Source organism: Stegostoma tigrinum, chromosome 9, assembly GCF_030684315.1.
Source record: "Stegostoma tigrinum isolate sSteTig4 chromosome 9, sSteTig4.hap1, whole genome shotgun sequence".
Classification (NCBI taxonomy): Eukaryota; Metazoa; Chordata; class Chondrichthyes; order Orectolobiformes; family Stegostomatidae; genus Stegostoma; species Stegostoma tigrinum.
Genome location: NC_081362.1, coordinates 4,486,627 through 4,630,805, shown reverse-complemented (window position 1 = coordinate 4,630,805; position 144,179 = coordinate 4,486,627). Strand labels below are relative to the sequence as shown.

The 144,179-nt window shown below is 43.3% G+C and overlaps 3 protein-coding genes across 6 annotated transcripts; 2 read left to right on the top strand and 1 right to left on the bottom strand.

The window, feature by feature from the left end:
- The first annotated feature begins 18,919 nt into the window (after positions 1 to 18,919).
- prokr1b (prokineticin receptor 1b) lies at positions 18,920 to 26,193 on the top strand. The gene is made up of 2 exons (XM_048536039.1): positions 18,920 to 19,344; positions 25,402 to 26,193. Exons 1-2 carry the CDS (start codon positions 18,920 to 18,922, stop codon positions 26,099 to 26,101), a joined length of 1,125 nt encoding a protein of 374 aa, XP_048391996.1. The 3' UTR covers positions 26,102 to 26,193.
- Positions 26,194 to 62,937: 36,744 nt separating this feature from the next.
- On the bottom strand, positions 62,938 to 122,335 carry aplf (aprataxin and PNKP like factor). 2 transcript variants are annotated; one of them, XM_048536038.2, is made up of 11 exons: positions 122,093 to 122,335; positions 119,988 to 120,059; positions 110,499 to 110,659; positions 108,112 to 108,319; positions 102,028 to 102,154; positions 79,984 to 80,171; positions 77,692 to 78,071; positions 72,767 to 72,886; positions 71,157 to 71,203; positions 68,194 to 68,235; positions 62,938 to 66,167 (listed from the first exon to the last, which is right to left on the bottom strand). In XM_048536038.2, the coding sequence occupies exons 1-11, from the start codon at positions 122,174 to 122,176 to the stop codon at positions 65,974 to 65,976; spliced, it is 1,623 nt and encodes a 540-aa protein (XP_048391995.2). In that variant the 5' UTR covers positions 122,177 to 122,335; the 3' UTR covers positions 62,938 to 65,973. The 2 variants fall into 2 exon arrangements, with proteins under 2 accessions (XP_048391995.2, XP_059504304.1); XM_059648321.1 differs by lacking the exons at positions 62,938 to 66,167; positions 68,194 to 68,235 and adding an exon at positions 68,849 to 69,018.
- Positions 121,708 to 132,503, top strand: LOC125454915 (F-box only protein 48). Of its 3 annotated transcripts, XM_048536226.2 has the most exons (4): positions 122,352 to 122,443; positions 124,840 to 125,024; positions 125,372 to 125,934; positions 131,996 to 132,503. In XM_048536226.2, exons 3-4 carry the CDS (start codon positions 125,632 to 125,634, stop codon positions 132,155 to 132,157), a joined length of 465 nt encoding a protein of 154 aa, XP_048392183.2. In that variant the 5' UTR covers positions 122,352 to 122,443; positions 124,840 to 125,024; positions 125,372 to 125,631; the 3' UTR covers positions 132,158 to 132,503. The 3 variants fall into 3 exon arrangements, with proteins under 3 accessions (XP_048392184.2, XP_048392182.2, XP_048392183.2); XM_048536227.2 differs by lacking the exons at positions 122,352 to 122,443; positions 124,840 to 125,024 and adding an exon at positions 121,708 to 121,799; XM_048536225.2 differs by lacking the exon at positions 124,840 to 125,024 and having other exon boundaries at positions 122,308 to 122,443.
- Positions 132,504 to 144,179: the final 11,676 nt, after the last annotated feature.

The following is a 144,179-nucleotide window of genomic DNA, read 5'->3' as shown; positions in this document are numbered from 1 at the left end:
TCCCACGGCTAATCCACTTAGCCTGCACATCCCTGCACACTATGGATAATTTAACATGGCCGATCCACCCTAACCTGCACATCATTAGACTGTGGGAGGAAACCCATGAAGGAATGGGGAGAATGTGCAAACTCCACACAGACAAGGGTGGAATTGAACCTGGGTCCCTGGTGTTGTGAGGCAGTGGTGCTAACCACTGAGCCACCACGCCCACCCCATGAGGATGAATTATTTCTGTTGAAATGGTTAAATGAAGCCATAAACACCAGAGAAGTTTTGGGTTGAAGTTGGTCTTTGCTGACTGGACCAATCTTTGCTGGGCTGCTTAAATTGCTAAGATTGTCCTTCCCTCAGCACCCCTGCTGCAGAGACCATCAATCCAGTCTTGGCAACATCTCACTCTGCCTATTCCTGCCTGCTCCCAACCAGTCTCCCATTCTGCACACTCTGATTCATCAAAATCTTTGCTGGTTCATGCAAAGTCCTACCCACCTGTCAAAGATCTTGACTTCCAAGGAGCTGTACTTGGGAGGAGTTTGTCACCCATGGTTCAAAATGGTGACCACTTGTCCATCAAGCCGCTTTGAGTCCAAACACCCCAACAATGAGGCAGAGAGGCGAAGGAAAGGAGGCAAATCCTGCTCTCTGGCTCCCTCTGCCTCCCAGGATGTCCTAACGTATGTGCCCTCAGATCTGCAGGTAGAGAACTGGCCTTTTCAGTCACGTGATCCAGCCATGCCACCTTCAGGAGATAGCAACCTCAATTTAAGGAATAGCCAGTGCTTTACACATCGAAGCAATCTCCTGCATTAAAGAATTATTCCCCTTCCCTGAAATTAGGATAATTATCTTCAATCTGTGTCCTTTGATTACTGAATAAAAACTGAAAGAACTGCGGATGCTGGAAATCAGAACTGTTCTGAGAAAGGGTCACTGGAGCCGAAATGTTACCTTTGGTTTGTCTCCACAGATGCTGCAAGACCTGCTGAGCTTTTCCGCCAATTTCTGTTTTGGTTCCTTTGACTACTGACTGTCCCTGCCATAATATAAAAAGTTTCTCCTCATTCCCTGTCCACAAAGCCACCATAATTTCCCCCTGCTTTGATTATATCTCTTCCTACCTTTGTCTGCTCTAAGGAGAACGGTCCCAGATTCTCCAGTGTCCTGGTTCAAATGTAATCCCTCATTCCTGGCTGTGTTCTGAGAGCCCTCCTCCTTACCTTCTCTGAAACAGTAACATCTTTCCTACTGTGAGCTGCCCATATACAAATCTAGCACAAGCCTAGCCAGTGATGTATAAAAGTTAGACACACCAATTCGCTTTTGTTTTCTCTGCTTCTGTTCTTAGAAGAGCCAAGTTTCTTGAAATCGTTCAACAGCATGATGACCTTGAGTTTTCAGTGATTTTTGTCCATAAAAAGCCATGTCTATCTCTCCCTGTTAACATTAGGCCAATTACTTTACAATACTGCTCCTCAATTCTCCTTAGGATGGAAAGTGGTGACCTTACAGAAATTTATAAAATCATGAGGCGCTTAAATTGGTTTTATGGTGGGTGTCTTTTCCCTAGGGTGGGGGATTTCAAGACTAGGGGGTATATTTTTAAGGCGAGAGGAGAGAGATTTAAAAAGGACATGAGGGACAACTCTTGCACACACAGCGTGGTTCTCGTGTGGAACGAGCTTCCTGAGGAAGTGGAGGATGTGGGTACAGCTACAATGTTTAAAAGACATTTGGATGAGTACATGGATAGGAATGGTTTGGAGGGATATGAGCCAGGAGCAGGCAGGTGGGCTAACTTATTTTAGGATTATGTTCAGCATGGAGCAGTTAGACCGAAGGGTCTGTTTCCATGCTGTATAATTCTACAACTGAGATGAGGAGAAATTTCTTCACACAGATCGTGTAGAATTCTCTGCCACTGACTCTTGTGTTTAGAAGTCGGTGCCTCAGGCACTCATGAGGTTCTGTCTACAACCAGAAAGCAACAGGATGTTGATTTAATGAAGTCGCTTCTCACTGACTATGTTGCCAGCCTGATGATGGAGGTCTAGTCCTGGTGCTAGTCCTTGTAGCTGCCAGTGAGGCAGGAGGATGCCTAATGATCTGGTTCACTCTGCCTTGTTCCATTGTAAACGAGGTGTAACTGATATCTCTCTCACTCTGACTCGCCCAGCGCCAGCACAAACTGGGAGAGGTCTCCAACGTAGAATGTCCTGCCTGAGGGAGCGTTGGCAGCATGGGTAGGATAGAATTGTACTGTTCCACTGAGAAAGCCAGGTCATTTCATCTCTTTGTCTCGTTTTCTTTTTCTCTCTTTTTCCATCGTTCTTCACTGCTTGCCTAAAAATCAGCCCCACCATTACCCCTGGCTGCACGGAGGGGAGATGTGAAAGCACCAGGAAAGTCAGCTGTTCTGCAAGACATGGAAAGGTCACTTGGGGAAGTGGGAAGTAAGATGCTGGTTAATGACTGGTTGGAGCCGCAGTAATTAAACAGAGGCCTTCATCACACGCACAAGTAACTCATCGATTGAGAAATTTGCTAAAATAGTACAGTAAGGTACGCAGTGCTAAAGCAGGCACCGATCCTCAGCTTTCCCAAATTATTTATTAGCTCATTAATTATTAATGAATTTATTAATTTGCTAATATTTATTTATTTGTTTGCTCACTTATTTATTTATTCATAGCATGCAAACACCATCTATTATCCATCCCTAATTGTTAAGGCTGCAGTTGAAAGTTAACTACGTTGCTTTACATTCATTTGTGGGATGTGGGTGTTACTGACTGGGCCAGCATTTATTGCCCGTCCTCGGCGTCCCTTGAGAAGGTGGGTGTGTTGCCTTTTTGAACCGCCGCAGGGAGGGAACTCCAGGATTTCGACCCAGTCACACTGAAGGAATGATGTATTTCCAAGCCCCAGGATGGTGAGTGGTTTGGAGAGGAACTTGCAGGGGCTTGTGTTCCCGTACATCTGCTGCCCTTATCCTTCTAGGTGAAAGTGGTTGTGAGTTCCTCGTGTGTGAGTTCCATTGCTGTGGGTGTGGAATCACGCATAGGCAAAGCTGCCTTCCCTAAAGGGCGTCAGTGAGCTGGATGTGTTTTTTTACCCCAACAATCATTCATTAAATTCAAATTCCACCAGCTACCATGGCAAGATTTGAACCCAGGCTCCCATAACATTACCTGGGATTATGGTTTAATAGTCTGCAGAAGATAACACTAGGCCACTTCATTCCTTGCCATAGAGCAAATTAAATTCCCTGTAAACCATTTATTCATTCTTTAACGGACTAACCATTGCCTTTTGTACCTTTTCCTGGACCTTCCCAATCTACTACAGCCAACCCAACCCTCATATCTTCATAGTATCGTTTGTTTAGATTTAAAACTCAGGTTTGGATTGAAATACATAACTTTCAAACTTGATGAGGAGAAAGAGAGAGAGAGCAACGAGTGAGGGGGACAGACTGGCCTAGTGGAAGTATCAGAGCAGAAATCATCAAGTTATTACTGCCCTAGGTTCTGAAGAAGGGTCATTGCACCCGAAATGTTAATTCTGTTCCTCTCTGTCCACAGAGTTTCTCCAGCGCTTGCAGTTTTTGTTCTTAGTTTTGCGATGTCATTTTGAGTGTTTGACCGGAGCCTGATTTTGTGGCAGACGTACGAGCCAGATGAGTGTGACCATTCTGCGTTGTGTTTAATATCCCCATGTACCTAACATGGTTCTCCGCTGAACATCGGTTTCGAAAGCTGAATTTTCCCCAAGTCACCAAGAAGCATCTTGTGACAGAGCTGGCATCTCAGCATCTTAGGAGCACAAAAGCTGACATTTCGGGCCTAGGCCCTTCATCAGAGAAGGTGTGCTCATCACAGAGTGCTGTGTTCATCCAGCTTCACACTTTGTTATCTTGGATTCTCCAACAACTGCAGTTCCCATCATCACAGAGCTGGCATCTTCCAGCTTTGATCTTTCCTGAAGCTCACAGGAATGTGAGACACATCCATAAAAACAATATCAGGCACAGATACTTAACACGCAATTAGAAATAAAATCCCCTTCTTATACTGCGTCCTGAGTGGGCACAGTGCAGCCCTTCAGGGGAGCTTTCAGCCTGAAAACAATTAGGCACTAGAGCTTTGCCAAGTACTCTTGTGATGCAGACCACTGCCTTTCAAATTTAGTCATTGTTCATGTGACAAATGTCCAGTGAAACCCACACATCCTTTGCAATATCGACTTGAGAGTCATTCCAGGAATTGAGCACCATTTTCTGAATTGAATTTCCACTGCAGAATTGAGAACATATGATAAAAACAGGGGAGTGTGTACTCAGTGCATGTGGACCCGTAATTTTGAGTGAATAGGTGTGTTATTTTATATATATGTGTGACTACTTCCATACATGTGGGTGTCAGTGAGTGTGTGTGAACACGAATGTGATTTTGTGTCTGTGTAGATCCATGTTTGAGTCAATGTGAGCGCATGTGAGCATGAAGGTGTGCATTTGTGTGCGCGAATGTACAGTTGAGAGTGTATGTGAGCATGAGATTGTGTTTTTGTGCGTGTGTATCTGTGTGAATGTGCGTGTGCGTGTGAGCCTGTGTGTGCAGGCGAGTACGCATATGTGAATTTGTGCATGTATGAACATCCGAATGTGTGTGCTTTCATATGAACATGAATAAGTGTGGATATGTGTGTGCGTCTGAACATAGAACATAAAGCATAAAACCGTACTCTATACTCTAGGGCTGGTCTTACTAGGGCTGTACAACTGCAGGAAGACTATTCAATTCTTCAGTTAAGGTTCTGCCTCCCCTTTCAACACTGAAATCTCTCAATTGAAAATTGCAACTGGTTTCCTTTAACTGAAACTGTGCCACGTTATCCCTCCTTGGGCTCAGTGCATCTTAAGATTATAGGCTGCATTTCCAGTTGGTCTGCTCTGTGAGGCTGTTTTAAGTCATTTACTCACCCAATATCACCAAAGCTCAACCAAAAAGGAGTAACACAGTGTGGAGTTGGATGAACACAGCAGGACAGGCAGCATCAGAGGAGCAGAAAATCTAACGTTTCGGGTCTGGGCCCTTCTTCAGAACCAGAAAGGTCTGCTCTTCCAAAGGTCTGCTCTCCAAAGTGTGGAGCTGGATGAACACAGCAGGCCAAGCAGCATCTCAGGAGCACAAAAGCTGATGTTTCGGGCCTAGGCCCTTCTCTTCCAACTCTCCCACTATGGCTCAGTTGACAATGCTGTCACCTTTGCATTGCTGGTTGTGACTTCAAGCCCAAGGTGTGTGTGTTAGTCACCCAAGAGAGGTTAGCTCAAACAGTAACAATTTGTACAACAACGACGGTTAGGACAGTATTCACTGGAGTTTAGGAGAATGAGCTGGGATTATCTACGTTGTGAGTTCAAGGTAGTGCAGGAATTTCCTGGCACTGGACTTCTCTTGATCCAGCTTAAAGCGTACCTTTTGGGTCACCTGTTCAAACCACCTTAGTATCGCAGGCTGTCACATTTTATTTGATAGTTCTCCTTGTCTTAAATAGGCTGTGTCTGTTCAAATAACATCAGGATTGACCTCAAAGTTCTCCTTCCAGCAAAATTTATATACACAAGGATCTTGTAACAGGTATCTCTCTCTATCCAATGCTTCTCTGGTTCCAGTCCTCTAGCATACTATTGATGTCATGGTTACAGTTTAGCTAGGAAGCTCATCTGCATATTCCTGAAAACCTATCTCTGCGCCCCTGTGAAATGTCCTGGAACATGAAAGATGTTACATAGAAATATAGAAATAGCAGGGGTAGGCTATTTAGCCTTTTAAGCCTGCTCCAGACATTCAATGTGGCCATGGCTGATCATCCAACTCAGAGATAATGGGAACTGCAGATGCTGGAGAATCCGAGATAACAAAGTGTGGAGCTGGATGAACACAGCAGGCCAAGCAGCATCTTAGGAACACAAAAGCTGACATTTCGGGCCTAGACTGCCCGAAACGTCAGCTTTTGTGCTCCTGAGATGCTGCTTGGCCTGCTGTGTTCATCCAGCTTCACAGTTTGTCATCCTACGCAGTGTTCTGTTTTTATTTTTTCTTGTGCCCTTTGATTCCTTTAGCTCTAAAAACTATCTCTAACCTCTTCTTGGAAACATTCAATATTTTAGCCTCCACTGCAGTCAATGCTAGAGAATTCCATAGGCTCACCACTCTCTGAGTAAAGATATTTCTCCTCATCTCAGTCTTAAATGGCCTACCCTGTATCCTTAGACTGTGACCTCTGGTTCTTGACTCCTTCCTGCACTTGGCCTCCCTAATTCTATTAGAATTTTAGAGGTTTCTCCTAGATAATCCCAGCTCATTCTCCTAAACTCCAGTGAATACTGTCCTAAGTGTTGTTGTACAAATTGTTGCTGTTTGAGCCAACCTCTCTTGGGCAACTCACACACACACCTAATACACTGAACTCAAAGCCACACCACTGTTACCAAAGTGAGATGACTGGAAGTTTTAATTTGTCAGTAAAACTAGAAGTGGTAATGAATTGTTGCAATTAAATGGCACAAATTGATTCACTTGTCTGTTAAATATCTCTCTCGGTTTCCTTTTCTATCAGCTTGAAAGCTGCCCATTGTTGTCACTATAACTCCTCAAACTGCAATAGGCTCTCATGTCATGAGCATTTCACTCCTTTCACAGACAAATCTGCAATGGGGCTGATGGGTTAAGGGGACAAAGCTGGAACTCCAAAGTAGTGTTGGTATTCTGAGCTACTGGGCTTCATTCCAAATTCAGGTTAATATTGTAGATTAGCACTGAAGCGAAGACAAGGAAATTAGCAATTATTCCTTCATCAATTGCACAGTGTATTGACTGACGTGGAGGATACAATTTATATTTACCATGCCAACAGCACCTCCTGATGCATTGGCCACAATAACAAAGGCACACATTGGCCTTTTTATTCAGTAAAATGTTGAGCATTTCCTTTGTTCATTGCTGTCTATTGCTTTCTCAGCAGGTTGACTTCCAAATATCTTCCCTTCTGTTTCCAAATAAATAGTCAGACTTTGCTTTAAGTATCATTTCACTGTTTAACAAATGATGCTTGAATACAAAGCAGGAGTTCTGTTCTAATGGGCCAGACACTGTGTTTCCCTCCTTGAGCAAGTTTGGTAGCATTTCATCAGTTTAGTGAGTGGAGACCCTGATTAAGACCCTGGTGAGAAGATCGTGGAGAGAGCTATCCTGCTCAACCAACAACTGAAACCCTTGATTGGGAAATTAAAGCCCATTTAGGGGTTCATGCAGTCTATGCTGGTATTAAACCAGTGGGGGCGGTGACATGTACCGGCACACAATGAGGATGCAGGCAAACCTATGAAGGGTTTCCTACTGTTTCTCAAGGGTTGGGAATGGGGTTATCATCTTTGAAGGCAAGCAATGCCCAATGAAGGAATAAGGGAAGGCACCACCTGACTGCAATGCCCCCTTCCCACCTCCCAGTGAACTCATGCCTTCCCTTACTCACCTGTGATCAGGGATTCAGCGACCATAACAAGACTGGTGTGGGTGCCAGACTGGCATGGGTAGTCGTAGCTCCCTGGTGCTGCTGCTGCTCAATCAAGCTGCCAGCCTCTGACTGTGCGATGCAGGTTTTTCCACACAAAGGGTGGTGAGTATGCGGAATGCACTGCCAGAGGACATGTCGGAGCAGACACAATAGCAGCATTCAAGATGCACCTGGACGAAGACATGAATAGGAACGGAATGGGGGATACGGATCCTGCAAGTGAAGACAGTATGGAAGGGCAAAATGTGTCAGCACAGGCATGGAGGGCTGAAGGGCCTGTTCCTGTGCTATATTGTTCTTTGTTCTGGCTGGAAGCTCTCTGCAGATGTGATTGTCTTCTTTTGCAATTTGTTCATGGGTATGAGTGTCACAGGCTAGACCAACATTTACTGTTTACCTCTAATTGCCGAGACAGCGGTTAAGAAATGTTGAGGGTCACTTGCAGGCCAGACTGGGTAAGGGTGGGCAGATTTCCTTCCCTAACGTGAACCAGGTGGGTGTTTAGGATGAGCAGAGTTTACTTGGTAGCAGTTCAAATACAAGTTTCACTATCCGCCCTTGCAAAGCCATGTCCTCAGGACAATAGCCTCAGGCTCAGGATTACTAGCCTGGTGACATTTTTTGTCACCTTGTTGTCCTCTGTGAAAGGCTTGCCATTGGTCTGCTAAGTGCCGGTTCAGGAACTGATTCGGCAAGCCTTCCCTAAAAGAGGTGGTGTGTTTCAGTTCCCTTCTACATCAAGCACAGCCTAGGATTTTGGTTGCCCAGGATGAATCTATCCAGCATACACCTTTCACAAAACCTCACAACAGTGAACAGACTTGGCAGAAATGATCACCTGACCCTTCCTTCTATTAGAGTCTAAGACAGTGACAGCTGATGCTTTATCCAAAGCCAAGTGTGAGTTCGCTAAACCCTTTCAGTGAAAGAGCTTCGCAATCAGTAACCCTAGTTGAATAAGTAGGCTGTTACTGCAAATTAATTTCACATCCTTCATTGCTGATCCTCTCATTGTGCCAGGACAATTGTTACAACAGATTGTAGATTTAAGACAAAAGAACTTGCACTTATGCAGAGATAGCAAGGTGTGAAGCTGGATGAACACAGCAGGCCAAGCAGCATCATAGGAGCAGGAAAAATGACATTTTGGGCCTAGACCCTTCTTCAGAAATGGATTGCATTTATGCTGCTCCTTTTACAGCTCATCTAACTGCCCAAAGTGCTTAACAGCCAACTGATGACCTTTTGATTATTCACTGCTGTAAAACAGAAAATGCAGCAGCCAATTTCTGCACAGCAAGATCCCAGAAACAGCAGTGAGGTAGTAAATCATCAACCTGTTTCATGTGATTTTGACTGAAGGATAAATATTAGCTAGGACACTTGATTGACCAGGTGGATTTGATTCACTGAGCTCCATCGACAGGACACTCAGTGTCTTCCTGGAGCAAAGATTGGTAGCAGCCAGAGCCTTTGCTGGCCAAGCTTTCGCTGAGGGAATGGTTGCCAGGTGTCCCCTCTTAAGCCTCCCTTCTGACCCCTTCCGGAATGTTCTCTGACTTCAGCCAATGGGATTACAAGGCAGAGGTCACAAGTGAAAGTAGTTGCAAATATGCCCTCAGGATCTGTGTGGGCATGACTGATGAGATGTTTAACATTAATGGTCATTGAGAAGGAAGTGAAGACAGCTAGAAAGGTGGTTTCTATCTTAAAGGTAATGTGACACATCCTAAACTAAAATGATAATTCAAGCATGTGTGACTTTAAAAATTAAATCTGTAAGCGACTGTGGGCTTTGAAGCCTGGGTCAGCGTTTCTTACTGAACTTTAATTGTACTTGAGAAGACAGTAGTGAACCACCTTCTTGCAGACAACAGAATGGCTTTAAGACTATTGTGGCACAGCTGTAGTGTCCCTATCTCTGAGCCATGAGGCCTGGGGTCAAGCCCGACCTGCTCCAGAACTGTGTCATGACATCTCTGTAACAGATTGATTTGAAAGTACATACAAATGAGTGGCATCTCATTCATAGGGAGTCGGTGTTGGTGACTGGTCCAGCATTTATTTCTCATTCCTAATTGTACTTGCTGGGTCCATTTCAGAGGGTTCTTAGAGTCAATGGTGTGGATGTGTAGTCACATTTTTTAAACACTTCATTCATATATTGTATATGTAAATATAACAAGTACAAAACAGGCCCTTACAGACTTTGCAGAAAACACTATAGAAGTTTGACACACCTCGTTCGAGCTTCAATCCAGTAGCAACAAAATGGCACTTCGTAAAAAATGAAAGGAAACTATTTACATTCTCATTAAGACTATCTCATATCTCAAACCATATCAGACCTTTGTTATATGCCCCAAGCTTTTGTGTGTCCCTCAGCACGTAGCCCTAGACCTTGGAATGAGCCAGTTTGCAACACTTGGTCGAGATTAACTCTCCTGTGGAAGACCAACAAGTTTCAGACAGGTCAAAGAGCATTTTTCACAGAGTTGATGGTCCTCTAAGTGCAGTCAGTGTTTGTCTCGGTATGTGTCCCAGGGAACAGCCTGAAGAGCACAGAGTCCTGTATCACAGATCTGTTCAGGATGAACCCCAACAAAAACCATTTCATCTCTCCCTAGTTAATAAAATGTGAGGCTGGATGAACACAACAGGCCAAGCAGCATCCTGAGATGCTGCTTGGCCTGCTGTGTTCATCCAGCCTCACATTTTATTATCTTGGAATCTCCAGCATCTGCAGTTCCCATTATCTCTCATCTCTCCCTTGTCTTCCTTTGTAAAAGGCACATTTCATAAGGAGATGTGTGACAGTTTCTACACCCTGCAGTCGCTTTGAGGCACAAAGAAACCAGGCATATCTGAAGGATCTCACAGGTAGTGCTCTCCTTACCACCAGCGAAGCAATATCTTGGTGCTTGTTGAAAAGTTCTGGTGCTAAGGCCTTCTGGCAAATGACTTTGAAAGACTGCTCCGGGGACAGGATCCTCCCTTTCCCTTTCCCTTTCCCACAGTCACCTATAGGCCAGCACAGGTAAAGGATGGCAAATTCCCTTCCCCTACCAGATATTAGTGGATTTGATGGGTTCTCACAAAAATTCCAGGTGTTATAAAGTCACAATGACTGGCAACAGTTTCTCAGTAGAGAGCTATTTAATCAACTTAATCGTTTTACAATAGCTGCCACGATGGGATTTATACTCATGTTGGTGGGTCATTAAATCAGACTTTTAAATTACCAGAAATATAACCACTGTGCAAGCTAGTCTGTGTGAATGATTTGCTAATGAGATGGTGATATAAAGCAGGCTGTAACAAAGACTCAAAGGCAGGAGACAGTAGTGATGAATATTCCTGGTATCACACTGTTATGTGAGGACATAGGTTGCAAAGTGGAGGATAAATGGAATTTAGTTTTCATTCTGACGTTTTTATAAAAAGTCAGAAAATCATTTTGAATCATAACTACATTTAAAAGTCTTCTTTTCATTTCTTTTCAAATGAAAAGCCAGCCACTTTGGAAGTTAATTGCTCAGGTTTTTGCAGTCCTGAGTTTTGCAACCCAAGAATAGACAAAGAGAAGGCAACCAGCTCTGATGAAGGGTCTAGGCCTGAAACGTCAGCTTTTGTGCTCCTGAGATGCTGCTTGGCCTGCTGCGTTCATCTAGCTTCACACTTTGTTATCTTGGATTCTCCAGCATCTGCAGTTCCCATTATCTCAGACAGATAGTCATTCGGTTAAAAACAGGTTGATTCAGAGAGAAGAGCTCTTTTAACTACAGCGCTGCTGTTAAGGACATTTCAGACATGCCAGGGGAAGTGGAAGAAAGCCAGAAACAGGAGGCCATGGAGGTATTGAAGAGAAAGATCTTCTCAAAAGGCTGTTGAAGGCATCAGGTTAAGGAACCCATGTCAAGCATTAAGCGAGCTGAGTTAGCAGTTTGTTTAAGGGTCTCATCAATTAAAGAAAATAGCATCAAGTGACTGTAACTGAACAAGGAGTTTTAGTATGGAGACCAGGAAATCTTTTATTTGAGGTTTGGGTGTCTGTACTGTTGATGTGAAGGCAAAACAATTGAATCCTTCTGATTTTTACAGTGATTTTTGTTTCAAAACGGTTATTGTATAATGTACCATTGCTTTTCTTTCTCTTTTGTGCAATAAATATTTATGTTTTCTTGTTAAAAGTCCATTGGCAGCCTCCAGTGAATACAGTCGGTTCTGATATAACACGATATTATCATTCTCGAGCGATCTTGTGTTATTAGAAAATCTGCCAATAGCTGCTCTATTTAAGCTAATGTGGCCGGAATTGCATTGTAGCTAATACAGGCAGGGAATGTTCGTTTTCCACAAATAGTGGTCTAAATTCTTCAATCCTGTTAAAGCCAATTTGTGTTGAAGAAACATACATTACAGCAGAACCAAATGTATGTACACTGGCTGATCACTGTGGCAGACAATAACCAAAAATAAACACACCGGCTATTAAGCCAGGTTTAACTCTGGGATCTGACTTGTCCTGTATTATCATTAGCTTGGATTAATAGTGAATAAAGGATGGAATAGTATGTACTATGCAGAGATAGACTCACTGAAAATGACATTATGTATAATAGTGTAAAAAACAGAGGTTTCAGAAACTTGCTAGAGTCAGATAACAGTCAGTGTAAGGTAAGGGGAAAGGATTACATGCTTCATTCTATCACCCAGCCAACTGCAAAATAGACCTCTCACCTATCCCCTACTGCCAGCTCAAGCTGCACCTCCATTTCCTACCTATTAACCTCATCCCACCTCCTTGACCAGTCCATCCTCCCTGGACTGACCTATCCCCTCCCCACCTCCCCATCTATACTCCCCTCTCCACCTATCTTCTCCTCTATCCATCTTCGGTCCACATCCCCCTCTCTCCCTATTTATTTCAGAACACTCTCCCCATCCCCCTCTCTGATGAAGGGTCTAGGCCCAAAACGTCAGCTTTTGTGCTCCTGAGATGCTGCTTGGCCTGCTGTGTTCATCCAGCTTCACACTTTGTTATCCCAGAACTCCAAGCCCTAATAGTTCCCCATCAGCATAAACAACACAAAATTCCTGTAAGCATACTCTACAGTTTCAGAATAATTATTAATGTTAATATTATTGCCATTCAGTCAGCCGATATATAGATTAAGGCTAGCAATAACATTTGATCAGTGAATAGCAGAGAGTTTTACTGTAAACAGCAATGTTTCCAAAATGTTGATATGCATGACAAATTACTGGTACACATTCAGTTGAAGTAGTTGAAGTAAGGAGTAAATAAAATTACATAGAGAAACAAAGGCAACAAAAAAGAAAGATGTTGACCAAAAGGGAATGTTCTACCTGCTTTATAGGATTCCAATATAAAAGTCTCAATGAAAGCCAAAAGAACCGTGGATGGTGTAAATCAACAAAAATAATGCTCGTGCGGCCTCACTTGGAATATTGCATGCAGTTCTGGTCGCCCCATTACAGGAAGGATGTGGAAGCATTGGAGAAGGTGCAGAGGAGATTTACCAGGATGTTGCCTGGTCTGGAGCACAGGCCCTCTGAAGAAAGGCTGAGGGACTTGGGTCTGTTCTCATTGGAGAGAAGGAGGCTAAGAGGGGATTTAACAGAGACATTCAAGATGATCAGAGGATTAGATAGGGTAGACAGTGAAAGTCTTTTTCCGAGGATGATGACATCAGCTTGTACAAGGGGGCATAGCTACAAATTGAGGGATGATAGATTTAGGACAGATGTCAGAGGCAGGTTTTTTACTCAGAGAGTGGTAAGGGCGTGGAACGCCCTGCCTGCCAATGTAGTTAACTCAGCCACATTAGGGGCATTTAAACAGTCCTTGGATAAGCATATGGATAATGATGGGATAATGTAGGGAGAGGGGCTTAGATTAGTTCACAGGCCGGCGCAACATCGAGGGCCGAAGGGCCTGTTCTGCGCTGTATTGTTCTACTTTCTATTAATAACAAGAATTACTGAAGAAAACTCGGCACATTTGGCAGAAAATGTGGAGAGAAATCAGAGTACTGAGAAGGGGTCACTGGACCCGAAACATTAACTCTGATTTCCCTCCACAGATGTTGCTGGATCTGCTGAGCTTTTCCAGCAATTTCTGCTTTTGTGTCCATAAAAGTCTCCCTGTTCATTCTTGTTCAATACAACACTCTGACAAGCAAGTTACATCTTCCTTTCTCAGCATCTAAATCTGGAGAGGCCCCTTTAAGATTGTCTGAATTCAGGGTTCCTTGCACCCTTTACCCAGACAGAAACAGGGCTGGCAGCAAAGCCTGGCTGCAAATAGGCTGTATTAAGACAGCATATTCAGTTTGCAGGGAACTAGAACGAAATTCAGGCTGTGATTTCCAAGTTGCATATCTGTATCGAGTTGTGGGTGGCGGAGTGCATCAATGGTTTCTCACCACAGCTTTAGCCTTGCAATGAGCCTACTTTTCTTGAACAGAGTTATCTTCCTTGTGAGCATGAACAACATTTCCCATACATTTTTTATTCAATTATCTCTTCTTGCAAGGCTTCAAGAAGTTCTTACTTGTAGAAGAGTGTAAGCTTTTCAGTCCTGTTTATTTGCATTCACGTTTAATCCCCACAGTTCATCTCCCCAATTTTCTGATTAATCTCTCTCATTGGAACTAATCAGATTCCATAGGGTATAATTTGTTGAGCCATGCAACATTGGGTATTCTTGTGGACATACGAGGTGAGATTAAATTGGTTATTCACTGAAATTTAGAAGACTGAACTGGGGGTGGATGAGACAGAGAAAATGCAGAAAGAATGCTCCCAGTGACCAGGGAATCCAGAACCAGGGGTCACAGTCTGAGGATAACAAAGTGTGAAGCTGGATGGACACAGCAGTCCAAGCAGCACCTCAGGAGCACAAAAGCTGACGTTTCGGGCCTAGACCCTTCATCAGAGATCATCTGATGAAGGGTCTAGGCCCGAAACGTCAGCTTTTGTGCTCCTGAGATGCTGCTTGGCCTGCTGTGTTCATCCAGCTTCACACTTTGTTATCTTGGATTCTCCAGCATCTGCAGTTCCCATTATTTCATCACAGTCCAAGGATATGGGCCATTTAGGACTGAGGAGACATTTCTTCACCCAGGGAGTGGTGAGCCTGTGGAAATAGCTACCACAGAAGCAGTTGAGGCCAAACATTGCACAATTTCAAGTAGGACTTGGAATGTAGCCCATATGGTTTAAGGGTAAGGGGCAAGTGCAGGTACAGGCTTTTGAACTGGATAACCAGCCCTAATCAGATTGACTGGCAGGCTGGAAGGATTTGCAGATTGATACACAGCCTGACTGGCTGTCTTAGAAACAGACCTTGCTTGACCATTGAGCAAAGCAGGACTTGAACACAAAGTCTCTGGCTCACAGACTGGGACACAGCTGCTGTACCATGAGGGTGAGCTCCAGAGACATACAGTTTGTGCTGTCTGTGGATAAAAGTAGTTGGGCCTTGATATTGTGGGAAATGGCATCAAACAATCATCAACCTCACTCGCCAAACTATGAGTGACCATCTCCATAGAGCCATAAGAAATATAAATAGTAGTAGGCCATTTGGCCCCCTCAAGCCTGCTCTGCCATTCAATAGAATCATGGCTGATCTGAGATTCCTTACATCCACTTTCCTGCCTTTACGCTGTAACCCTTGATTCTGCAACTGATCAAGAATCTATCTATCACAGCCTTAAATACACACATGGACTCTGCCCCCACAGCTCTCTGTGGCAAAGAGTTCCAAAGACTCACAACTCTCTGAGGGAAGAAATTCATTCCCATCTCAGTCTTAAATTGGGGCCCCTTTATTTTGAGACTTTGCCCTCTGGTCCTAGACTCTCCCATGACAGTCTCAGCATTTTCCCTGTCAAATCCTTAAGAATTCTATGAGATTGCCTCTCCTTCTTCTAAACCCCAGTGAGTCCCAGCCGCTTTAACCTTTGCTCATAAGACATTCCCTCCATACCAGGGATCATCCTAGTGAATCTTCTCTGAAATACTCCCAATGAAATGGTATTTCTTTCCTAAATAGGGGCCCACAGCACTCCAGATGTGGTATCTTATACAGTTGCAGTAAGACTCCCCTACTCTTATACTCTTATTCCTTTGAAATGAGGGCCAACAATCCATTAGCCTTCCTAATTCCCTGCTGCCCCTGTGAGTCTGCTTTCTGTCTTTCATATACAAGTTCTCCCCAAGTCCCTTTGTGTTGGAGCTTTCTGCAGTCTTTGTCCATTTAAATAATACTTCCTGCTTTAGAAACAGCAGTTCCCTTCTGAAAGATGAGAGGGGCAGGATGGTTTCTTGAGGGCTTACCTGGGCAGGCTCAGGTGCACTGACGAACAGGAGGATACCATCCTGCCCCTGGATTAACATTGAATATGATGGCGGCTGAGCTTGCAGTGGCCTTAATCCTACCTTCCTGTCTGCACTCCCTTCTCATAAGAACACAAGACCTAACGGCCTGTCTACGGAAAACCTAATTGAATGACCGAGTCACCATGACTTTCTGGGAAAGAGAACTCCACTCTCTAACCACCCTCCAACAGAGACATTAGAAGGGAGTGAAAAACAAAAATAACTGGGAAAACTCAGCTAAGATAACAAAGTGTGGAGCTGGATGAACACAGCATCTCAAGCAGCATCTCAGGAGCACAAAAGCTGACGTTTCAGGCCTTCATTGGAGAGGGGGATGGGGAGAGGGTTCTGGAATAAATAGGGAGAGAGGGGGAGGCGGACCGAAGATGGAGAGTAAAGAAGATAGGTGGAGAGAGTATAGGTGGGGAGGTAGGGAGGGGATAGGTCAGCCCAGGGAAGATGGACAGGTCAAGGAGGTGGGATGAGGTTAGTAGGTAGCTGGGGGTGCGGCTTGGGGTGGGAGGAAGGGATGGGTGAGAGGAAGAACAGGTTAGGGAGGCAGAGACAGGCTGGGCTGGTTTTGGGATGCAGTGGGTGGAGGGGACGAACTGGGCAGGTTGTGTGGTGCAGTGGGGGGAGGGGATGAACTGGGCTGGTTTTGGGATGCAGTGGGGGAAGGGGAGATTTTGAAGCTTGTGAAGTCCACATTGATACCATTGGGCTGCAGGGTTCCCAAGCGGAATATGTGTTGCTGTTCCTGCAACCTTCGGGTGGCATCATTGTGGCACTGCAGGAGGCCCATGATGGACATGTCGTCTGAGGATTGGGAGGGGGTGTTAAAATGGTTCGCGACTCAGCAGCTGGTTTTCTTTTCTTTCTGATTTCCAGCACCCACAGATCTTTATTAAGTGGAAGGGAGACTCTTGAGGGTGTCTCCTAAATCTGGTTCTCCCCAGCATGGGGAATGAGTGTTGAGCTCTTCGGGACCCAGTCAGGGATTTCTGTCTAAGATAATAAAATGTGAGGCTGGATGAACACAGCAGGCCAAGCAGCATCTCAGGAGCACAAAAGCTGACGTTTCGGGCCTAGACCCTTCATCAGAGAGGGGGATGGGGAGAGGGAACTGGAATAAATAGGGAGAGAGGGGGAGGCGGACCGAAGATGGAGAGAAAAGAAGATAGGTGGAGAGGGTGTAGGTGGGGAGGTAGGGAGGGGATAGGTCAGTCCAGGGAAGACGGACGGGTCAAGGAGGTGGGATGAGGTTAGTAGGTAGATGGGGGTGCGGCTTGGTGTGGGAGGAAGGGATGGGTGAGAGGAAGAACCGGTTAGGGAGGCAGAGACAGGTTGGACTGGTTTTGGGATGCAGTGGGTGGGGGGGAAGAGCTGGGCTGGTTGTGTGGTGCAGTGGGGGGAGGGGGCGAACTGGGCTGGTTTAGGGATGCAGTAGGGGAAGGGGAGATTTTGAAACTGGTGAAGTCCTCATTGATACCATTAGGCTGCAGGGTTCCCAGGTGGAATATGAGTTGCTGTTCCTGCAACCTTTGGGTGGCATCATTGTGGCACTGCAGGAGGCCCATGATGGACATGTCATCTAAAGAATGGGAGGGGGAGTGGAAATGGTTTGCGACTGGGAGGTGCAGTTGTTTGTTGCGAACCGAGCGGAGGTGTTCTGCAAAGCGGTCTCCAAGCCTCCGCTTGGTTTCCCCAATGTAGAGGAAGCCGCACCGGGTACAGTGGATGCAGTATACCACATTGGCAGATGTGCAGGGGAACCTCTGCTTAATGTGGAATGTCATCTTGGGGCCTGGGATAGGGGTGAGGGAGGAGGTGTGAGGGCAAGTGTAGCATTTCCTGCGGTTGCAGGGGAAGGTGCCGGGTGTGGTGGGGTTGGAGGGCAGTGTGGAGTGAACAAGGGAGTCACGGAGAGAGTGGTCTCTCCAGAAAGCAGACAGGGGTGGGGATGGAAAAATGTCTTGGGTGGTGGGGTCGGATTGTAAATGGCGGAAGTGTCGGAGGATGATGCGTTGTATCCGGAGGTTGGTGGGGTGGTGTGTGAGAACGAGGGGGATCCTCTTAGGGCGGTTGTGGCGGGGGCAGGGTGTGAGGGATGTGTTGCGGGAAATACGGGAGACGTGGTCAAGGGCGTTCTCGATCACTGTGGGGGGAAAGTTGCGGTCCTTAAAGAACTTGGACATCTGGGATGTGCGGGAGTGGAATGTCTTATCGTGGGAGCAGATGCGGCGGAGGCGGAGGAATTGGGAATAGAATATCAGGGATTTCTGTCCTTCAGTGGGCAGAATCAAGTGCATGTGTACCTGTATGTGTGAGTGTGTGTTGGGGCGGGCGATATTATCGGACCAATGCTGGAGATCACAGCGTATCAGGCAGCACCAAAAGAGAGAACAAGCTAATGTTTCCAGTCTAGATGACTCTTCATTAGTGAAGATCGTTTAACAAAGTGGGGGTCTCCAGTTGTATTAAAAGCCTTCATTTTCAACACGTTCTCGTTTTAATTTAAAAAAAATACACTTTATCTCGCAGCAAGACGCGAAAGAAGCGAAACTTCTTGTAGTTGAGGGACTACAGTCCCTTCCATTTCATTTTAAGTTTTCACCTTGAAATCTTCTCCTCGAGAAGCGGTGAGTCACATCCCATGCAGTAAGAGAAAGGAACAATTCTCAGAGACGAGGCGCCGGTAGTCGCAGTCTTGCTGTGGGCTCGCTACGATCATCAGTTCGCAAAGGAGCATGAGAAATGCAAAAAAGCACGGCTAGCCTCTCCAGGACGCTGCAAACTGCAGGACTTTCTGAGATCTCCTAGTCATTTCCAGTTGGTTGCAGATTGAGCAGATGGAGTCTCAGGGCTCTCTATCTCCAGGCTGACCTTCCATGTGGTGCCCGGAGGATATTTAGGGTTAGGGCTGGTTGGTATGATGGGGGAAGCCTGTACTGAACCCTGGCTGGGGCTGAGGAACGTGAACTGTAGCTTCTGGGACTATGACACCGCCCGCTCGGACAGCCAGGATTTCACGGCGGACCGGGGTTTCGAGGTGGCTCGGACCGTGGTGGGGGCAGCTCTGGTCGGCATCATGCTGGTGTGTGGGCTCGGCAACTTGCTGTTCATTGCGAGCCTGGCTCGCTACAGGCAGCGCCGCAGTCTGACCAGCCTCCTGCTCGCTAACCTGGCCGTCTCTGACCTGCTGGTGGCTGTACTCTGCTGCCCCTTCGAGATGGATTACTACGTGGTCAAGCAGCTGTCCTGGGAGCACGGCCACACTCTGTGCGCCTCGGTCAACTACCTCCGCACCGCCTCCCTGTCTGTGTCCACCAACGCCCTGCTGGCCATCGCCATCGACCGGTAAGTGAGGGGCTTCGGTTAACTAGGGACATACAGGCACACACACACACACACACACACACACACAGGGACACACAGACACATACAGGCGCACACACACACACACACACACACAGGGACACACAGACTCATACAGGCACACACACACACAGGGACACACACAGGGACACACAGACACATACAGGCACACACACACAGACACACACAGACACACATACTCAGGCACATACTCACAGGGACATTCGCACACACAACACACAGACACATACTCACAGGCACACACACAGGGACATTTGCACACACAACACACACTAGACACATACTCATAGGCACACGCACACAGGGACACTCGCATACACACAACACACACACAGACACACATACCCACAGGCACACACACTCAGGGACATTCGCGCACACACAACACACACTCATAGGCACACAAACACAGGGACATTCGCACACACACAACACACACACAGGGACACATTCTCACAGGCACACACACACAGGGACATTCGCACACACACAACACACACAGACACATATACTCACAGGCACACACACTCAGGGACATTCGCGCACACACAACACACAGACACACACTCATAGGCACACACACACAGGGACATTCGCACACACACAACACACACACAGACACACATACCCACAGGCACACACACTCAGGGACATTCGCGCACACACAACACACACTCATAGGCACACAAACACAGGGACATTCGCACACACACAACACACACACAGGGACACATTCTCACAGGCACACACACACAGGGACATTCGCACGCACACAACACACACAGACACATATACTCACAGGCACACACACTCAGGGACATTCGCGCACACACAACACACACACTCATAGGCACACACACACAGGGACATTCGCACACACACAACACACACAGACACACATACTCACAGGCACACACACACATACACAGGGACACACAGACAGATACAGGTAAACACACACACAGGGACACAGACAGATACAGGTGTGCACACACACAGGGACACACAGACAGATACAGGTACGCGCACACACATACACACACACACAGGGACACACAGACAGATACAGGTACACACACACAACATATTCACAGACACACACACACAGACAGGCACACACAGACAGCTACCGGTACACACAGACACGTACTCACAGGCACACACAAACAGATATACACGTACATGCACAGAGACACACATACTCACAGGCACACATGCACAGGGACACAAATATTATGGGACACACAGATAAATACAGGTACAAACATACACAGAGACACGTACTCACAGGCGCACACACACATACAGACAGACAGACACAGGCACACATGCGGGCAAGGACATAGACAGATACAGGTACACAGACACACATGCTCACAGGCACACAAACACACAGGGACACACAGGCAGATACAGGTACACACTCACATAGGGACACACATATTCATAGGCACATGCACACACAGGGACACACGATAGATATAGGTACACACACAGAGAGACAGGCATACACTGACGCAGTCACACACACTGGCACAGAGATACACATACATAGACAGAGACAGGTACACACACACATGCACACAGTCACAGGCACACACAGACAGATTCAGGTACACACACTCACACAGAGACACACACACACAGACAGACTCAGACACACTCGCATACACAGACACACACACACACACACACACACACAGAGACAGACATGGGTACACACACACAGAGACACACACACAGAGAAACACAGGTACACACACACAGAGATACACACACAGACAAACACGGGTACACACATGCAGCGAAAAGGAGAAAGACAGACATATAGAGATAGAAAAGGAGAAGGACATACTGATACATACGAAAAGTCAGAGACAACAGAGAGACAGAGACACAGAATCAGTGAAAAAGGAAAGTCAGAAATAGAATCAGAGAAATAGAGACAAGGACAGAGAGATACAGACACAGAGTCAAAGAAAAGAGAGAGAGATAGAGAAGACATGCACAGAAGTCAAACAGGCACCGAGAATGGACAGAGTCAGAGAAAAGATAGCAAGACAGAGTGAGATACAGATATCAACAGACATCCACACACACGGATAGAGAGAGAGAGAGAGATACACACAGAGTCAGGGAGAGAGATAGAGAAAGAGAAAAACAAGTTCCAATAGAGTCATTTCAGAGACATTTGTAATCAGTAAAGGAATCAAGGCAAGAAAGGGGAGGAAAGGCAGGAATGGGCATAGAGAATTATCAGATCAACTGCGATCTCACTGAATGACAGACTCAATGGGCTGATTGGCCTACTTCTACCAAGTTTCATGGACGAAGGCCACGAGAGTCACAGAAAGAGAGATAAAAGGACAGACGGAGTGATTGAGACAGACAGTAACAGACAGAGAGAAATAAGGGAAGACAGAGAGAGACCACAGAGAGATGCCGAGAATGACATCAATATCAGAGACTGAGAGAGACAGACAATGAGAGGCAGAGAGAGATGGAGACAGGGAGAGAGAAAGGCAGAGATAGAAAGACAGAGAAAGAGAGACAGATAGAGTCATATTTGAGACAGATTTTTAATCAATAAGGGAATCGAGGGTTATGGGGAAAAGGCAAGGATGTGGAATTGAGGATTATCTGATTAGCCACAATCTCATTGAATGGCAGAACAGACTCAATGGGCTGAAAGGCTCATTTCTGCTCCTACACTTTATGGATAGAGAAGGAGAGAAGACAGAAAGATTAAGAGAACGAAGTCAGAGGTAGATAGATAGAGACAGAGACAGAGACAGACAAAATCAGAGGCAGAGAGAGAGAGAGAGATCAAACTCTTAAAGAAATATTGTAGCAGAGATTAGTGACTGAGGAGGTTTGGATTAAACATCAGTCATTTACATTTCCAAGACCTGGAAGCCACTGTGACTGTAATGTCCAGCTCAGGCAATTTATGATCTCTGATACAACAAGGTGTAGAGCTGGATGAACACAGCAGGCCAAGCAGCATCAGAGGAGCAGGGAGGCTGACATTTTAGGCCTAGACCCTTCTTCAGAAATGGGGGAGGGAAGGGGGTTCTGAAATAAATAGGGAGAGTGGGGGAGGCGGATAGAAGATGGATAGAGGAGAAGATAGGTGGAGTAAAACAGACTGGTCAAAGAGGCGGGGATGGAGCCAGTGAAGGTGAATGTAGGTGTTATAGGTCGGTCCAGGGAGAACTGATAAGTCAAGGGGGCAGGGTAAGGTTAGTAGGCGGAGGGGGGCGGGGCTTGAGGTGGGAGGAGGGGATAGGTGGGTGGAAAGACAGGTTAGGGAGGCTGGGCTGGTTTTGGGATGCAGTGGGGGGAGGGGACATTTTGAAGCTTGTGAAGTCCACTTGATACCATTGGGCTGCAGGGTTCCCAAGCGGAATATGAGCTGCTGTTCCTGCAACCTTTGGGTGGCATCATTGTGGCACTGCAGGATGCCCAGGATGGACACGTCGTCTGAGGAATGGGATGTGTAGGTGAACATCTACTTGATGCGGAAAGTCTTCTTGGGGCCTGGGATGGGGGTGAGGGAGGAGGTGTGGGGGCAGGTGTAGCACTTTCTGCAATTGCAGGGAAAAGTGTCGGGTGTGCTGGGGTTGGAGGGGACTGTGGAGCGGACAAAGGAGTCACAGAGAGAGTGGTCCCTCCGGAAGGCAGATAAGGGTGGGGAGGGAAAATGTCTTTGGTGGTGGGGATGGATTGCAGATGGCAGATGTGTTGGAGGATGATGTGTTGAATCCGGCGGTTGGTCGGGTAGTGCGTGAGGACGAGGGGGATTCTATTTTGGTTTTTATTGTGGGGAGGGGGTGTGAGGGATGAATTGCGGGAAATGTGGGAGACAAGGTCGGGGGTGTTCTCGACCACTGTCGGGGGGGATGTTGTGGTCCTTGAAAAACGAGGACATCTGAGTTGTACAGGAGTGGAATGCCTCATCCTGGGAGCAGATGCAGCGGAGATGAAGGAATTGGGAATAGGGGATGGCATTTTTGCAGGAAGGTGGTTGGGAGGAGGTATAATCTAGGTAGCTGTGGGAGTCGGTGGGCTTGAAATGGATATCGGTTTCTAGCTGGCTACCAGAGATGGAGACAGAGAGGTCCAGGAAGGAGAGAGAGGTTTTAGAGATGGTCCAGGTGAGGTTAAGGTTGGGGTGGAAGGTGTTGGTGACGAGGATGAACTATTTGAGCTCCTCGTGGGAGCATGAGACGGTGCCGATACAGTCATCAATATAATGGAGGAAGAGGTGGGGTTTGGGCCTGTGTAGGTGCGGAAGAGGGACTGTTCCACGTAACCTACAAAGAGGCAGGCATAGCTGTGGCCCATGCGGGTACCCATGGCCACCCCCTTAGTCTGTAGGAAGTGGGAGGAATTGAAAGAGAAGTTGTTGAGGGTGAGGACGAGTTCAGCTAGGCGGATGAGGGTGTCGGTGGAGGGGGACTGGTCGGGCCTGCGGGACAGGAAGAAGCGGAGGCCCTCTGTTGATCTCTGTTTGTTTCTTTGCCTGGAAATCTCAACAAGGAAGAGATGTGAGTGCTATCAGCATGGACTGTCCAGTTTGCAAAGCAGCATCTGACCTCTCCCTCAGGTCATGAACCTTGCCAGGAAACTAAGATTCCCTTCCCCAACAATAACTCTGAAGAAAGGTCTGGACCCGAAACATCAGCTTTCCTGCTCCTCTGATGCTGCTTGGCCTGCTGTGTTCATCCAGCTGTACACCTTGTCAAAATATTAGCACAGTCTTCATTAAAATAATGCAAATTCCAGGGAAAGAAGAGCAGTCTACTCATTTCAGGGGATGGTCCAGTGCAGTATTAATCAAGCACTAAACTTTATGCTAGTAATCAACAGATCTGTCAGTCCCTGTGAATGCAGGGAGAGAAGATCAGTGTTTCAGGACCTGTGACCTTTCACCTGAATCCTTTCTCTTTCTGTCTCTCCACAGAGATGGTGAGACTTGTTGAGTGATTTTCCAGCATTCTGTTTTTCAGTCGGATCTCCAACATTGGCAATGTTTTGCATTTTGTTTTTGTTTATTCATTTTGTAAATATTGTACATACCTTCACTTGATAGCAAGACTCCAACAAGATAACATTTGGCCCTTAGCACCTTCAAAAAAATAGCAACCTGGCCTTAATCTGTTTTAGGAGTGAGATACAGGTAGATTTTTAAACCCAAAACAGTCACTTTTAAAAACTGTTTTCCTTACAAAAGAACCACATTGTTAAATGATTACACACTGATAGTTTATCAATATTGCATGGCGATAAGTTAGTCATTAAATAAATGGGTGCTTTACAGAGCTGTGGATGGTCACCGTTTCAAAAGTCCTTATGTATTTCAAACTTTTTAATTATTTTTAATATACATGTGATAGAAACAGACTAAAAACACACAAGGAAATATCATTTATAAATATTTAACACAACGGCTTTCACATTTGTAGGCTTCCAGAGAACCAGATCCTCTTATGACCAATTATTCAAATAGGTTTTTCAGAATTCACCTTTTGCCTTTTACTTCAGCTCTTAACAATCAGCTTACATCTGCTGAACATTGAAAAGGACATGAATAATGTGTTTATACCACTGCTACATTTTGTTTCCCTTGTGGGCAGAATCAACACTCTTAAAGTCTAAATTTGCACATATATTTTATGAAACCCTGCGTACAGTATCGGATGTTGTGTATTGGTGTTTGTATGTGTGTGTTCTGTGACAAGTGTTGTATGTCGTTGGATGCTCTTTACACGCGATGAGAAGCTGCACTCCATTTGGACGTTGTATATTGACAGAAGTTGTAAAGTGATGGATGGTGGACAGGGCTGAATGTCGCATTGTGGTGGATGTTGCATGTAGATGGCTTTTGTACAGGGGTCAGAACTGGATGGCAATAAATTTTGGATGTTGTTCAGGAGTTAGCGAGTACAGGGGTAGATGTTGTACACTCGATCTTGTGCAGCGCTGGATTCTCATTATTATTACCTTTTGCCACAGCTATCTGGCCATTGTGCATCCCCTGAAGCCCCGAATGAAGTACCAGACTGCTTACGTGATGATCGGCCTGGTGTGGGTTGCTTCTCTGCTTATGGCCATCCCCTCTGCCTACTTCACTGCTGAGACCACCATCCCACACTCCAGCTCACAGAACAAGATCTTCTGTGGGCAGATCTGGCCAACAGAGCAGCAGGTCTCCTACAAATCCTACTCCCTCTTCATCTTCATCCTGCAGTTCCTGGGTCCCTCGCTGAGCATGGGTCTCTGCTATGCCAAGATCTCCCAAGAGCTGTGGTTTAAGAGTATGCCCGGTTTCCAAACTGAGCAGATACGGAGGAGGCTGAAGTGTAGGAGGAAGACCGTGTTGGTGCTCATGGGCATACTGACAATTTACATCCTCTGCTGGGCTCCCTATTATGCCTTCACCATAGTTCGTGATTTCTACCCCACGCTGGTCTTAAAGCAGAAACACTACATTACAGTCTTCTACGTTGTCGAATGCATTGCCATGAGCAACAGTATGATCAACACCATATGCTTTGTCACTGTCAAAAGCAACAGCATGAAATACTTCAAGAAGATGATTCTGTTAAGGCTTAGATCCACTCCTGGTGGCAGTAGAAAATCAGCCCAAGACCAAGATCTGAAAACAACTAGGATTCCAGGGTCAGATGAAATTGAGCAAATGCAACTCCAGTAGAACCTCCCGATGACCTGGTGCATCTGTGAGGTTTGCCCGTCCCGTTCAGAGTGTGTTCAGGGGGACTGGCAGTCAAGCGCTACCTTGATGTTGGGGCCAGTTGCGTTCGCCTCACCTCAGTTCATTTGTCCATGTTTAGGTTAAAGCTGTAATGAGGTCCCTGTGAGTGCTTGATTGAACATTATGGTGGAATTCTAACTCTCTGTGGTGCTGTACCTGCCCTGAGTAATAGAACGAAGAACAAAGAAAATTACAGCACAGGAACAGGCCCTTCGGCCCTCCAAGCCTGCGCCGATCCAGATCCTCTATCTAAACCTGTCATCTATTCTCTAAGGGCCTGTATCCCTTTGCTCCCTGCCCATCCATGTACCTGTCCAGATACATCTTAAAAGACGCTAACGTGTCTGTGTCTACCACCTCCACTGGCAACGCGTTCCAGGCACCCACCACCCTCTGTAAAGAACTTTCCATGCATATCTCCCTTAAACTTTCCTCCTCTCACTTTGAACTCATGACCCCTAGTAATTGAGTCCCCCACTCTGGGAAAAAGCTTCTTGCTATCCAACTTGTTTATACTCCTCATGATTTTGTAGACCTCAATCAGGTCCTCCCTCAATCTCCATCTTTCTAATGAAAGTATTCCTAATCTACTCAACCTTTCTTCATGGCTAGCGCCCTCCATACCAGGCAACATCCTGATGAGCCTCCTCTGCACCCTTTCCAAAGCGTCCACATCCTTTTGGTAATGTGGCGACCAGACTGTACACAGTACTCTAAATGTGGCTGAACCAAAGTCCTATACAACTGCAACATGACCTGCCAACTCTTGTACTCAATACCCCGCCCAATGAAGGAAAGCATGCCGTATGCCTCCTTGACCACCCTATTGACCTGCGTTGCCACCTTCAGGGAACAATGGACCTGAACACCCAGATCTCTCTGAACATCAATTTTCCCCAGGACTTTTCCATTTACTGTATAGTTCGCTCTTGAAAAAGATCTTCCAAAATGCATCACCTCGCATTTGCCCAGATTGATCTCCATCTGCCATTTATCTGCCCAACTCTCCAATCTATCTATATTCTGCTGTAATCTCTGACAGTCCCCACCAATCTTCATGTCATCTGCAAACTTGTTCATCAGACCACCTACACCTTCCTCCAGATCATTTATATATATCACAAACGACAGTGGTCCCAGCACAGATCCCTGTGGAACACCACTGGTTACAGGTCTCCAATTTGAGAAACTCCTTTCCACTACTACTCTCTGCCTCCTGTTGCCCAGCCAGTTTTATCCATCTAGCTAGCACACCCTGGACCCCATGTGACTTCATTTTCTCCATCAGCCTGCTATGGGGAACCTTATCAAATGCCTTACTGAAGTCCATGTATTTGACATCTACAGCCTTTCCCTCATCAATCAACTTTGTGACGTCCTTGAAGAATTGTATTAAGTTGGTAAGACATGACCTTCCCTGCACAAAACCATGTTGCCTATCATTGATAAGCCCATTTTCTTCCAAATATAAATAGATGCTATCCCTCAGTATCTTCTCCCGCAGCTTCCCTACCACTGACATCAGGCTCACCGGTCGATAATTACCTGGATTATCCTTGCTGCCCTTCTTAAACAAGGGGACAACATTAGCAATTCTCCAATCCTCCAGGACCTCACCCGTGTTTAAGGATGCTGCAAAGATATCTGTTAAGGCCCCAGCTATTTCCTCTCCCGTTTCCCTCAAAAGCCTGGGATGGATCCCATCTGGATCTGGGGACTTGTGCATCTTAATGCCTTTTAGGATACCCAACATTTGCCCCCCTGCTTATGCCGACTTGACCTACAGTAAGCGAACGTCTATCCCTAACCTCAACATCCATCATGACCCTCTCCTTGGTGAATACCGATGCAAAACACTCGTTAAGAATGTCACCCATTTTCTCTGAATCAGCACATAACTTTCCTTCTTTGTCCTTAAGTGAGCCAATTCTTTCTCTAGTTACCCTCTTGCTCTTTATGTATGAATAAAAGGCTTTGAGATTTTCCTTAACCATGTTTGCTAACAATATCTCATGTCCCCTCTTAATTCCTCATTTCAGATTTGCCCTACACTCCCGATATTCTTCCAAAGCTTCATCTGTCATCAGTCGCCTAGACCTTATGAATCCTTCCTTTTTCCTCTTTGCTAGTCTCACAATTTCACCTGTCATCCATGGTTCCCTAATCTTGCCATTTCTATTCCTCATTTTCACAGGAACATGTCTCTCCTGCACGCTAATCAGCCTCTCCTTAAAAGCCTCCCACATATCAAATGTGGATTTACCTTCAAACAGTTTCTCCCAATCTACATTCCCCAGATCCTGCTGAATTTTGGTATAGTCGGCCTTCCCCCAGTTTAGAACTCTTCATTTAGGACCACTCCCATCTTTGTCCATGAGAATTGTAAAACTTACGAAATTGTGGTCACTATTTCCAAAGTAGTCCCCTACTGTAATTTAAACCACCTGGCCGGGTTCATTCCCCAACACCAGGTCCAGTATGGCCCCTTCCCGAGTTGGACTACATACATACTGCTCTGGAAAACCCTCCGGGATGCTCCTTACGAATTCTGCTCCATCTTGACCCCTAACACTGAGTGAATCCCAGTCAATGTTGGGAAAATTAAAATTTTCCATCACCACCACCCTGTTACTCCTACACCTTTCCATTATCTGTTTACATATTTGTACCTCTATCTCACACTCGCTGTTGGGAGGCCTGTAGTACAGCCCCAACATTGTTACTGCATCCTTCCTGTTTCTGAGTTCTACCCATATGGCCTCACTGCTTGAGTCCACCATGGGGCCTTCCTTCAGTATGGCTGTGATATCGTCTTTGGCCAGTAATGCAATTCCTCCACCCCTTTTACCTCCCTCTCTATCCCGCCTGAAGCATCGATATCCTGGGACATCTAGTTGCCAATCATGCCCTTCCCTCAACCAAGTCTCAGTAATAGCAATAACATCATACTTCCAGGTACCGATCCAAGCCCTAAGTTCATCTGCCTTATCTACTACACTTCTCGCATTAAAACAAATGCACCTCAGACCACCTGTCCCTTTGTGTTCATCATCTGCTCCCCGACTACTATTCCCTTTAGTCACGCTGACTCCATTATCTAGTTCCCTACAGGCTTTAGTTACTACCTCCTTTCTGTCCAATAACCTGTCCAATATTTGGTTCCCATCCCTCTGCCACATTTGCTTAAACCCCCACCCACAGCATTAGCAAAGGCACCTCCAAGGACATTAATAGTCCAAGTCTCTGACCCTCATGGTTCATGCATTCTACTGAAAGGGAGGAAGAACCTTAGAAACCCTAGAGTGTGGGAACAGGCCATTCAGCCCATCAAGTCAGTGCTGGTGCTCCAAAGAGCATCAAGATCCAACTCCCTACCTTATCCCTGCATTTCCCTTGGCCAGTCCACCTAACTTGCACATCGTTGGCTGTGGGAGGAAACCGGAGCACCCGGAGGAAACCCACATAGGACACGGGGAGAATGTGCAAACTCCACACAGACTGTCACTTCAGGGTAGACTCAGATGCGGGTCTCTAGCACTGACCATTGCAATGCTCTGGTAGTGCCCTTCACTGGCAGTGATTCGATACTGTTTGTAAATAATGGTCCAAACATCCGTCAACAGGAAGTAGGACCGGCTGCTTGGACGCAAGTGCTGTCTGTATGTTTTGTGTTGTGTTAAGAGTTCCTCTTTTAGTTCATGTGTTGCCCTTCCAGGCCAAACTGCAACTGTTGTTTATTTGTGTTTTGGTACATTATCAATTCAGAAAAGTGGTTGATTCAACTTATCGTAGTGCTTCAGCTCAACAGAGAATGCAGTTCTGTAATTGTACTCATTATCTCCTTAATACCAATAACAGCAAATATTATACAGAACCTCTGTAGTTGAAGCAAAAACATGAAGAAAAGAATTATAATGCAACTGATTTAGTGCATTTACTTACACAAATTTCTTTTAAAAGGAACACAATTCAGAGAACACATCTGATATCTATTAGCAGCAACTGATTATTTAATGAGATATTCTGGTTTGGAAATTAAATGAATGAAAATGGCCAGAGCAGATGGAAGGAAAGAAAGATTTTCCTTGAGGGATGGTAAAGTATGATCATTGCTCATGACAAATGTTGGAGATACTTTATAGGTCTGAGGGTTTCTATAACTAGAGAAGCAGTGATGGGAGGGTGACCTTCAGCAGAGAAAAGTTTGAATCTGACAGGTTTTAAGCCAGGATGGAGTTGTGAAAAGGAACAAGAGGAAAGTTTGTGTTAATGATGTGAAAAAAGTGTTATTTAATAGGAAATAGGGATTATTGTTGTAAGGGCCTGGATTGGTGACTCAGTGGCTAGCACTACTCCCTCACCAGAGTCCCAGGCATGATTCCACCCTCAGGCAACTGTGCAAACTCTACATAGACATTCTCCCCGTGTCTGCACATGTTTCCCCTGGGTGCTCTGGTTTCTTGCTATGTCCAAAGATGTGCGGGTTGGCTGGATTGGCCATGCTAAATTGCCCTGAGTGTCTAGAGATAGGTGGGCTTTCCATGGGAAATTCAGGGTTACAGGGACAGGGTGGGATGCTCTTCAGAGGATCAGCAATGGGCCAAATGTTTCCACACAGTAGAGTTTCTACAAAGGTAACAAAGTGTGGAGCGGGATGAATACAGCAGGCCAAGCAGTATCTTCTGCAAAAGGGTTTCTACAAAATTGCAACTTGAAGCATTGCTTAAAAATAGCAGAATTGCAGTAATGAAAGGAAAGTAATAGAAAGAGAGAGGGATGGTGAAACTGAGGTCATGATCTTAATGAATGGAGGAAGAAGGTACTGGGGCTTTACATTCTAATCCTGCTGTTATTTCACGTGCCATTAATGATGCTTTTGTTTGGTTTTATCTGGAAACATGCTACTGACTTAAGCCTGTGTAATGTAAATATGTGTGTGTGTGTGTGTGTGTGTGTGTGTGTGTGTTTAAGTAAAGGTTATGGGGAGAAAGCAGGATTAGGCAATGAAAGCAGGATCAGCCATGATCGTGAGGAATGGCAGAGCAGACTGAAGGGTCCAAATGCCCTCCTCCAGTTCCTATCTTCTATGTTTCAATGTTATTTATTGTAAGTTTGGGTTTTTGGTTTGTGAGTTAATAATGTGGATTTCCTGGGTATCTGAAGTTAATAATTAACTAGTCAGTATTTCTGAAACTATGTTGATTTCATTTATTTTTTTTCTCTTTATTCATTCATGGGATGAGAGCACCGCTAGCTAGGCAGCATTTGTTGCCCATACCCCAGAAGGCATTTAAGAGTCAACCACATTGCTGTGGGTCTGGAGTCACATGTAGGCCAGACCTAGTAAGGATGGCAGTTTCCTTCCCTAAAGGGCATTAGTGAACCAGATGGGTATTTCCAACAATCAACAATGAATTCATGGTCATCATTAGATTGTTAATTCCAGATATTTATTGAATTCAAATTCCACCATCTGCTGAGGTGGGATTTGAACACAGGTCTGCAGAACATTATCTGGGTCTCTGGATTAACAGTCCAGCAATAATACCACTAGCCCATCGCCTTCCATCACCTCAGGTTTTGAGCTTTAGCTTTACAATTATTGGGCTATTGTATACATTAGGAAAGCTTTACCACCAAACATGTTCCTATTTAGAAGGTCAGGAAATGCTTCTTAAAGCCTAAGTGAAACATGTAATTTTTAAAGTTTTATGTTACATTTATAGCAGTACTGTGAAGTCCTAGGAATAGGATTTCTGTGTAGAGTTGTGTTCCCGAGAAAGAAAATTTATACGGTGAACTAGATTATCTTAGAGTAAACAGGTAGTTTTAATCCAAGATCAGAAATTTTGGGATGAAACCCTGAAGAGGTTACTTGAAGCTAGGTACATTAAAGTAGGTGTACGAAAGCTCTAAGAAGGATCTATCTGCAGTTCCAGTCAGAAGTTTGGAGTGATGAGCAACTTAAACCTACAGAAGTGTAGATGCAAGGACTCTGATGTGAGATTTGTACAGGTGGTATTTTGGGTAAAATGTGCCAAGGGTGTGTTTTGGGTATTATGCAAAAGCTATTTTGCTTTTTTTCAATTAATAAAGGAGTGTTTTAGGATCAGTAGGAGCATACTTTTACTGTGTGGTTAAAAATCTTTGACTTTGTATTATATGTGGATTGTTTGATATATTCTATTTTATCTTCATTTCTTCTGGAATAAATTTCTGTTTTATTGTTAAAGCAAAGTATGCAGCATTGTGTGCTTATGTTTCAACAAGGGACCACTTGGTTAAAACCCAGACGAGTCAAAATATGATGTATCAAGCCAGGTTCCAGTGTGGGATTGGACGTGCCCAGTAATAACCTCAGATGGGATCACAACAAATAGATAAGATGGAAGGAAAAATACCATGTGGAATGGCACCATTTCAATCATCGAGTGTCTTCATTTTGAGTTAAACAATCCTTAAATAAATTTGCTAGCCCAATTTTGTGAAAACGAGATGCTAAAAAATCACAGTTGTTATGTTACAAAAGGAGGCCATTCAGTCTATCTTATTTTTCTATCCTTTTGTGGATCGTGGATGCTGTTTTCTGGGTCAGCATTTGTTTCCTGTCACTAGTTGCCCCCTGACAAGGTGATGGTGAGCTGCCTTCTTGTCAGCTGCTACAGTCCACATGCTGTAGGTTGAGCCACAATGCCCTTAGGGAGGGAATTCCAGGATTTTAACCCAGCAGCGGCGAAAGCACGATGACATATTTCCAAGTCAAGATGGTGAGTGGCTCAGAGGGGAACTTGCAGGGGGTGGTGTTCCCATGTATCTGCTGCCCTTGTCCTTCTAGATGGTAGTGGTCGTGGGTTTGGAAGGTGCTGTCTGAGGGTCTTTGCCTGCACTGACCCTCCTACTTTGTACCAATGTCTGGTCTTTTCCTCATAATCCTGCACATTGCTGCTACAAATACAGAGAGTTCCCACGACTTGTGATGGAAAACTAGCTTAGAACTCATCATTTGGAGATATGGTTGTACTCTGTCAGTGGAAAATTTTGTTATTATGGGAAAGGAGTGGGTTATAATTCCCTGAAGATCGCTCAATCCCAGATATTATATAAGCTTATGTTTGGTAAATGTTTTAGCCTTGGGTTTCTGCTCCTTTATCATGTAGAATGCAGCCACAGAACTTTATTGCTTCTAAAGCATTTCACCTCACTGTAATTGTCTCCTCCTACTGTTAACATTAGGATGAGTTTTGTCAAAATCAACTGAGGTTAATGTTTCAATCAGTTGAAACCCTGTACTGTCATTCTAACAAGAAAACAAAAACAGAAGACACAATGTCTTTTCTTCCTCATTGTCTTCTCCCCGTGTGATTCTGGCTGAAGGAAATGACAGTTTCCAACCACATGTTTCACTGCCCACCACTGGAATATTGAACCATTAGCTGAGTTAGAACGAAAACAAGTATTCAGTTTCATCCGAGATAATGGGAACTGCAGATGCTGGAGATTCCAAGATAACGAAAGTGTGAAGCTGGATGAACACAGCAGGCCAAGCAGCATCTCAGGATCACAAAAGCTGACGTTTCGGGCCTGGACCCTTCATCAGAGAGGGGGATGGGGTGAGGGAACTGGAATAAATAGGGAGAGAGGGGGAGGCAGACCGAAGATGGAGAGAAAAGAAGATAGGTGGAGAGAGTATAGGTGGGGAGGTAGGGAGGGGATATGTCAGTCCAGGGAAGACGGACAGGTCAAGGAGGTGGGATGAGGTTAGTAGGTAGGAGATGGAGGTGCGGCTTGGGGTGGGAGGAAGGGATGGGTGAGAGGAAGAATAGGTTAGGGAAGCAGAGACAGGCTGGGCTGGTTTTGGGATGCAGTGGGGGGAGGGGACGAACTGGGCTGGTTTTGGGATGCAGTAGGGGAAGGGGAGACTTTGAAGCTGGTGAAATCCACATTGATACCATTGCGCTGCAGGGTTCCCAAGCAGAATATGAGTTGCTGTTCCTGCAACCTTCGGGTGGCATCATTATGGCACTGCAGGAGGCCCATGATGGACATGTCGTCTGAGGAATGGGAGGGGGAGTTGAAATGGTTCGCGACTGGGAGGTGCGGTTGTTTATTGCGAACCGAGCAGAGGTGTTCTGTAAAGCGGTCCCCAAGCCTCCGCTTGGTTTCCCCAACGTAGAGGTAGCCACACCGGGTACAATGGATACAGTATACCACATTGGCAGATGTGCAGGTGAACCTCTGTTTGATATGGAAGGCCATCTTGGGGCCTGGGATAGGGGTGAGGGAGGAGGTGTGGGGGCAAGTGTAGCACTTCCTGCTTGAACAGTTCATCCACTTTACCAACACCTTCCACCCCAACCTCAAGTTCACCTGGGCCATCTCCAACACATCCCTCACTTTCCTGGACCTCTCAGTCTCCATCTCAGGCAACCAGCTAGAAACTGATGTCCATTCCCCTATTCCCAATTCCTCTCCCTCCGCTGCATCTGCTCCCAGGATGAGGCATTCCACTCCCGCACATCCCAGATGTCCACGTTCTTCAAGGACCACAACAGTCCCCCCGCAGTGGTCGAGAACGCCCTTGACCGTGTCTCCCGCATTTCCCACAACACATCCCTCACACCCCGCCCCCGCCACAGTCTCCCCCAGAGGATCCCCCTCGTTCTCAATTACCACCCCACCAACCTCCGGATACAACGTATCATCCTCCGACACTTCCGCCATCTACAATCCGACCCCACCACCCGAGCTATTTTTCCATCCCCACCCTTGTCTGTCTTCTGGAGAGACCGCTCTCTCCGTGACTCCCTTGTCTGCTCCACACTCCCCTCCAACCCACCACACCCGGCACCTTCCCCTGCAACCGCAGGAAGTGCTACACTTGCCCCTACACCTCCTCCCTCGCCCCTATCCCTGGCCCCAAGATGACCCTCCATATCAAGCAGATGTTCACCTGCACATCTGCCAATGTGGTATATTGTATCCATTGCACCCGGTGTGTCTTCCTCTACATTGGGGAAACCATGCGGAGGCTTGGGGACCACTTTGCAGAACACCTCCGCTCGGTTCGCAATAAACAACTGCACCTCCCAGTCGCGAACCATTTCAACTCCCCCTCCCATTCCTCAGATGACATGTCCATCATGGGCCTCCTGCAGTGCCACAATGATGCCACCCGAAGGTTGCAGGAACAGCAACTCATATTCCGCTTGGGATCCCTGCAGCCCAATGGTATCAATGTGGACTTCACCAGCTTCAAAATCTCCCCTTCCCCCACCGCATCCCAAAACCAGCCCATTTTTTCCCCTCCCTCCACTGCATCCCAAAACCAGCCCAGCCTGTCTCTGCTTCCCTAACCTGTTCTTCCTCTCACTCATCCCTTCCTCCCACCTCAAGTCGCACCTCGATTTCCTACCTACCACCTCATCCCGCCCCATTGACCTGTCCATCTTCCCTGGACTGACCTATCCCCTCCCTACCTCCTCACCTATACTCTCCTCTCTACCTGCCTTGTTTTCTCTCCATCTTCGGTCCACCTCCCCCTCTCTCCCTATTTATTCCAGTTCTCTCTCCCCATCCCCATCTCTGATGAAGGGTCTAGGCCCGAAACATCAGTTTTTGTGCTCCTGAGATGCTGCTTAGCCTGCTGTGTTCATCCAGCTCCACACTTTATTATTCAGTTTCATCCCACTGGTGTAGCTCACTAGAAATCAAACCTTGCTATTACTGGTGCCCTCACAAAAGTTAAAGGTTTTTAAAAGCACTCAAAATTCTCCAATTTAATCTTCTTTTAGACCCAGGTCTAGAAAGCATGGGCCAGATTTCTGCACTTCACAAGAATTACTAGTTATCACAAGTAAGTAGTTTCTAGTACAGGTAAACATATTATGAACAGTTAGCATATTGCTCTAATAGCTAAATCACTAACCTCACTTATAAAACTTTCCCTACACATACAGGCATGTTACAGATGGAAGGGAAAACCGTGAAGGCAGCCCAGTAGTCACTGTCCATAGGGTTTGCTGAAACAAAACTTATGGCTTGTCAGGACTTGCTGTTGGCAATCTCTTTTTATCTCTCCATACTTGCCCAGCAGGAGACGAAGACGAATTGGTTCGCAACTTATAACATCTCTGATTTATTCATTAAAATTGAAGCTTACAGAGACTGTTGAAGCGAAATGAACCGGCTTTCTTCAGGCTTTGTTTTACTAATTGCTGAGGGAAGGGCGGAACCTTCTTTTCCAGAGGTCCCATGGCTTCTGACTAATCATTCACAACCACAAGCTGTTCAGCAACCTGGCAGCCAATCACATAGTTGTTGGCAGGCAGATGCCCTTTGTCATCGACAGTTGGTCACTGCTCCACAGACCAGTCAACTACTTGTTGCTGGTCAAATTTTATTTTGTACGTATTCCTGGCTCCAGCTTGTCTGCTGTAATCTTCCCCCATTGGTTGAGCAAACAACTGTGTAAGCAACACTGACAATGAGAGCTGGTCACTTGCTTTTAAAAGGTGTAGCAATCCCTTCCACAATCCATGGTTTTAAAGTAGTCCTTTTCCTATTGCAATCCACAATCAAACGTACGGGAAAATAAAGAGATGCGGTCTTTAAAAATGCAATGACCACAGGTCATTTTTTTCTTTATTTCTATGGATGTGGCCCTTGGGTGGTAAACTCAGCTGGCAGATGGGGTAGAAAATGAACATAATTTAATGAATTACCTCAAAAGCACATTCCAAAACTTTTAAATCATTTATTAGCATGCTTGCAGGTGAACAAGAAAGGTGTCGTGATCTCGTTGTCTAAGTTCATTAAGATTTAATTGTGCTTGTCTATCTTTGCATTTTCATTCTCAACAACAATTCTGAGTGTTGCTGTAATTAATTTCTACTGTCTACCAGTGTCAACAATCCCCCCGGGACTCAGCTTACACAGTACATAATCACACCCAACAACAGTATGCATTTAAAAAGCTTCGACTGCTGGGAATGATCCCATTAAATGTCTGAAAATCCAATGCTGAAGCTACAGCTGGATCAGATTGCAAACAAAAGTTGAAATAACTCCACAGAGGCCCGATATCCCATCACTAAGATATCCTTTCAACATTTTTTTATTCATTTGCGGGATGAGGGTGTTACTGGCTAGGCAGCATTTATTGCCCATCCCTAATTGCCCTTTCACAGCTGTGGGTTTGGAGTCACACGTAGGCCAGCTCAGGTAAAAGACATCAGTGAACCTGATGGGATTTTCTAACAATTGACAACAGATTCACGGTCATCATTAGACTCTTAATTCCAGATATTTATCAAATTAAAATTCCACCATCTGCTGTGGTGGCACCCTCAGAGTGAGCAGAACCCCTGACTCTCCTGTTTATAAATTTATTTTTATTAACCTATTTTCCCAATCACCCTGATCAAAAATGTTATGACACCGCTGGAGCAGGTGGGACTTGAACCCAAGCCTCTCAGTGCAGATTTAGGGACACTACCACGGTGCTACAAGAGGGACATTAAATTATGGAATTCAAATTGCACCATCAGCCATGGTGGCATTCAAACCCAGGGCCCCAGAACATTATCTGGGTCTCAGAATTAACAAAATCAGAATTCACATGCCACCAGGTTATAGTCCAACAGATTTATTTGAAATCACAAGGTTTCAGACTGCCACCTCCTTCGTCAAGTGAAGTGAGAGTGAAGCATACAGACACAGAATTTATAAGCAGAGAGATCAAGGAAAGAGAGAGCAAAAGATCATAAAAATGGTGCGAGTGGAGTGTCAAATAATAAGTCTCTGTAGGTGGTCAAAATTGTCAGATGGTGTGAGTAAAGTGTCAATAGTTGAAGCGAAGGGATGACCTATAATATGATGGGGTGATGTAGAGAAATAATGACAAAAAATTAAAAAGAAGGTGGTGCTGGATGGATCTCTGCAAGACATGTCAGATCATCGACATGGATACTACCATCACAGGTGGGAACACCACCGACCAGTGCATGGCAGATACTCATGACTTAGCCAGTGTTGTCCGTCTCATATTTGCAGGCAAGGATGCCCCAAGGCATGGTATATATAGTCAGTACGACAGTGGATGAATGGACACTGAGCAACAATCGCCAGAGGGAACACTTCAGCCACCAAAGATATTCAGCCTCCAGTCTTTCAATAAGTATTCTCCAGGGTTGCCTTCAAGATACACAACAATGCAGAATTGCCCAGCTGAAACTGATAGCCAAGTTCAGTACCCATGAAGACGGCCTCAGCCATAATCTTGGGTTCATGTTGTGTGACATGTGACCCCGCTCCAACACTGTTCTGTATCTGTAAAATCTTCCATACTGTCCTATTTTGACAATATCACCTTGGAAAATTGTTATGATCTCTCTTCCTTAATTAGTTTGTACAGTTTTGGATTACTTGTTACTTTGGTTAGACCCTCGGCATGCAACTCTTATACCTAGCATGTTATTTCAGTCATCTGGTTAGTCTCCAGTGCCAGCTTATTTTTAATTTTTTTGTAATTATCTCTCTGCCTCATTTAATCAGATTATAGGTCATCCCTTTGCTTGCTGTTCAGCTGTTGACACATTACTTAAACTGTCTGACACCTTTGTCCACCTGCAGATACTAATTATTCGACACTCTACTCGCACCATTTGTATGATTTTTTGATCTCTCTGCCCTTGATCTCTCTGCCCATAAATTCTGTGACTGCATGCTACACTTTCACGTCACCTGTTGAAGGGGCAACACTCCACAAGCTTGAGATCTCAAATAAACCTGTTGGACTATAACCTGGTGTCACGTGACTTAGAAATTTGTCCATCCCAGTGCAATGCTAGCACCTCAATATCTGGACTAACAAGGCAGCGATAATGTTACTAGCCCATCGCCTCCTCCATAAAGTTTTTTTTTCCCAAACCAATTCACCAATTTTTCTGTCTTTCAGACCCAGGTTGACTGAAAGCACAGACCAGATTTCTGCACTTAACAAGAATGGTGATTTATTATGGATAAATAGATTGTAGCTACAGATGAACAATAATGAATCATTGACATATAACTCCACTCATCAAAATTCTAACCAACTTATATAAATGCCCCCGGTACACACACAAAAAATTGGTGATCATGGTAGAGGGAAAGCAGTTCTATGGATCCTGTCCCCAGGGTTCAAAGAATTCCTACAGTGTGGAAGCAGGCTATTCGGCTCATCAAATCCACACCAACTCTCCAAAAAGCATTCCACCCAGACCCACTGACCATGCATAACACTACATTTCCCATGGCTAATCCACCCAACCTGCACATCCCTGGACGCTATGGGCAATTTAGCATGGCCAATCCACTCTAACCTACACATCCCTGGACATTATGGGTAATTTAGCATGGCCAATCCACCCTAACTTGCACATCTTTGGACTGTGGGAGGAAACCAGAAGACCTGGCAGAAATCCACGCAGACACAGAGAGAATGTGTAAATTCCACACAGACAGTTGCCCAAGAGTGGAACCGAACCTGGGTCCTTGGTGCTGTGAGATAACAGTGTTAACCACTGAGCCATCGTACTGTCCTTGCTATTCCTGGATCTTTCTTCTACAAGTTGGCAGACACTTCAAACGTGGAATAACATGCATCTTGCTAACCATAAAGAGATTTTTCTAGTCAGACCAGGAAGTGACATTCCTTTACCACACCAGATCAAGTGGGTCCTGGATGTTCCTGCAGTTAAAGATGATGGAAGCAGCAATCTTCAGCATGAGCAGCAGTTCATAAAGTGACATGAGCTGGTCCTGCTCATACAATACAGGGCTTTAAATTCAAGGAGTCAATAATCATGGGGCAGGGGCTGTGGCGTGGGGGAGGGGAACGGTGAGGCTGTGAAGAAAGTGGAGCTGAGACCATAGCCACATCCACCATGAACTCAATGGATGGGGAAGCAGGCTTGAGGGACCAAATGGCCTCCTCCTGCTCCTGATTCATATGTTCCTACGAAGAAAAAGGGGATTGCAAAAAAGCTGTTGTCCAGAAGAAATTTTTAAAAAATCATCTGGTACAATTGCAAGGAAATCTTCCACTGTGCTTTAAGTTCATAATTTTTAGGGATACAGCTCAAGTCTTTGTTGACATGGACAAGTTGGGCTGAAGGGTCTGTTTGCATGCTGCATGACTCTATGACTGACTAAGTGAGTGTTGAAGCCTATCATGGTTGGAAATGGAGAGGTTTTTTGTCCTCCTGCCCTCTTTTGCCTCACCATTGGCAGCAGTGATTTCAACCTCACTTTCTTCACCTCTGAATCTCTTGGTGTCTCTATCTTCCTCTTTATTTGCATATTTCCCTTCCTTTACCCAGCTTCCGGTCGTGCCTTTTAATTCCTCCTTCCTGGATCCAATCTTTGCAATTTCTTGCATCTCCTTGGGCCATTTACAGCCTGATCTATAAATGCAGTGTTAATGTTCGTATTGAACCATGCAAGAACTAAAATAAACTTGCAGTTAAATAGTGACTGCAGCATGCCCCAAAGCACTACACCAAAGCCGGGTGAATGGCTTGTTTGCAGCGCAGAGTGATGGTTTGATGTCAGTGCGTGTATTTACTGAGGTTTCCATGGAGGGTTTGTCTCTTATAGCCCACCTCCTGCCTGACGTGTAGTGACTATCAGCTAGATGTCTCAGTCTCAGTTTCTCTCTCTATCTCTCTCTCCTCTCTCTCTCTCTCTCTCTCTCCTCACTCTCTCTCTCTTTTCTGCCTATCTTTCTTTCTCTAATGAAACACCAGACTCTGGTAACTTTCACGTCACAGCCAATGAAACGTAGTCACTGCCATGGCAACAAATCTGCGCACAGCAAGCTTCCACAGACTGCAGTGTGTAATGATGCTGTCACTTTAAAAAGGTTATTTTGTCCTGTGTTTTTGTCTTGAAGAGAGGTTGTGAAGGTAAAAGTGCCGAAATGGCTACTGAAAATGTCTTAAGTAAATAACTTAGGAGGCCTTTAGGTTTTTTAAAAACAGTCGTAACGGTAAAAGAGGAGTAGCCAGCTCTCACAGATCAGGCTATCTAGTTTTTTTTTAGCTGTAGCAGTCAGAAGAGTGGAAAGCTTCCGTGAATGATTCCTAACTGCTAATTTCTCTGAAATCTCTCTTGATGCTGTTTCCTCCTGGATTGGAGAACTGCATGCAAGAATCTGTGTCTGAATTTACCTTTTTTTCCATGTGATGTTACTATATTGGAACAGTTCATTGGTAACAGGTAGTGTATACAAGAGTTAAATTATTCTAGATTCTCTTTCTTTTGTTTGTAATTTAACTACAGTGTTTAAATAAATTGTTTTGCTTAACATTGAGTAGTTTGACCATTCGCATCACATCTGGGCATGCACTTCGAGCTGCCTTTACAATAAGAAAAAGTTAGGGTCTAGGCTACCTCCTCAAAATATTTTTAGGGGATCTGGTCTGGTCCATAACAAGCATAATAATGAACTTATGCTGAACTGCTCTCAACCTACTGAGAGTGCAGTGGACACACTGTACAAACTTAATGTTCTGAGGAAGGATCACCAGGCCTAAAATGTTAACTTTTTTCTCCTTCACAGATGCTGCCAGACCTGCTGAGCTTTTCCAGCAACTCCTGTTTTTGTTCCTGACTTACAGCATCTGCAGTTCTTTTGTTTTTTATGATAATGAACTTGTAGCCTTTATCTATGTATCTTGATTGAGGGTAAGTATTGTCCAGAACTGGAGTGAGGTGGGGGAGTGAGGTTTGGGGGCAGAGAATGCTGTTGTTCCTCTTTGAAACAGTAGCAAGCAATCCTTTGGATCTAATTGACAAATTAACTGGGGGATCATCCAAACGACAGGGCAGCACTCACTTTGCACTGCACCAGAGGCCCCCTTGATCTTTTGTGTATGGTGTTCAGAATCTTCAGATTACTCACTTGTCATTCTCCTGAATATCCATTGTGGGTATTTTCTTTACAACCAGAAACACACATTAGAAATATGGCCATTTGCTTTTTTCAAAGTTAATCGAGCACAATGCACTTGGAAATACCTGACCTTTCTTCCAATTGACAAAGCTCTAACCCGAGCAGATAGAACTGTCCCTGTGTGAAATGTAGTTTGAGGATGAATAGCTGAATTGATTCACAGCTCCACATGTACTTCGCTACATTTCATCAACACTCTTAGTGCCAACAGTCTTACCTCGCAAGTTCATCTCCATTCAGAGCTGAAATGGAGAGCCAAAAAAATTCAATGCACAGCCTGCAGAGGATATTGATGAAAGAAATGCTTTGTATTGCTCACAATAAGTAATCCGCTTTCAATTCATTTCATAAACTACTGCCCTAAACTAAGGGATAAATGTCCCTTTGCATGTGGACTGATGCTTACGCAGTATATTTTCCATCCTTTACCTATACTTAGGTTCAGGGCATTTAGTCACATCTCTGTCTCTTGGCAGCATGCAACAATTCATATTGCAAGTGATATGCGGACATCAATTGAAATAATTGAAGTACGAGGTTCATTTGCTTTTTCTTTCACGTCATAGTTGAACACCATCAAAAATGATAAGCAACAAAAGTGGATAATGGCCTGTTAGGCAAGCTCCCAAATAACAGTTGGTGTCCATGGAACTGTGAGAAGAAGGCAAGATATATACTTGGTGAGGAATTAAATTAAATGCCAGGTTTCCAGGCTATACGCAGGCCAATGATGCTAAACTGAGCTGCTCTCAACTGACTGAGAGTGCAGTGAACAAGCTGCGCAAACTCCCACCAATGCAAATGGAAATGGCACAATGTCCGAAATGTTTAGTTGGCCCGCTTTTGGAGAAGGTGAGAAAAGATTTACCGGGGCGGTGCTGGAAATGGAGGGTTTGAGTTATAAAAATGGGCTGGGACTTGCTTCACTGAAGCATAGGAGTTTGTGGGGTTACTCTATAGAGGTTTATAATATCATGAGGAACATAGATAAGGTGAATAGCAAGGGTTTTTTTCCCTCTAGGGTACGGGAGTCCAAATTAAGATGGCATACTTTTAAGGTCAGAGGAGAAAGATTTATAAGCGACCTGAGAGGCAATTTTTTTCATACAGAGAGTGGTGTGTGTATGGAATAAGCTGCCAGAGGAAGTGATGGAGGCTGGGACAATTATAACATTTAAATAACATTTGGACAGGCACATGAATAGGAAGGCTTTAGAAGGATATGGGCCAAACACAGGTAAATGGTTTAGATTGGGAAACTTGGTCAGCATGGATGAATTGGACTAAAGGGTCTGTTTCTGGGCTGTATGACTCTATGACTCTGGCAGTCCTCAAACATACATACGTACACACACACACACACACACACACACACACACACACACACACACACACACACACGCACGCACGCACGCACGCACGCACGCATACATGTAAACAAACCGGACTTGCTGGAGATCTGAAACAAACAAAAGTAGAAATTGCTGGAGATCCTCAGCATGTCTGGCAGTATCAGTGGAGAGAAAACTGACCTAACATTTCAAGTCCAGTGACCCTTCTACAGAACTCTATATATGTATATATATATATATATATATATATATTTATACATAGTTATATAAAAGAAAAGGAGGATTTAGGAATTCCGGTGCTCTACTGGAAAATAAACTCCTTGTGAAAGTAGAGTTTTCTTATTGATGTTCAAGTGGAAGCTACATTATATCGAGATGTTAACTGACACCATTGTTCTGATGATGATTGTTTGCTGCTAAATATGCTCACAACATGAGGCTGATTTTTGAAAATTAAAAAATTTTTCACCAATTTAACACCAATGTATAGTGCATTAAAATTCTTCTTATTAGTAGATTTTGGTAAAATGTTTTTATAAGAGATATTGCTGCTCGCGCAGATTCTCCTAGATACCAGCAAGCACAGCTTACATATATTTTAGGAGGCATTTCTGTGGAGACAGTAATGCTGTCACTGGGCTAACTCAGAAGTCACACTACACCAGGTTATAGTCTAACAGATGCTCCAAAAGCTTGTGAATTCAAGAAAACCTGTTGGACTATAACCTGGTGTCATGTCACTTCTGACTTTGTCCACCCCAGTCCAACACCGGCACCTCACATTGTCACTGGGCTAGTAATCTTGAGGTCAGTTTAAAATATTTTCTAATCAACCTGTTCAGAGATGTTAGTACAGGCACTACCATTATATCACAACAGCCCCTAAGGGCCAGCTTTGAGTTTTTAGCTCAAATCGCATGCGGCAGCAGGTGGAATTAAAACTAAATTATTTAATCTGGAATATAAACCTCATCCTCATGGATTAAAGATGTCTCGCTCATTGACTGCTGAGAAAAACAATCTGATTTAGAATCACAGGACTGTTACGATGCAGAAGGAGACTACTCGGCCCATCTTGCATGCACTTGTTCTGTTCCCTTTTGCCCATCTCCCACCTTTTCTCCATATCCCTACACACCATTTCTAACCAACTAACCATCCAATCTCCCTCTTGAATACCTCAATTCAACCTGCCTCCACCACATTTCCGGGCAATGCATTCCAAATCCAAACTACTCGCTGTGTGAAAAGTGCTTCTCTTCTTTCGTTTGCATATCACTTTAATTCATCTGATTCACTATTGTCCTCCAGGGAAAAACAATATGCTGTCCTATATGTGACTCCAAGTTATATAGAAATGGGAATGAATCTTAACTGCTCTCTGGCACAGTCCTTGGAAGCAAGTCCAAGGGCAATTAGGGGAGTGCAACAGCTGCTGTTCTTGCCACTGATACACATGGAAGAATAACATATGTTTGATTAATTGCCTGGGGCAGAATTCATGCATTATTTTTGTGGGTAAACAAGGTTCCTCAGAGCATATGGGAGCATGCCATGAAATGAAGAAAGGAAACCTTTAAGCAACAGAGACGAGCTCTCTGGTAACATTGTGACAGCAAAGCGAAAAGAGGCAAAGGGAAAAAATAAGCAAGTTCAGCCACCCAAATGAATAAGCACAAAGCAGATATAAGGTTACAAGTATTCTTTAAGGAGACTAGAACCGTTCAAAGGACTTTGAGTGCAATCACACTAATGTACAGTTGTAGCAAGGCTTCCTAACTCTTATACTCCATCCCTCTTGCAATAAAGGTCAACACTCCATTTGCTTTCCTAATCACTTGCTATACTTTTGTTATTCACTCTCAGGGTGTGGGTGTTGCTGGCTGGGCCCAGCATTTATTGCCCATCTCCAGTTGCCCCTTGAGAAGGTGGTGGTGAGCTGTCGTCTTGAAACACTGGTGGCCATTTGTTTAGGGCCTTCCAAAGTGCCCTCAGGGTGGGAATTCCAGGATTGTGACGCAGCGACACTGAGAAAGGGGCGATGTATTTAGGATGGTGAGTGACTTGGAAGGGTAGTCGAAGGGAGGATGTTCCCTTGCGTCTGCCGCCCTTGTTCTTACAGGTGTGGGTAGCTATTCCAAGTCTCCCTGATTTGGAACGAGGCCGTGTTCTCAATAGCCGAGAACTTCTTGAGCTATTATAATTGGAAAGTTAAAGAAGTTTTTATAGCTTTACTGTTTCATTAGGTGTGGGCGTCATTGGGCAAAGCCAGCTTTTGATGCCCATTCCTAACTGCCTTGAACTGTGTGGCTTGCTAGGGCTATTTCAGAGGGCAGTTAAGAATCAACCACATTGCTGTGGGTGTGGAGTCACATGTAGACCAGACCAGGTAAGGATGGCCATTTCCTTCCCTGAAGGGCATTAGGGAACCAGATGGGTTTTCCCCAACAATCGAAAATGGATCCACAGTTACTACTGGACAGGCTTTGCTTTGATTCTGGATTTATTTATTGAGTTCAAATTTCAACATCTGCCATGGTGGGATTTAAACCTATGCCCCCACAATATTAGCCTGGGCTTTTGGTTTAGTGATCCAGTGAGATTGCCATAATACGACACCATTTCTCAAATCGCACCTGAAATTTCCTGGGAATCTGGATGAACATTAAAATTTGGTATAAAACAAGCAGTGATAATCTGGGCCTAGAGAAATGGAAAAGTTACACTACATCCTATTGTAAAAAATGTTATTTGAAGCAAACAAATAACCATTGCAGGCAAAATATGCTTAAGAAATGCAATCATAGAAGGATTCCCATTATTAATGGGACTCAGTGTAATGTCTTCTTAATATTGAGAGCACAAATGTCCGGGTTGGGGGTGGGGGGGGGGGGGTGGTGTGAGAAATTTATTTCTAATTTCTAAAAGAATCATTTGGAAACATCAAGCTGTTCTCAAATGGTTAGGTGTAAATTCAGTTCCATTCAGGAAATTTACATCCATTGTTGTGCATCTATCTTTGTAGCCCACAGAAAGGTCCTTTAGATTATAGCTACAAGCAGGCAATAAATCATTTCACTGTTTCACACCCTTCTCATTGGTGCCAAGGAACATATCTCTAATGTACAGTAGACCGTATGAATACTGTAGAGCTACATAAAAGACAAAAAGCATTTGCTTCAAACCAATAAATCTCTGATTTATCTTCTGCATATGAAATGTTAGATAAGCTGATAATGTTCGAATATAAACTGGCCGTCTTTCTGCTCGCTACATGCTGGAAGACCTTTGATTTGTCCCCATCTATGACACAGGAGTGTAATTAATTTAAACTGGTGACAATTAATGTCTCTCTGTGTGTAATGAAACTGGAATGTTCCCAACAATTAATTTTCTGGACTTTAGTGATTAGGAGGAGGCATTGTTCTTGTTAAAAAGTGATTTGGTGGAATGTGGGCATCGCTGACTGGGCCAACATTTATTACCCATTCATAATTGCCCTTGACAGCAGCTAAGACACACTACTGTGGGTCTGGAGTCACATGCAGGCTAGATCAGGTAAGAATGGCAGATTTCCTTCCCTAAAGGACATTAATGAATCAGGTGGGTTTCTACAACAGACAATGATAGCTGTCTCAAACACACACGCAGATACACACTCACATGCACACGTTCTCAAATACACACAGATCTGCACAAGCACATACACGCACACTCACCCACACATGCAGTCACATGCACACTCTCTCAAACACACACACGCAGATATGCACAAGCACATACACGCACACTCACACACACATGCAGTCACACGCACACACTCTGTCAAACACACACATACAGACATGCAAAGATCAAAACATTTCTGGGCGTAAAGATAATCCAGGGAAATGGCTGTAACATGGACCTCAACAGGCTTAACAGTGGCAATGCCATTGAACATCTTCGGGTATCGGTAAGACTTCCTGTTGTTGGAGATGGTCATTGTCTGGCATTTCTGTAGCACGAACGTTACAACTTACCAGCCCAAATCTGAATGTTTCTCAGGTCTTGCTCTATGGAATGGTAAACTACTTGCATATCGGAGAAGTTGTGAATCGTTCTGTATATTGTGCAGTCATCACCAAACATCTCCAGCTTTCACAGGAGGGGAGGTGGAAGTCAGTGACCCTGGCAGAACACAAACTGGGCATCAATGAGCCCAGCACTGTTGATAATCCCTTCTAACACTTTGCTGATGATCGAGCGAAGGTGGATGCAATAGTAGTTGGCTGGGTTGGATTTGTCCTGCTTTCTGTACAGGACATACCTGGACAATTTTCCACATCATTGGGTAGATACCAGCGTTGTAACTGTACTGGAACAGCTTGGCTAGAGGAGCAGCAAGTTCTGGAGCACAAGTCTTCAGTACTATTGCCAGAATGTTGTCAGGGCCTGTAGCCTTTGCAGGATCCTGTGAGCTCAGCTGTTTCTTAACATCACATGGAATGGATCAAATTGGCTGAAAATTGGTATCTGTGACACTGGGGATCAGAAGGAAGCTGAGATAGATCATCCACTCCACACATCTGGTTGAAAATCAATGCAAATGATACAGCGATAGCAAGAACTGCAGATCCTCTGATGCTGCCTGGCCCACTGTGTTCCCCCAGCTCCACACTGTGCTGTTGCAAACAATATAACCTTTTGTTTTGCACCAGTTTGCATGGGGGCCCACAGCATCGGCAGTCTTGGAACTTCTTACTCTGATTAAACTGTGCATCTGGCACTGTGGGACACGGAGACTGAGCTACAATCTGATCAGTGGGGTCTTTTTTCTTTATTCGCTTAGGTGACTAGACAGCATTTATTGCCCATTCCTAATTGCCCAGAGGGCAGTTAAGAGTCAACCACATTGCAGTGGGTCTGGAGTCACATGAAGGCCAGACCTGGTAAGGATGGCAGTTTCCTTCCCTTAAGGACATTAGTGAATCAGCATCTTAGGAGCACAAAAGCTGACGTTTCGGGCCTAGACCCTTCATCAGAAAACCCTAATCTAACCCTAACCCTAACTCTAACCCTTTTCTGATGAAACGTACGAAACGTCAGCTTATGTGGTCCTAAGATGCTGCTTGGCCTGCCATGTTCATCCAGCTCCAAACTTTGTTATCTTGCATTCAAGTCATCATCATTTTCAGACATTCAAATCCAAACGTAATTTTTCAATTTAGAACTCACTTTTCACATTCCCAACATGAAATACTGTGGATGCCGGCGATCTGAGATAAAAAAGAGAAATTGCTGGAGAAACGCAGCAGGGCGGGCACAATCTATGGAGAGAGACTCAGAGTTAATGTTTCCAGTCGAATGGCCCTTTGCCTGATTTAAAGGTCAGCTGGTGTTAAAAATTATTGGGTATGGGCGCTTGCTATTCTCCAGAACTCAAGAGTGTTGCTGAAAGAAGGTACGTTTTATTGATATTTTTCATCTTGTAATATTCAGGACTATTCACAAGAAATACCAATGTAAAGGGAAAATGACGTTTATACAATATGTGGGGAGAGTACTGTTTGACTGGCAAGTGGGCTTAGATTAGGGAAGTGTTGCCTTGGAGAATGCACCAATTAATGATGACCCGTTATCCAGACACAGCTATTTGGGAGGGTGTTCGAGGATATAAAGGACTAGCTGCTGCTTTGGAAATTGCTGCCAGGTTTTATTTCAAGGCAGCTGATGTAAATGGGATGGCAGGGCTTAGTCGAAGAGAGCAAAAGTCATTACATTGGGCATGCTGCCTTGTATTCCCAAGTCACAATGCTCTGCCTATTCTAAACAAGGAAGAAATAATGAGAGTTTCAAATTGCCTTGATGACGTACAGTGATATCAACAGTGATGTTCAAAGTGATCTATCCAGGGTGTTGAAGCATAAACATGCATCCTGAAGTACCATCAAACAGAAGTATTACAAATGTGGAGCTTATAATGCAAACACATAAAGCAAATTATTAACTTTTAATGGTGACCAAATTGTTAGCACATGTTCTGCTCCCCCATCACAGAACCTTGCATTACCCCAAAGCCAATACTGCACTTTGACTTTTGCATGTGTTTTGCCACCACTGCTGTAACATTAATTTATAATGTAGTTTATAATGGTCTCCGATGTAAGACCTTAGCAAAGCAACACTAATGTCACTCGAGTACAAGCTCTGGTCACTTTTCTGCAAGATTGTGCACTTATGACACACCAAAATAACTTTCCAGATCAGGTATATCTCCAAATATTTGTCTGACTTATTTTTTCTCTTTACATGATAAATTGGAAGATTGTTGCCACCATCAAATTCAGCAACGCAGCGATTAGCTCAGACAATGGCCTCTCCATGTCTCCTCCAGGTTAATAACTCTGCCTTCTGCGCTGACATCATCGAGGAAGATAATGCCAGGGTAAAAGTCTATAAATAAGAGTGATATTATTTGCCGAGTTGCTTCCTTTCCTTCTGATTTATTGTTACACTCTCACTCATACTTCTAACAAACAGCGTGTCTAAAGAAGCTTCTCATTTGCAGTCACTGTGAAGGATGATGTGTTGACCCGGCAAATGTCACAAACATAAGCCATGCTGGCTCACATTGTAATAAAGTTCCCCATGAAAGAATTTCAAGATTAACTTTGTAGCATTTCAAAAAGATTTTTGCAAACCCCTGCAGTGGAAACCAGCCCATTTTGATAGTCACCCATCTGCCAAGATTTTGACTAAGAATTGGGACTAAAGATTAAGCCTCTTTCGTATGTCAGTTACTTGCAGTTGTCAATTTATAGACTTTTCGATATTTTCTAATCAACCTGTCTGGTCATGATATGCCACATCTCTGGAGCAGGTGGGAATGTGAACACAGGCTTCATGTCCCAGGGGTGGGACATTGTCATTGCACCACAAGCACTCTTATTTGTAGGCTTTTATCCTGGCATTATCTTCCTAGATGAGGCCCTTTGCTAGTTAATTAGTTTGAAACTAAGCAGAGTTGACATGAGCTACATTAAAGTGGGATGCAAAAAGACAGTCAATGAATGTAGTATTTGAGTATGAGACTGAATGAGGTCTAAACATATCTGCCCTCCCTTTCAATATGGATGTCAAGGAAATTTTGATGATATGTGGTAGAGTATTCAAAGAAAAAAGAAGAGTGAACTTGTTGTGCTTCCATTTCTTCCAGAACGGAGAATCAAAGATGAAACATATCTTTGTACTCCTGTGTCTGTCGTTCCTTTGACTCTGTTAACACGCTCCTCCCCCTGTGCTGATGCAGAAACATCTCAAATTTGCTCCATTGGGCCAATTGGATGAACGGGATTTGATGTTTTTTGCAGACAGTAAGAAAAAATCCACACCATGAGCCCCCTTCAACTCAACAAAATAGTTGGCAGCTGTAGGTTTCTCAGGGCAATGCCTTAAGCAATCAGAGTCAACTTGCCAGATTTAAATTAAAATAAACCTTGGCAGTTAACTGTGCTTCATCATCTACTGATGCATTGCCATGGAAACATTTCTACCAATCAGGATCAAGTTTCCAACAGGTCAGTATGCCCTTCTCAAGCAGTATAAAAATATATTTAAAAATCATGCTGCAACTCCAGTAGGGAGCACAGCACTGTTAGTGGTAGTCAGTATTTCAAACAGATTGTTAAATTCTGGCCCTATCTACCCTAATATTGTGGCTGTGTTGGTAGCCTATAAATCATAAGATTTTGTGTCCAAATGCCACTCCGGAGTTCTGAAGGAATCATACTGGGGCTTGAGATATTAACTCCATTTCTCTCTCCTCAGATGCTGCCAGTGTTTGTTTTTTGAAAGGCCTCTGTGACACTGGAATTTTTTTTCTCCCTAGAAATCATTTGGCCGGAGATAACTGTTTGGTTCCTACTGGGGGTCCTTTGACTGGTGGCTGAATTGGGAAGTTCCTGGTTTTTCACTGGCCTTTGGTTGGACAATAAGAAGTCTAAGAGAAAGAGCTGCCCATTTGATCTCTCCCATTTCAGAAAACTGTCTTGCTGAGTTCAAAGAGAAACTTATTTGTTCTTCTGAAAGACTAATTGTAATTTCCAATCTGTATCTGTAATATAGTGCTGCCGGGAATGGAAGGTTTGGGGTATAAAGATAGACTGGGGCCTTTTTCACTGGAGTGTAGCAGGATGAGGGGTGACCTTATTGGGGTTTATAAAAATCATCCAGGGCATAGATAAGGTGAATAGCAAGGGTCTTTTCCCTATGGTGGGGGCATTCAAAATTAGGGAGCATGTTTTTAGGTTAGAGCAGAATGATCTAAAAAGGACAAGGAGCAATCTTTTAACACAGAGAGTGATTCATGTGTGGATTGACTTGCCTGAGCAAGTGGTGGATGCAGGTACAATTAAAACTTAGAAAGACATTTGAATAAGTACATGAATTGGACAGATTTGGAGGGATATGGGCCAAATGCAGGCAAGTGAGACCAGTTTGGTTTGGGAACATGGTTGGTGTGGACGAGTTGGGCTAAAGAGTCTGCTTCCATGCTGTGTGGCTCTATGTGCCAGATCATCCTAACATCAGACTTTAGAACATTCTACACTTTACTCTTTTGCCCTTAAGAATAAACCATTGGTCAAATGTTTTCAGAAAGCTGATGCCTACACAGCAATCTGCTTTCTCCCTCTTCTTTTCCTGAAGAATCTATTTGTTGTCTGTGCGTCTGGGGGATACTTAGGGGGATAAACATTGATACTTCCATATTACTGACTATATGTTAACCAGTTATTGCATCTTTATTCAATAAGTTCTGCATTAACAATAAACCAATAATTGTAAGAGCAAATTATTACAGATGCTGAAGTGTCATCAAAACTTGAAACGTTCGCTTGCTCTCTCTCTTTGAATGCTGCCTGACCCGACCCACTATGAGCTCTAGCATTTTTGTTTTCAGTTTAACCAATAATTGTGTTTATTAAGAAACTTGCTTGATCAATCTTGTTACAGTTAAATCCTGATATAGGTAAGGTATTTAATTGCCCATTTGGTAGCTGGAAGAATTATTTTTATATTGTGCTGTGATCCATGGATTGGCGGGACTAGAGCCAAAGTGCGGCCGTCTAGCTTCGTGCATTATAATCCCAAAGCTAAACCTGCCATGATAATTACTGAAATCAGCTGTAGGCCATAAGCACTCTGTCCTCATTCAAAGCATTCTAAATCTCCTTTGAAATTGCAGCTTTCACTAAAATCCAAGGATTATATATTTCATTTCTGGGACTGAAGTGGGAATTAGATTTTATTCCAGTTGATTCCAGGTAGCTCCTGCCATTCAGGAAACAAAGACAGGCTTTTGGTAAATATCAGACTAACGTTATTTGAAATTCATCAACTTCTAAATGTTTGTTAAATTAAGCCACTAGGATTCTGTGAATATGTGTGCAAGTGAGTAGATAAAATGGAATGAATGGTACTCGGTGGCCTAGCTCATGAATCATAAAGAGTTAGTATGCAGGCACAGTCCGCAATTAGCAAAATGAATGAGTGTTATCATTCATTGCAAGGGGGAATTGAATACAAAAGTAAGAAGTTGATAATTCAGGTAGACAGTGAATTGACAAAGTCATACCTGGAGTACAATGCATAATGTTGGTTTCCTCATTTAAGGATGGCTGTAAATATATTGGAAGTACCTCAAGAGAATATTCACTCAACAATTACCTGGGCTGGGTGGATTGCCTTATGGGGAAATGTTGGACAAGCTGGGCTTGCATTGACTGGAGTTTAAAAGTGTAAAGGATGTCTCAACTGAAATATAAGACCCTGAAGGGTCTTGGCAGGGTGCATGTGGAGAGAACCTAGAATTAGGGGACACTGTTGTTGTGTTGAGTCTTTTTGAAGGAATTTCCACCACTAGGCCCAGTGACTTTTCTTGCTAAATGTTACCAAACTCAGCTCTTTAACTACCTGCTTCAGCCCATGGTGCGCCTCATCTCCATTTCCAGACGCATCTTAACACGGGCCGTTCTCAGAACTCACTGCTCAGCTGGTATTCTGGAATTCACTGACACCTCTTGTACCCACACCATCTTAGAAAAGCCCATTATGTACCTGGACAAAGCCTATCAGTCCCAAGCTGCCCTGAGCAGTTCCCTGTATTTGTCCTGGGCATGGCAGGCAGAGGGGAAACCAGTTCCCCAATATGGGGACAGGATCCTGGATGTCTTGCTGGACAGGGTGGTGCAGAGCCAGGGCTTTCTCTTGTCCCAGGACTAGCAGTGGAAACCAAGGCATCAGACAATGTCCAGACTGGTCTAAGTTTGCCACCCAATCAGTGCAGCCTCTGGAGCAGTGCCCAGCCCTGTAGGAAGGAGGTCAATGACCATCTCCACTCTGCCAGGGTAAGTGCCACCATCTTCCCTCCGATAGATCACCCTCACTCTCCCAGCAAGGTTCATACTCCATCACTCCCACTATTACCTGCTACTCCCTCCCCACTCGCTGTCACCCATCCTAATCCACAACACTAACCCTCTGTGCTGCCTGCTCACTCACTTGCAATACTTTCTCAACCTGCACCAACAATAACAGCTATGCCCACCCCCTTTCAACCCCCTTAATACCCGCCCCACTCTCATGCCAGGCAATATAACACAATAAGGCACTCAGAATCAAGACTGGTGGCATGCTGCTCTATGTTCAGCTCCTTACTCCTTATTCTGACTCTGATTACCACAAGCAGCTGACTGACTGTGTCCAAGTCCTGGACTGGTATTGGAGACTGCCCTTGACCAACTGTGCCAGGACTCCTTGACCAAAGGCTATTCCCCCTTGACCTGACTGAGAGCTGCTGACAATCATGACAAGCCTCCTGTTCTTGCATCTATGCTGAATGGCAAGGTGAGACAGCTGTAATATGAGCCCGGTATCTCCTGTTGAGGAGGCAATGTGCAAAAAGGCAATGCAATGCAAGGCAGGAAATATCATGAGCAACCAGGTCAGGTCAGATTGAATGAGCACTAAGAAGCAAGTGAACAGCTCAGAGATATAGCCTGGTGTGGTCCCTGAGCTAGATGCATGTCCCTGACTGCACAGTGTCCTCGCTGTAGTGTTACAATGAGAATTACTGGGGCAGGCCAAGGTGCAGCACTGAAGGGCAAAGCATCCTGTAAGTGGATTGGAGATGCGCCATGAGGGTTCAAAAATACTGGCACATTAGATTCCAACATGGACATGGGGTGCATATGGCCAGTGGCCATGGAGATGTTAATGAGATGTTGGCACCCAGTATCCAACATGGAGATTCTTCAGACCAAGCAGCAGGTTGAATCCACCCAGGGTGTCCACCCTGGCTTCCATATCGTGTTTTCTCCAGCTTATTTGGTGAGTTTGGTAAGATAGGAAACTGAAAATTAATGAGGCAAATTGGGCAGTTAAAAGGGTGTTAATCAAGCAATTACCCCCCGTTAATTGGCTGTTTGTAATTGCCTAACAAAAATCTCATCATGGCACTTGTCAAAAGCATGGAAAATGGAGTGAGATACTTCCAACTAATGCCATGATGGGTGCTGCTGGATTTTTTGTCTGATTCTGCCACAGATCTCACCATAGACCATGTTGCTCAGACACTAATAAGATTCTACCGCAAGACTTTGAATATTTCTAAGGTAGTGGTGTTTAGATTCTTGAATGGTTGTGGGGGGAGGGTGCAGCAGGCAGGAATGTGGTGTATTCCGATCCACCATGATCTTATTGAATGGTGGAGCCAGATCAAGGGGCCGAATGGTTGCTAATTTGTATGTTCATTCATATGTACACGTCTCTTTCCTGTGTGACCTTCTGACAGTGCTGTACTGTCAGTCCAAGGACAGAATTGAGTGAGTAATGGCTAACAGAAAGCTAGGTTTTTTAAAAAAAAAATTCTACCATTAATCATGCCATCTTCTTCTTTCTGAGAGACACATAAATCAAATTGGCTTTGGTCGAATGAGAATATCAATGAAATGATGACATATGAAGAAGCAAATTAGGTGTCTATGATTGATGAGTGATAATGGGAACTGCAGATGCTGGAGAATCCAAGATAACAAAGTGTGGAGCTGGATGAACACAGCAGGCCCAGCAGCACCTCAGGAGGACAAAAGTTGACGTTTCAGGCCTAGACCCTTCATCAGAGAGGGGGATGGGGAGAGGGTTCTGGAATAAATAGGGAAAGAGGGGGAGGCGGACAGAAGATGAAGAGAAAAGAAGATAGATGGAGAGGGGAGTATAGGTGGGGAGGTAGGGAGGGGATAGGTCAGTCCAGGGAAGATGGACAGATCAAGGAGGGGGGATGAGGTGGTAGGTAGGAAATGGAGGTGCGGCTTGAGGTGGGAGGAAGGGATGGGTGAGAGGAAGAACAGGTTAGGGAGGCAGAGACAGGCTGGGCTGGTTTTGGGATGCAGTGGGGGGAGGGGACGATCTGGGCTGATTTTGGGATGCAGCAATGGAAGGGGAGATTTTGAAGCTCGTGAAGTCCACATTGATACTATCGGGCTGCAGGGTTCCCAAGTGGAATATGAGTTGCTATTCCTGCAACCTTCGGGTGGCATCATTATGGCACTGCAGGAGGCCCATTATAGACATGTCGTCTGAGGAATGTGATGATGTTTAATGTGTTATGATCGGCATGGAATTGCCATAGTTTGAAGCAACAGGTACAATTGTAAAGTAGATACATAAATACAAACTATCAAATCCTGGAGTACAGGAAGCCCATCATATCTGTGCTGGACTCTCAGAAGCTGTTTGATCCCACAGCCTGCTCTTTCCCCATAGCCCTGCAAGTATTTCTCTCCCTTTTAACAATTTGTCCAATTCTCTCTTAAATAAATAGTATTGAAACTGCTTGCACCACCCCTTTCAGTCAGCACTTCTGGCTAATTCCAGACCTTGCCACACAGAAAGATGTTTCACCATCTCCCCCTCTCGTGCCTCTTGCCAATATTGTATAAACTTCGTAAATTTCCTTCGGTGCAGAAATTTCAAAATCACCATCTGCGTGAACGTGAGATGAAAACTAAAATCTGGCCCCAGTACTATCAGCATAATAGAAAAATGTCCTTAGGTCACTTCTTAGGACAGTTCCTGTTCACAACTGTTAATGATGTGCTGAAAGTTTTGGATGAATGGTACTGACATTCATGGACCAAGCCATATGGCCCATCAAGTCCACACTGACACTTCAAAGAGCATTCCACCCAGACACCTCCCATCCCTAATCTACCTAGGCTGCATATCCCTGGATAATATGGGCAATTTACCATGGCTAATCCACGTAACCTGCATCTTTGGACTGGGGGAAGAAACTGGAGTACACGGAGGAAAGCCACACAGACACAGAAAATATGCAAACTTCACACAGTTGCCCAAGTGCAGAATCGAACTCAGGTCTTTGGCACTGTGAGGCAGCAATACTAAGCACTGAGCCACTCTGCCGATGATACAAAGATTTGTCTGAGTGCCGGTACCCTAGACAAGAGAACGTGAATGATTTGTTCTCAAAATCAGACTGTCATATAATTTGTATAAATATCATGTTATAGGACAGGCCATTTTTACTCTAAACAGTGTTGATGGGTGAAAATGTTCCAGATCCCTCCTCCCTCCGGACCAACCTCAGGGGACTGTCTCCCACTGCAACCCCCTCTCTCCCTATCTATTTCAGAATTCTCTCCCCATCCCCCTTTTTTGATGAAGGGTCTAGGCCTGAAACGTCAGCTTTTGTGCTCCTAAGATGCTGCTTGGCCTGCTGTGTTCATCCAGCCCCACACTATGTTACCTCAGATGTTATAGTCCACAAGGTTTTAAACTGTCATGTCCAACACCACTAAAATATGGAAAATGCTTGAAAATATATTAAAAAGTAATATGAAAGCTACGCAGCACCAAAGTAGCCTTGCATAATATTTCAGTTAGCTACACCGTCTCTATAATACCAGTTGTGATGTTCTCACTACTGGGTGGTATCTGCAAATCATCGAAGTGGTGGACATAGGTACAATTACAGCGTTTAAAAGGTATTTGGATAAATACTTGAATAGGAAAGGTTTGGAGAGATAATGGGCCAGGAGCAAGCAGGTGGGGCTAGTTTAGTTTGGGATTATGTTTGCCTTGGACTGGTCAGACTGAAGAGTCTGTTTGCGTGCGGTATGACCTGACCTACTCGTTTGATACTGAAAACACTGAGTTACTAATCCGCACGGAGTGCTGGACTTTCTTCATTCTACCGAATTGCCAACTTCAGGGTAATTAGGTGGGGTCTCTAGAACAATAAAATAACTCAACTTTATCCAGTCCTGGTGAAACATTTCAACACATAAATAGAACACTGGAAAGACTGAACATTTTTTACAATGCATTCATGGAATACGGGCATCTCTGGCTGTACCAGCATTTTTTTGTCCATTCCTCATTAGCCTTTGGAGAAGGTGGTGATGAGCTGCTTTCCTTTGTACTGCATAAGGACAATGACAATCCTATTGTGGGGTTGTGCCAGGATTTTAACCTAGCGACAGTGAAAGAACAGCAATCTATTTCTGAGCCAGGATGGTGAGTGGCTTGGAGGGGAACAGGCAGGGGGTGGTGTTCCCATGTAGCTGCTGCCCGTGTCCTTCCAGATGGTACGAAGGTACAGGTGTAGAAAGAAGGAAATGTTTACATTCGGAGGAAGCTGAGGGGTCCTGGTGCTTGATCACAGAAAAGTAACATGCAGGCATAGCAAGAAATTAGAACGGCAAATAATAGGTTAGCTTTACCACAAAGGGCTGTTTGTATAATTGCAGTAAGGCTTCCTAGCTTATGCTAAGTATGAGTGAGTGCACACCTGGAATCCTGTGAACAATTTTGGTCCCATCAGTAAAAGATAGGATATACTTGCCTTAGGGAGAGAGTATACTAATTCCTGGGAAGATTATCTCACAAGGAAAGTTTGAGTTGATGGTACCTATAGTCTCTGTAGTGGTACTTTAATTTAAACATATAAAATATTTAAGAAGGTTGACAGGTTAGATGCTGAAAAAAACTATTTCTCTCCTGGCTGGGGAAAATACAGCACAGCATCACAAGTCTCAGGTCAACTACTTAGGAGAAATTTCTTTGTTCAAATGATTGGAGACATGGAATTGTCCACCCCAGAGAAATGTGATTGTCCAGCATTAATGGGGAGATGGGGAAAACTGAGAGAAAGGCAGCATCTCCTAAGAAGCAGTATAAGAAGTCAGTGCAAATATCAGTGGAGTCCATGATCTTGAAAGTAAAGAGTCACAGATTGGTAAAGCTGCCATAGTAAGAGACAGTGAGGGTGAGAAGAGAGGGAGGTGGTGGTTTAACCTAATGGTGACCACATCTCAGGAAAGGTGAGAAAGGTTGAGGAAAATCCTCCACCATAACTACAGGCAGTGTGGGGATTAAACCCATGCTGTTGATAACAATCTGCACCACAAACTAACCCACTGACTCAGAAAGGCACCATATCTAGAAATAATTAGTTTAAACAACTGTTTCACCCTGCAATATCTCAATGGCAACTGTGAGATGAGGGTGCAGACAGAGTGTGTATATGTGTGTTGGTAGGGGGTGTGGGAGCAGAAGACATTTGAAAATAGGGGATAAGAGACAGGTTATACAAGAACAGGGCAAGTGTGCAGTGCACAGAATTCCAGGTCACCATAGCTGTCTTGAAGCTCACAATGCCAAAATTTAGCTTGTGACTCCACGTGAGATTCACATCCCACTTTGAGAAGCCCTGATCCAAATTGTTAAACTGGCTTAAAATGTGAGAGGTGACTCCAAACCAAAGTGGAAACGTAGGAGGTTTTACACATCTCGAGTTGATTTTCTTCCTGGTTGACAACCTGTCAACATATAAACATCATAGGGCCAATAACTGTGAACAATCGAAATTATGTCAGAAAGCAAATATTTTTGAGCGTGTCCAGAACAAATTGTCCTGGGAGGAACTTATTCTGTACTGCAGACCAATTTTGTTTTGCTATCCAGTTGGGAACCATTAACAAATGTTAAGAGATGAACTTGTAGATAATAGTTCAAATCCTTCAATCTGACTGCTTTCAGTAGTTTGGAAGCACAGCACTGTCAGCTCCGAGCTGCAAGATTACCAGCCTGCCACTGAAGAAGTCCAGTGAAAACACTGCAATAACCTAGACCTGCAAACACCAAAACAAAACACACCATTAATTTAGCCTAAGTAATTTTCAACAGAGCAAAAGTTCAGCTTTAGTGGGAACGAAAAATTGTAGTGCGGCAGGTGAATTTTATTATTATTCCTGGAGGTACAGCAATTACTTCTTATTCAGTCACAATTTTTTCTTGTCTAGTCTGTAAGATGTTAAGAGCATCTGGATTCACGTTTTGATAATGATGTTGCTAACGTACGTGTTTACAGCGAAACAGTATTGTGAAAACGTTAAAATATTTTATCCCTGAACCTGGCCTGAAAAATCCATTAAAGTTGACTTTTCAAGAGCACAAAAGCAGTGGGAAACCTGAAAATATGATCCAGATCCGTAATGACACCATTTTAGCGCTGAACATAATTCACTAGTAGAGCTTCTGGACTGATAAATCTCCCTGAAACAGAGCGAGAGCTCCATTCAAATGTCACAATGTATTGACATGAGATGCAACAATTTTAGAACTGATAAAACTCCTGTACCAGTGGTCACTGTTGCAAAATAAAAGGTCACCCACTTAAGACAGATATAAGGAGAAACTGTTTCTCACCAGAGTGTTGTGTCTTTTGAATTCACCTTCTCAAAAGCCATTCGAAGCTGAGACCTTGAACATTTTTGAGGCAGAGGTGGCTAAATTTAATAAGTAAAAGGGTGAAAGGATAGGCGGGAACTTGGAGTAATTAGCTAGTTACAGTTTTGTTGGATGATGGAATAGGGCTCGAGTGGCTGAAGGGTCGTTTGCTTCTTAATTTGTATATTGTCCACGTGCAGTAACAGGGAGTTTGCCATTTCTCGGTTTAGCTAAAATCAAACCCACTGGCAACGTAAAAGGCCAAAAGAATTCTTGTTTTTTTTGAAGTGGATTTCTTACATTGGGGTTCCTTTATAAATTTTGAGGTTATGAGTTTAGCTTTTGACTTCAATCCATTCTGAAGACAGAAGTTATTTTTTCTCCTTGCAACTTAGCAGAATCAGGAGTTCAGTTCAGAAGGGACAACAGTTTTTTTTTCTTGAGGGGGGAACCGGTCATTCCAACTGAAGGGTGATCAGTTGTAGAGTTTCCAAGCTAGGAGAGTTTGTATTGAAGTCTTCAAGTTGTGTTAGAAAGTTTTGGCTATCAGACTTGTGGAAAGCTCATGCCAGCACAATTGGAAATGATTTAAGCAGGTGAGGTTAAAATGTAATTGATGAAGTAGACATATATTTCTCTGAAATTGAGCAGCCTGAAAAGGATAATGATAGGAAATGGCTTGAAACTTTGCTTTGCAGTTCATGTTAAGATCTTCCTAACTATCGCATTGGTAAAATATTTTGTGTGTAATAAATGTGCGATCTGTTGTTGAAAATCAACTGCAGCCTCATGCAGACATATTTCAGTGACATATTGTCACGGTAACCAACTGTAAAAGTTAGAGATATGATCTGGGATATGATTTGCCCAGTATTACAATCATAGTATAACAAAACATCCCAATGAAATTCCTACAAGAAACAAGATAGCTGAACGTATTCATCAACTAAGTAGTTTCAATCTTAATGGACACTTCAATCATTTATGAATCTAAAGATTATTAATCTTATCATTTTAACAATTACTCCAAAGTGATTTGGCCTTCAGCTCCCTATGACACAAGGGGCGTGAATTTCCAAACATAAATGCATTAGCATCTGAAAAGTAGATCAAGTAAACTTATTTGAATCCTTCTGTTATAGCCATTAGTTTTAAAAAAATATTTTTATGGGCCACAAGCTTAGATCTAAACATTAACTTAATATTTTAGATTCATTTGTGATTAATCTTCTTTTCCGGTTTTGCACTTAATGCCTTTGAGTTGGTCTGTCAAGTTTTCAAATATCACAAAATTACCCATCAAATCAACATTATCTGAAGATCAGGCATAATCTTACAGAATGGTGAAACAAGCTCAAAGGGGTGTACAACCTACTCCTGCCCCTGTTTCTTATGTTCTAACATCATGTGTGCTCTTAGTCTAATATCATTTTGAATCCAGCAAAACACTAAAAGGGGCGCAATTTTGAATCACAGAAAATGTGTGTGTAGGTTCAGCAAGCGACTAAGATGTCAAGTGGAATCTTGATGTCTATCGCAAGGGGAATGGAATTTAAATCAGTGTTTCAAGCCTTCTACTAGGCATTAGTAAGACCACATTTGGAGGACTGCGCTTAGCTTTGATCTCCATATTTATAAGGAAGGACAAGGGAGTGCACAATGAATGACAGGTCACCAGGATGTTCAGTGGAACAGAGGTATCTTGGGGTGCATGCCCACTGATCCCTGAAGGCCACAGAAAAGTTGATGGGGTGGTTAAGAAGGCACACAGGACATTCCATCGGTCGTGATACAGATTACAAGAGCAGGAAGGTCATGTTGGGGCTGTACAAACTTTCGTTCAGCCATAGCTGGGGTATGTGTGTAGCTCTAGTCTCCACACTACAGAATGTGATTGCGCTAGAGGAAGTGCAAAGGAGATTCACCAAGATGTTACCTGGAATGGAGTATTTCAGGTAGGTAGAGAGGCTGTTTTCTTTAGGGCAGACAAAGCAGAGAAGGCACCTGATTGAGGTGCAGAGGATTATGAGAAGTACGGACAGGATGGATTAGAAGCCACCACTCTCCTAAATTGAAGGGTTAATAACAAGGGGGCATAATTTTAAGGTGAAAAGCAGGAGGTTAGAGGAAATTGGTGGTAATATTTTTTGCACCCAAAGGGTGAAGGGGGCCTGGAATGCCCTGCCAGGTTGGGTGGTTAAGGTGGGGAACCCTACAATCCTTAAAAAGTACATTTTACTTTTTGTATACGTCATTACATCCAAGGCTGTGGGCCAAGTACTGGGAAGCGGGACAGGGTACAGACTCTAGGGTTAGTAGTAGAAGCAGTTCAGAGCATGTTCACTTGACCGATGCTAGGGATGAAGGGGTCAGCTAATGACCGAAGATTGATTTAGGAATAAGAGCTGAAATTATTGAAGCACAAGAGTGCGGGAATTTAACAGGGTGGATACAGACAGCATGGCTCCACTTATGGGGAAAAACTAAAAATGGGGGGCATGGTTTAATAATTGACTGTATGAGTTGCTTTTGCAATACAGCGACATTCTCACCATCCACACTGTCACTATCTTGAGACGCTGCACATAGCTGCTAGGTTCAGTAATACAGCAATGAAAAAAAAACTATTACAAATTAAGTTTCATCAATTGTTTCATTGAAAACAAAACTCATTTACAGCAAGATTGCAGACCAAGCGTCATTGAGTGAGGTGGGATCAGAGCAACAGCAATAGGGCTGATCAGGGAGGGGGCTGCAGAACCAACAACAGCACCGATGCACCCAAAGGCCAAGTGGGTTCCGACCTTTAGTTCCAGACATCGACAACATTGAATGGTGCAGACTTCCTGCTCCAATGTGGCAGCAGGTGATCATTAACTACTCAGAGTTTTAAGGAGAGAAAGATTTCTTTTCTACGGCAGGCATTAGTCTGTGCAATCCCCTTACCCAGTCTCCGATCTCTTTGGGAAGTTACAAATCTTTAAGGTTAAGTTCAACAGATTTTTGATTGATAAAGGAGACAAGAATCATGGGGGCAGACTCGAATGTGGAGTTGAGGCCTTCTTCACAGAATATCGAAGCAGGCCCGAGGGGCTGAATGGTCTGCGCCTACTTCAAGTGTCATTCTTCCACACTTTTTTTTAAAAAAAGAACATTAGTCTTTTGCTCCACAAACAAAAAAAAATACAAATTTTATTTCAATGAACAGGCTGCATATTTCTCACATTTCAAAATTTGAAGTTGCTGAATAGAAAATGCTGCAAGCTGAGAATAATATTCTGTAAGCAGAGTTCTTCCGAAGGCAAGGTGAGAAATTTGAGAAGGAGTTCTTGGCAAAAATATTCATTCCAAATTTATACTTTGGAAGAGACCAAGACTTTAAATGGAAGCATTATTAGACACAAGAGACAAACATCATCATTGTTATGGAATGAGCCATTTAAAAAACATTTTAATTCTTATTCTGAACATTAACGTATGATGAGAAATTCAGAAGATATTTTGAATGACTTGTGTCTCTGACGGTTGTTGTGGCTATTGTGTCTCTCAGAATGGTTAACTTGAAAACTAACAGACAGTAATCACACGCATAGTACGTACTTAAAAGTAAATTGCCAATGAACTACCACATCCTCATATATCAAATTTAAAATATGAAGTGAGCCAATACAGCGACTCAAGCCAGCAAGACAACGTGTACTTTGCTGAAAAAGACATTTTGTTGAAGTTTTTCTGACTTGCATTCATCAGGACAATTGGTGAGAATATCAATTCAACAGGAAAAACAACACAGGCGGTATGAGAGGAGAATTCAGATTGGTGGGTAAGTGGAGTCTGACTGGTTGATTCCTTAATGATGACTGACATCTCTTGCAAATTGCCCTGACGAATGCAAGATGAAACACTGTGGTAAAATGTGTTTCTTTAGCAGTACCCATTTGCATGTTGCCAAAAAAATTAAATGCAACCTGTATTGACAAATCTGTACACTAATTATTTTCCAGGCCAGCTTCATTTAAGCAAACTTCTGCATTATAAAAATAATTATTTCAAATATACATCCAACCTCCAAGGCAAAAAGGTGTTATGATTTTAACCTATTTTTGGTATATCTAAAAGCAGTGCATATTACAGAGAAATTCAACTACGATCAACAAAACTGCCTTTAAATGACGGAACATGAGCTTGTCATACCTAGGCAATTTTTCACTTTGATTTTCCACCATACCTCCTTTGGCACAACTAAACAGCCTCATCACAGAGAAGAAAATGGGCAGTTCCATTAGTTAACAGAAAGGGACAGATTTACTGGGGAGACAGACAGCGAAAGACTCTGCAAGTAGTACTTTACTGGCATATTCACTACATCATGAAGTTTGAATGTGGAAACATTTTTAAATTTACACAGTTCTATCCACTGCAATGCGAAACTCAGCATTTACAGTGATTTTCCAGCACTCAAGTCAATTTGTATTTACCTTTCCATCAGTTTTAAAATCACATCAATCTACGGGACCATCATTAGCATCAGCCCTGTCTTCAGTAACAGTACTGTTATAAATGCATACCCAGTTGGTGACCAATAGAAATTCTGTTGCTGGTGGGGGACTGCCGAAGGTCCCTTGTATCGAGTGCAGACTGCAGAGAGCCCACAGAGGTTCGTTTCTGTGTCACCTTGGCAGTTAGGTAGTCAGAGCTACACCAGCCAGAGGAAGGATGGCTGCCAAGATCAGAAGTTGAAATTAGCATCAGATACCTTGGTGCACGAGTGTACTGCTCCCATCTGAAGCAGTTCAGTCATGTAAAGCTGAACACCCCTTTCAATTCCAGGAATTCCACTGACACCACAGCAATTTGCAGGCATCTCTGCAATCGAATCAGAACTTCGACGTCAGTCACAGACATTTTTTCTTTAAAAACTTGTTTTATTGCTTTATATCTGAACTCAAAATGACAGACAGCTGGAAGGAGGTACATCTGTGCTTTCAGAATAGTGACAGGCATTAGGCATCCAAAAACATGGTTTACTCTGGCCAAAAAAACGTATATTCTTCACTGCCTCTTCATTACAAAGCAAAGCGTTACTGAGTAGTTGAACTCAGTTCCAGTGGGCATGCCTGAATCAGTTGACCAACGTGGCCATGAACTGCACAATAAACTCCAACGCTGCTGCTTTTTGTTTTGGCTCTTTCTTTACTTGCTGTTATGGTCCTCTTCATATGAAAGTCAAAAATCAGACTTTGCACTTAAGTTTTCCAAACCTGAGGATTCTTGTGCCACCAAGTGTAGCTTGCTCAGACAGCTGCAAAGCTCAGAAATATGTTCTTATTTTCATTACTGCAATGGTATCAAGAAACTGAAATATCACTCCTTAATGCTTGTCTAGCAACAAGCAAAATTCTGAAAACCGTATGTCCTTCTCCTGACTATCCATCAAAGCAGACATTGAAAATGCTCAGATTTCATTGCCAGAACTCACTCCCTGGATTAACAATCATTCCAATTTGACAGATGATAATTTAAACCTAGTTATGAATTCATGACAAGAGGGCAGTCATGTGATTCTGAACATAAAGTTAAAGCAAGCCAATAAACATCAGTGTTAGTGCAAACTGAAAGAAAACAGATTTTCTCAGTGCTCCAAATTAAAAAGGTACAAAAAACAAGTTTCATTTTTAATTTCTTACAAATCTATTGGCTTCTTTTGTTAGTGTTTCAATATCTTCATCACTCTCTGCACTTGGCTCCCAATCAGAATCCTCATCAGTCGGCTCCAGATCCTCCTCTTCATCATCAATAAAACTGTCATTCAGGTCATACTGGTTGGGTTCACCATCATCATCACTCTCACCATCCAGACCACTTTTATCTAGCAGAAGTAAAACATTTTAAACTAGCATTTATTGGCACATAATAGTTCCACAACAGAACAGTTGCCACAGCTCAAGAGTAATCACCCATTGTAACTAAAAGGAATGATGATGTCCCATTTGATAACATTAATTCAACTGGATCATAAGTCTGCTTCTGTTTGTAGTGTGAAGTTGCAAATTTTCTTCGATAATTCTGTTCATAGCTTCAAATCTTGCTGAAATGTTTGTTGGATTCAGATGCATCTCTGTTTTCATATTTCCCAATATCCCAATATGAATTTATGAAGAAGTGTGGGGAGGTGTGACATTAGGGTATTTAAAGGTTTAGATAAGACAATATTGCTTGGCAACAGATTCTAAGTGAGTTGTATGCATATATTTGTTATATTCTTAGTGCTCATTTAAAGAATATTGACAAAGCGGAGGCAGAGAAATGAGTCATTTGGCCCCTTGAGCCTGATCCATCATTCAATTACATTTTAACCACTCACTCAAATCTTAACTCCCTTTACCCGCCATTTGATCTGAATCGTTTGATGCCCTTACATTCAACAAAACGAAACAGACTTTGGTCTTGAAACTAGGCAGGTGTGTTAATATAAAAGCAAATAAGAACTGCAGATGCTATAAATCTGATGCCATGGTAAGTCTAGGTGGTCAAATTATTGAACTCGCTGTTTAGTCAAATCAAAAGACATATTCATCAACATACAAGTCGTCCAAGACAACAATTAAAAACTGAAGCACATTACGGAACTATAGAAAAATAAAAAATTAGGAGATTTGGCTAACTCAAGTTCTTCCTCCCAGTACATTATCTCTGGCATCATTTCACCATACTGAATATTAAATAACCACAGAATTCATATTGAATGTTGTGTAGTCTACAAAAGAATGTTATTATATCTGATGTTGGTTTGGTTTCACTTTGCTCTCATTTCAGTTTGTTTTTGGGTCCTACTTCCACATCAAAATGTCAAACTTTGAATGTGAGTATACCTTAATTAGGCTCTTTAATAAGGTCACTGCATAGAATCAAACATACTGTTCTGTTCCATAGCCTTTCTAATCCAAGAACATTAATTTTCTATAACAAAAACTGAACACAAGTGTGATCTGACAAGAACACTGTGAACTTTCAGCATAACTTCTGTAGACTCATCCATTATTATTTCAACAAAATATCTTAACCATTGGCTTTTCTAATCAACTTGTCAGAACACCGATATTATTGGCCTGTCTACAATTAATACTGGGTGACAATTTAAATCAAAAGAGCTTTCACAGCCTTTTAGAGTGAAAATTCTCCATATTTCTAGCACACCTTTTCTGTGATAGAGGGCTCCTAATTTCTTCTGTGATTGGCTATAAATTTTCAAGATTTTCTCCGAATTTCCTTAGTAGATGAAATAGCTTCTCTTTATCTTGACTCCTCTTATCCTTGCCATCATCTTTCAACCAAAGGACCAACATTTTCACGCAACCCGTCCCCATAATTTAACTCTTTAAGCAATGCCATAATTCTAATACTGTGCCTAAAACTGAATGTAGTTCTTCAAAAGGGAGTTTTAAAAATGCAGGCCTTGATGGATGTGGACATTGCTGACAAGGATAACATTTATTGCCTGTCCACAGCAGTTCCTTGAACTGAGAGATTTGGGAGACGATTTCAGAGGGCAGCTAAGTGACAACATTGCAGTGGATCTGGAATCCCAGTACACCAGAACAGGCAAGGACAGCAGATTTCATTCCCAAAAAAGGACATCAGATGAACCTGATAGACTTGTACAACAACGATAAAGTTCATGGCTTTATACCTTCAGAATTGTTAGACTGATCTTGTAGCCACAGTACCAGCATTGTTTCATAGCCAACTGATTACTTCTGCGATATCATTTCAGTTGATATGCAAGCAAACAATGGAGTTGATTGGCACACACAGAGGACCCACAAACAGTAAATGACGTAGATGACCAGATTTTGATTGCATTGTTTGGAGAATGAAAAGCTCAATACTCTTACCTTTTTGAGCCACTTTTCTCTTTGGTCTTCTTAATTCACTTCCTAAAATTAAAACGTTATCAAATAAGAAAAGCCAAATAACATGAATATGGCGACAAATTACAGCAATCTGAATGCTGGCACAAAATTCAGCTACTTTGAAGTGGAAAATTATTTGAAAGGTGGTAAGCTTATGTAACTAGTTAATGCAGGAATCACTTTCACTTATGACTGACTAAAATGGGTTCAGCATACTATTGATTCATCTTTAGAGCCTTGGTTTGAGATTTCCACTGAAGAACAACATTTTTCTCTGCTGCAGGAGCAAATTAATGCAAATGCTTGAATCTGTTCTGAAAACAAGAAGTGCTGGAGATCATAGCAGCTCAGGGCAGCACCCTGAGAGTTAAAGCAGGCTGGAGGGAGCAACATTTATGCAAGGTGGTGGTGGTGGGGGGTGGGGGGGGGAGGGGGTCGGGAAATGTGGAGTGGGACTGTCCTTTCCGATCTGCCATTCTCATATTCCTGATCACTTAATCTGCACTATCAGCAGTCCTTCTCCCCAAACACTTCACAGCAGTCCTCCTGTCACTTATGCATTAATGCAATTTTACGTCAGCTGTGATGAAGAGTCATCTGGATTCAAAACATTAGCTTGCCTTCTCTTCATGGATGCCTCCTGACTTGCTGTGATCGCCAGTATTTTTTTGTTTTCATTTTCTCTACTGGCTTTGGGCATCTCTATGAAATAGGCTTCAGCAGTCTTGAATCAACATCTTTAGGACCTGGGCACAAATTACAGCACTGCCCGAACTTGGCAGCAACCTGCAATCTCCATCAGGCAAGCTGTAAAGGGGATAGTGAGAAATGGGAAAAAAGGGTGATTGATGTGGTACAGACTGCTATTCTGAAGCTGACGTTGTTACCTTCTGGGAGAAATACTATACATCTGGCTGTAATAAATTTGGTCTGACTGCATTTAATTCTGAGCTTAAGTGCTTGAAAGAGGTAAAAAAAATGGCCTCCCGCTCTTCAATGGTGACATTCCAGTCACTGCTCAGCATCAAATCATGTTTTTATGTTATAAAGAGACACTGTCTCTTAGGTGCTCACCAGTCTATATTGTAGTGCTGGTAACTTTATTTACCATTCTCTAAGAACAAAGCACATATTTAAATACTAACTGCAAAATAATTAAGATTTATACACATTTTGCTTGACCATACTATACAATTAATGAAAAAAATACTGCTTATCTTGAGTTAAAATAAGTCTAGAACCAAATTGTAGTATGATGGGAATGAATGTATCAATTGTGACGATGTAGATGATGATGTAATTCTGACACCAGAAGACAAAAGGAACAGAATTACATTAGAGAGCTGTGATCAGTATTCTCTATGTCAGTACTTAAATAAAGAGTTCACTGAAGCTCCTAAGAGCAGCAGCTTCAGTATGGGAGCATTCGGACTAAAGACAGCATTCTCAGGACTGCAATACAGAACTGATCACAGACCTCACAGCAGGCAGAATTAAATACAATGCCATCCATGGAATCCACAGATCACTACCAAAGGTAATTTGCAATGCATCAACAGACATCCATGAATTAATAACAGTTGACAAAAAAGTGTAATTGCTGACTTTGACGTTCGTACAAGAAATTTTGTTGTAACCTGCACTCTCAATAAACCGGCAAACATTATATTAAAGTACCGGAAGTTTACTGCATTATCACGAACCCCACAATTTCTAGGTAGTCTGTCGAGGGTGAGTGAGAAGGCTCTCTGCCAGTAAGCTTCATTTAGGCAAATTTGTATTATTATTTAAGTGATTCATGCAGTAAATAAAGATGTGTATATACCCTGCATTGCATTGCATTTCTATTATTTAGTCTGTGTTTTTACATTGAGTATATGCACCTCTTCGTGAACCAGAATATTTGTCAAGTCGCACATTCCTGGCTCCAGAGGTGCTGGTTAATAAAATCTTTGCTGTAACAGTACTATTCACATTTCAAATTCAGTTCAAGTTGACCCAGATTTGTCATTATGCTAAATATAAAAATGGTGATACCTTTTCATGGCAATAAGTCAATAAATACTTTCTGAAATTGCTGCATCACACGAAGGAATAACCCAATTTTTGGTTTTATATCATCCACAAATCATAAGGGCTCCTTCCACTGAGGTTTTCATGCAAGAACATGCAAATTCAAACAAAGGCTGTACACCAATAATCACAAGATACAAATAAACATAAATGTGAAATGCTGAGCTGGGAAGCTTGAAGTAAAAGTCATGTTTGTTATTCCGTAACTTGTTAATATAGTCCATTCACATACTATATAGTTACCACGCTGGGTAACATCCTCAGTGCAGCCTCCAATGAAGCGTTGGTATGTTTTCCCGCCTGGTTTTTAAACTATAAATAGACTAATTCTCACTCATCTCAATCCACACGGATAAGGAGAACCACCAATTCGACTGGGACAAGCTAATCAGACAGGTGCAGGAATTCCTAGAAGCCTGGCACTAGGAATTCCCCGCCTAGTTTTAAAACTCTGGAGTCCGTTGAGCTAGATTGCCTCACTTCTGGTTTTCCTTCGTAGTGGAGTGTATACGGGGTCGACTTCTATGTGTTTATTGATGGCTTTCTTCGTGGAGTACCAGGCTTTTAGGAATTCCCGTGCATGTCTCTGCTTAGCCTGTCCCAGTTGAATTCGTGGTTCTCCTTATCCATGTGGATTGAGATGAGTGAGAATTAGTCTAGCATGGTAATGAAATGTGTGTGGAACAACAAGCCAGCTCGGAGAGCCAACCAACCTCAATACTTTGAAAAATTACCATTTATGTTTGTGTTAAAAATGACAGCGACACAGATGAAAGCAGAATCAAATTTTTTATAAGCTTCTGCAGTTAAAGAGAATTTATGATAAAACCAAAAGAATCAATTAAATTTTATGGAAACAGAAATCATGCTACCTGGAGGTAGTGTGTGCTTGTACTCCTTCTTGTGTTGTGGATTCTTCCTACAAAGAAGTGGAACACATTTTAATTTATTAACTAAACACAATACATGCCCTAAATTGGTAATCTGCTTCATTCTGTTAGCCTTTATAAATAGTAGTAGGACTATTTAGTCAAGAGGGTACAGTGATCACCAATGTTCCGTAACTACGCTTTTCTAGTTTTATCTTAGAACATACATCATGTTTTACAATTTTCTTTCCAATTCTATTCTGAAGGTATTTTATTTCTGTTGGGTGAAGGTTCCATAGGTCCCAATCTCACCCAAATGGCCTGCATAGAGGGATTTAATATTCGGCTCTCCATTCACATGTAGGTCAGCCAAGGTACTATTTTTGCAGATGCCTCCTGGAGGAAAACTAGCATGCAATATCATGAAAAAGCAATGTTTCATGAGCATAGGGTGTCTGATTGAGGTGCACATGACCTCTTACAAAAGTAAGTTACTTCAGGGAACTCAAGGTCAGAGTTACAAATTAGTCCAGTTTGATTTCCAAGATGAATTATGGAAGAATTTTAGATAAACTGTTTTCCTAAAATTGCCTAATATTTTCATCCTTTGTTTCATCTCTTCTCGGAGATTAGAAGGTTTGTGATAGCATGTGGAGTGTATTTACCAAGGTACAAAACCTATTGCATCTGTGTGGGACAGGCTGGATAGACCAGACAGTCTTGACCTGTAACTATAACTAACATCACTATTTCTCAGAGATGAATTACATAAGTAGTGTTTCTTTGTAACAACTTCGCAATTGCTTGCAGCTGTGCTGTTTGATACCAGAATACATTGCTAAGTTGTGTGTGACTAGCTAAAGCACCAGTTTTGAAGCTGAAGCTAATCAGTATGAAAGAAACTGATTTCAGTGCCTCAATGACATTTTTTCTAGGAATTTGTTTCAATTTTACTTTGTATGCTATGGCAGATAGGTTCCTATCAAAAGCAGGAAGTGAATTCATTTTGTTTTACATACTCATTACATGTCATCACATAACAACCATGCAGGTATAAAATAATGGTCTTCAAACAGCCATTTCTACAAAAAGGAACATAATCACTTCACAGCAATAACTGTTAACACCATCACTGGGGAATAAGAAAGAGTACAGTGACTGTTAAAATAAAATCCATCCATCAAATCACCTGAGTGAATGGCATCCACAAAGTGGCAGCTAAGTGTGAATTGCACTTAAATGTGATTTGCAAAACTCAGGGATGGGTAGGAGTGCACAGAACTTGGTCACCTATATCTTATCGAGAAAGGATTCAGATCGTGAAAGGATGGCTGGGCGTCCTTATTTTGAAAGGGACAAAATTAAGTTAAATAAACAATTAATAAAACATAACTTCAATGAGAGAATTTTCTCTGTTGGGGACCAAACGATTGCTCAACTGACCTGTCAGTTCCATGGTAATGAGGAAATCTCTGAAGTTTTGAACCTACAAGTGACCTGAAGAAGACTGATCTATTAAAATCAAAATACCTTTCCACTAGGGTTGATAAGGGAATACAGAGATATCCCCCACCCTTGCCTCTAGTGTAATTGCTGTAGAATAAATTACTAACCTATAACAAGCAGTACCAAAAGGACATTCTGGTTTGTCAACATCTTCCTCCTCAACCGCTTGCTCCTCATAATCAGTATCGCCAGGATGACTCAACTCTTGAAAATGCAATGGATTTTTCCTGAGGGAAAAGTGGATTCATACATCTTGTAACAAAACCTTCTGTTAATTATGAAGTTAATAGGTCATTATATTTTGGAATTACATCTTCAAAACTAAGGTAAATAAAGGGAGTTACTGATCTGTTCTACAGTCTAGCTGACAATAAGCATGAGCTGCTCCATTGCTAGGAGGTCAAAGGGAGCTAAGATTGTTTTAACTGCAAGATGTTTATGCTTGGAGACAGCCTCTTGAGTTTACAACGAGTAGACTGGTTCTCCCAAAGTCCCAGAAAATGTTACAGGTAATAGATAGTAAATAGCTGTGTTGTTAATGGTTCTTTTACTTTTAAAATGAAAGAGAAGTTCAGGGCAAAATAGCCCATTGCTACCCGACTGTAAGGTAAATGAGTTTCACATTCTTATGGGGAAGAAAACTGAGGCAGCCATTTTTGACATCAGGTTGCGGGCTTCCCTACAGATCAATGAAAGTCTCAGACAAATAATCGCTCTGTACAGTCAGCAGAAAGAAAAGACTGCTTGGCTATGCAAGCCACAATAACCAGATGCAGGAGAGAGGCAGGGCAGAGTCCAGTCTATGGGGTGCATCCTGCAACAATTTAAATATCCCAGGAGATTTGCTCTAGTATATCCAGCGACACATATCAATGGAATAGGCTTAACTGTTGAGGGAGAATTTAAAAAACTCTCTGAAAACAGAAAAGCACTTAGACACTCAAAGTTGCTACACAATGAAATGGGGTTACGGAAACCAGATAGAAACTGGCAGTATCTGTGGACTGTTTGCTAAGACGATTGTAATTCTTTGGAGAACGTGATGTCTGATAAGTATACAAGGGGAACGGCTATAGTTAAAGAATTAGTCGCTTATAAATTGAAGATAGAGTTTAACCAATAGCAGTTCTTCACTTGTTACAGTAAAGATTTTATAATTTGTCATCTTGTCAGGTCATTCTTTCAGCTAACAAAACAGAAATATAATCTTAAAAAAAATGTCAGTCTCCATGGAGAGGGCAACATTATAATGTGAAAATAACCAAAGAGTCAAAAATACTTCGGATGGTCCAAGACAACAAAATCTATAGATATAGCTAGAATCAGCGAAAGTTACATTAGTGTGAATGTTTCTAAACATGATGCAGAGAGGGGTCTTTGGCATGATGGGCAGCATCCCAAATACTGAGCTGGCTCAGAGACAAAGTCGCACTCTGGGAGTTGATGGCCAGGTTGAGTGATTGTATGCTTCTCTTGGTCAGCCAAGATCATGTGGTAGTTGCAGCCCAACAATGTTCCTGCATTAAAAGACTCCAACCGCAGATTCTTGACACAGGATATACTCCACAGCAAGTATCCTCCCCAAGACAGCAAGCAAAAGGAGAGAGAAATGTGTTGCTTTTGCCAAATGTGGAGAATCGACTTGCTAAATATTTTAGGTTGATAGTTCAACATTGTGGTGTGAATTGGATAACAAAAGCATACGCACTTCTAACTGTGGTAAATCCTTGGTCAATGCGACATGTTTAGGAATGACATTAGCAGCAGGAGAAAACATTACCAGACTGCAACAAAATGAGGCAAACTCATACTCCCTACTAGAATGTATCTACAACTGAATCATTATTCAATTAGGACGCATCACAGCCATTAAAAGACAAACCAGTAACAAAACCTTCCATTAACTGGCTTTACGCATGAGACTTATTTGGTATGTGGAGCAGTAGGCTACAACAGTCAAATATAACAGCAATTGCAAAGATGTCAACAACAAATTAATTAAAACCAGAGCTAGCAAGCTACGTCTACTACATGTAGGTCTTCCCAACTAGAATCCTTCAATCTCTCCAAATCAGACATCAGGTATTTTCCAGAATAAATCAAGCACAGAATAGCTTTTATTTTAAAATCAAGTTCCACTTGATAAATGGCCATCAGTATTTCTGCTTTTTCGAAAACAGTAGTTTAAGGGTTTTAAAAGTTTGTTTTCAGTATACTGATATACAAACACTGACGGTGCAAAACTCTTAACTGCTGATGCGTACTAGATCTCAACCTGATGTCAAAAATGGCTGCCTCAGTTTGATGTTTCAGCAAGGATTCTAAACTCTCAGGACACTGAGGGGGTAACTATATTTATAAAGTGAACTATCAACTCTTCTGAAACCCCAAAGAATTGTAGCCAAGTATATCATGCTTTCTTGTAATTTTTCTCTTAGTTTTCCTATTATTCGATTATTTCTTTAACTCATTATTTTTCTTCCATTCTCATCACTTTTGCCTATCAGTTTCTTTTTTAAAAAAGGCCATCTAAGTTATTCATTACAATTTCAAAAAGTGACATTGAATATTACAGATCAGACTTCTCTTCATGATGTATTTGCTACCAATTGCAGAAGTTTTATTAACCATTCCTGAAACAGGTTTCTAACTGATTTTATGCCATTTAACATAGTCTTTAAGATACTTTTCCCATCCATTGCACAACCCATAATCTGTTTTGTATCCTTCAGAATTTGGTTGTCCATATATTTAAGGGAAAATTCTAGTAAGTGAGCTTTCTTTTAAAGTATTTTTGATTAAACAAGAACAGTTAGAAACCATTGTTTTGACAGACACTGCTCCCTTTTGGAGAAGATGCATTCCTGATAGGTTCGACTACAGAGAACGCTGTAGCCCGTCAGACATATCCAGTCTGAACCTTTAGACCTGAAAGGTTCGCTTTCACATTAAACATTGGGACATAACATAAATCAATACTGAACTGCAAAGCAGGAACAAAAACAAAAAGTTGCTGGAAAAGCTCAGCAGGTCTGGCAATATCTGTGAAGGGAAAAACAGAGTTAACGTTTCAGGTCCAGTGACCCTTCCTCAGAACAGAACTGCTAAACATTTACGTAGCGAGATGTCTGAAGCATCCAGGCAGAGTTTACATAATGACCTGGAACAGTAGCCATTATGGAATAAAATGCATGTCTTTTCCTTGCAGTCGCACAGAATGGGAAGGAAACCTTCCTGCACGTGGAGTTTTTAATTAAGGAAGCTGTCATAATGCAGCAACTCTGCTTTATGACTGACCAAAACTCTCCCACTCATTTCATCTGCCATACTTGTCTTAAAAGGAATTGCAGGGTGATGATCAACCTGATTAGCCACATCATGAAAACATTTTCCATGGCCATTATGTCCTGGAGTGTAACCTGAACCTGGAGTCTCTGCCTCAGAGGCAGAGGCTCCACTCACTGCATCACAAAGCCTACTACAATACATCTACAGAATTCTACAACCAAGAGAGCTCAATGTTTAAAGCAAGACAAAAAAGAGCATCCTTTTCTTGGGTCAGTGATTTGGAATTACATCAGGCCTTTATTCCCTTTACGTTCATTTCAGGAACGAGAGAACCACTGACATTTACTGTGAATCCATGTCTCTTCAACAGGCAATTCAGAGTCTGACACCTTGCTATCTCACCTCTTCCTTTCACTCAAATGGTTCTCCCATTGGCTTCACTCACTCATTATCATACTCATCCACACTTCTGCCAACATTGGTTGGACCCAACTGCACTCATCTCTCCCAATGACATCCTCCGCCACCATTATCACACCTGTATATTCTCATTCCGAGTTCATATCTACTCTAAGCATCTACATCAGCCTGAAGGTAAACTATTAATTGAATACCTCGTAAATTCACACCCACTTCTGCCAACACTGACTCCTCCCAACTTATCCCACCAAGACCACATGGAGATATGGGAGGCGGTCTCCTCCCTCACTTGTGCTTAGTCCCACGCTTGGTAGGAGCCTTGTCTCCACTCCTGTACCCAGTTCTGGTCAACACCACTCTACAAGACCATCTTAGCCTCGAATATACACAACAACTCAGCCTCCACAGTCTTCTATGGCAAAGAATTCCATATTTTTACTACCCTCAGTGAAGAAATTCCTCAACTCATTCTTAAATGTGAGATTCCTTATTCTACGATTATGCTGTCTAGTCCTTAAGGGGAAAACAACATTTCTCCATCTACTACGTCACGTCCTCTAAAGAACTTTAGAAGTTTCAATAAAGTTGCCTCTCATTCTTCTATGTTCCAACAAGTACAAACCCAACCTTATCAACCAGTCCTAAGAGGGTTCCTCTGTTCTTAGTATCAGCCTACTACTAGCACTCCAAACATCACTCATTCTTAAAGCTGCCCAATGCTTCACTGAGATGCTAACAATCTGATTTTTCAGCTAGCATTGCTAACTCCGAAGAGCCTGTATGTACATAATTTGAGGCATTGCAGTTAACAAGTATTCTGGAAGCTATAATGACTGCCTGAGTTTCTTGTGCTAATGCTGCTGGATCGGAGAAGTGGCACGTACTTGCTCTGGTTTCATTTAGATACAGTTTATTTTCCTGGAGGCACTCATTCCCAATCTTCTGAATTGTGCAACTTGTGTCTATCACATTACAAGCAGTACTCCATATTGTAAACTATCAGCACAGTGAAGCCAAAAAGGGTTTTCAAATATTAATACTTTGACTTGTGTCTCAATTTTTATCTTTGATTGTAAATTGTGCTGACCACTCCTATTTGATTTGACGCTTTCACATTTCCAGCAGTTGCTACTAAGGTTTTTACAATTTATTTTTAAATATTAAAAAGCTTACTTGGTAACTTCCCGTAAATCTTCAATGTGATCTTTCACTCCACAAGCAAAACACAATGACTAGTACTTGAACAATGCAACAGATACAGCCGTACACATTTTTAAAAAATGTGTTCATATATCATATTTGCTTATATACAGATTGCAGATACCTGTAACAATTACTTCCATACATGCAGGGAGCTCTCCGAGGCTTGTTGTGTTCTACAGTTTGAAGAGTCTTTACACCTTCTCCTGGTTCTGCTTCATCAAGACCTGGACAGCTGCTTTTATCCTGTGTGTGAGGAGTCTCCAACGTCTGTGCAGTCTCCTGCTCACCTTGTCTGCTCATCAGTTCCACTTCTTCCTCCTCCTCTTTGTCACTCATTTCCCAGTCTCTTAGCTCATGGGGCTGCCAAGAGTCACAACCATGTTGGTTTTTGGCTTCATCACTATCACTGCTAGTCAATTTGTAATTAGATCCGGATGGTCCACTGATGCAGTTTGTCATGTTAACAGAACTTGCTTCAAGAGTGTTCCTCTTGGCACTGTTCTGGGAGATATAGAATTGTAACCATCTGTTACAGTAGTTACTTTCTTCTTTTTGCACAGAATTAAACAATATTGCATAAAAAATATGCAAAAGCACAATACAATAGATGCTGGAAATCTGAAATAAAAGCTAAAATAGTCAATTGGTCAGGCAGCAGTGAAGACAGAAAGAGTTAATGTCTCAAACGGTCAAATTAGAGATCTACAATTTCAATCAACTAAGAAGACAGGAAAAGCCAAGTGCAGTGGTGAAAAAATGAACTTCATATCAGACCAGATTTTAAAACAGAAAGGCTGTCTCCACCTAACATGCCAACTCAATCGTTAACACTGCTCCTTCACAGTGCCAGGAACCTGGGTTCCATTCCACCCTCAGGCAACTGTCTGTATGGAGTTTGCACATCCTCCCTGTGTTTGCGTGGGTTTCCTCCCACAGTGCAATGATGCGCAGGTTAGGTGGATTTGCCATGCTAAATTGTCAACACTATCTAGGGATGAACAGTCTAAGCAGGTTTGCCATGGGAAAAATGCAGGGTTACATGTATAGGAAGGGCAGTAAGTCTGGGTGGGATACTCTTCAGAGGGCCTGTGTGGTCTTAATGGGCTAAATGGCCTGCTTTCACACCGTAGGGATTCTACGAACTTTTCATTGTATTTCAAGCATTTATCTTCACCATCACTGCTATCAAGTTCATGATATGACAACCATATGTACATATTAACACAGGCTTGTATGTTGATAGAGGGTACACACCTGATGCATGAAACCAATTCTTCTTCAGAGATGCTGACAAGCTTGTTGTACATTTCTATCATAATGAGCTTTTAGAGTCATAGAACTGAACAACACAAAGAGACCTGTCGGACCAACATGTCCATGCTAACCAGATATCCCAAATTAATCTAGTCCCATTTTCCAGCAATTAGTGCATGCCCCTCTAAACCCTTCCTATGCATATACAATTACAACATTTAAAAGATATCTGAAATGGGTAACAGAATCCACCACTTTCTCTGGCAGTTCATTCCATACACGCAACACCCACCGCGTGAAAAAGTTATCCTTTAGGTCCGTTTCATGTTTCCCCGCTCACCCTAAGCCTATGCCCTCTAATTTTGAACTCCCCTAGCTTAGAACGTAGAACATAGAACATTACAGCGCAGTACAGGCCCTTCGGCCCTTGATGTAGCGCCGACCTGTGAAACCAATCTGAAGCCCATTTAACCTACATTATTCCATTATCATCCATATGTTTATCCAATGAACATTTAAATGCCCTTAAAGTTGGCGAGTCTACTACTGTTGCAACTACTGCTACTACTACTATCTCGACCATTCACCCTATCCATGCCCCTCATGATTTTACAAACCTCTATAAGGTCACCCCTCAGCCTCCGATGCCCCAGGGAAAATAGCCCCAACCTATTCGGCCTCTCCCTTTAGCTCACACCCTCCAACCCTGGTAACATCCTTGTAAATCTTTTCTGAACCCTTTCAAGTTTCACAACATCTTTCCTACAGCAGAGACCAGAAATGCATTTCAGCTTTACAGATATTCCTTCTTTAAATTATGAAAATAGATATATTAAAAGCACCCTCAAATACTTGGTGGTCATTGATTTTCTGCCAAGAAATTTCATCATGTGAAGCTAATTTTGCTTCTCCCCCAAATTGCAAGCTCAGAATGAAATGGGGAATACTTCAAGAATGTTACAGAAAATCCTTGATTAAGTAAGAAATTGAATACAGTCTAAATATTATGATTGATAAGATCAGTAGGATTGTCCAGTTAAGCACTAGTCTTGAGAACAGACTTCAATCTAGTACAAGCTTGTTGAGGCAGAGATTCTACTCATTCATACACTTTAGTATTAATGTTAAGAATGCAGAGAACAAATTATGAATCCCATACCTTATCTTGTTCTTCATCTTTATTTGGTTGTGTTTTCCTTCTCCTACCTTTTTTCTCCTGTGGTTGATCTGATGCTTCATTCTCTATGACATTCTCCCCAGACTCATGTCTTTTTCTTCCTGGTTGTGTTACCTGAGTTTTCATCCCTCTTCCTCTTCCTCTTCCTCTTCCTTGGTCTATTGCATTTCCTTAAGTAAAATGAAGGCATAGATATGACATGGCAATGACAAAACAGCACAAAAATAATTGTAAATGCACTAAAATGAACGGGGAAAGTTATTCTTTAATAGATAACAGTTCCTGAGAGATTCTTACATTATTTCCATAACAGATGCACGAGTGGTTTGGACATCACTAAATATAACAAAAGGCATTAGATCAAATACGGAAGGGAATGGCTTGTAAAGAAGACATAATCACAAGAAAAAATAAAAAGTGTAGAGCTGGATGAACACAGCAGGCCAGGCAGCATCAGGGGAGCAGGAAAGCTGACGTTTTGGGTCTGGGCCTTTCTTCAGAAAAAATCATGATCACAATGTGTATTGGCATCTGGCAGAATTAACACATTACGACTGTAGCATAATAGCGTAGCAACAACTGTAACAATACAACTGCTTTTATGTCAACATCTCAATGACTAGCGATATTGTAAAATGTAGAAACACCTTGCTGTACTATTATGCCACCAGATCATCTCTGAACTGAAACTTTGATTACTTTCAACTACTCACACTTCTGTTTTCTGAACATGCAGAAACATTACCATTCCAATGGGGCAAAAGAGTAGTGTTACTGGAGAAGAGGAGTTGCTAATTCAATCCTTAGCAGAGATTCAGGTTTGGTAAGTGGTATTTTTCCTGCAGTAACTAAAAATTTTCCCCCAAAGAACTAAACATATCACATACTGTTTCTCTTAGAGCTCAGAAATAAGTTTAATTTATTGGGCATATGCAACTCCTTTCCCTATGTTGGAGTTGTGTGATAATTTATTAGAGAGAGACTTTTTTATTTGAGAGATTTTCTTAATTGCTTGTCACTTATCAATGTATTTTGGCAAGTAAATTTTTAAACCGTTTTGATAAAAGCATCAAGACAAATAGCTTGAGGATAGTCATTAGCAAGATCTTTCAGAAGGCAATATTTAATTAACAAAAGACAGGGATATGTTCAAATTCCAACTTTCACAAAGAGCTGATCTCCAAGAGTGAGACAGTGATTTCCCTGGACACCAACACTGCATTTGGAGGACTATGGCATCAAGGAGCCCTTTAAGAGAATCGGGGTAGATTTTCTGGTGGTTGGAGTAATACCCAGGGAAAAAGAAGATGGTTGTGGTTGGAGGTCAGGCATCTCAGTCCCAGGACAGCACTGTAGGACAGTCTAAGGATATCGTCCTGGACTCAAAAATCTTCAGTGGTTTCATTAACGATCCTGCTTTCACCACAGCCCTCATATAGGGATGTTTGCTGATGATTGTACAATATTCAGCATCATTCATGGCATCTCAGATCGACAAGCAGAAAGTAAAATTCAGAGGTGCCGCGCTATGCCCATCTCCAGCAAAAGAGAATCTGACCATTACACCATGGTTAGTTAACAACAGGGAACTACCCTCAGTTCTGTTAGGGTTGCTTGATGCAATCAAAAATCCACTGTTGGGTCTTCGCTATGATTTATGTTTCCAGATGTCCCATCCATCAACCAGAGGCCAGCAGCCTCTCACACTGCCAGTAAAGCAGGAGCAGTCAGTGTTGGTGGCATTACACTCCTCACAGTCAAGGACCAATGTAGGACTGCCACAGGCCAAGAGGTGAGGAAAGGCATGATGGGTGCCAGGGGAGTTGGAACCAACAACTGGGGATGGCTTTCAGCCCCCACCTGATGCAGCATTCCTCAATCAAACGCAGGATGCCTGATCGTACTGAACGCACACTTCAGAAAGCTGCTTGAGAGGCCAACAGGCTCTTTTGGGCCATTCCAAAGCGGGTGACTGCCATATAATCCTTGAACAGTTACCTAATTTCTGTTCAGAAATAGTGGGCTTGAATTGGTTTCTTCAAGACCCCACTGATGTCCTGCCTCTGATGTCTGGAATCCAAAAACGCCCCCTCCTCTTTTGCTGCAGCAGGAGACAGATGTGGGGTCTCTCCTAAGACCAGATGGCACAGTCACCATTTAGTCAGCCATGACAGGCTGTATTAAGTCCAGCTGACTGTTTCACCAATAATTGTGTCACACGTTAAAGGTTGACGGTTGAAGGAATTTAATGAAACAGATGGACAAAAAAGAAGCAATTTATGGAGAATAAAATGACAAGTTCTCATTTGACTACGTCATGGATTAAACAATAAAGAAACCCTAAGTAATGGAAAAGCTATTAAGTAATGTTTTGATCGCAATAAAGTCTGTTGGAAAATAAAATATTTAGTCCAAGTGGACTAGCATTAGAGACCATTATCCATTATTTTAATCTGGCAAAAACTAGCTATTAATTGGATCACAGTTAAAATGAAAACCTAAAAAATGACTATAATAACAAATATTGGTTGGAAACTGTTGCGTATGCTTGACTGCGATCTCACAATTGGCTAACCTTTCCAAAAGGAAAGGAATTTTATTCAATAAAACAATTTGTTCTTTAGAGAAGAGATAGAAAATTCATGATAACAAAATGTGAGGCTGGATGAACACAGCAGGCCAAGCAGCATCTCAGGAGCACAAAAGCTGACGTTTCGGGCCTAGACCCTTCATCAGAGAGGGGGATGGGGAGAGGGAACTTGAATAAATAGGGAGAGGGGGGGAGGCGGACTGAAGATGGAGAGTAAAGAAGATAGGTGGAGAGAGTATAGGTGGGGAGGTAGGGAGGGGATAGGTCAGTCCAGGGAAGACGGACAGGTCAAGGAGGTGGGATGAGGTTAGTAGGTAGCTGGGGGTGCGGCTTGGGGTGGGAGGATGGGATGGGTGCGAGGAAGAACCAGTTAGGGAGGCAGAGACAGGTTGGACTGGTTTTGGGATGCAGTGGGGGGGGGGGGGGGGAGAGCTGGGCTGGTTGTGTGGTGCAGTGGGGGAGGGGACGAACTAGGCTGGTTTAGGGATGCAGTAGGGGAAGGGGAGATTTTGAAACTGGTGAAGTCCACATTGATACCATATGGCTGCAGGGTTCCCAGGCGGAATATGAGTTGCTGTTCCTGCAACCTTCGGGTGGCATCATTGTGGCAGTGCAGGAGGCCCATGATGGACATGTCATCTAGAGAATGGGAGGGGGAGTGGAAATGGTTTGCGACTGGGAGGTGCAGTTGTTTGTTGCGAACTGAGCGGAGGTGTTCTGCAAAGCGGTCCCCAAGCCTCCGCTTGGTTTCCCCAATGTAGAGGACATGTCCATCATGGGCCTCCTGCACTGCCACAATGATGCCACCCGAAGGTTGCAGGAACAGCAACTCATATTCCGCCTGGGAACCCTGATACCATATGGTATCAATGTGGACTTCACCAGTTTCAAAATCTCCCCTTCCCCTACTGCATCCCTAAACCAGCCCAGTTCGTCCCCTCCCCCCACTGCACCACACAACCAGCCCAGCTCTTCCCCCCCCACCCACTGCATCCCAAAACCAGTCCAACCTGTCTCTGCCTCCCTAACTGGTTCTTCCTCTCACCCATCCCTTCCTCCCACCCCAAGCCGCACCCCCAGCTACCTACTAACCTCATCCCACCTCCTTGACCTGTCCGTCTTCCCTGGACTGACCTATCCCCTCCCTACCTCCCCACCTATACTCTCTCCACCTATCTTCTTTACTCTCCATCTTCGGTCCGCCTCCCCCTCTCTCCCTATTTATTCCAGTTCCCTCTCCCCATCCCCCTCTCTGATGAAGGGTCTAGGCCCGAAACGTCAGCTTTTGTGCTCCTGAGATGCTGCTTGGCCTGCTGTGTTCATCCAGCCTCACATTTTGTTATCTTGGAATTCTCCAGCATCTGCAGTTCCCATTATCTCAGAAAATTCATGAGGCAATTTGGTTTTCTGCAAATGCACATGTGTGAAGTGTTTAAAGCATAAGAGTACCATAGTTTGTTTAAAAGAATTGAATGAATTGCATACAATCTCTCTGTCAACATTTATTACAGAACACCAAGAAGCATAATCTGTGTGTTTATGTTGCCTTCCTCACACTAAGTACCTGGTTATAATATTTCCATTTGGATGGGATAGTGGCAATGTCACTGGACTAGTAATCTAAGGGGCTTAGGTAAATGCCCTGGACACATGTTTAAATACCACCATGACAGATGACGGAATTAAATTTGATTACGAAATCTGGAGCTCAAAGAAAAAGTCATAAATAGCAACCATAAAACAACCACAGATTGTTGTAAGAACACATTTGGTCCATGAATCTCCTTTGGTGAAGGTAAAAGGTGCTGTCTTTACTTAGTCTGGCCTACATTTGTCTCCAGACCCATAACAAAGGGGTCAACTCTTAAAATGTCTTCTGAAATGACATTAGCAAGCAACTCAATTCAAGGGCAGTCAAGGACAGGAAGAAAGTACCGGTTTTTGCCAACAATGCCATGTTGCATAAAAGAATACAGAGAAAAAAAAAGCAAATCCTAGGGTTGTGATTTTCTCACTACGTTGCTGACCATTTTTTACCAACTTTGTAAAGGTGAGTAACAATGACATTCATGAGATGGAAGGACTGACTTGGACGAAGTCTGTAAATGGAAAAAATTGCTTACACTCTCTAAACAATTTCTGCATTCAAAATAAAATAGCAATTCAATTATTTCAACAGTTAAAGGAAACATTAATTCTAGTGAGTAGACATTCTTCTTTGAAAGGAGTGAATTAGTTTAATTCAATTTGTGATCAATATTACAAGTTAATTAAACGTAAATATTAAACAAAATGGTTTATGATTATAGTGTTGTTAGGATGTGAAATAAAGCATAAATACTCATTGGCAAAATCTATGCAAGTAAGAACGTTGGCTCTGGCCCTGGGCTCTTATGAAGAGTCACTGGACCCAAATCCTCAACTCTGCTTTCCCTCCACAGATACTGCCAGACCTGCTGAATTTGTCCAGCAATTTCAGTTTCTGTTTCTGACTTCCAGAACTGCAGTTCTTTGTTTTGTTTTTGGTCTGGCCTTATATCATGATCATAATAAAAACAAGCACTAAGAAGGAGAATAAAGCTGAATTTTGAATGAAGGAAGAATGACTGCCTTGTTAAGGGAAATCCTTGCAATCATGGAGATAGCAAGAACTGCTTGTTGTAGTCAGAGTCACTGATGCTGGGTCTCACTAATGTACAGGATAGCACATCAGGAACAATGGATACAGTAGATCAGGTTGGAGGATGTACAGACGATTACCTGGCAGATGTGGAAAGATTGTCTGGGGCCTTGAACTGAGGCGAGGGGGAGGTGTAGGGGCATGTGTAACAACTCCTGCTGTTGCAGGCAAAGGTGCTGGATTTGATAGGGTTAGTGGGGAATGTGGAGCAAGCGAGGGAGTCATGGAGTGGACAGTCCCTACGAAAGCAGATAAGGATGGGGAGGCAAACATCTCTTTGGTGGTGGGGGTAAGTGCATGTGGCAGAGAATGATGTACTGGGTGCAGAGATTGGTGGAGTGGTATGTGAGGACCAGGGTGACTCTGTCCTTTTTCTTTGGGGAGGAGCAGGCAGGAAGGGGATTGAGGGCAGAAGTATGGGGAATGCAACTGTACAGTTCAGGGGATTATGAATCGGGGTGGGGGGGAGGTGGTGTTATGTTCCTTGAAGTAAGAGGACATCTGGGAAGTCCAGGAGTGGAATGCTCCTCCTGGGCCTCCTCCAGTGTCACAATGATGCCACACACAAACTGGCGGAACAGCTCCTCATATTCCACCTTGGGAGCATACAGCTTGATGGCCTTAACATGGAATTCATCAGTTTCAAAACTTCCTCACCTCTGGCCTCATCCCGAGTCCAACCCTCCCTCTCATCCCCGCCTCCTTAATCTGACACAACCTGTCCATCATCTTTCCCACTTAGCCACCCCACTTTTCTCACTGACCAATTTCCACTACCCCTACGCATCCACCTATCACCATCCCACCTGCCTTCCACCAGCCCCACCCCACCCATTTATTTCTGGGCTTCCTACCTCCTCCCTTGAAGAAGGGTATAAACCTGAAACATCGACTTTCCTGCTCCTCTGCTGCTGCTTGACCTACTGTGCTCCTCCAACTCCACACTATATTGACTCCTTGTAATCATTCACATAATTGCTAAACTAGCACTGGCTACTGGCTTTATGACCATTCTAAAATAAAACAAACGGCAGTATAAATGGAAAACTTCACAAAATGTATTATGGGATACAGTACAGCATCCAAACATTTGACTTTATGTCCATCCTTACTAATCTCCATTAGGTCCTTGCCACTCGAACAATCAAAACTCTCAAACTTATTTACATTTTCTTCTACAAGCTGCTCCACACCGATTTTAGAAATTCCTCATCCACAGGTTCTAATACATGCACTCCAACCCAACAGTGACAACATTAACTTCTTCCTGACGTGCTAGTAACATCCTCTCACCAAATCCATGCAGTGCGAATTCCCTCTCTGATATGTTCTGTGGTTTTCTACGTTAGCTCATGTAACACACATCACCAAAATAAAGATTTGTTGAGTCATATTTCTTAGAGTTTATTTGCAACACTAGCTATTTACAATTGCGAGCAAAATGCAGACTTACAAGCGTAGTCTAAGTTCTGTGCTTACTCATGTTACTATACATTATAGAGAGAAAGTGAGCTCACGAGAGACAGATACTAAAGGAAAAGTGTGTGAGAAACTCACGTGTCACAATGTCAGGTAACTGTTTCAAAGGTATATGTCTCTCGTCTAGTTGTGATGCAATATCTTTGCACCTTCAAAAGGTCTCTTGAAAATATACATCTTTTCCATGCCTTTCATCATTTCAACTCCTCATTTACCACTCCTGTGCCTGTTTTTCTTCCTATTTTTCTTTATTCTCTTCCTTTGGGCCATTCAGAACATTTATTCACTTTAATATACTTTCCAACCACAACTATTATCAGGAGAGTTACATTGTCTCATGTATTTTCTGAGCAAAACTGTAAGCAACCTCCTCGTCTTGATCATGTTTTAAGTTGCTGTAAAGTCACTGTTGTGATTTTGGCATTTGATTCACTGTGGTTCAACATTCAATTCCAATATATTATGCACGTAGCACAGTTTGGTTCTAAAGTTATAGAATTTTACTTAAAAAGTCCTGAATACAGTTACAAGGCCAGAAATGATGACTTAGCCTAAATATAGAATCCAACTGCAAGGTCTGTTTTGGATTTTTCACGAGTATATTTCTTCTATATTTCACACAATTTCTTTATTTCTCAACATATATTTTAACTAGATCAGCACTGCAGGCATGATTATCAATTTGTTGTTGAAGTAAAGAAAAAAAACAAAATCTACTCCAAAACTTTAGAAAACATAAAAATACATAAAGTTCTGAAAAGTCAGTATCTCAAACTTCAGCTGCTGATCATCCCTTTCAGCTGTCATTCTTTATGTATTCAAAACCACTAGAAATTCCCTGCAAATGAAAAGTTGTACTAAAGGATTTATGATCAAAATATTTATACGGTGCATCTTACATATACTTCTTTCTAAAAAAAAAACAAAAAAGCCCTCCCTTAAAGGTAACCTATCCAGGAAAATTTTAGAAATTCTTAACTGGGCTAATTTGCTGGCACAGTATGTTTCTTGTGAATCATGTGTGTGTTTATCCTCCATGCAGGGATATGTGCCCTAGCAGCAAGCTGCTTCAGTTAAATACAATTTCAGATATTTTCATCTATAAAAAGGGCAGATGTAAACAAACAATTGGTTGTGCTTATTATAAACTGCTATACTACACTATGAAGGGTCTCTGATGAAGGGTCTAGGCCCGAAACGTCAGCTTTTGTGCTCCTGAGATGCTGCTTGGCCTGCTGTGTTCATCCAGCCTCACATTTTATTATCTTGGAATCTCCAGCATCTGCAGTTCCCATTATCTCTGATACTACACTATTGAGCTATTTTTCGGCTGGATCATTAATTTTGCTGATGCAATTTGAAAATAAATTCCAAGTCAACATTGTGACATTATATAAACAAAACAAAAATTGACTTCATTCATCATTGAAGGTCAAGACCAGAAATAATTACTTACTGGTCTTCTTTCCTTCTATCTAATACAAAGTTACAGAAAATAGTTTCCATGGTCCACATTATATCCCTCAAGATCCTTACTGCACAGATCAGGTTGCAAACTTCAACCTCAAGGACTGTACAATTCAGTTTTGCACTAGAAGGTGCACTTAACTAGAAAGCCATTGAAAGACAGTTAAAGTATTTCAATACACCAAGAATTTCAAAGCTATACCATTTAAAAAAATGTTAAATGTGCTTATTAGCCCAAGAATGATGCCAAACACAATTTCAAACAGAATATTATTTTTAAAAATCCACAAATGCAGAGTGGGAACCTTCTTCCTCCTGACTGCAAGAGCTGTGTGAATGCAAACTGAGCATGCTTAACCCAATTGCTCATAGCTAAAGATTCACAGTATTAAGTCTGTATCCTGATCAGCAGCAAACTAATAAACGCACTTAACATAAAGATGCTGGGTGCATGAAACAATCAGCTCACTGTGGTGCAGTGGGACACTCACTAAAGTTGGGGTTAAAATACTCAGAATGCTTATAAGGCCGTCTTTGTGCTAGGTGGAACAACAATGCACACGTGTGCAACATCTGTGTACCACTTTTAGACACACGTCCTGCTGCAACATGCCATGAATTCTGCATAAATGTGAAGGAGGTCACTAGGACAAAAGAACTGCAAGTACGTCTGGGAGGAGCCCTTGGCAATTGTCTTCAAAGTGCTGAGTACATTTGGAATTTTGAACAAAACATTTTTGCTATGTTTTAATGTAACCTATGTCAGTCAATATCGTTTACCCACATTATGGATTTCCTGTCAAGGGTGTTCCTTTTCTTCATTGGGAAAATGTTGGACTCTACTATAAAGCACATAATAGCAGAGTATTTAGAAATACATAACTAACAAATCTCAGCTTGTTTGATGAAAGGGAATTCATATCTGACAAATATATTAGCATTCTTTGAGGTGCCAAAGCAGGAATATAGGGAACAAGAAGGTGTAATATATTTGCATCTTTAAATAAGATAGGAGCCCAGAGATATAGGATTAGCTAACTCAGGACTGTTGGGATAAAGGGTTGCATTTTCAGGTTGGGAATGTTAATTATTGGAATGCCACTGGGTTCAGTGCTAGCTCCCTAACTGTTTTCAATAGATATTAATAACATGTGTAGTAATAATGGATGAAGGAAGTGAATGTACTATGGCCAAGTTTTGAGATGACAGATAAACAGTAGGTAAGGCAGCAAGTATTGAGATTGACAAAAAAAAAAGTCTGCAGAGGGAATTGACGGATTAAGCATGGGCAAAAATTTGGATAGATGGAATTTAATATGGAAAAATGCTTAGGAAGAGAGAAGCTGAATATTATTTAAATGGAAAAAAAAACATCAGAAAGCTGGCACACTGAAATTTGGGGTCCTCATGCATAAATCATAAAAAGCTAATATCCATGTTCAGCCAGTAACAGGGAAGACCAATGGGCTGTTGGAAATGGACTATCAAAATAGGGAATTCTTACTAAAACCATACAAGGCACTAGTTTGATCATAGATAATAAAATGTGAGGCTGGATGAACACAGCAGGCCAAGCAGCATCTCAGGAGCACAAAAGCTGACGTTTCGGGCCTAGACCCTTCATCAGAGAGGGGGATGGGAAGAGGGAACTTGAATAAATAGGGAGAGAGGGAGAGGCGGACCGAAGATGGAGAGTAAAGAAGATAGGTGGAGAGAGTATAGGTGGGGAGGTAGGGAGGGGATAGGTCAGTCCAGGGAAGACGGACAGGTCAAGGAGGTGGGATGAGGTTAGTAGGTAGCTGGGGGTGCGGCTTGGTGTGGGAGGAAGGGATGGGTGAGAGGAAGAACCGGTTAGGGAGGCAGAGACAGGTTGGACTGGTTTTGGGATGCAGTGGGTGGGGGGGAAGAGCTGGGCTGGTTGTGTGGTGCAGTGGGGGGAGGGGACGAACTAGGCTGGTTTAGGGATGCAGTAGGGGAAGGGGAGATTTTGAAACTGGTGAAGTCCACATTGATACCATATGGCTGCAGGGTTCCCAGGCGGAATATGAGTTGCTGTTCCTGCAACCTTCGGGTGGCATCATTGTGGCAGTGCAGGAGGCCCATGATGGACATGTCATCTAGAGAATGGGAGGGGGAGTGGAAATGGTTTGCGACTGGGAGGTGCAGTTGTTTGTTGCGAACTGAGCGGAGGTGTTCTGCAAAGCGGTCTCCAAGCCTCCGCTTGGTTTCCCCAATGTAGAGGAAGCCGCACCGGGTACAATGGATGCAGTATACCACATTGGCAGATGTGCAGGTGAACCTCTGCTTAATGTGGAATGTCATCTTGGGGCCTGCGATAGGGGTGAGGGACGAGGTGTGGGGGCAAGTGTAGCATTTCCTGCGGTTGCAGGGGAAGGTGCCGGGTGTGGTGGGGTCGGAGGGCAGTGTGGAGCGAACAAGGGAGTCACGGAGAGAGTGGTCTCTCCGGAAAGCAGACAGGGGAGGGGATGGAAAAATGTCTTGGGTGGTGGGGTCGGATTGTAAATGGCGGAAGTGTCGGAGGATGATGCGTTGTATCCGGAGGTTGGTAGGGTGGTGTGTGAGAACGAGGGGGATCCTCTTAGGGCGGTTGTGGCGGGGGCAGGGTGTGAGGGATGTGTTGCGGGAAATACGGGAGACGCGGTCAAGGGCGTTCTCGATCACTGTGGGGGGAAAGTTGCGGTCCTTAAAGTTTGATCATAGCTGGAATACCGTGAACAGTTTTGTCGAAGGAATAACAGATAACAAACAAAAAGAAATTGCTGGCGAAACTCGGCAGGTCTGGCATCAGGTTCTGAAGAAGGGGCAACAAACTCAAAACGTTAAATCCACTTTCTCCCCACAGGTACCGCCAGTCCGGCTGAAATCCTCCAGCAATTTCTGTTTCTGCTTTTGATTTAGATCTCCAGCGTTTGCAGTTCTTTGTTTTACTTTCATGACAGATTAGTCCTGTGGCAAGTATACAGTATGGTCAGCACTATATAAGAGGTTAAATCACTTTACTACTGTTGCAACAGGTATGTATAATAAATTCAAAATTAAAATACAAATATAAATTAGTGTAATTAGTGCACAATTCAATTCCTACTGTTATGGAGCCAGAGTACTCTTTTAAAAAGGCCTCGCAAAACAACTTGGAGGAAAAAGAAGACAATTTCCAGCATTTTCAGAACTGATGGTCAAACAACACTGCCAGCAATACTTGAATTTATACAAGTATGTCTAGTGAAAGGTTCCAAAATTGTCATTTTAATTGCTTTAAAGATTAACAATCTTCCAGCTTTATCAAAACAAAAGCAAACTCCATGTTGCATTTCAGTATCTGAAACAGTACTCATAAATGTCAAGCCACGTACCATCATAATGATGTGTGACTGAAGACAAGAGTTCATTTAAGAATTGGTGCCAACACTAAGCCACATTGAAACAATAAATTGAGAAGGATTCAATTTTTGTAGAGTATCATGAAAAAAAAAATAAAGCTTCCTCCCTTTTAAAGCATTTAATGAAACAGAACAGGCTGTTTTACAAAAGACAGAAGTAAAGAAGAATGTTGGCTCTTTGGGGGCTGTTGGTCTAAGTTAAATATACTCCTGATCCTCCTGTTAAAAGTCCTCTAACACTGGAGTGATGATAATAATATTGAGTTTCACTATGATGCTCTGCATGATGGATCATCCTGGCGATATTGGGTGTTTCAGCATATATCACAACTGGTCACAGAGGTGACGACAGAGAAAAGTGGGTAATACCATGCCACCTACGCCACAATACCTACCAAAGAGGAGAGGGCAAGTGAGAGAACTTTTTTTCTGAGGTCAGTTGTTGGTTCCTTTGCGATATTTACTCTGTTCCAGTGAGGTCTAAGGAGTTAGACAACTGATAACAAACTAATTTCAAAGATTCATTTACTCAATATCCCATACATGGGATTTGAAACATTTGGATGATACGATGCCATCTTGATTTCTTGCCGTGAGTATTACCAATGTGTTCTCACTATGCAATGTGTGTTGGACATCAAGAAGTATGATAAACTAGTAATAAAAGCAAAATACTGCACATGCTGGAAATCTGAAACAAAAAGAAAGTGCTAGAGAAACTCAGCAGGTCATAAAGTCAGAGTCCATACAGCATGGAAACAGTCTGGTAGCATCTATGGAAACAGAAAGAACTAATGCTTTGAATGTAATATGACTCTTCCTCAAATAAACCAGTGTTCATTATCTGCCATAACTTTTATTTCCATCTCCACATTCTTTCATTTACTTGCAAACAGCAAGTAAAAAACTTCAGTACTTTTAAAACTGAAGGAGGAAGTATCATGACAACACAGTATTTTGTTAAAACTGCTCTTCCCTTCCCGATATTTGTCACGGTTCCAGCTTTTGCTTCACCTTTGCCTATTCTGAAACTCTTTAGACTCTTCCTACATAAAATTCACGCTTACATTATACAAGCAAAGGCTTACAAACAGCATCTTTAATGGCACAAATGCTGCAAAATGATATAAGCACATCTGCTATAATGGAACAGCATCCTGAATCACTAGGCTTGCCCAGCACATATAATGCTGGACAGTTGTCAAGGTAATATAGTGGTGCAGTGGAAATATCACTGGATAATTAATCCAGAGGCCCAGATTATTTGATCTGGGGACCATGACAGCCAATAGAATTTGAATTCAATAAATAAACCTGGAAAATTAAGCTAAACTCAACAATGATGATCTTGAAAACCATTTTCAACTGTGAAAGCCCATATGTTCACTAATATACTTTAGGGAAATAACCCTTATTTGCTTTGGCCTACATGGGATTCCAAACCCACAGCAATGTATTTGAATGGCCTCTCAAACCACTTGGATTGAGGGCAATTAGGAATGGGCCATAAACGCTGACTTTGTCAGAAATACACACAGCCTATTAAAGAAATAAAAATGCTGCTTCCTTATCATCTTCATTTTTATTTGCTAATATTAAAACTTTTGAAGTGACTCCATTGAAACTCGTTCCTAGTTTGATTTCTCCAGCTCTCTCAATCCCATCATTGCCTCTATTATCAGACTCCTTATCCGACATGCAATCCTGGATGAACTGCAATTCCCTGAACTCAAAACCAGAGTACATAGAAGTCACTGGGAGAAACACTTATTGGTGTATGCACACCAAAACCAATTCTTCTAGAGCACTGGAAGCAGTGGTTTGTAATTATAGTTCACCCTTGCAATATTTTACCTTGCCACAATCTCCAAATAGTCACTTTTGCTTTTATTTCCTCTTCAGCTATTCTTGGGTAAATCTTATTGAAACATTCAAGAGCCTGACAGGACTTAACAGGGTGAGCACTGAAATGATGTTCGCCATATTGGGGAGTCTAGAGCTAGGAGGTGCATTTTAAAAATATTTAGTATCCCATTTAAAGTGGAGATAAGCAGAAATGCTTTTACTGAGAGGGCCTCAATGCTGTGGAACACATACCACCAGACAGCAATGAAGGAGGGTCATTGAACACTTTTAAGACAAAAATACTTGGATAACTGATGAACAAGAGTGAAAGGTTTTGTCTGTGGATGGAAATGTGGAGTACAGGCAATAATCAGTTCTTGAATGATAGAACAGACTTGAGGGACTGAATGACCTACTCCTGCTCCTAATTCATAACCAGAATACTTTATATACTCTTTGAGCAGGAGCTTAACTTCTAAGTGAATCCTCCATCATAAAGACTACTCGGATCTAATTCTAATATTACCCATTTCAGACTGTGCCTCAGTAAACCTCCTGCAGAAACCCTCAATGCTTAGTCACAAGACTTAACCATTCAAATGTTCCTTAGTTCTTAGAGAACAATAACTCAGCTTTCCACATCTTTTATAACCTTCTCCAGTAGTCTGTAACTGTCTAAGTACTCTGCGCACCTCCAATTACGGCCTTTTGTGCATTACCAATTCCCTCGATCCCACTAATGGCAGCTAAGCCTTCAGCTGTTAGGCTCTAAATCTGGAATTTCTATAAAAACATCTTCACCTCCCCACTGAAGACCTTCTCACATACACCTTTTTGTTTGGCTCAAAGCCAATTAACATGCATAATAAAAATGTAAGTTGAAATAATAAACGCAATCTACAAGATTCTTTACCCTGTCTGTGATTAACTCTATTAATGTTTTGACTTGAAACGCCTTAAATATTTTCAAAAGATCAGAAAGCATTGGTGGTAATTTTCCTCACAGCTTTCCCAACGTGCCAGCAATGTGCTGGAAGACTCAGTCTAAACATACGCAGCATGAGTGTGACATTGGCACGGTACGTCCTCATGAAATCAGAGGCTTCTTAGTTAAAGTACACAAATAAAACAGGAATTTCAGCAAGGATTTTCAAGATTCTTTTTCCAAGTCTTTTTTTAAAAAGGTATGTATTCTATTTTGGATCTTTATTTTCTGGCGATGAGGGGATTCAGAGATGATCTTATTGAAACATATAAAATTCTTGATGGTTTAACATATGCAATGAAGATGCTTCCTTGGTCAGAGCGCCCAGGGTCACCAATTCAGGGTAAGGAGATGGTCATTTCAGACAATCATGAAAAAAGTTTCTTTGCTTAAAAAGTTATGAATCTTTGGAATTATCTATCTCACAAAATTGTAGGTGCTCAATTAATCAGTACATTTAAGGTTGATTATGAGAATCAGGCAGCAACACCATTCACTTCTCTACAGCAGCTTGCTCAAATGGCCTTTATATTCACCCTAGTCAATGATGTTAGCATGAGGCAACAGATTCTGTACTACCCAAAGTCCGTGCACAGATACTTTGAACACCCTGGAACAGAAACATTGGAAAAAGTAGCAATCAGAATTTGCATCTCCACGTCTGATTGGTCTGAGCTAGAGCAGTCAATCTGCTCAGCATCAATCTTTGCAATGCATGTGGCATAATGACATGCTGAACCTGTAAATCTGAATTTGTACTCCTTAAGACAAAAAAATCCTCATGTGATAACCAACCTTAGGATTTGTAAAATTTAAACATGTCAGGAAAGAAAGTGTAACTTAAAATTATTAAAATGATTATATATCCAACCTGCTTCACCAGATGGATGAAGGAAAAAGACCTGAACTCATGATTTAGAGACACATTTCCGGTCTCTATATTTTGTTTGAAAATCATAATTTGAATGTAATATTAAAATTGTCATTCTAGACAGCCAAAGAAGGAATTGTATTGAGGTTTCCACAGACAGATCACATACCTACATGGTCTTTTTTCTGTTCTGATTAAGGAAGACCGACGGAAGGATTTAAATTGCTTTGCACATGAGACAGAGTTTGAAGTGATAACAGTAGCTACAAGTAAATACCACAGGGAATGTGAAATTATATCGTTCAAATTTCACATCTACTTTCTGGATTGATGTACAATGAGGATTGATGCACAATTGATGTACCCTATCGCAGAAGCTCATACCCCAGTTGTAAGTAGAGAGTTCTAGCTGAAGAAATATAAAGTTATGATAAATTACAAACGTAGCAGTAACAGATATTAGTTGCTTAATGCTTTATTTTTGTTGGCTCTGCTTAATGCAGTTAATGAAAGAAGCTGTAGAAAACTCAACAAACTATTTAATCTTACATTGTGAAAATTCTTCATAATCACCAGAAATTAAAGAAACTTGCATCAGCAACCTTTCTGACTGAATGTCACGTGCTTGTTGTAGCTTTCTACTGGGTTGCTTACGCAGTGCTTGAAATGGTTAAAAAAATGAAACCAAATTACTTGAAAATAAAGTAAAATTGACCTAAAGCAGCAACTTGGAATTACTTCAACAAGCCATTGTTAAAATAAAAGTAATTAATACAATTCTAATCAGAGTAATAATCTTAATTTCTTCACAATTGCTTAATCAAAACCAGTTTTCACAATAGTTTTATCATCTTATGATTCTGAATTGTCAAGTGGAATTACCGACAGAACTGGCAATGATAACAAGGATTCTCAATTCAACATTTTGTGTCTCTGTATAGAGATATATCAGGGAAATGGCCATCTCCTCAAGTATTCAGTGCACACCCACGAAATTGGAGTTTAGAAGAATAAAAAGCGGTCCGATATTTCAGGCTAGAGGAAGGTTTGTAGTGGAGATCTCCCAGTAGTTATTACTGACACCCTTGCCTTTTCTGACATATATTAATGATGTAGATCTTTGTGGACAGGGACATTTGTGAAGTTTGTAGATGACACAAAACTTGGAAAAATTGTACACAGTGGGGAAGACAGTGTAGAACATCAACATGGTGGTGGGGTGGGCAGACAGGTGGCAGAAGTAGTTCAATGTGGAGAAGTGAGAGGAGATACACTTTGTTACAAAGATCTTGGTGAAACAGTACAAAGGGTACAATTCTAAAGGACATCCAGGAGTAGACAGACCTGGATGTATATGCACAAAAGTTAAGAAAGATGGTAGGTCAGGTAAAGAAAGCAGTAAAAGAATATATCATCGTGTGGAGCTGGATGAACACAGCAGGCCAAGCAGCATCTCAGGAGCACAAAAGCTGACGTTTCGGGCCGAGACCCTTCATCAGAGAGGGGGATGGGGGGAGGGAACTGGAATAAATAGGGAGAGAGGGGGAGGCGGACCGAAGATGGAGAGAAAACAAAAATAGGTAGAGAGGAGAGTATAGGTGAGGAGGTAGGGAGGGGATAGGTCAGTCCAGGGAAAGCGGACTGGTCAAGGAGGTGGGATGAGGTTAGTAGGTAGGAAATGGAGGTGCGGCTTGGGGTGGGAGGAAGGGATAGGTGAGAGGAAGAACAGGTTAGGGAGGCAGAGACAGGCTGGGCTGGTTTTGGGATGCAGTGGAGGGAGGGGAAAAAATGGGCTGGTTTTGTGATGCAGTGGCAGGGGGGGGAGATTTTGAAGCTTGTGAAGTCCACATTGGTACCAAATCGGGCTGCAGGGTTCCCAAGTGGAATATGAGTTGCTGTTCTTGCAACCTTCGGGTGGCATCATTGTGGCACTGCAGGAGGCCCATGATGGACATGTCATCTGAGGAATGGGAGGGGGGAGTTGAAATGGTTCACGACTGGGAGGTGCAGTTGTTTATTGCGAACCGTGCGGAGGTGTTCTGCAAAGTGGTCCCCAAACCTCCACTTGGTTTCCCCAATGTAGAGGATGCGACACCAGGTACAATGGATACAATATACCACTTTGGCAGATGTGCAGGTGAACATCTGCTTGATATGGAGGGTCATCTTGGGGCCTGGGATAGGGGTGAGGGAGGTGGTGTGGGGGCAAGTGTAGCACTTCCTGCAGTTGCAGGGGAAGGTGCCGGGTGTGGTGGGGTTAGAGGGGATTGTGGAGCAGACAAGGGAGTCGCAGAGAGAGTGGTCCCTCCGGAAGGCAGACAAGGGTGGGGATGGAAAAATGGTGGTGGGGTCGGATTGTAGATGGCGGAAGTGTTGGAGGATGATGCGTGGTATCGGGAGGTTGGTGGGGTGGTATGTGAGAACGAGGGGGTTCATCTGGGAGCGGTTGTGGCGGGGGCGGGGTATGAGGGATGTGTAGCAGGAAATGCAGGAGACGCGGTCAAGGGCGTTCTCGACCACCGCGGGGGGAAATTTGTGGTCCTTGAAGAACGTGGACATCTGCGATGTGCGGGAGTGGAATGCCTCATCCTGGGAGCGGATGCGGCAGAAGCAGAGGATTTGGGAATAGGGGATGGAATTTTTGCAGGAGGGTGGGTGGGAGGAGGTGTATTCTAGGTAGCTGTGGAAGTCAGTGGGCTTGAAATGGACATCAGTTTCCAGCTGGTTACCTGAGATGGAGACTGAGAGGTCCAGGTGAGGGATGTGTTGGAGATGGCCCAGGTGAACTTGAGGTTGGGGTGGAAGGTGTTGGTGACGAGGATGAACTGTTTGAGCTCCTCTGGGGAGCAAGAGGTGGTGCCCATACAGTCATCAATATAATGGAGGAAGAGGTGGAGTTTGGGGCCTGTGTAGGTGCGGAAGAGGGACTGTTCCACGTAACCTACAAAGAGGCAGGCATAGCTTGGACCCATGCAGGTACCCATGGCCACCCTCTTTGACTGTAGGAAGTGGGAGGAGTCGAAAGAGGTGTTGAGGGTGAGGACGAGTTCGGCTAGGCAGATGAGGGTGTTGGTGGAGGGGGAATGGTTGGGCCTGCGGAAGAGGAAGAAGCGGAGGGCCTGGAGGCCACCTGCATGAGGAATACAGGTGTACAGGGACTGGACGTCCATGGTGAAAATGAGGTGTTGGGGGCCAGGGAATTGGAAGTCCTGGAGGAGGTGGAGGGCGTGGGTGGTGTCACGGATGTAGGTAGGGAGTTTCTGGACCATAGGGGAGAAAATGGAGTCCAGATAGGTGGAGATGATTTCGGTGGGGCAGGAACAGGCTGAGACAATGGGTCGACCAGGGCAGGCAGGTTTGTGGATTGTCAATGGGTCAACCAGGGCAGGCAGGTTTGTGGGTTGACAACGGGTCGACAAGGGCAGGTAGGTTTGTGGATTAGCCTGTTCCTGCCCCACCGAACTCATCTCCACCTATCTGGACTCCATTTTCTCCCCTATGGTCCAGAAACTCCCTACCTACGTCCGTGACACCACCCACGCCCTCCACCTCCTCCAGGACTTCCAATTCCCTGGCCCCCAACACCTCATTTTCACCATGGACGTCTAGTCCCTATACATTTGTATTCCTCATGCAGGTGGCCTCCAGGCCCTCTGCTTCTTTTTGTCCCGCAGGCCCACCAATCCCCCTCCACCGACATCCTCATCCGCCTAGATGAACTCGTCCTCACCCTCAACAACTTCTCTTTCGATTCCTCCCACTTCCTACAGACAAAGGGGGTGGCCATGGGTACCTGCATGGGCCCAAGCAATGCCTGCCTCTTTGTAGGTTACGTGGAACAGTCCCTCTTCCGCACCTACACAGGCACCAAACCCCACCTCTTCCTCCATTATATTGATGACTGTATCAGCACCGCCTCTTGCTCCCCAGAGGAGCTCAAACAGTTCATCCTCGTCACCAACACCTTCCACCCCAACCTCAAGTTCACCTGGGCCATCTCCAACATATCCCTCACCTTCCTGGACACCTCAGTCTCCATCTCAGGTAACCAGCTAGAAACTGATGTCCATTTCAAGCCCACTGACTCCCACAGCTACCTAGAATACACCTCCTCCCACCCACCCTCCTGCAAAAATTCCATCCCCTATTCTCAATTCCTCTGCTTCTGCCGCATCTGCTCCCAGGATGAGGCATTCCACACTCCCGCACATCCCATATGTCCACGTTCTTCCAGGACTGCAACTTTCACCCCGCAGTGGTCGAGAACGCTCTTGACCGCAACTCCCGCATTTCCTGCTACACATCCCTCACACCCCGCCCCCGCCACAACCGCCCCCAGAGGATCCCCCTCGTTCTCTCATACCACCCCACCAACCTCCCGATACCACGCATCATCCTCCAACACTTCCACCATCTACAATCTGACCCCACCACCCAAGCCATATTTCCATTCCCACCCTTGTCTGCCTTCCAGAGAGACCACTCTCTCCGCGACTCCATTGTCTGCTCCACAATCCCCTCTAACCCCACCACACCCGGCACCTTCCCCTGCAACTGCAGGAAGTGCTACACTTGCCCCCACACCTCCTCCCTCACCCCTATCCCAGGCCCCAAGATGACCCTCCATATCAAGCAGATGTTCACCTGCACATCTGCCAAAGTGGTATATTATATCCATTGTACCCGGTGTGGCTTCCTCTACATTGGGGAAACCAAGTGGAGGTTTGGGGACCACTTTGCAGAACACCGCTCGGTTCGCAACAAACAACTGCACCTCCCAGTCGCGAACCATTTTAACTCCCCTCCTCATTCCTCAGACGACATGTCCATCATGGGCCTCCTGCAGTGCCACAATGATGCCACCCGAAGGTTGCAAGAACAGCAACTCATATTCCGCTTGGGAACCCTGCAGCCCAATGGCACCAACGTGGACTTCACAAGCTTCAAAATCTCCCATTCCCCCACTGCATCCCAAAACCAGCCCATTTCCTCCCCTCCCCCCACTGCATCACAAAACCAGCCCAGTTCTTGCCCTCCCCCCACTGCATCCCAAAACCAGCCCAGACTGTCTCTGCTTCCCTAACCTGTTCTTCCTCTCACCATCCCTTCCTCCCACCTTAAGCCGCACCTCCATTTCCTACCTACCACCTCATCCCGCCTCCTTGACCTGTCCGTCTTCCCTGGACTGACCTATCCCCTCCCTACCTCCTCACCTATACTCTCCTCTCTACCTATCTTGTTTTCTCCCCATCTTCAGTCCGCCTCCCCCTCTCTCCCTATTTATTCCAGAACCCTCTCCCCATCCCCCTCTCCATTGAAGGGTCTCGGCCCGAAACGTCAGCTTTTGTGCTCCCGAGATGCTGCTTGGCCTGCTGTGTTCATCCAGCTCCACACTTTGTTATCTTGGATCCTGCAGCATCTGCAGTTCCCATTGTCACCAAAGTATATATCATTCTCGGTTTCATAAATAAGGGTGTACATTAAAAAAGCAGATAGTTTATGATGATTTATAACTAAGACACTGGTTAGACCTCAGTTGGGATATTGTGTACCATTCTGGGTGCCTGACTACGGGAAATATGTGAATGCACTGCTGAGGTTGCGGAAGAGGTTTACCAGAATGGTTGCAGGGAATGGACACTTGAGAGATAAAGAAGGATTGGGGAAGTTTGGCCCATCTTTCCGCAGACAGAAGGCAAATAGGAGATATGATAACAGTTTTCAAAAACTGCGTGGACACAGAGAAACAATTCCTACACATAAAAGGATTTAGACATAGAAGGCACAGTTTTAGAGAAAACCTTTTCCACACAGCAAATAGTTAGGGAACACAAAGCATGGCCTGCGGTGGAAGTAGGTTCAACTGAGGCAATGGATGAATATTTAAATAGAAACCGTGTGTAGGACAATGGGGGAGAAAGGCAGATGGGTAGCATTAAGTTAAAGCTCTCACAGCAAGTCCAGACATGATGGCCTGAATGGCCCCCTACTGCACTGTAACGATTAAGAGATTGAGGCATGCATGATCCCAAGAGGACTTGACAGGGTGGATGCTGAAAGGATCTTTCTCCTTGTGGAAGAGACTAGAACTAGGGCAGAGAGTTTAAAAACAAGGGGCGCTCTATTTAAAACAGAGTTTTATTTTTTTTCTCGTAGGGTTGAGTGTCTTTGGAACTGTCTTTTGAGAGGAGTGCAGATAGGATAGCTGAATACTTTGGGGCAATAATCAGAACAGCTATGATCATATTGAATGGTGACACAGGGTAGAGAGGCCAAACAGCTGACACTTGCTTCAAATGTTAGGACCTTTTAGTTGCAGCTGAGGAGCCACAAATAGCATCAGTGGAAAATCCAACTAAGTGGCAGTTAAGTTGTCAATGGAATACTCTAACAAAGCATAAGATTTAAAACACTGATCCTCACAATGGCAAGTTTCCAAATCGGTTTCAAAAATATGAAGATGTTATTGCAGAACCTACAGCAATTTTATCTTTCTTTCCATGTGGAAACAGCAGTGACAGATAGAGCTTGACAATACAAATACTGTACATTAATGATCAGAAGTTTAGATCTGCAGGCAGCAAAGAAGGTGCTTGACTCAACAGACATAACGAATATTTCTGGACATAAAAGTAGCATTGCATCAAACAGGAACTCAATCAAGACTATCTACTGTTATTGCAACAAGCAAGTAGTCTCCAGTCATACCTCTTTTACTGACTGTTGAAGGATTTTGTATTTCTGTAGTAACTTGCAGCATCCAAGCTGGCAAGATTCTTTTCCGTTGTACAGTGTCCAATGGTGCTTGACCATTCTTCAGTTGCTCACTCTTTGACTTAAAGAACACAATATTGGTTTGGTTAACAAGGACGGGTCAGACTATCTCACAACCTATTTTAACATTTTGCCTCAAATGGATTTAGAATACAGAAACATTAAAACAGAATCCAATCACATTGTCTCTAGATAGTGACAGGCATTTCATTGTGATCAGGACCTAAAACTGTGACCAACTGATTTTTCCTGACTTATCAACAGAACTGAAAGCACTGTTGCAAACTGAAGGCCCAAGGTGAGTTGCTAGCCTATTTGGTTCAACAGCTTACCAAATGACTTTACTGATACACTGTGATAGCTCAGAAGCAATCATTTCCAATGTTTGTTAGAAATAACTTCTCTAATTTATTTAGCAGTTGCTAAAAAAGTTTTAAAAACTTGACCGAGTCATCAACTTGTAAAGCCTAGTAGCAAAGCCAGTAAAAGACTATTTCTTTATAATGCATTTAGAGAGTTTTCAGTTGTTTCTTTCAATTTCAAGAATCTTAAATTGATATTTCAGGAAATCACATTTCAAGCTCGTCCATACTGAATTGGAGCAAACAATTCGTATCATGTATATGATCCACAAAATTTCTCAATCTACAGTAGTTTTTGCGTAATTGAAAGTATTCATCTTAAGAAATCTGGAAGTAACTGAAGGATTCAGAAGGTTTTAAGCACTGATTCAATCTGCATGTGTGGAGATTATCTGCCATTCCAATGTAGGGCTAGCTGAATGAAAGAATAGCCACTAAGGCCACTAGCATAAATGGCACAAATCCTCCAGACTCTCGCTAGGAAGAAAAAGACTGGTATTCATATGATGTTTTTCATATCCATTGCAGTGTCTGTAGTAATCCGGAATCAGAGAACTGATGCAAATTGGGAATGACAATGAGCCAAGACAATCAAACCAGGGACAGTGGATACCTGGAAGTGTAGGTATTAAAAAGGACAGTTTAGTTGAGTGTAAGTATCTGTGTTTCCTTTTATTAACTGGCTGAAGTGTCACCTGTCTGTAGCTATGTTTTGCTATAATTTAATCGGTAATTTGCATGATGTGTAATGCCCAAAGAGAAATAAAGTCTCCAAGCTGAAATAAATCACTGTGTAACAGCACTCATAAAACTCAGTGTGATGTCCAAGTGAGGACCTCATCCTACTTCTTTGTATTCACCCATGCAATGTAGGCATCGCTGGGTGGCCAGCATTTATTACCCATCACTAGCTGCCATTGTTACAAAGGGATGCATACACACACTGCTTTTAAGGCAACAAGATCAATTTAATAGAAGTCCAAAACACATTTGTGCCTTCAGCTACATTCTGAAACCCACAATGCTCTTGTCCTCTTTTAACAACTACTCTTAAAACACACTCTGATCAAGCTTTGGTTACCTTCTGATAGTCTCCTTCTTTGACTCTGTATATCCTTGTCTGCTGTGCCTCTGAAAGTTGCTGGGTCAGTTTACAACATTAAAAGGTTCCATTTAACTAAAAATTGTTGCTCTCACAGCAATTCAACACAGATTGAGGGCACGTACTGTCTGCAAATTTGGTTAAGCAGCTGGCCATAGTTAAAAGCCAGATTTAGATATAATAATTAAAATGAACTGGCAATGCTCTCTCTATACCACCCTTAAAAGATAATATCAGTAATTCAAATTCATTCAATAAGTGACGGTTGCATTGTGAGAACTCCTGTTTTACAAAAAAAAATCAAAAACTGTTAAGGTTTCCATCAGAGAAAGAAGCACAATGTGTGCGTTCTTTAATACATCATTCCTAAACTAACCAAGAAACTGTGGGAAAGACATATTATTAAGTTATTTTATGGTTAACAAAAATCTTATACTAATCTTGCACATAATACCTGAGAGTCAGATTGTGTGTTTTGGCTGAAGTAAAGTGACAGCTTCTTTAAGCAAAGGTCGACAGTAATCAAGTTACAAGCAAGTTAGACTAGATAAGTCAATTAAGAACAAACAGGACCATTTGATTACAACTTTAAATTAACTGGATGGGGCGGCAAGGTGGCTGAGGTTAGCACCGCTGCCTCACAGCACCAGGGACCCGGGTTCAATTCTACCCTTGGGCAACTGTTTATGTGGAATTTGCACATTCTCCCCATGTCTGCATGGGATTCCTCTGAGTGCTCCAGTTTCCTCCCACAGTCCAAGGATGTGCAGGCTAGATAAATTGGTCATGCTAAATGGCCCCGTAGTGTTCAGAGATGTGTGGGCTATAGAGGGATGGGTCTGGATGCTCCAATGACCAGTATGGACTTGTTGAGCTGAAGAGCCTGCTTCCACACAGTAGGGATTCTATGATTTCAATGCCAAGTGGCTGTTCACCCACAAGAGGATTCCTGCGCCTCCCAAATCCCGACTCTGTCCCTGCCCCTCCCCCACCATGCACCCGCCGCCATTGACCATGAGGACACGGCCGGAGACCCCACCGATGACGTCACATCGGCCTCCGCCGGCCACAGAACTTCCGGAACCGCTGCTGCAGTCACCACCTCCACGTCCAGGTACTACAGCCCACACACCACCCTCACCTCAGCTGCTGCCGCCCACCCCGATCCTCCCACCGCCGACGGAACCCCGCCCACGGTCGACGCCGACGGAACCCCGCCCACGGTCGACGCCGACGGAACCCCGCCCACGGTCGACGCCGACGGAACCCCGCCCACGGTCGACGCCGACGGAACCCCGCCCACGGTCGACGCCGACGGAACCCCGCCCACGGCCGACGGAACCCCGCCCACGGCCGACGGAACCCCGCCCACGGCCGACGACATCATCGCTCCGCCCACAACCTCCACAGCCTGCAACCCCAGAGGAGACAGCCACCCTGAGCCCTGCCGAATCTTCACCATCCCCCCAGACCTCCCACTGACTGAGGACGAACGGTCAGTCCTGAGCAAGGGGCTCACCTTTGTCCCCCTACAACCACACATCAACGAATACCAGTCACGGTCGGACACAGAGCAGTTTTTCCGCCGTCTTCGCCTGCATGCCTACTTCTTCAACCGGGAACCCAACCCTCCTTCCACTGACCCCTTCACCCGCTTCCAACACAAGTCCTCCTCCTGGACACCACCCCCAGGCCTCCTACCCTCCCTCGACCTCTTCATCTCCAACTGCCGTCGAGACATTAACCGCCTCAACCTCTCCACCCCTCTCACCCACTCCAACCTCTCCCCCGCAGAACGGGCAGCCCTCCGCTCCCTCCGCTCCAACCCCAACCTCACCATCAAACCCGCAGACAAGGGTGGCGCAGTGGTAGTATGGCGTACTGACCTCTACATCGCCGAGGCCAGACGCCAACTCTCCGACACCAGCTCCTACCGCCTCCTCGATCATGACCCCACACCCGAGCACCAAACCATCATCTCCAACACCATTCATGACCTCATCACCTCAGGGGACCTCCCACCCACAGCCTCCAACCTCATTGTTCCCCAACCCCGCACGGCCCGTTTCTATCTCCTTCCCAAAATCCACAAACCTGCCTGCCCTAGTCGACCCATCGTCTCAGCCTGCTCCTGCCCCACCGAACTCATCTCCACCTATCTGGACTCCATTTTCTCCCCTTTGGTCCAGGAACTCCCCACCTATGTCCGTGACACCACCCACGCCCTCCACCTCCTCCAGAACTTCCAATTCCCTGGCCCCCAACACCTCATATTCACCATGGACGTCCAGTCCCTGTACACCTGCATTCCGCATGGAGATGGCCTCAAGGCCCTCCGCTTCTTCCTGTCCCGCAGGCCCGACCAGGCCCCCTCCACCGACACTCTCATCCGCCTAGCGGAACTCGTCCTCACACTCAACAACTTCTCTTTTGACTCCTCCCACTTCCTACAGACTAAGGGGGTGGCCATGGGCACCCGCATGGGCCCCAGCTATGCCTGCCTCTTTGTAGGTTACGTGGAACAGTCCATCTTCCGCACCTACAAGGCCCCAAACCCCACCTCTTCCTCCGGTACATTGATGACTGTATCGGCGCCGCCTCTTGCTCCCCAGAGGAGCTCGAACAGTTCATCCACTTCACCAACACCTTCCACCCCAACCTTCAGTTCACCTGGGCCATCTCCAGCACATCCCTCACCTTCCTGGACCTCTCAGTCTCCATCTCAGGCAACCAGCTTGTAACTGATGTCCATTTCAAGCCCACCGACTCCCACAGCTACCTAGAATACACCTCCTCCCACCCACCCTCCTGCAAAAATTCCATCCCCTATTCCCAATTCCTCCGCCTCCGCCGCATCTGCTCCCACGATAAGACATTCCACTCCCGCACATCCCAGATGTCCAAGTTCTTTAAGGACCGCAACTTCCCCCCCACGGTGATTGAGAACGCCCTTGACCGCGTCTCCCGCATTTCCCGCGACACATCCCTCACACCCCGCCCCCGCCACAACCGCCCCAAGAGGATCCCCCTCGTTCTCACACACCACCCTACCAACCTCCGGATACAACGCATTATCCTCCGACACTTCCGCCATTTACAATCCGACCCCACCACCCAAGACATTTTTCCATCCCCACCCCTGTCTGCTTTCCGGAGAGACCACTCTCTCCGTGACTCCCTTGTTCGCTCCACACTGCCCTCCAACCCCACCACACCCGGCACCTTCCCCTGCAACCGCAGGAAATGCTACACTTGTCCCCACACCTCCTCCCTCACCCCCATCCCAGGCCCTAAGATGACATTCCACATTAAGCAGAGGTTCACCTGCACATCTGCCAATGTGGTATACTGCATCCGCTGTACCCGGTGCGGCTTTCTCTACACTGGGGAAACCAAGCGGAGGCTTGGGGACCGCTTTGCAGAACACCTCCGCTCAGTCCGCAACAAACAACTGCACCTCCCAGTCGCAAACCATTTCCACTCCCCCTCCCATTCTCTAGATGACATGTCCATCATGGGCCTCCTGCACTGCCACAATGATGCCACCCGAAGGTTGCAGGAACAGCAACTCATATTCCGCCTGGGAACCCTGCAGCCATATGGTATCAATGTGGACTTCACCAGTTTCAAAATCTCCCCTTTCCCCACTGCATCCCTAAACCAGCCCAGTTCATCCCCTCCCCCCACTGCACCACACAACCAGCCCAGCTCTTCCCCCCCACCCACTGCATCCCAAAACCAGTCCAACCTGTCTCTGCCTCCCTAACCGGTTCTTCCTCTCACCCATCCCTTCCTCCCACCCCAAGCCGCACCCCCAGCTACCTACTAACCTCATCCCACCTCCTTGACCTGTCCGTCTTCCCTGGACTGACCTATCCCCTCCCTACCTCCCCACCCACACCTTCTCCACCTATCTTCTTTACTCTCCATCTTCGGTCCGCCTCCCCCTCTCTCCCTATTTATTCCAGTTCCCTCCCCCCATCCCCCTCTCTGATGAAGGGTCTAGGCCCGAAACGTCAGCTTTTGTGCTCCTGAGATGCTGCTTGGCCTGCTGTGTTCATCCAGCCTCACATTTTATTATCTTGGAATCTCCAGCATCTGCAGTTCCCATTATCTCTGTTCTTTCAGTGCAGGCCCAACATCAATAATTCAAACATGTAAATCAGTAATACAAACAGAGTCTTCTTTTTAGCCAAACCCACACACATATAGACTTCCAGCAGAGAAAACAAAACAAAACAAAATCATAGACTGCAATCAGCATTCAGAACCAGGAACTCAATCATTCACCTCCCTGGTCTGGGAACCATGGCAAATTGGAACTAGCCACATCTTTGCACACTTCAATATTAACTTGCTTACACTGAATAACCCTACAGACCAAGTCAAAGATTCACAGTAGTCTTGGTTCTAAAAGCTTCAGTCTGAATCCTAGAAGATTCCAGGGGGTTGAACCGGCCCTTCCTCAGCAGGTGCAGTGTAAAACTGGGGTTAGAAGATTATTCATTGCTTTAAAAGTTTAAACATAAAGTCTGCTAATCACACGACCCTTACCACATTCTGCAAGATGCCATTTGGTTCAATTGTGCAGGATTGCTGTCGGGAATAGTCGTCTGCTGTCAATATTTCAGATGATGTAGTGGGTTTTTGTGCGTAACCCTGAGGTATATCTGGGCCTTCGTTGACATCCCCTTTCTCCTTACGTGAGCTTCCTGTAGAATTAGATTGCTCATCATCCTCAAAACTTGACAGATCGCTGTTTCTGCAATGTATTAAAATGTGGCACAAATACATTTTCATTGACTAAAGAAAAATCTTCTCGACACGAATCAAAATTCTTATCTGAATTTGCTTGTCAATATATCAACCATTTTAGGTTTCAGTGTAACACGTGAATGTAAATTACTTCTCATAGCTTGGTTCATTTTAATACTAGCTGCTCTCAAAAGACTATGGATTAATGAAGAGGTAGACAAACAGGAAGCTGGAAGACACAGCAGGCCAGGTGGCACCTGGGGGAAAGGAGCAGTCAACGTTTTGAGTATTACCCTTCTTCAGGATTAATGCAGCCTATTTGAACAGAATATTTATAGAGGTGTAAGTAATTCAAGTTTAAGGAGTATTACACACATTCAGTTATAAGTTTATAAATATCTATTTATTATCTCAAAGCATACTTTACATGTTCTCATACAGGCACAAACCCATATTGGGAATATATTGTTACGTAATATATAGCTGATTAACTTGCTACCAGAAGTGATTTGTGTATTTCAATTCAAAGGTTTTATGAAATTAACTTGATGTTATAGCGACCCAAGTTACTGTATTCCAAAATTTATTTTAAATATATATTTCACTAATTCTTTTTGGACAGCCAGAGACTTTTTCCTAGGGTGGAGGTAGCAATTACGAGGGTCATAGTTTTAAAGTGAGTGGAGGTAGACATAGCGGAGACTGTCAGAGGTGGGTTTTTCACTCAGAGTGGTAGGGGCGTGGAATGCATTGCCGGAGAGGTTAGCGGAATCAGCCTCATTAGGGGCATTTAAGCGGCTACGAGGTAGGCATATGGATGATAATGTAAGTTAGAGGCGGAGGTTAGATCGACCTTAAGATTTGGGTAAAAGTTTGGCACAACATCATGGGACGAATGGCCTGTGCTGAGCTATACTGTTCTTTGTTCTATGTTCTTAGGACCAATAGATCCAGGATAAGTACAAAACTGAAGGACAGAAAGAGGTTTAAGGGAAGGAAAAATGTCTGAGCCAGAAAGAAACTGTTAAGAATCATATTTAAGTTTACTTTTACAGAAGGAGAAACTATAACTTACTGCAATACTTATTTTCTACATAGGACAGAACTTCTCAAATACTGAAGCACAAAAACAATTATCAAGGACAATGATACACTAAATTTTCTCCACTGCACATCTTCCAGAATTCCGAAATGCAGAAAAATTTAGGTGTTCCAATGCATCAGTCATGACAGGTTTGTGTGCAGGTACAGCACCTGATTATGAAGTCTACTTCATAAAGGGATGACTTGATTGTCGTGAATATAATCCTGCATGGCCTCAACAAGAGTTCGCACAGAAACAATGTTTCCTCTTTTGCGGGGGTCCAGAACTAGCAAGCACCATCTTAAAATTATTGGGTTTTTATTTCTCTCTCAAAAGGTGTGGAATTTTGGAACTGTCTGCCTCAGAAGGTGGTGGAGGTAGTGTCATTGACAATGTTTGAAATAGAGACGGATAATTTCATGTTAGATAAAGGAAAGAAGGGTTAATCAGGAGTAGATGGTAGTGTGGAATTTGAAGGGCAAACATCTGGCACAATCTTATTGAATAGTGAAGCAGGCTTGAAGGGCCGAATAGCCTGTTTCAGCTCCTATTTCATATGACTCCGAGCATTTTCATGTACAAACAAAGTTTAAAACATATTCATCTATTAATTTATGATGACTGTGAAAATAGGATCAATCAGTTCTCACACAAAAGTAACTTAAACAGACTATTCAACGTGAGTTAGATGATTTATTAATCTAACTGTACAAAGTCATAAGTTAGCACGTTCACCAAAAATAACCATGGTAGCCTGTTATAATAGGGTTCATTATGCCTTGAATTTGCTTACTGCATGGGAGTGTCACAGTTCCCAAAGACCAGCAAATCTTCATCTAAATCCTCATTTTAATGTTACAAATAGGAAAAATTAAGCTTCTCCTTATTAACGTGGCCCAACTCAGCGCTTCACTTTTAGAACCCCAACATCTGGCATATAATAGGCTTCTACCATACTCTCAATGCCAGAATGTGAAGTCAAGCATTAAATAATGTTATCTTGTTAGTTTCCTGTGAAAACATCACACCATTAATGGTGAATGTATCCGAATACGTAGATGTGATTAGTGTTCATTTGCTATTGATTTAAAGATTATGTCACCTTAAGGTCTGGTCGAAGCTGGGGGAGATGACCTTGAATATATATTTGTCTGGCAGTAAAGAGAAAGAGTCTCCTGGGTTTAGCCAGTGCCATTTATCCTTAGCCAGAGGCAGAAGCTGGTCTCCACTTGATGAACGATAGAAGCATGGATTGGTGTGTAACTGGAATTTAAAAAAAAAAGAGATGAGCAACACCTGTTGCACACTGACACCCTAACAATAGTAGGTGGTCAAATAATGTTCTGTTTCACTCTCTGGGGTTCATAAAGGCTTCTCAGGAGGCCCACAAAATAGTTGATTCACCCTGTCACAGTTCACCTGCTGCTGAAATGATAGAAGCATGCTTCTGTTAGCTGCAGTTGATTTATAAGGCAAGATGTACAAGCTGGAGTTGGCCATTTAGCCTTAGAGCCTGCCTGGACCACCATTTAATAAGATCACGAATGACGTGAGTATAGTTTGAACTCCACTTCCTAGCCTGCCCATCTCACACTCACCTCCAATATTACTGAGTGGTCATTATTAATAGTTAAGTGTCAATCTTGCATCACAATTGGTAAAAATTCACCAATCTGAATCAGTTTCTTCAACTATAAATGTTGCCTGACTTGCTGAGTACATCTTGCATTTTATGTTATTATTTTTGGTTTCTGAGGTTTCATTTTGAGAAACCTGTTCTAGCATTCTAACCATTTTATCACGAAAGTTGGATCATCTGTCTTCACAACAGCATTGCAGTGAGAAGAGGTTACAGAGGAAATGGTGAGCCTGAACAGCTACTAGGAGATATCCTATTGCACATTCATATAGGAGGAGGAGAGAGAGATTTGGGTCATGGAGTCATACAGCACAACAGCCCCTTTGGCCCAACTAGCCTGTGCCAACCATAATCCCAAACGAAACTAGTCCCACCTGGCTGCACTTGGCCCATATCCATCCAAACCTTTTTTTAAAATTCATGTGCTTATCCAAATGTCTAAATATTGCAATTGTACCTGCATACACCACTTCCTCTGGAAGTTCATTCCACTCATGAATCACTCCCTTTGTAAAAAGTTGCCCCTCATATCCTTTTTAAACCTTTCTCCTCTCACCTTAAAATTATGCCCCCGGTCTTGAAATTCCACATCGTAGGGTAAAGACACATACCCCTCATGATTTTAAGAACCTTTATATGGTCACCTCTCAATCTCCTATACTCCAGTAAATAAAGTCCCAAACTCTCCCTATAATTCTTCCATTCCCAACAACAACCTGGCTAATCTTTTCTGAACTCTCTCCAGTTTGATAATATTCTTCCTACAACAGATCGACCAGAATAGCATGTAGTCCTCCAGAAGTGGCCTCACCAACGTCCAGGACAATCTCATCATGGCTTCCCAACTCCTAAACTCCAAGAATTGAGTAATGAAGGCAAACACCTCCTTAGCCACCCTGTTTACATGTGACACAAACTTCAAAGAATTATGTATGCGAATCCCTGGGTCTCTCAGGGCAGGAATTATACACTTAATGGTAAGGTCCTGGGGAGTATTGGTGAACAAAGAGACCTCGGAGTGCAGTTCACAGATGATTGAAAGAAGAGTCACAGGTAGACAGGATAGTGAAGAAGGTGTTGATGTGCATTTATTGGTCAGTGCACTGATTACAGGAGTTTGGAGGTCGTGCTGCGGCTGTACAGGACATTTGTTAGGCCATTTTTGGAATACCGTGTTCAGTTCTTGTCTCCCTGCTATAGGAAACACATTGTTAAACCTAAAAGAGTTCAGAAAAGCCAGTCGTGGTACAGACAGACACATTAGGGACATTTAAGCAACTCTTGGATAGGTACATTGGTGGTAGTAAAATGAAGGGTATGCAGGTTAGTTTGATATTAGAGTAGGTTAATAGGGCTGAAGGGCCTGTACTGTGCTGTACTGTTCTATGTTGTTTTACAAAACTCCCAAAGCCCTACTTATACAACTCAAAGTCCTGCCGTTGTTTGTTTACCAAAATGCAATACCTTGCATCTTAGCCCATTGATCCAATCGATCAAGATCTTTTTGTAATCCAAGATAATCTTCTTCTATAATTTTCCACTATACCACCAATTTTGATGCCATCCACAAACTTACCATGTCTTCTATATTCTCATCTAAATCATTTATATCAATGGCAAACAAAACACAATCCCGTGGAACACTGCTGGTAACAGGCCTCAAGTCCAAAAAACAACCCCACCACCATCACTATCTCCTGCCGATTAGCCAACTATGTATCCAATAGGCAAACTCACCCTGAATTCCTTGTGATCTAACTTCACCAATTAGTCAACCATGTGGAACCTTGTCAAAGGCTTTAGCAAAGTCCAAAGAAACAATGCCTACCGCTCTGCCCTCTTCAATGTTTTTGGTTACTTCCTGTGTTGTCTCTTTGCAGCTGAACCACTTTTCTGCTGTGCTGTTAACATACAAAGATTTTCATCATCTGCCCTGGAACTAAGCATGTCACCTCTTAATATACAATTCATAGTGCTCCTGTAAGTTTTATTTTTAAAGCTGCAAACATCTTTGTACAATCTCCAAGGCTTAAAACAATATCTTTTCCCACTTAGAGTTCATGATCTAAAAGAAATTGACCTTTATATTGACTATACCCGGAAACTGAAGTTGGACCCTAAAAGGTAGCAGGACAGTTTTTGTAATTTGAAGATCAAACGGGATTGTGTGGTGTACACTTCAGCTGTACAGAATTATGCTACTTCTTGGAGTAGCGAGATGGATAATTGGTGGGAGAGAATAGCAGCAGGACTCTGAGTTAAAGGAAATGATAATGACAACTCATTCTTTTACCTAATGTCAGCCCTTGGATCGGTCAAACCGCAGTTTATTACAGAACTCTGCACTAAATCACGTCCTGAAAACGAGGAGCATCTTTAACAATCTACGTAAGAGAAAATGACAAAACCCGAAAACTTTGAAAGGAAAGAGTTTCAAATCAACACTTAGTTCCAACCAATCACCTACAGAATCAAAGGTCTACCATCAATCTTCAGACATTGTGTTAATATTGCTAAAATAAAAATCAGAAGAATCAAACTTCTATAAAAGTTATTTTTAAAAATGATTTGATTCACTAATGCTGTTTTTGGAAGGAAATCTGCCATCTTTATCCAGCTTTGCCAACATGTGACTCCAGATCCAAAGCAATGTGATTGACTCTTAACTGCCCTCTGAAATACCCTAGCAGCCTTACTTGGTTCAAGGCAGTGACAGGTGGGTAACAAATGCTGTCTTTACCAGCAACGTTCACACCCATGAAAGAATTAAGAATGACCAAAATTTTGGGATCAGATTTCACAATGTCATATTTCTTTCATTTAGTAGATTAGTTTCCAGTCACCGATAAATCAAGTTCTATTTTTCACAACACTGGCTTTGTGATTTTTTTTTAAACCAAATGTTTGGGAAATTTCTTTCTGGAGTTTCAAATATTTACAATATATCAAGTGATATGGGAACAACTACCATCTTGCACCAATGGAACATGCTGTAGATCTACATGAGTCCTGCAGTTAATAATGCAGGGCTTCTCAATATAAAAACAAGTATGTTCATGTGCAACAGTTGCCAGTATTTACTTTGAAACAAATTTAAACAGACTGACACTTGACAGAGGCCTGTCATCTTCATGGACAATGCTACCCATTTGCCATTATGATATAAACTGAAGTGAAAAGAAGTGGATGATGGACACTCAAGTTTCATGAGTTACCAACAACTGGAGGGCATGTTTAAGAGTTTAATTTCCTCACTTAACAAAATGTATAAATGTACCATTAAAAATACAGTCCAAATACACCTGCTTAATCGTTACCTTGCCTTCATTTGTCAATTTTCAGCAGAACCTTACAATATTAATAAAATCAGACTAACTTTTTAATATTTTCAAAGTGGCCTAAATAATCAATCATCATTGGCTACTGGCTTTCCTTCCAAAAATCCCAAGCTGCATTTACACAGGAACATTGTAACATAAAACACACTTCCACCAAGTCTAAAATAATTTATATTAATGCAATACTGCATTAAAACGACTAAATCCCAAGGTTAAGAAGAGCATGAAGAATTTTCCTGCCATTTACATGTGTGGCTTAAATAAACCCCACTGCAGAAGACTACTGAGATAACACGGTGTGAAGCTGGATGAACACAGCGGGCCAAGCAGCAGAGGAGCAGGCAAGCCTGTCGTTTCGGGTCGGGATCCTTCTTCAGAAATGGTGGAGGGGAAAGGGATTCTGAAATAAATAGGGAGACAGGGGGAGGTGGATAGAAGATGGATAAAGGAGAAGATAGGGCGAGAGGAGACAGACAGGTCAAAGAGGCGGGCTTAGGGCCAGAGAAGGTGAATGTAGTTGGGGAGTTAGCGGGGAATAGGTCAGTCCAGGGAGGATGGACAGGTCAGGGGGGCAGGATGAGGTTAGTGGGTAGGGGATGGGGGTGGGGCTTGAAGTGGGAGGAATGGTTAGGGAGGCGGGGACTAGCTGGGTTGGTTTTGGCATTGGTTGAGGGAGGGGAGATTTTGAAGCTTGTGAAGTCCACATTGATACCCTTGGGCTGCAGAGTTCCCAAGCGAAATATGAGATGCAGTTCCGGAATCTTTCGGGTGACATCATTGTGACAATGCAGGAGGCCCAGGATGGACATGTCATCCGAGGAATGGGGTGGGGGGAAATTGAAATGGTTTGCGACTGGGAGGTGTAGCTGTTTGTTGCGAACAGAGCGTAGGTGTTCTGCAAAGCGGTCCCCAAGCCTCCATTTGGTTTCGCCGATGTAGAGGAGGCCACAACGGGAACAGTGGATACAGTATATAGCATTGACAGATGTGCAGGTGAACATCTGTTTGATGTGAAAAGTCTTCCTTGGGCCTGGGATCGGGGTGAGGAGAGAAGTATAGGGGCAGGTGTAGCACTTGCTTCGGGTGCAGGGAAAAATGCCAAGGGTGGTGGGGCTGGAGGGGAGTGTGGAACGGACAAGGGAGTCACAGAGAGAGTGGTCCCTCCGGAAGGCAGACAAGGGTGGGGATGGAAAAATGTCTTTGGTGGTAGGGTTGATTGTAGATGGTGGAAATGTCGGAGGATGATGCATTAGATTTGGAGGTTGGTTAGGTAGTACGTGAGGACCGGGGGATTCTGTTTTGGTTATTATTGCAAATGGGGGTGTGAGGGATGAGTTGCGGGAAATGTGGGAGCCACGGCCAAGGGCATTTTTGATCACTGTGGAGGGGAAGTTGCGGTTTTTGAAAGAGGACATCTGGGATGTTCAAGATTGGAATGCCTCCTCTTGGGAGCAGATGCAGCGTAGGCGAAGGAATTGGGAATAGGGGATGGTATTTTTACAGGAAGGTGGGTGAGTGGAGGAATATTCCAGGTAGTTGTGGGCATCATATTTATAAATTTTATTTGTAGATTCTGCTGCAGAAACTCATAAGCAATTTTCTGTTCATTCATAATTCTGTTTTTCTAATATAACATTGTAATAATGCTGGGAATGCTCAACTCAGGTAGCATCTGTGGAGATAGAAACTGAATTAACATTTAAAGTGGGGGCAACCTCTTGTCAGATCCACCATTCGAATGTTCTGCAGTCAGTATCTAATTATCCATCCCTTAAACTTCGGTTCATCCAATCCTCTACTTTCTGTTCCTCATGATAAGTACTACAGATTACTCACTGATAGCTCTCTGCCCTCTTAGCTTAAATTAGCTACTGATCCAGCAACAGCTTAAACTTTATAACATTAAAATTGACATCTCATATTCAGATGCCTCATGACATTCCCTTTCCCTATCCATATAATCTCCTCCAGCCCCACGGGACAGAGATCCTTTCATACCTCCAACTGGAATCTCTTGCTCAATTTCTACATGAACACACAAATTGAAGGAATAGGCCATTCAGTGCCTCAAACCCAGGCTACCTTCCAATAAGATCATGGATAATTGGATTGTGGCCTCTACTCCACTTTCCTGCCTACCCCAATACCCTTTGAATGCCTGGTTGGTCAAGAATCTATCTCTGCCTGCATCACACTTTGGGGAAGACAGTTCTGCAGACTTTCAACGCTTAGAAAAAAATTCTCATCTCCAATGAGAGATCACTTTACTTTTAAATGTGCCTTCCTAGTTCTTGTCTTTCCCATGAGGAACCTCCACCAGTCAAGTGCTCTCCTTTGCCCTGCACTGTTCACAATCATGGCCTTCAACTCGGTCAAAAGCCTGGCCTCCCTAATAGCACATTGCCACTGCAGCAGTTCAAGGCAACTCAGCACCGTCTGTTCAAGGACAATTAAATGCCCAAAATCAAGAGAGAGAGAGAGAGACTTCTGCAAGCAACCTTAAGTTCACTCCCTATCCCTATTCTGTCCTTGTTTAACATTTACAACTTCTCAATCTGTTCCAAATCTCATGTTGCTCGGCGTTACGTCTTGTCTAATAACAGATCACATGAAGTGTCTTAGAATATTTCACTATATTAAAGACAATATACATGCAAGTTTTGTTGTTGTAGGCACTAAATACAAGCTTTGCTATAACAAATGTAAAGTCCTACTCACATGTGGTTTAGATGTTATTTGAAACTAGTTAAAAATATGGCCAGATTCAAAAGTAGTGTTTCTTTCTTAACTAAATTAATAGGAGCTCGCTGCCCTCTATCAGTAATCTGGGCAAAACATGCTGCAGAACTTGATTTACATTCTAGCAAAGAATTCTATTTCTCTTTCCCAAGCAATACACATATCTTAAATAATCAGATTCACACATAACAATTACAATATTTGTGGAAAAAACAAATCAGTGACTTCCTTAGATACAGGAAGAATTTTATTTGTGTGTTTAAATTTAACAGGGTTCATTGCATTCTGCACAATGGATACCAAAGTCTAAAATGGCACATTTTTAAAGATTAGAAGTCAAAATTTTCTTCACCTCTTGTGTTGGGAGCAATGCAGCTAATAGTGTAACACAGATGTACAGCATGGAAACAGACCCTTTGGTACAACTCGTCCATGCCAACCAGATATCCGAGATGAATTTAGCCCATATCGCTTTATAGCCTTTCTATTCATATACCCATCCAGATGCCTTTTATATTTTGTAATTGTATCAGCCTCCACCACTTCCTCTGGCAGCTCATTCTATACATGCACCACTCTCTGCATGAAAAAGTTGCCTCTTAGGTCCCTCTTAAATCTTTCTCCTCTCAAAATAACCCACCACTCTAGTTTTTGACTTCCCAACCCCAGGAAAAATACCTTGGCTATTTACCCTATCTATGCTCCTCATAATTTTATAAACCTCTACAAGGTCACCCCTCAGCCTTCGATGCTCCAGGGAAAATAGCCCCAGCCTGTTCGGCCTCTCCGTATAACTTTAAATCTCTAACCCTGACAACATCCTTATAAATTTTCACTGAAAGGTTTCAAGTTTCACAACATCCTCCTTACAACAGGGTGATCAGAACTGCACAGTATTCCAAAAGTGGGCTAACCAACGCCCTGTACAGCTGCAACATGATTTCCCAACTCCTTTACTCAATGCACTGACAATAAAGACAGCCATACCAAATGCCTTCTCCTCCATCCTATCTAGTTACAAGTGCACTTTCAAGGAACTATGAACCTGTAACCGAGGCCTTTTTGCTGTAAACGTTTTTTTAACCCTCTTCTACTTAATGGCCCTCAGACATACTGTCAACTTTGCCAAAGATAATATTTGGTCAGTATAATTGCCATTCTGCTGAAGATAAACAAGTTACAATTTTGAAACATTTGGCAGAGAGAGAGAGAGAGAGAGAGAGAGAGAGAAACATATAAAAAGAGTTATATTTTCTGCAAAAAATCAGTTTTGTGTTTTGGGACTAAATTCTTTGCTGTCTCATTTAGATAATAAATTATCATCATAGTGATGAGCAAAAGCTTCAGTAAATATGACAAACTTTCAATACGTCACTTTCATACATAACAAACAAAGGACTGAATAATTATCCATAGAATCTATCACAGCATTAAATCTCAGGATTCAAAGCTGAGAAGTTAGAATGACTTTCTCATCTCAAAAGACTGGGATCCCAGCATTCTGAGTCGCTAGTGATAATGGGAACTGCAGATGCTGGAGAATCCAAGATAACAAAGTGTGGAGCTGGATGAACACAGCAGGCCAAGCAGCATCTCAGGAACACAAAAGCTGACGTTTCGGGCCTAGACCCTTCATCAATGAGTATTGGTCTAGCCAGTGATGCCACGTCCCATGAATGAATAATGGAAAAAAAATCTATAATGTTCAGCAAAAGTTAATATGGGTCTATTAATTTCTAAATGCATACAATGGTTTGAGCATACTAGAAGATGAAAAATGGGTTATCTGTAATACATTTAGTGACACAGAATAACAAAGTGTGGAGCTGGATGAACACAGCAGGCCAAGCAGCATCTCAGGAGCACAAAAGCTGACGTTTCGGGCCTAGACCCTTCATCGCTAAATGTAAACACTCAAATATGAATTGTGCCTTTGTTTTTATTAGACAAATAAGGACTGACACACAATGTATCTCAATATCACAGAATAGGAATAGTCCCATAAATGTTCCCACATGAACATGATCTAATAAAATCCAAAGTAGCTTCCATAGAAGCTAAGTCATAAAATGAAGCATATCAAATGACAACGCACGTCCTGTAATTCCAAGCTATCTCAGAAACTGGATGGCATGGTGGCTTAGTGGTTAGCACTGCAGCCTCACAGTGCCAGGGACCCGGGTTCAATTCCACCCTCAGGTGGCTGTCTGAGTGGAGTTTGCACATTCTCCCCGTGTCTATGAGAGTTTCCTCCGGGTGTTCCAGTTTTTCCCACAGTCCAAAGATGTACAGACTAGGTGGAATGGCCGTACTAAATTGCCCATAGTGCCCAGTGATGTTTAGATTAGGTGGGTTAAACATGAGAAATGCAGCAGTAGGGGAATGGATCTGGGTGGGATCCTGTTTGGAGGGGCAGTACGGACTTGTTGGGCCTTATTTGTCTAATAAAAACAAAGGCACAATTCATATTTGAGTGTTTTACAAATTCTGACTCCACCAATTTCAAATGCATCTCTTGGTACCTATGGATTCACCTTCACTGTCACTGGGTCAAAATACTAGAAATATCTCGCTGACAGTACTCTAGGTGTACCGATCCTAAAATGTACTGCAGCAGTTCAAAAAGGCACCTTCTCAAGGATAATTAAGAATGGACAATGAGTATTGGTCTAGCCAGTGATAGGGATACCACAATAGGGATTCTATGATGAAGACTGTAACCTGTTACCCCAGTAATCCAAACAGAATTCCATTTAAAGGACTAACTAAGCCTAACTCTAATCCTTTAGGGATGAGATTAAAAAAAACTGACTACAGGTATAAACTACTATCTGTATTTGCAGAAATTACACTGTTCAGGTAGAAACCTACTCACTGGTTTGATGCGTAACTTCTCATTGACAACTTCCAGGAGACCATGATTCCTGGACACTCGCTTATCGGAAACCTGAAAATGAAAAAATCCATTAAAAGAGTTATTTACTATTACAACAACATTGGATTTTCCTATTTGAATGCGCCATTCCCTTACTGAAAATAAATCAAGAATAGAGTGAACCAGAGCAGAAAATTTGTCAGACAGGTAGGGCGAGCAAGAAAATGCTATGAGAGGAGACAAATGATAAATTGGGAAATATATGTGGGTTTAGAGATTGGCAGTGGTAATGCCCCCATAATTTTTCTCCGTTGTGTGGTTTTATCCCTTTAAGATCCCTTATGGGGAATGTTGGTTGTATACGCCACATTCCTAATTGTTGCAGAGCCCCTGGGCAATTTAGTGGTTACACGGCAAGAGAAAGGAAGACCAATGACTGAACAGACACTCTCAAATTCAGCAACAATAAGCTTGCAGTTTCCTCATCTGTTATTAGAGATGAGGGTGCAGGCAGAGAGGTTCAGGGAGACAAATCATTGGAGAGAGATGGAGTGGAGATTTATCTTCACTTTCCAGGATTATCCTGGAGTAAGGAGACCCCATTCTGACAATGATTGATGTTGTATAATCAGGTTAGAACAAGAGATAGCTATGCCAATAAACATGCGTTGGACTACAGAAAGGTGGTAAAAACTCAAGTAAAACCAGAGGGAACAATTAAGATCAGGCTGTGATGGGTCTTCTACTGGACAAAATTATGAAACATGAAGTTGAGAACAACTCAGTGATTGCTGATGTGTGAAACGTTGGGATCTGGCAGCTGGGAGATATTTTTGTAAGTGTGTGCAACAAAGGAAGTGGGATTGAAAAGGAATAGTTATAATAGAAAAAATAGAGAAAGATCAGCAGGTCTGGCTTCACCTGTGGAGACAGAAACAGAGTTAATGCTGCAGTAGTGTATGACTCTACTTCCGAACAATAACCTCTTTTCTATTCACAGATGCTGATGAGTCTGCTGAATATTTCCAAGATTCATGGTTCAGTTTTCATTCTGATTAGTTATATTCTTACAATTGGCCACTCTTTAAGAGTAGAGAATGACAGCAAATTAGCCAGGAATTCCAAAATATTTCTACTGGAGACAAAGGCACTCAGAAGATGGGTTGAGACTAAGACTACTAATGCTACGGAGATGAAACTGTGCAGCATTTGTTCAGGACAGAAACTGAGATCAAAAGGCCAATGCTGAATCTATAGGAGGCCATGGTTGTGAACCTAGGTTGAGCCAGAGATCCAAAGCTGGCAGCAGAAGGCTTCAAGTTTGATCTCAAGGTCTTTAAGTTTATGAGAAGGGTTTTTAAGGGCAGAAGTGGAGGAGAGATTTTCAGAGTTTTGGTTTTCCCAAGAAATGAGTTACAAATGCAAAATCAAAAACAAAGTTGCTGGAAAAGCTCAGCAGGTCTGTGAAGGAAAAAACAGAGTTAACATTTCGGGTCTGGTGATCCTGCCTCAAAACTTTGTTTTTGTTCCTGATGTTTAACATCTCCAGTTCTTTTGGTTTTTAAAAATGCAAAGTGGTTATTTCCCAAGAGATACTCAGGAGAAACTTCCTCACTTGGAGATTGGAGAGGATGGGGACAGAGAAATATTGACACATTTAAAGGGAAAGCTGGATAGAAACACAAGGGAGAAAGGGTAAGGATACTCTGCTTGGGTTTGACGAGGAGGGTGAGTGGGAGCTCACGTGGAATGGGCATGAGCATGGGCCAGATGGGCTGAATGGCTTGTTTCTTCGGTAATCCGAGCGATCAGGTGAGATGCCATTTCCAGGGTTTTGTTTTGGGGTGGGGGATGTTAGGGTATGAAATCATTGTTAGAGCTGGTGGTCAGGTCAAGGGAACCCGTAAGGTTGGGTTTAAGAGTGGAGTAAGGGGATGGGGGGGGCGGGGGGTAAGGTCAGAGGTTGAGGAGGAAGAGGCATGGGACAGGTGTGAATGGTAGGGGTGAGAGGTAGGGCCTGAGGGACAGGGACAAGGAATGGGGCGGGGGTTGGTGGAGAAGGGATCTGGGGGGGTGGAGAAGGGACGGGGGCGGTCGTCTCTCACCCGGAGAAAAGGGCCGCGGCCTATGGCGGTCAGGCCTCCCGCGAGAGCGATGTTCCCGCTCCCGTCCTCGGGCTCCAGCTCCATCCTCCTCCCGTTCCTGGGAGGGAGCTCACATTCCTCCCCCTGGTTCCGACACAAGCTCGCCCTTCGCCGGCACCGGGAACGAGCTACACCGTAAGAACGCTCCGAACTACAACTCCCAGGCTCCTTCGCGGGGGCCTGCGCACTTGTGGAGGGCCGCCCACCCCGCGCGGCACGAATGCGGAAACGGTGCGCGAGCGAGTGACGTCGCAGAAAAACAAATATCAACGGCCGGAGATTTAAACTGAAAACAAACAAGATCCGAATAAAGTGAGAGTGAGACAGAGAGAGGGGGCAATGGGAACGGGAGAAGAGGAAGAGTGGGAATGGGGAGAGTGGGAAAGGGGAACAGGGAGAAGGGGGAGAGTGGGAATGGGGAGAGTGGGAAAGGGGAACAGGGAGAAGGGGGAGAGTGGGGATGGGGAGAGTGGGAAAGGGGAACAGGGAGAAGGGGGAGAGTGGGGATGGGGAGAGTGGGAAAGGGGAACAGGGGGAAGGGGGAGAGTGGGAAGGGGGAGAGTGGGAAAGGGGAACAGGGGGAAGGGGGAGAGTGGGGATGGGGAGAGTGGGAAAGGGGAACAGGGGGAAGGGGGAGAGTGGGGATGGGGAGAGTGGGAAAGGGGAACAGGGGGAAGGGGGAGAGTGGGGATGGGGAGAGTGGGAAAGGGGAACAGGGGGAGAGTGGGGAGGGGGAGAGTGGGGATGGGGAGAGTGGGAAAGGGGAACAGGGAGAAGGGGGAGAGGGGATGGGGAGAGTGGGAAAGGGGAACAGGGAGAAGGGGGAGAGTGGGAAAGGGGAACAGGGAGAAGGGGGAGAGTGGGAAAGGGGAACAGGGAGAGTGGGGATGGGGAGAGTGGGAAAGGGGAACAGGGAGAAGGGGGAGAGTGGGGATGGGGAGAGTGGGAAAGGGGAACAGGGAGAAGGGGGAGAGTGGGAAAGGGGAACAGGGAGAGTGGGAAAGGGGAACAGGGAGAAGGGGGAGAGTGGGGATGGGGAGAGTGGGAAAGGGGAACAGGGAGAAGGGGGAGAGTGGGAAAGGGGAACAGGGAGAGTGGGAAAGGGGAACAGGGAGAAGGGGGAGAGTGGGGATGGGGAGAGTGGGAAAGGGGAACAGGGAGAAGGGGGAGAGTGGGGATGGGGAGAGTGGGAAAGGGGAACAGGGAGAAGGGGGAGAGTGGGAGAGGGGAACAGGGGGAAGGGGGAGAGTGGGGATGGGGAGAGTGGGAGAGGGGAACAGGGGGAAGGGGGAGAGTGGGGATGGGGAGAGTGGGAGAGGGGAACAGGGGGAAGGGGGAGAGTGGGGATGGGGGGAGTGGGAGAGGGGAACAGGGGGAAGGGGGAGAGTGGGGATGGGGGGAGTGGGAGAGGGGAACAGGGGGAAGGGGGAGAGTGGGGATGGGGGGAGTGGGAGAGGGGAACAGGGGGAAGGGGGAGAGTGGGGATGGGGAGAGTGGGAGAGGGGAACAGGGGGAAGGGGGAGAGTGGGGATGGGGAGAGTGGGAGAGGGGAACAGGGGGAAGGGGGAGAGTGGGGATGGGGAGAGTGGGAGAGGGGAACAGGGGGAAGGGGGAGAGTGGGGATGGGGAGAGTGGGAGAGGGGAACAGGGGGAAGGGGGAGAGTGGGGATGGGGAGAGTGGGAGAGGGGAACAGGGGGAAGGGGGAGAGTGGGGATGGGGAGAGTGGGAGAGGGGAACAGGGGGAAGGGGGAGAGTGGGGATGGGGAGAGTGGGAAAGGGGAACAGGGAGAAGGGGGAGAGTGGGGATGGGGAGAGGGGAACAGGGAGAAGGGGGAGAGTGGGGATGGGGAGAGTGGGAGAGGGGAACAGGGGGAAGGGGGAGAGTGGGGATGGGGAGAGTGGGAGAGGGGAACAGGGGGAAGGGGGAGAGTGGGGATGGGGAGAGTGGGAGAGGGGAACGGGGGAAGGGGGAGAGTGGGAGAGGGGAACGGGGGAAGGGGGAGAGTGGGGATGGGGAGAGTGGGAGAGGGGAACAGGGGGAAGGGGGAGAGGGGGAGAGTGGGGATGGGGAGAGTGGGAGAGGGGAACAGGGGGAGAGTGGGGATGGGGAGAGTGGGAGAGGGGAACAGGACGGTGAAGGGGTATGGGGAGGAGATGGGTGGGTAGTGTGGGGTGGGCTCAGGGCGGAGGTGGCAGGTCATGGGGAGAGAGGGCAGGGGTAAAGTGAAGGGGAGCAAGGATGGGAGTAGGAGAGAGTGGGGGCAACTGATGTTGAAATGGGCAAGTAGTAGAAACCGAGAAGGCAGTACCTCCCAGAAGTCAGCAACTTCTCAAATTTCAAATCTAACATTGGCCTTGCTTTTTGTGCACCTTCTTTACAACCATAACTTTGTATTCCTTGCTCTGTTCAATCACCCTTTAATCTTTGTATGTTATGATCTGCCTGTACTGCATGCAAACAAAACTTTTCACTGTACTTAGGTACATGTGACAATAATAAATCAAATCAAATACATGTCAAATCAGGACAGTCATCATCTCCAGGTTATTAACCATGGAACATGATAAATGAGTTATTGGTTGTATGATGAACACCGAAAAGCATTGATAGAGGATGGGGTTTTAAAAAAGAATTGCCAGGTTAAACAACAAACATGTACAAAAAGGACAGGTTAAACTATTACAGACTAAAACATGAACTTTACAGATTCAAAGATAACACGAACAATACATGGATAAGCTGTGTGGACTGGTGTTTTACAAGAGATCTCTCAGTTTGAAGGTTAAGGTACAGACTCAGGTTATACAAATAATAGTGGTGGCATAACCTGGTGTAAATTGGTAATTTGCAATACAGAACCCAATGACATATTCCAGATTTACAGATAACAGGTGAGCAGATAAAACTCATATGCCAAACCCTTTCTGCTAGTAATGAAATCAGTAATTGCTCTAAAAAGTCAGCAGGTCTGGCAGCGTCTGGGGAAAAAACAGCAAAATAAACTTTTCAGGCCCAGTGACCCTTCTTCAGAACCTTCACTGGACCAGAAATGTTAACTAACCTTTATTTCTTCACAGATGCTGCCAGACCTGGTGAGTTTTTCCAGAAATTTTTGATTTTGCTCCTGATTTCCAATGACTGCAGTTCTTTGGATTTTCCTTTCTGCTAATACTCTGCTGTGCATCTTGAACATTAAAAAATCTAAAATAGGAATAAATCTGTAAACAATATTTTTCAGAGGCCTGCAGAGTAGTACGTGGCTTGATGAAAAGACACTGAGGAGCCAATAGACAACCAAAAGAAAGGAGACAAAAGAAAAGCAACAATGATGGTGATGGAAGAAATTCACAAAAAAGAAAAGATGAGTAACAAATAGATTGTCAAGAAGTTTGGTGACAAAGTCTTATGTCAGTAAGACAGAAAATCAACCAATAAGACTAGTTAAAATTTGATTTGGTTTGTTTTGAAAGATCTTTTGAGATTCTGGAACAAAAAACTATGCAAAGGTCTTGCAAAAGAAATAAGCAAATTGCTAATGGTGAAGACAAAACTGTTTTCTCCGCTGTGCAGAAAAAGCTACAAAATCGTTTTGATTTTGCCCAGTTTTTGCCTCAAGAGTTAACTCTGAAAATTTTCAGTGAACTGGACGTTCGAAGCTTGTCTAATGCTGCAATGACTTGCAAAGCGTGGAATGATCTGATCGAAACCAGTGACAGCCTTTGGTACAATCATTGCCTGACCATATTGGCTGTCTGCAAGCGGGAGCTGCAGTGGGATCGAGCACATGGACTTTCATGGAAGGTTTGTGCAATTGGCAATCATTTACATGAAAGTTTAGGCATTTTTATTGTCCAGCTGCCCCCCGGTTCCTTTTTACTCAGTGTTTCACTGACACTTTTGTTTCTCTTCTCTTTTTCACCAGTATTCTCCCTGCTGTAAGTGCAAACGTTATCAGAATGGGAACAGTTTAAGAAGAATGCTCATTCCATCCAGCAGGGAGCAGCGTGCACTTTTGATATAAATAATTATTAGCAAAGCACAGGATAGACAAATGTGGTAGTGCCAATGACTACATGAGATGAGGACGACTATGATAGATGTTAAGAGGATCTGAAAAGGCTGGTGGAGTGGGCACCATAGGGTAAACCAGGTAAACAGTGATGTAGTGATAATGTCTTTGGACTAGTACTACTGCTACTGCTCTGGAGATGTGGATTCAGTTGTGGACAGGCCAGTTTGGAAAGAACATGAAGGTTTTGGAGAGAATACAGATAGCATTCACTAAAATATTTCAATGGATGAGAGATTGCTGTTATGCAGGGAGAGTGGAGAAGTTGGAATTGTTCTCCTAAGTATAGAAAAGCCTAAAAGGAGATTTGATGAAGCTGTTTAAAATCATTTAAGAGAGTAAATAAAGAGGATCTATTTCCAGTTGATAACCAGTGGATACAATTCTCAGTTGATTAGTAAAAGCATGATGAGGCATAAGAAAATTATTTTTTGCAACAAGCAGTCATCATGTGGCATGTGTTGTTTTATAGACTGATAGAAACAGTTTTGAAAGGAAACCTCCAAAAGAGAATTAGATAAAGGATGAGAAGGAAAATGTTTCAGGAAAATGGGAGAAGAGCTGACTAGAGAGATCAACTTGATGGATCTTTGAAAGAGCTGGCACAGACTTGATGATCTGAATAGCCGCCTTCAGGATATTTTCTGGTCACCCTGTACAGAGATATTATAACACACCTGTAGAACAGGTACAATTTGAAACCAGGTCTCCTGTTATATTATTCAATGATTTTTATGAACTCTTGTGTTCACGATTTAGGATGTTTACTGTAACCACCTTTTATGATGTGACTTTCACAGAATAAGCAGAATATAAACAGAGTTGATCAATACCTGTAGAGAAAAGGCAGACTATTAGTTGAAAATAAAAATAGAAAATACTGGTATTACTGAGCAGGTCTTGCAGCATTAGATTGAGTGACGTTTAAGACAAAGTCAGTTTTGAGTCAGGACTGGTGAGATAAGGACAAAAGAAAGGCCTATGATAAAGTGGAAATCAGGAGGAACTGAATGGCAGAAGAGCTAAATCCAACGGCCAAAGAGAATAGAGGTGGGACAAGTAAGGAAACAAAAGATGTGCTGAGAGCAGGTGCTGCTGGCTGGAAAAAAAATTAAGAGAAAGGAATTAGAAACAGTGGTTGAGGAAAGGCAGGGAAAACTGGTCCAAGTGAAACTGAGAGAAGGGTATAAATTGGAGATTTCCACTTCAGGGTTAGAGGACTAATTCAGTCATCCATATACCGGAAAAAGAATTGAAGGAAAAGGCCTAAGTAGGACTGAAACAAGGAATGTTCCACATATCTGAAAAAAAGACAGGCATGGCTAGGATCCAAATGGATATGCATAGCAACACCTGTATGGAGGTAGTAAGATGAATTAAGGAAGAAATTGTTCTGTCAGATCACAGGTTCTGCCAGATGGAGGAGACTGGTGGTCAACAGACACTGTTCTTGTATTTTTCTTTCAATCTGGCACCTGATGTTGGCACATCACTTAAAGTTATACAGCATTGAAATAGACTGTTTGGTCCAGCCAGTCCATGCCATCCATAATTCCAAACTAAACTAGTCCCACCTCCCTGCACTTGGCCCATATCCCTCCAAACATTTCTTACTCATGTGCTCATCTAAATGTCTTTCAAATGTTGTAACTACACGCATTTACTAATTCCTCTTGAAGTTCATACCAAACACCAACCATACCTTGTGTTTAAAAAAAAAACAAAATGCCCCCATATCCAATTCAAATCTTTCTCCTCTCACCTTAAACATATCACCCCTAGTCTTGAAATCCCCCATGCTGGGGAAAAGACACCTGGCATTCCCCTATGTCTAGCCCTCTTGATTGTATAAATCTCTCAACCTTTACAATCCAGTGAAAAAAGGTCCCAGTCTATCTAGCCTTTCCTTATAACGCAAGCCCTCCATTCACAGCAACATCTTGGTAAATCTCTTCTGAACCCTCTCCAGCTTAATAATATGCTTCCCATTAAGGCCTGCTCTCGGCACATCTTTTCTTTTCTTCCTTGTCCCATCTTCGTTCTATTTGACCCTCAGGTCTAATTCTTCAATTTGTCCTGTCTTCCTATCACAGATCCTTTTGTTCTTGTCCTACCCAGCACCCACTCAAAACCTATTCCACCTCTTAAGTTCTGATAAAAAATTATCAATTTAAATCATTAGCTCTGTACCTCTCTCCACATACGCTGAGTGTTGCTAGCATTTTCCATTCCTATTTCAGATTTCTGACACCAGCAGTGTTCTGTTTGCAGGTCATTGTGTTTCTTTTTGTTAACGTTAATGAGCCATTGTAGTTTTTGAATCTCTTTATTTCACCATCCTGATTTGGAAATGTATCACTATTCTGTCATGAGGTGAAAATCTTGGAACTCCCTCCCTGACAACATTGTGGGTCTACCTACAGCACATGGACTGAAGTGGTTCAAGAAGGCAGTTCATGACCATTGTTCCAAGGGCAACGAGTAATAAATGTTAGCCCAGCCAGTGATGCCCAAATTCCTATGAATGAATAAAAAAAAATCCTTCTGGGTATTTTCTCAATTTCAGCATTTCTAGTAGTTTCTTCCTTCATACTACCCACATTTGTAGAGTTCTGCCATAATACTTGTTGCAATCTTTCTTACAAAATGAGTTTTTACTAGTATTAAAAGTTGGATTGTTCCATCCTGTAATAATTATTGTGCCCACTGCAAGCATACAGTGTACTTTAGTTTGGCATATTCAATGATTTGACTGACAAAGCAAGTCCTGAAGGGATTATGAGTGGAAGAAATGAAAACATCCACATCCCTGGGTTCACAATCATTATTATTTTTCAAGTTGTAGAAGCATAGGAAACGGATTATGGCCATTCAGCTTCTCAAGCTTAATCTGTCATTTTAAATAATGGATAATAATCTACCTCAATGCCATATTCCCATGCTAACTTCATATTCTTTGATATCAATAAAACCAGAAATCTATAAATCCCTGACTTTAACCTATTTAATCACCGAGCTTCCACAACCCCCTGGGGTAGAGAATTCCAAAGATTCATCACCCTGTAAGTGAAGATATTTCTCCTCATCTCAGTCCTGAAAGACTTGCCTGTTATTCTGACACCATGGCCCCAAGCTGTAGGCATTCCCCTCCCCACCCCCAAGCCAGAAGCAACGTCCTTTGTGCATCCAATCTGTCTATCCTTTTATGAATTCTGCAAGTTTTATAAGGTCACCTCTTATTCTTTTGAAGGTAAGAGCATACAGACCCAATATCCTTAATTTCTGCTCATAGGGCAGTCCCATCGTCCCAGGAATACCTCTATGGCAAGTAAACCTTGTTTAGGCAAGGGGATTAGAACTGCATGCAGTACTCCTAATGTGGTTTAACCCAGGTTCTATACAATTGGAATTTTTCCACCTCTGTGCTCAGATCCTCTTGTGATTAAAAATTAACATGCCAAATAGCTAGCTTTCACTTATTTTGGAACATGAACACCAAGGCCCCTTCAGAGTTACCAGTGTCTCAACTTGTTAGAAATACTCTGAACCTTTGTTCCTCCTGCTTAAGTGGATATTATCCCACTTATCCACATCATAGTCCATCTGTCAAGCTCTTGTCCACTGACTCAGCATGTCTAAATCCATCTGGGTCCCTGTGCATCCTCCTCACAACTCATAATCCCACCAATGATTTGTATCATCTACAAACTTAGAAATATTGCAGTCTGTCCCCACATCCAAATCATTTATATGGATTAGGAACAGTTGGGGGCCAAGCACTGATTCCTACAGTACCTCGCTGTCACAGCCTGAGAATGAACCATTTATTCCTGCTCTGTTTTCTGCCTGTTGGTAACATTCTGGAAAAGCACCATCAGGCTCATCAAACATGATTTCCCCATCATAAATCCATGTTGATTTTGCCCAATCATACAATTATTTTCTAAATATCCACAGTAAAAGCTCAGAGTATTTTTCTTACTCCTGAAATCAGACTGAAGTCTGTAATCCCCTACTTTAGAAGGTGCTTCCTTTATGATCTGACTTTATGCACCTCACTATATATTTTAATATTCTGTTCACTAAATTCACTTAATTAAATGCTTGGTCTTCTTTTGCTGAATTCTAAAATTCTCCCAATCCTTGGGCTAGCAACATTGTTCTCTCTTAGCCAGGAGTCTAATCCATTTTCTTTCATCTTTGGGACTTTGCATCAGTCTGAAATGGATTGAAGCTATGAAAATATTCTTTTTTCCCCTGTTTGAAGAAATTCTGCATGTAGTGTGGGCATTTTTAACCCAGTTTGAATCCAGGTTTATTCTATAATCAGCCATAGTGTTGGGATTGTAGGATTTCTCAGCCACCTGCATTCTATTTCTGGTAGCTGCGTAAAGTTTCCACATTATAGACAGAATTATAACCTAGCCATCATAACAAAGTTAATACTTTGCATTCATTTTTTGAAGCGAGATTTCAATTGCATCTTCCACAAGTAAATCTTTAACCCTAATACTGCTTTAAAAAATTAACGAGAGAGTTTTCCAATCTTCAGTCTTCCAAGAAATTGCAAAACGTGGTTATTACTTCACAGGACAGTTATCAAGCACGATTTCTCACCAAGCCCCAGTTGAAGATAGTGGACAGAAGATGAAAAGCTTGCTCAAAGAAGTCAGAATAACGAGCTTCTGAAATGAAGTGGAGAGGCAGACCGGTTTAGATGGGGAATTCCAGAATTTGAGGCTACGCTGGTCAAGCAATGAAAACTTGGGGTGGTTTTAAAATTGAATGACAAGGATACAAAGTAGATCAGAAAACATAATGGTTGATGGCTAGTCGTGGAGTTATACAGCACAGAAGCAGACCCTTTGGTCCATGCCAAACATAATCCCAAACTAACATCCCACCTGCCTGCTCCTGGCCCAAATCCCTCCAAATCTTTCCTGTTCATATGCTTACCCAAATGTCTTTTTAAACGTTGCAATTGTACCCATATCCACGACTTCTTTAGGAAGTTCGTTCCACATGTGAACCACCCGCTGCAAAAAAAATGACCCTCGTCTTTTTTAAATCTGTCTCCACTGACTTTAAAAATGGACCCCCAGTCTTGAAATCCCCTATCCTATGCAAAAGACAACTACCGTTAACTCTCCCTATACCCTCATTATTTTATAAACTTCTGTAAGTTCGCCACCCAACCTCTTACACCCCAGTGAAGAAGTCCTAGCCTGTCCAGACTTATTTATAACTCAAACCTTTCATTCCCAGTAATGTCCTGGTAAATCTCTTCTGAACTCTCTCCAGCTTAATAATATCCTTCCTATAACTGGGTGACCAGAACTGGATGCAGTGCTCCAGAAGAGGCCTCACCAGTGTCCTGTACAATCTCAACATAACTTCCCAACTCCTATACTCAAAGGACTGAGCAATGAACGCAAGTGTGCCAAACCATTTTTAACTGCCCTGTCTATATGTGACGCAAACTTCAAAGAATTATGTACCTGAATGCCTAAGTGCTTCTGCTCTACAATACTACCAAGGCAACATGGTTTCATAATAAATGATAACTTGTGTTGTATAAAATCATGCAATGCTGAAAAATAACAAAACTGATCAGCCATTCAGAAATGAAAATCAGATATGCATATTTAATGTGCAGCATTTTCATCAAATATCATTTTCTACTCACTGAAAATACACTATTGCCAGGTGGAATGATCTTAATTGTTCAGCTTTTATTTCATAAATGATAAAAGGAATATTAAAGTTGAGACATTTTCTTTTCTTAATATGTAGGTTACTCTGATGAGAAACTACAAGAAAAGCAACATAAAACGAGCATGGTTAGATGGTCAGTACAGTTACATTCATTCTGCAGCCGAGCTGTTGCACAACAGTATGTGTGAAATGGATGCCGATGCTTGGGGAGAGATACTGGAGGCTGAACTGGAAAGATAGTGTTGTGTTAATTTGGACTATTTATTGCAGCATCATGCACTCACAAAAAAAACTAAGAGCACTCGAATAAAAGTATTTGTTTTATTCATCAAATGGTTTATGTTTTTAAAAGTAGTAAACAAGAAATTTTATTGCATTTGTCATCTTTTAATTGAATACTTAAAGATGGAATTTATTTAAAAATTGCAATTTTATTGAAATATTTAAAAGTATAGATCCTTTTTTAAGAAATGTGTTCTACTGTTTAAGCACTTTTGGGTTTTTTTGTAAATTGATCGTGGAGATTGTGATAATAGTACTGTAATTTTGGTTCCTGTCTGTACTATACAGTCAGAAATAAACCTTGAAGGACATTGTTGTTTCGACTAATTTGTCTGCAGCTAATTTTCGTAATTCTGTAAGTCAGTCAACACCATAAAAAAAACTAATTGATTTTAAAGGTGTGCTACAAGAGTGAATATAATTGCTACTTTTTACAAATCTTAGTAATATTGAATAATTCTGTCAACACATTTGTTTCTGTTAACTTTGAGGTATTTATTACTGAAATAATGCGGTTGTCACATTCCTGATGACTTTGTTGATCAGTGCTAAGACTGAATAAAGCAGATTGAAAGGTTCACTGCTAGTCTGGGCCAGGTTAGCTATCCTCAGCCGAAAATACACTAGAAGTATTGTAGTTCACCTTTGTGCCTTTTGTAGGAACCAGGATAATAATCACTTTCGTTTGTAATCATGTCTTTTTATTCCTGGAATGTGAGTTCACTTGCTAAAACTAGATGGCATAGGTTTAAGGTAAGAGGGGAGAGTTACAAAAGGGTCCAGAGGGGCAGTTTTTTTTCATACAGGGTGGTGACTATCTGGAATGAGCTGCCGGAGGTAGTGGTGGAGGCGAGTACAACTTTGTTATTTGGGAATATTTAAACAGGTACATGGATGGGATAGGTATGAAGGAATATGGACCAAACGCAGGAAAATGGGATTAGTTTAATTGTGAAAATTGTAAGGCATAGGCAAGTTGGTCCAAAGGGCCTGTTTCCATGGTGTATGGCTATGACTCCCTCAAGTCTCTCCAGTCAGATGCTTTGAATCTATTAAATAAGTAGACTGTTATGAATATTGTCGAAGACTGGTAATTGCTTCACTCCTTCAGAAAGAAATCCTCTTTTTAATCATCAGTGGGGATAACCTGATTTCCCTGGAGAAGATTAGCAATATTCTTGACAACTGAGTGGATTCCTAGTCTATTTCTTAGGGCAGTTAAATCACCTACTTTGTTGTCAGTCTAGACTCCCTTATAGTCCTGCAGACTGAGTAAAGATGGTAGTTTTCCTTCCTGAACGGAAATTAAAGAACCCAAGGATTTTGTCTCAAAACCTGATAGTATCATGATTACCTTTATTTGTTACTTGCCTGTTATTGCAGATTTATTTAATTAATTAAATTTAAAGTATTCAGCTGCCATGGTGGAATTAGAGCACTTATGTAATAGATTTGGTCATTGGATTCCTAGTCTAATAGCGTGATAACCACTCACCACTATTTCACACTTGGGATTCTGAAGCCAACTGTAATAACCCACAGCCAGCTCCGTATAAACATGGAAACATAGGAGATAGGAGTAGGAGAAGGCCGAATGTCCTTTCAAGCCTGCTCTGCCTTTCATCACAATTATGGCTGATCATCCAACTCAGTAACCTAATTCTGCTTTCTACCCATAACCTTTGATCACATTTGCCCCAAGTGCTATATCTAGCTGTGTCTTGAATACATTCAATTTTTGGTGTCAGTGACTTCCTGTGATAATGAATTCCACAGGCTCACTATTCTTTGGGTGAAGAAATGTCTCCTCGTCTCTGTCCTAAATGGTCTACCCTGAATCTACCCTGTGACCCCTGGTTCTGGACACACCCACCATCGGGAACATTCTCCCTGCATCTACCTTATCTAGTCCTGCCAGAATTTTATAAGTCTCTATGAGATCTCCCCTCTTTCGTCTGAACTACAACAAAAACAATCCTAACCCAGTCATTCTCTCCTTGTAAATCACAGTAATCCAGATCAAACCTTAAACTTCTAAGCAGCAAATGGAAAACTTGCTTTGGAATTTATTTCACTTGTTTACTATCTTGCCTGTAGATAGCATTCAGTGAGATAAAAGATCATTTCAGTTGTCCTGTACCTGCATTTTGGGTGAACCTGGAGATTCCATTATACAGCATGTGCAAGACTATTAATGTGGAGGAACTCTTCAACTTTTACTTGAAAATAATTTTTGAATATTTATCTGCCAGAGACAATTCTCAGATTTAGAAGATGCATTCAACCCGTCAGGCTCTGCCTATAAGAAAAATACTGCCCTTCTCCTTTGTACACAACTTATTCAGACTCCCATTGTGCAAGAGCATAGTGCAAGTTGAAACAAAACGTATGAGCACAAGTGATAAAATCCCACATGTAGGAAGTGCAGACTTGCAAAATTTTTAATAAGATGTAGACACTTGTCTATATTGGCATGTACGTATATTAGTACACAGGAGTCTGCTCTTTGTAGACAGAAAGAACATATACATGCGCTTGGCCTGTTTCAACTCAACAAAGTAAGTGACAGCCATTTGCCGGTTCACGCCTAAGGCAATGCCTTGCCCGAGCAGACTAGTTTGAATTTAAATAAGCTTGGTAATTAACTGTCAGTCAACATCCAACTAGTGCATTCTCCATGGCAATGCCTCTGCCAAAGAGAGCTCACTTGTCAACCAATTAACATGCTGTTTTCACAGAGTATAAAAATGTAAATAATCCTAATGAGTGCAAACAAAAAAGCTTCAACAATTTTTCTGTATTTTTTCAGCACTATTAAGTTGACTCGTATTAAATTTGAGATGGGTAGACATTAACAAAAGATATTAGGGAGTGTGGGACAAAGGCGGGAATGTAGAGTTTGATTGTAATGAGCCATGATCTGATGGGAATGGCAGGACAAGCTTTTGAGGCCAAATGACCACCATCCCGAATGATTGTGTGTCTCAGGGCAACAGTATTCTCTGTATCTAACAATGGTTTAACCACTTCATATCTTGCACGGTGTAATCCAAGGGGACGACTTGTTTATGCTTACTTGAGCTTAATTGAACTTTGGAAAAGAAAATTATGTGTAAGAGTCAGAAAGGGTTATTTGCCTGGAAGACTGAGTTGTAGGAACAGGAGTATGGTGGCTCAGTGGTTAACACTGCTGCCACACGGCTACAGGGACTCAGGTTCAATTCCACCCTTGGGAGACTGTCTTGTGGAGTTTTTGCATTCTCCCTGTGTCTGTGTGGGTTTTGTCTGGGTGCTCTGGTATACTCCCAGAATGCAAAGATGTGTAGGTTAGTTGGATTGGCCATGTTAAATTGCCCTCAGTGTCCAGGCTAGTTGGGTTAGTATGGGAAATATAGGGTTACAGGGATAGGGTAGGGGCATTGTCTGGATGGGATGCTCTTCTGAGGGTCGGTGAGGACTCAATGGGTTGAATGACCTGCTCCCACACTGTGTAGGAGTAGGTCATTCATACCCTTGAGCCTGCCCTGCCTTTCAATAAGATTGTGGCTGAGGACAACTCTCCTAGATTCATGAAGACTCGATTCCAGCGTCATCTCTCTCCAATATTCAAATGAAGAAGGAAGTGTGAGATTGACTTGTGTTGCTATACTTCACACCAACAGTTGGTGATACAGCTCATAAATATACATGTGATTGTAGGAAGTAGAGCCTAGCTAATCAACTCAGCATAGACACAGTACTACACAGATAGTTTTAAAACATTGTTAAGTGAAAGTTGATCAAAAACAAAGTTTCTGCCAATCTATATTTCTCTTGTGTAGAATTAACAAATAGTGACATTTCAACAATACCAAAGATTGGATAATTGTGACTTTTCCATCAACTTTGAGTACTGAATTTTACAGTAAATAATTTTAAGGGGAGGCAGTGTTATCACTGGACTGTTAATCCTGAAACCCAGGTAATGTTCTAGGCTCCTGGGTTCAAATCCTGCCATGGCAGGTTGTGGAACTTGAATTCAGTTGAATTAAGTGTCTAATGATGACCATAAATCCGTTGTCAATTGCCAGAATAACCCATCTGGTTCACTAATGCCCTACATAAGGTCTGACCTGTATGTGACTGCAGACCCACAGCAATGTAGTTAACTCATAACTGCCCTCTGTGCAATTTGGAATGGGCAATAAATGCCTTGCCAGCAACACCCTCATCCTGTCAATGAATAAAGGAAAACAAAGTACTCTATCTTGCATGCCAAATGGCACATGGTAAATATGGACTAAAGACATCACAGAAAACTGGACATAGTTTATTAGTTAGTTGCAGTAAATGTTATATTCCACTTGCTGAGTTTATTCCTTATTTGTGCAAGAATAAATGTGACCTCATTTCTATCCCTCATGGGACACACTCCATTTAAACCAAACTTGGGATCAGAACTTTCTGGGAGAAAACAATTCCTTATTTTGTTAGCACTCTTGAAGAACCATACAGTTATGTAGAACAGACAATGGCCACTCTGCCCATCATGCACATGCTGGTTCTTTGACAGTGCTGCCCAATTCATCCTCCTTCCCCATAAGCACTGCATTTTTATCCTCTTTAAGTATTTATTAATTACTTTTTGCCACTATCAAGTTTATTTCTACCAACCTTCCAGTCAGCCTGTTCCAAAATGGCACTTTTCCTTCAGATGGAGATTGCAACCATGAGCACTGAACAGATTTTAAAAAAGCAACTTCAGGTTAATAGAGTGCCTCTTTACAGTTCTTTATATTGAATGAAGTACTTTTGAAATGTAGTCACAAACCTAGAAAATGAGGCTGTCAATTGCAGCACAGCAAGGTCCCACAGCGATTCATGTGATAATAATTGGAACATCCAGAGTGGCATGGTAGCTCAGTGGTTAGCCCTGCTGCTCCACAGTGCCAGGGATCCAGGTTTTATTCCACCCCTCCACCTCCCCAAATGACTGTGTAGATTTTACACATTCAGCCTGTATCTGCATGGGATTCCTCCGGGTGCTGTAGTTTCCTCCCACAGCCCGAAGATGTGCAGCTTAGGTGGATAGGCTTGCTGGATTGTCCATTCCAGGGATGTACAGAGTATGTGGGTTAGCCATGGCAAATGCAGGGTTATGGGGATAGGTTGGGGACGGGTGGGATTATCTTCAGAGCTTCAGCGTGGACTTGCTGGGCCGAATCGCCTGCTTCCACACTGTAGGGAGTGTTTGATCTGTTAACAGGGATGATGCAGACGGAGGCATGTGTGGAAGGAAAGCAGGAAAAGCTGTTCTTCTATTTTTGGAATCGCGTCATGAGACTTGAACCCACAAGCCTGTGACTCAGCAAGCTGCCACAGAGCTGAGGTTCGCACTTGATAACCATATTTCCAGCTCAAGACACGGCCTTGCTCTCAGTCAGTTTTCCAGCTGGGACAACAGCAATGAACTCAAGGGTTCCAACCTACTCCTCCAAGAACAATCCACTGATGTTTCTTCAATTGTAGATGTTTGACAGTCAGGGCTCACTGTGGTGATGTGTCGCTCTGATATCCCGCTGACCATCGACTGGGCCCTTTGTGTGTCCATGTTCACATGGGTACAGTAGCACAGTGGTTACATTGTAAGATGAAATTAATGCAAATTCAATCTGCAATGAAAAATTCATTGCTAATGGTGAGCATGAGGCTATCAGATTGCTGCCAAAAAAAATACTCACCTAATTTACATGTCTCCTTCAGAGCAGGAAGTCTGGCATTCTCCCCTTCTCCTACTGCATCCCTAAACCAGCCCAGTTCGTCCCCTCCCCCCACTGCACCACACAACCAGCTCAGCTCTTCCCCTCCACCCACTGCATCCCAAAACCAGTCTAACCTGTCTCTGCCTCCCTAACCTGTTCTTCCTCTCACCCATCCCTTCCTCCCACCCCAAGCCGCACCCCCATCTACCTACTAACCTCATCCCACCTCCTTGACCTGTCCATCTTCCCTGGACTGACCTATCCCCTCCTTACCTCCCCACCTATACTCTCTCCACCTATCTTCTTTTCTCTCCATCTTCGGTCCGCCTCCCCCTCTCTCCCTATTTATTCCAGAACCCTCACCCCATCCCCCTCTCTGATGAAGGGTCTAGGCCCGAAACGTCAGCTTTTGTGCTCCTGAGATGCTGCTTGGCCTGCTGTGTTCATCCAGCCTCACATTTTGTAGTCTGGCATTCTTACCAGGTCTGCCTGATCTGTGAGTCCAGGCATACAAAGCTTCCTCCTAACCACCATGTAAAGTGGTGAACAAGTCACTCTGTTGTGTCAAACCAATGTGAGAAAACTGAGTAGGGACAAAACCGGACAGAGCGCCGAGCAGTATGGAGGTACACCCTGATCGGCCAACACTGCGAACCCCTTATAATTAACACCTTGGGGAAGGGGTTGGGGGGGTGGTGGTTGGGGGGGGGGAAGCATGTGCCAAAATTGGGAAAGCAGTCCCTCAATATAGACTAACAACAGCCTGACGTAGTCCTGGCCTCAGTTTGAACAGGGCAGAGGAGCCCTCCAGCTGACAGGATGTTGAGAGGTTTGAGTTATGGGAAGTGGCTGGATTGACTGGAATTTTTCTCACTGGAGTGACTTAGAGGACTATAAAATCATGAGGAACATGAGAAGTTGAATGGCAGATGGCTTTTCCTTAGGGTGGATGATATCAACACAAAGGGGCATTTTTTAAGGTGAGAGGAGAAAGATTTAAAAAGATATTGGGGCAATTTTTATTCCACAGAGAGGCTCGCATGTGTGGAATGAACTGCCAGAGGAAGTGGTGGATGTGGGTGCAGTTACAACATTTGAAAGACATTAAGTACATGAATAAGAAATATTTGGTAGGATATGGGCCCAGTGCAGGCAGGACCAAAGGGTCAGTTTCAGTGCTGTATGACTCTATAACTCTATGACTACCTATGTTCAGCTGCTAAAGCAGCAGCTCTCTCTGTATTGGGAGAAGCGCTGAGACTATCAAGGGCATGGAATGTGCTCTGGCTGGGACATTCAATGTCCTGTATCAAACATAGCTCAGTAACATCATTTTATAGTCCACATGTGCCAGATTGGGCCTGGATCAGACTGTGACAAAACCAATAAAATGGAACAACCTACTTTGAACTCACCTGCATCTGACACAGAGAATTCTATCCATGTTGGGAGTGACCACAGCGCAGCCATGTTGGAGACAAAGCCTCATCTTCACCCTAACAACACCTTCAATTGTGTTGTGGGCCAGCACTGCTGTGCTGAATGGGATAGATTCACAACATGTCCAGCATTTCAAAACTGAGCAACCATAGCATAATGTAGCTCATCAGCAGTAACAGAATTTTATTCAACCATGCCTGAAACCTCATGGCCCAGCATATCCCACAGTCTACCACTACCAACAAGCCGAGGAAGCAACCCAGATCTTTAATGACAAGCAACACCAGGTCTGTCTAAAAATAAAAGGCCATCAGCAACATACAATGGCCAGTGGCCTCCTCTGCACCAAGTTTTGATTCTAAATTCAATGGAAACTCAGGACTAAACCACAGAAGCACCATGTAATGCACAGGGCTAAGCAATATCATAACCACAGATCAAATCTAACCTCTGCAGGGCTGCCACATTGAGTCATAAATGCTAGTGGATAAGGAAATGATGCATTGGAAGTTCATCAAATATCCCCTTTCTTGATGATGGAAGAACCCAGCATATCAGTGCAAAAGAGAAGTCTGAAGTATTCACAGCATTTTTCAGCTAGAAGTACCGAGTGGATGAACCACATTGGCCTCCTCCTGTGGTCCACGTTATCACAGATACCAGTCTTGAGCCAATTCGATTTATTCCATGTAATATCAAGTGACAAAAAAGCCAGTGGAAACTGCCACACCAGCACAGTTACATCAGTGGTATCTGCTTGGTAAAGTGGAAAGTAGACCAGATATTGGCAAGAGAAGGTTAGGAGTCGATTTGATAGAGTATACAAAATTATCATAGGTCTTATCAAGGGGCAGGCAGAGGAAAAACCATTCACATTGGCAAAGGGGTCAAGACCCAGAGGGCACAAAATTAATATGATTGGTAAGAATAACTGACAGCAACATAAGGAAAAGGTAACACAGTGTGGAGCTGGAGGAATACAGCAGAACACAGAGGGGCAGGAAAGTTGACCTTTCAGGTCGGGACTCTTCTTCAGTAAAAAGTCTTTTCATTAGAATGTGCAATGCATTGTCTGTGAGTGTGGTGAAGTCAGATTCAATAAGTCCTTTAAAGGAAAACTGGGTTGTTGTCCGAAGAGGAAATAGTTTCAGGTCTGCAGGAAAAAGCAGGGGAGTGGGTCTGGGTGAGTTGCTCTTGCAGTGTGGTCAGCATTGATACAATGGCCAAATGGCCTCCTCTGCACCAAGTTTTGATTCTAAATTCAATGGAAATCGAGGAAAATGCTCTCCTCTAGTCAGGGTCATCCCAAACCCAAGACAAGACAGTTGTTGGAGATCAATTATCCCAGGTCATCTCTGCAGGAATTCCTCAGCGTAGTGTCAACGACCCAGTTATCTTCAGCTGCTTCATTAATGACCTTCCCTCCATCATAAGGTCAGAAGTGGGGATGTCTGATGATAACTACACAATGTTCAGCACCATTCATGACTCGGATACTGAAGCAGTCCATGTCCAAATATAGCAAGACATGGAAAGCATTCAGAATTAGATTGGTAACTAACGAGAAACATTTGTACCACACAAGTGCCAAGGAATGACCATCTGCTACGAAAGAGAATCTAACTATTTCTCCTTTACACTCATTAGGATTACTATCATTGAATTCCTTACAGTCAGCGTTTGGATGGGGATGCCATGAACTAGAAACTAAACTGGACCAGTAGTGTAAATACATGACTTCAAGAGCAGGTCAGAGCTGGGAATCCTGAAGTAACTCACCTCCTGACTCCCCAAAGCCTGTCCACCATATTCCCCTATTTATTTATCTTCCCCTCCCAATTTTTGATGAAGGCCCTAGGCCCGAAAAGTCAGCCTTCCTGGCCCTAAGATGCTGCTTCGCCTGCTGTATTCATCCAGCTGCACACCTTGTTATTCTCGGATTCACCAGCATTTGCAGTTCCCATTATCTCTCATCTACAAGGCACAGGTTCAGGGATGTGATACTCCCCACTTGCCTGGATGGGTGCAGCCCCAACAACACTCATGCAGCTTGACACCATCCAGGACAAAGCAGCCCGCTGATGGACACCTCATCCACTACCTTGAACATTCACTGCCTCCACCTCTGATGCTCAGTAGCAGCAGTGTGTACCATGTACAGGATGCACTGCAGCAACTCACCAAAATTCCTTCCGTAGCACCTTACAAATCTGTGACTTCTGCCACCTAGAGGACAAGGGCAGCAGATACATGGGAATACCATGACAAGCAAGTTCCCTCAAGCCCATTCACCATCTTTTCTTGCAAGTATATCTTCGTTCCTTCAGTGCCACTGGATCAAAATCCTGGAGTCTCCTTCCTAAGGATATCCCTACACTCTGTAGATGGCAGCATTTGAAGAAGGTGGCTCAGCATCACCTTCTCCAAGGGCCAATGGGAGTGGGCAATATATGTTGAACTTTTCAGCAATGCCGACGCCCAGTGAATGATCAAGAAAGAACTGACGGAACAAATTGCCTCTGTTTTTGGAAAGAACATATAAACTTACAAACGAGGAACCAGAGTGGCTGCTCACCCCATCAAATCTGTTCTCCCTTTCAATAAGGTCATGGCTGATCTGATTTCAACCTCAACTTTACATTCCTGCATCTCCCGCAATAATCAGTTGAACCCATGGGGATCAAGAATCTATTTGCCTCTGCTTTAAAAATGTCTTGAATATTCTGCATCCTCTGGCTTTTAGAAAGGGAATTCCAACCTCTGTCTTAAATGGGCAAACCTTCATTTTAAACTCTGACCCCCCAGTTCTAGTTTCTCCCAGAAGAGGAATCATTCTCTTCCACATCCAGCCAGTCAAATGCCCTCAGGATTTTATATAAGAAACAAAACACTAGCAGGTGCCTCCAAGAAGACTATAAACTATCAGCGTTGACCTTGCTTATCTTGTTCATCGATTTCTTCACAGATATGTTCTATGATATTCTTTGCACATGAGGGAATTACAAGGTAAGTGGCCAATCAAATGTTTTTCTTTTTCACATGGGGAGTTCCCACCACTGGACCAGTTCGATGGACCCGGTCAGCATTCTGTGACAGATGCCCCTTTGAGTGAGTTGGCAAAATTCAGGTGCATCCGTCATGGCGCAGCTCACACCTAAAAATGTGAGTTATTGCTGTTCTGGATGTTGACAGGAGGTAATCCTGTTGCTAGTGGTACATGTCTACAATCTGCCTGATAACATGAGAGCAGCAGATACGGATTCTGCCGAGCACTGTGTAGATTAAAACAAATTACAGCACCAAAAACTGGCCATTCAGCCCAACTGGCCCGTGCTGGTGTTTATGTGGCACACAAGTCTCTCCCCTCGCCCCGCTCCTCTTCATACTATCCTATCAGTATATTGTTCTATTCCTTTTCCTTTCGTCGGCTTGTCTAACTTCCCCTTAATCAGTAGTAACTCCCCTCTGTAGTATCAAGTTCCACTTTCACACCACTTTCTGTGTAAAGAATTTCCTATTGAATTGCCCTGCAAATCTGTTAGCAGTTATCGAATATTTATAGCCTCCTGGCTCTGATCTTCCTGACAAGTGGAAACATTTTTACTCTGTCAAAAGTTGCACAATTTTAAAATCCTCCATCAGGCCACCCCTCAAGTCTTCAAAGATCACCAGCCTCTTCAATATTTTCAGAGAAGTATAATGTTCTCAAATGCCCTGCATCTTGTTTAGAAAGTGGAGATTAGAATTAAAAGCTGCCGATATTTTACCGCGCAGGTGAAAGACAAAAGCTGGAGACTTTTCTCTGAGTTGGCACTTCACAGCCTTTGGCTTTCAACATTGAGTTCAACAGATTTAGACCATGAGTTCTGTCCTCCATTTTTATTACCTCTCCCCACCACCAGCAATATCTGTTTCTTGCTTTCATGTTTTTGCTTTTAATTGGAGCTGATCTGTTTTCTGTGATTAACATCCATTCTGAACAAATACTTTGTAATTTCCACAGACATTAACACTCACTTAGGGTTTTGTTTCGTGACACATGTGACCCCCAGCCATCACCCACACCCCAACCAACACAACCCTTCCCCAAACCCCCACCTGGGCCCTCTAACCGTCCTCTAACCTTCACTTCTGTTCCATTTGTCCCTCCCCACCCTTTTCCTTCAGCATTAAACCCATCATTTCTCCACCTACCTCTTCACTTCCAAAGTCTACCACCCTCAAAGCGATATCTCTGCCTCTTTTGTCTTTCCCTCTCTCTTTCCATGACTTTTCAGACTTGCTGAGTTTCTTCAATCTTCATTAATCTTCATCAGGGAGACCAGAGCCAGGAAGTTATAAATATCCAGGAAGCTATAAATATCTGCTAACAGATCTGAAGGGGAATTCAGTAGGAAATTCTTTGCACAGAAAGTGGTGAGAAAGTGGAACTTGATCCTACATGGAGGAGTTGGGTTGAATATTATAGATTAAGGGAAAGTTAAACAAGCAGATGAAAGATAAAGGAATAGAAGAATATACTACTAGGATAGGATGAAGAGGAGCGGTACACAGGGGGAGACTTGCTTGTATTGATTTCTCGCTCCAATGTAAAAGCATCCTTGCCTAAAAATTCTCTGCCTTGTGACCAAATGCATCTACGGCCTCACATCTCTTGATCGATGGAACCTCCTTCAGCCCCACAATCACTGCTCCACTGATTCTCACCTATAGGGCACCTCTCATTTTAATCGCTCTACCATTGGTGGCCATGTCTTAGCTGCCTGAGCCCTCCCCAGACCTCTCCACATTTCTTTCAT

Coding starts and splice junctions, on each gene's coding strand:
- prokr1b (XM_048536039.1), top strand. CDS start 18,920: ATGGGGGAAGCCTGTACTGAACCCTGGCTGGGGCTGAGGAACGTGAAC. Junction 19,345..25,401: donor CTGGCCATCGCCATCGACCG/GTAAGTGAGGGG, acceptor CTTTTGCCACAG/CTATCTGGCCATTGTGCATC.
- aplf (XM_048536038.2), bottom strand. CDS start 122,176: ATGGAGCTGGAGCCCGAGGACGGGAGCGGGAACATCGCTCTCGCGGGA. Junction 120,060..122,092: donor GCCGCGGCCCTTTTCTCCGG/GTGAGAGACGAC, acceptor TTTCATTTTCAG/GTTTCCGATAAGCGAGTGTC. Junction 80,172..102,027: donor TTCAACAGTCAGTAAAAGAG/GTATGACTGGAG, acceptor ATTTTACTTAAG/GAAATGCAATAGACCAAGGA.
- LOC125454915 (XM_048536227.2), top strand. CDS start 125,632: ATGCAAAGGTCTTGCAAAAGAAATAAGCAAATTGCTAATGGTGAAGAC. Junction 125,935..131,995: donor CACATGGACTTTCATGGAAG/GTTTGTGCAATT, acceptor CTTAATATGTAG/GTTACTCTGATGAGAAACTA.